Raw genomic sequence first — 144179 nt, 5'->3', positions numbered from 1 at the left:
GAAGAGACTGTCTTTTCTCCATTATATATTCTTGCCTCCTTTGTCATAGATTAGGTGACCATAGGTGCATGGGTTTATCTCTGGTCTTTCTATCCTTTTCCACTGATCTATATTTCTGTTTTTGTGCCAGTACCATACTGTCTTGATTACTGTAGTTTTGTAGTATAGTCTGAAGTCAGGAAGTCTGATTCCTCCAGCTCCATTTTTCTTTCTCAATATTGCTTTGGCCATCCGTGATCTTTTGTGTTTCCATACAAATTGTAAAATTTTTTGTTCTAATTCTGTGAAAAATGTCATTGGTAATCTGATAGGGATTGCACTGAATCTGTAGATTGCTGTGGGTAGTATAGTCATTTTCACAATATTGATTCTTCCAATCCAAGAACACAGTATATCTGTCTATCTGTTTGTGTCATCTTTGATTTCTTTCATCAGTGTCTTATAGTTTTCTGAGTAGAGGTCTTTTGCCTCCTTAGGTAGGTTTATTCCTGGGTATTTTATTCTTTTTGATGCAATGATAAATGGGATTGTTTCTTGATTTCTGTTTCTAATCTTTCATCGTTAGTGTATAGGAATGCAAGAGATTTCTGTGCATTAATTTTGTATCCTGCAACTTTACCAAATTCATTGATGAGCTCTAGTAGTTTTCTGGTGCCATCTTTAGGATTTGCTACACATAGTTTCATGTCATCTTCAAACAGTGACAGTTTTACTTCTTCTTTTCCACTTTGTATTCCTTTTATTTCTTTTTCTTCTCTGATTTCCATGTCTAGGACTTCCAAAACTATGTTGAATAATAGTGGTGAGAGTGGACATCTTAGTCTTGTTCCTTATCTTAGAGGAAAAGCTCTCATTTTTTTTACCATTGAGAATGATGTTTTCTGTGGGTTTGTCATATATCTCAAGTGTACGTGGAACATTCTCCAGGATAGATCACATCTTGGGTCATAAATCTAGCCTCAGGAAATTTTAAAAAATTGGAATCATATCAAGTATCTTTTCCATCCACAACTCTATGAGATTAAAAATCAATTACAGGAAAGAAAATCTGTAAAAAACACAAACACATGGAGGCTAAATAATATGTTACTAAATAAGCCGTGGATCACTGAATAACTTAAAGAGGAAATAAAACTATACCTAGAGACAAATGACAACAAAAGTATGACAATCCAAAACCTATGGGATGCAGCAAAAGCAATTCTACAAGGGAAGTTTATAACAATACAATCTTACCTCAAGAAACAAGAAAAATCTCAAATAAACAACCTAACCTTACACCTGAAGCAGCTAGAGAAAGAAGAACAAACAAAACCCAAAGTTTGTAGAATGAAAGAAATCATAAATATCAGAGCAGAAATAAATGAAATAGAAATGAAGAAAGCAATAACAAAGACCAACAAACCTAAAAGCTGGTTCTTTGAGAAGATAAACAAAATTGATATACCTTTAGCCAGATTCATCAAGAAAAAAGGGAGAGGACTCAACTCAATAAAATTAGAAATGAAAAAGGAGAAGTTACAATGGACACCATATAAATACAAAGGATCATAAGACACTACTACAGGCAACTCTATGCCAATAAAATGGACAAACTAGAAGAAATGGACAAATTCTTGGAAAGGTATACCTTCCAAGACTGAACCAAGAAGAAATAGAAAATGTGAACAGACCAATCACAAGTACTGAAATTGAAACTGATTAAAAGTCTTCCAACAAACAAAAGTCCGGGACCAGATGGTGTCACAGGCGAATTCTATCAAAAATTTAGAGAAGAGTTTACACCTACCCTTCTGAAAGTCTTCCAAAAAATTGCAGAGGAAGGAACACTCCCAAACTCATTCTATGAGGCCACCATCACTCTGATACCAAAACCAGACAAAGATATCACAAAAAAAGAAAATTACAGTCCAATATCACTGATGAGCATAGATGTAAAAATCCTCAACAAAATACTAGCAAACCGAATCCAACAACACATTAAAAAGATACTTTTTTTTTATTCTTAATTTTTTTTAACTTTTTATTTTATATTGGAGTATAGCCAGTTAACAATGTTGTGATAGTTTCAGGTGTGCAGCAGAGGGACTCAGCCATACATATACAAGTATTCATTCTCCCACAAACTCCCCTCCCATCCAGGCTGCCACATAACATTCAGCAGAGTTCCCTGTGCTATACAGCAGGTCCTTGTTGATTATCCATTTTAAATATAGCAGTGTGTACATGTTGATCCCAAACTCCCTAACTATCCCTTCTCCCCATCCTTCCCCCACTGGTAACCATAAGTTCATTCTCTAAGTCTGTGAGTCTGTTTCTGTTTTGTAAATAAGTTCATTTGTATCATCTCTTTTTAGATTCTGCATATAAGGGATATCATACAATATTTCTCTTTCTCTGAGAAAGAGAAGTGAAGTAAGTCTGACTTACTAGGTTCATCCATGTTGCTGCAAATGGCATTACTTCATTCTTTTTAATGGCTGAGTAATATTCAATTGTACATAGGTACACATCTTTATCCATTCTTCTGTTGATGGACATTTAGGTTGCTTCAATGTCTTGGCTATCGTAAACAGTGCTGCAATGAACATTGGGGAGCATGCATCCTTTAGGACCATGCTTTTCTCCAGATATATGCCCAGGACTGGGATTGCAGGGTCATATGGTAGCTCTATTTTTAGTTTTTTTTAAGGAACCTCCATACTGTTGTCCATAGTGGCTGTACCAATTTACATTCCCACTTTTGAGGATAGTCTAAAACCAAAAGCAATAATATGGTTAATATAATGATTTTAATCATTTAAAGAGAAAAAAACACTTTTGTATTACATTTTTCCTGGAATTCTGTATATATTCATAACTAGGAAATTAAAAGAAGGTGAAAATAGTGTCTATCCAAATCTAGAATAGATAACTGTTTGATATTTTTAATTTTTATTAAAATGCATAGTCTGAGTCTGAAGTTTAAGAGTTTACCAGTCAGAATTTCTCAACTTTTTTAGGAGTTCAAGTTGTTGTTCTGACCATCAACATCCTAAATAAATAACCACTACCAGCTTACAAGCTGTGATTATAAAATCTATGTTTATAGGGTCAATGGTCAGAACTATACAGGTAGACTGACTTCAGAGGTCTACCTATCATGTAGTCAAAGCAGAGCAGATAGTAGAAGGGAAAGAGGAGAAAGAATTTGAAATCTTAGAGATTTAGAACAGTTCTAAATGATTACAAGTGTGACTGACGTTTAGCTAATATATAATAAAATGCATCTAAACATTCCAGCACCATTTGTGTTCTGGTATGTTAGTTGCCTTTCTACTAACATTTTCTACTATAGAGAGCATAGTGGTTTGTTATTTTCAAGCTATACCATTCCACAAACAAACTGCAGATGCAGGATGGCTGTATAATGATGTGATAAATCAGTCAATTTGAAACTGACAGAATGTCATTAGTGTTGCTTTTATTTAATAGTGGGAATAAGAGGGTTTTTGAAATTGACCCCCCAGGTAATGACTAAAGATAATTGAGTTAGTATCAAATTTTGCATAGAATGTTAAACTGCAAATAAATAAAACCACTAATCAAAAATATAAAATATTTCAAAATTATTTTTTAGACATTTTCTAAAAAATTATTTAAAATTTAAGTTTTATAGCATGGTGTTATCACAGTATTTCACATTTAATATTGAACATTTACTCTTATTAAGTGTTCTGAATACACTTTAACAATGTGATGTTCTTTAAATGACATTGTGCAAGGCCATTTTTCCTTTTCTTTTTACCTCCAAAGTGTATCAACAATATCATATTTACCTGCCATAAAATGTATTTTTATATACTTCAACACTTTAGAATCTCTAACTTGATGCTAATATTTTTCACCTGACTTAACATTGTAAGGTGCTTATATATATACATATTTATCTATGTACAATGTAAATATGTAATGAGCGAGACAGAAACAGAGAAAAAAAAGAGCTGTTTCTTATGCATTTTCTAACAGATTGTGTTGTGAATCTTTGCTTATTATACCAATTATTCCAAACTTGAAAAATATTTTTCTTTGGAAATAATGAAGTACAAGGTGGTTGGTTCTAAGATAATTCCATGAAAACAAATTTAGTCTATGCTGTAGCCAAACAGAAATCCTACTAACACTAAGTACTATCAACACAAATCTTTTTTTCTTTTTCTTTTCTTTAAAATTTTCTTTCTTTATTTTCTGTTTCTTTTATTCTTTTTTCCCCCTGTGAAAAATACATCGGTGCCTTTATGGTTCATATCAGTCTTCACAGTTAGCGAGTTGCTCTTGTCTGAAAAGGAAAAGAGATCCCTCTAAGACCAAAAGCAGTGTTCCTTTGTTCTGATTTGTTACTACTGTTTTTCAGTTGATTACATGGAAAAAAAGCCAAAACTGGTATGTGAGCTCTGGAGTAAAGGATTCCTAAAATTGTTTTTAATAACCTCCCCTTGGGATATAAGAGGAAGTGAATGAGTATCTCTCAGTTTATCAATATCATGTACTGTGCTAAGTGGGCAAAAATAAGAACTTTGTCTCGAACAGCAGATGTTGACTTCCCAAATTTTATTTCTTAAGGTGGTTAAATTTTACTTTATTCAGCAAGATATGTACCTAATAAGTATATATTAGCAGTTTATAACAAAACGATAAAACAAACAAACAAAAAAAACCAAAACCCCCCTACTTCCACTGAGTTCTACTTCCAGTGATAGAAACAGAGTAGAAACTCACTGAGTAGCTTTAAAACTCTTCCTGTACTATTGTGGTGTTCATCCACATTGATCAGATGATACTTGAGACTTGAGTTTTTGAATTCACACTTGAACACCTGACAAGTTGAGAGCACAGTAGTTGACAAGACAAAGTCTTTTTATTATATTCTTAGCCTTGTATTCACCACCAGGTACATCATTCCCATAGAGAGGATGTGTGATCTACCATGACTATATTGAGACATGAATGTGGAATTTTAGAGTCAATAAATTCTGTGTTCACTCTGGCCCTAACAGGTAGAGGTGCTATTTAGACTCTGATACAAATAGTACTTTCAGCCCATTTAGATGAGTTTGAAGGAATTGCCTTTACCCTTCTTCATCTAGGTAACTCTTGGTCTATGTCAAGTCCAAGATGCATTTTCATTGTCATAAAATTTGCTTTATTCCAATTAAAGAAGTGATGCTGTACCATACAAAATGTATGTCTGCTAAGTGTGAAGCAAATTCATATTTATTCTGTTACATTTTACCACAAAATGTTTTAAGAAAACACACAGTATGTGTCTCATATAGAACTTACTTGGATGTATTGGTGCTGTGTCATTATGACGTTAATGATTCACTTATTACAGAACATATCGATGGAGATAAAGTTTATAAGAATAGTTCATTACCTACCTGAGAGTACTGAGAGACATTGCAAAAAGGATCCATATCCAAGACTATTTCCCCAACACACCAACTACAAGTATCTAAAATATAGTAGAGATTTGTTCTCTTGGCTTGTGGCTTTTCATTTCATGATTTCCTATTTAAGTAAAAATATAGCAGAGCAAAGCTGTAACAATATTAAGATAATAGCAAGTTTCTGTGAGTTCATTGGAGAGGAGACTAGTAAACAAATTTCTTCAAAAGAACTAGAGATAGAACAGAGTAGATAAACATTCATAATGCCAAAGGAATTCTAAACAAGCAGGGGAGCTGAAGTTCGTTCAGAAACCCGTGAACCAGGCAGTAAGTTGGGTACTTTATTATATAAAGTATGTTTTAGTTTGGTCTTCAACCAAAGTAGACCCTAAAACAAGAAGTTAAATGAAGATAGGTAACATCATTGAGAGAGAGGGGAAAGTGATACAGGGAAAGAACAAAAAAACAATAAGGGGTGCATTAACAAACACATAACTCATATGGGAAATTAGGGTTCATTCTGCTGAAGATTCTTTGAGGAGCTGTATAAAGCATGTCTTAATGTTTTAACACCAAGACATATTTTATAAAGGAGAGAAGAACGTAAGAAAATAATGATAATAAAAGACAGGGTCTACCACAGAGTTTTGCATGCATTGGGCACAAAAACCCTACATTGCTTCTGGCATAAACTAACCCAGTGCAGAAATTAACAGTGAGGCAAGTAAGCAATGATGTAATAAACACATGGCAAAGGAATGAAGGAAAGGTACAATCAGATTCCTGAATAAAGTCACTGAAGATTTGAAGACTCATTGTCTCCCCACTTTTAGTAGATTAGAGGAGAGCTGACATAGCAAGTCTAGGTGAGGTCAACAGAAAAACAAGCTGACACATGGCAGTGAACTTCAGAGATTCCTCATTTATAACATGTTCACTTCTCTGACCAGTGAGTTCTTATTTTATAACTTATGGATGTTGTCTCCCCTCTAACCCAAAGAATATGTAGAGTGTTATAGGAAAGGAGACACTTTCTACCGGACACTCTGTGTTGGCCATGCTGACCGTATATGTCTGGCCTAAGCTATGGGACCATGAGTGTTGGGGCAGGTGGAGGGGTTATGTGTTCTCTACTAGATGTCTGCTTATATTTTTTCCCAGTAAACCCTGTGTTATATCTCCACTAATGGTGTGTGCCTTGAGCCCTTTGCACAGTAGTTTTCGGTTCTTCCCATACTCATTCTAGTGTTTACTAGATGCCTTTTGCATTGATCACTTGAGCTGAATTCTAAGTAAACTGTTATCTTCAAAATATGTCTTCATTTCTCAAATATCAATCTTATTTCCCTTCAACCGGATCCCAGGACACCCCTTTATTTATCTAAAACAGATTACCTACCACCAACATCAACCATACCTGGGCTGTATTATCCACAGACCTTGAAAAGATGATACACTAGAAAACCAAATAATTCACTGAAATATTAAACAATCATTGTAACTTTCTTCTCCTAAAATCTGTGTTTTATTTAGGGTCCTTTGTGAATTAAGTCAAAGGGGCAAATAATTTAAAATTTTAAATGATCATAAATGGGTCAGTAATAGAAATGTGTTTGGCTTTGACATGGCTTTTTAACAACTAGTCAAGATATAAGATACTGTATAATAAACAGCCTTGGTTTTCCTCTGTCTTGGGTGGTCTTCGAAAGCTATTCTGTGTATTGCCAAAACAGTGCTATGTTGTGGCAGTTCTGCTGATGGAATGAATCAGAAATTGTTTGGGAACTCCAGAGAGCAACTTGTGAGCAGTTGCTTTTTCTCTTTGCCTCGGTTTTAATTAACCACAATTCCAAACCTTGTGAGCTATTTTCTGATGAGCCAATACATAAAGTGGTATCAAGAGTGCAGTGCAGCTGCTGCAGATCTGAAAGCCGTTTAATTTCTAATGCAGATCTATTCAATATGTTTCACATGTAAGCAAACCAAGTGGACTTTTATTTTCATTTTAATTGTTTGCACTGGCCACTTTAAGGGAGGAACCAATTTTTTGATTAAACTAATTTTTCAGACACTAAAATAAATTTCAGTGAAGCATGCAACCTTTTCAAATCTATTTTTTAATTGTCAACATAGCACACCATAATTAAATGTCAGAAAATGTCATGTGAGTTTTGCTTCACTAATGATTTGTCAATTATTCTACTAGGGTACTTAAAAAATCTTCAAGAACCTCAGACTTGGTAAGTATAATCATTAGATAAGATTCTGCTCTTCCTTTAGGATCTTTATCTTCTGATTCTTTAAGCACAGGAGAACAACATCAGCACGACCAAACCTTCAAATACACCAGGTATATTAGAGAAACCTGGCTCTTTTGTATACACCTTACCAGATAGAAAATGACACATGAAATGAATCAAAGTGAAATATATATATATATACACACACACACACACACACACACACACACACACACACACACATACACATACATGATGATTTATTTAATTCAGGGTCATGAGAAGTTTGGTTCTTAGATTTAATATTTCTTTCTTTTTTTTGATAACACTTAAACCAGCTTAAATGTTGAGAGAGTGATCGTTTCTTTATGTAATTTTAGTGAAACAGGTGGGACCACCTTGCCCTCCTCATCCTCCTGATGCTTGAATTCTTCTAATAAGAACAAAGTTTTATATTCTGCAATGAAAGGTCAGACATAAAATTCAAATAGATCTGAGGAAAAGAAACACTTTGGTTTAAATTCACACTAACATACAAGTAATTGGCATGAGAACCTTTCCTGACAAATTTTGATAAGAATTTGAATTACTTGTTGAGAGAGCATCAGAAAGGAAGGGTACAAAAGATAAAATTTTGGTAGAGACAATTCTACATATATTTCATGTACAAAGTTGCTTGCTGGAAAAAAGGTCACTTAATATATGCAATTTTAGAAGATTATGTTTTCCTATTTCTATCTTCACTGCTATTGCCTTGATTTGGGTCATTGTCATCTATTTACTATGCTTGCAAAACCCAGTTAAATCAGCATTAGAATCTCCTGGTTTAAGAGGTGTGCCACTGTGTAGATTTTGATACAGGAGATATAGGATGGGCACAGGGTCCTGTAATATTTTAAATCTTCTGGGGTGATTTTGATGTACTTTCAGGAATGAGATTCATTCCCTTAAAGGCTTTCAATCATATGGTACTACCTCTACTATGAGAGTATTCAAAAGAACAAATCTCACCTAGTCTCTGTCCTCAAGATGTGCTTAGAATTGTTTCATAATTTTTTGACTATCTTGCTTCAACTATCCCAGCCACTCCACACACTTTACCAAAACTACTCACTCCTTCCAAGCCACACTTAACTATTTGATGTTTCCCAAATTCTTCATGCTTTTCTGTGCTCTTCTGAAGCCAATGTCCCACAAGTCTTACTGCTTCTCAGCATTCATCCACTCATCTTTGCCCTGCTTTTGGCTCTGCATTTTTCCTTGGCCAACTGATGCATGGTAAGGCTTTGTCAATAAAGTGTGCTGGAGGGTCACTGAAGGCCATAAGAGGAATAAGTTTCTCTTATTGGTCCAAGGAGCATTCCTCCTTGCTCCTCCAGTAGAGCTGCTAGTGGCTTGAGGGAACCCCAGGGGCACTCTTTCTTCATCCTCTGGACCAACTCCTGCCTGCAGGCACCCCAGTGAAGGTCTCAGCCACATAGCCCTGGATCTTGTGGACCAACTCTGACCTACCCTCATCCTCTAGTAGGTTCCTGAGTCCCACAGTAGACTGCTCCCATAATCCAGCTTGAGCGCCCCCCTTCTGACAAATTTCTTCACCATTGGCAAGTTGCTTGTTCACTCTCTCCAGTGAGGTCTGACTCTTAGCCTGGGGTTGAAGTGGGGAGTAGAGAGGGGGTACATTTTTCCAAATTTGTTGCTTCTTTGGGTACTCCCTCAGCCCTTGAGGTAGCAGCTGCTTTCTGTATTTGCCAGTTATTGGTATTTTGAGTTCTCTTTTTCCTCTTTTAGCCACATTTAGTAGTTAACAATCCTTTATATTTCCCCTGTTCAAATTAACCAATGTGGTTTCTGTCTCCTGACTAGACTCTGATGAATACACAGAGTCTTCTCTGTGTTCTTTTTGCCTGGTTTCTTTTTTCCTCCTCTGAAGCTCACATCATTAAATGATGTACACCTGAAAATCTCTCCCAGACCTAAATTCCTTCTGTGTATGTGTCAGCCTCAAGCTGTTAGTTACTCTTCTTTGTTTACTTTTTTCATACATTTGTAGTACTTCTCAAAGTGTGCTGAAATTATCTCTGTACACATTCCCTCCCTCATTACATGTGGAGCTCCTGAACACCACTATTACCATGTTTTCTTTATCTTTGTTCCTCCAAAGTTTGACATAACAGGCATATAATAAATTCTATTGCATGAAGAAAAACATGAAAAAAATACATTAGAGAATAGAAAGTCCCTCAGGGATGTCATTTTGATCAGAACAGGACTTCAGAGCCAGCTTCGGATGCTTTGGAGTTTAATGTAACATCCACAATATTTTAGTGACATTTTATAACGTATTATGTCTTTCTTATCATGTATTTTAAGAAGTGCTCTGAGACCCTTACTTGACAAATTTAAGGTTTTATTTAGGAAGTTATTATTCTACTTTTAACCATATTCTACCTTTTTAGAAATGGATATGTGTAGACTGTAAAAGACTGGAACTTACCTTTTATTTTCTTCCAGCTATGGGAAACAATTAGGTATTCAATATATCTGAATAATATGCATTGTATTCCCAGACCTCAAATACATAGCCAAATCTGTTTTTTCCTCCACAGATTCATTCAGCAAATTTAAATCAGTCTGTTCATCTTTGAACATCTTTTGATTACCAGCTATTAACATGTCAAAGCTATACCAACCAACTTGAATTCAGTAAAAGCCAGAAATATCCAGTTATTGTGATTAAATTGGCTGGTTGAAGTTTTATACCAATGGGAATCAGTGGAGACTAAATTGAATCATAATTCCCCCTCTTCATGACCTCCATCCCTGTCACCCATGAAAACTTTATATTCTAAATCTATATAGAGACCCTGAGGCAAAGTTCAGAGAATGGAATTGCCCATATCACTGTCATTGCCATGGCAGTTATTCAGCTTCTGCCCTAAAAGAAAAAATACAAAAAGAAAAAGAAATAGCACAGAGAAAACAGAATATTTCCTCATGACCCTAAGAAGCCCCACAAAGTCATGTAAAGGCAAAGCAATCTATCCTGCTATCCTAATTATTAAGGTGCTATAAACACCAGTCAGGCTATTCTGTTGAGTTATAAAACGTTGAAATTATAAGGTGTGAAAAAATGTGGAGGGGATATGATTTACAAAATGTTTTCTGAAGCTATAGTTCAGAGAGTAAGTAAAAGGTTGAGCTGGTTATTTTCTCTTTTAACCTGAATGTATTCATCTCTTTCTGGCTCAGAAATCAGATTATGGAATTAAAAAAAAAAAACTCTATCCAGAGTAAGAAATTACCCCCAAATGTCTTCAAGACATTAGAAGATTTTTTTCTTATACATAATAATCTCAACAGTAGCCTCTAACATGCATCATAATAAGAATGAAGCATAGACACAGTCTTAAGCAATGGCTCATAATCTTCATCTTAACCTAGACCAAAATTCAACTTCTCTAACCCTTCAGAGTTTGTGATTGGTTTTGAACCCCTGTAGCAATGCATTTATTTATAGAAAATCCTGACTACTCACCTCTCAAGGATTAGACTCTTTTAAAAAGGTTTCTTACCAGAAGATTTAAGAATTATATAGTCCTGCACTTCAGGTCACCCTGATTCTGCAAAGTCCTAAAAGTGTGATTTCACATTTTAACTTCATCTTTGAGGGCAAAAAAACTATAACCCTGTGTCTTACTGCCCATTGAATATTTTATGGTTGTAGCTTTTCTGAATTGCTAAAAATGCTAGAGAAAAAATAAGTGAAAAGTTTATTTTCCTTCTTTCTTACTATGTCTGTGGGCCATATTTTACTCTCTATCATCTCTCATCTAATTAATTCTGCATAATTTAGTACTCCTTTGGATTAAGAAAATATTTGGGTCAATTTTTCATATCTTTGAAACACTAAAAATGCACATTTCTGAATATAATTCATCTTATGCTTTATATTAATATAGTACTGAACTAGAGTTAACACTTTAGAGGATGTGAGTAGAATTCAAAAGATGCACAATGTGAGAATTGTGAGTTGTTTTATTTGGGGCAAGATGAGAACTATAGCCTGGGAGACAGCATTTCAGATAGCTTTGAGACACTGCTCCAAAGAGGTGGGGGGAAGGTCAGTATACAGGTGATTTTGGTGAAGGGGGAGTACATGCAATCAAGCACATATTTTTCTGCAGAAGGTTTCTGCTAGTCTTGTGGTTACTGCTAGTCATGATGAGCAGACGTCACCGTGAAGGATTTTAGTGCTTTCCTAGATGTAAGAAGATGCGAGAATTGGGCTCATAAAATCTTCTGAAAATATCTATCTGAAGACCTGTTCTGCCAGTTTTTCCCAGAGCACAGAGTGCTTCATTCCTGATCTCGACCCTGAACTCCTTTCGGGGTGTGTTGAAGGTCAGCAGCTGCAGCAGCTCGTGATTTAATCCTTGTAGAGGCAGATGGCAAGTGCCAATTTGTAGTTGGCAATAGCATTGTAGAAAAGAAGACAATGTAAATGTATAATTGTTCTTCTGCTGACAACTCCCAAAAGGGAAAGGGAAAATTAGGGCACTGTTATTGTAATGGAGCAGGACTCTGGGGCCTTCTGGGCACAGGCTTTCCTCTGTATCCTCTGCTTAACTCCTCTCTGAAGTACCTGGATAATAGTATTTGATGCACATTTCCTGAGTTGTTTTACAGATGTGAACCCCCCCACCCCCACCCTGCACTAAATGGAAGATGTTAACTGCTTGATGACCTTGAGCACATAGCCGAAGGCTCCTGGAGCCTAAGGCCTGATGATGTAAACCCTGTGACACCACTCTGTTACCTCACCATCAACCAATCAGAGAATTGTGCATGAGCTGATCACATACCCTGCAGCCCCTCCCTCAGCTGGCTTTTAAAAACGCTTTCACTTCAGGGAGCTCGGGGTGTTTTGAGCATGAGCCACCCATCTCCTTGCATGGCCCTACAATAAACCTTTCTCTGCTCCAAACTCTGACATTTCGGTTTGTTTGGCCTCACTGTGTATCAGGCACACAAACTTGTGCTAACATTATAATGCACTTTCTAAATTATTAAGTATCCATTTTATAGTTGAAAAGAACTATATGCCATTCCACTGGAAACCTTAAATAAATTTATCTCAACTTCCTCCCTCTTCTCTATTCCACCCCCAAGGGAATCTCTGTGAGCTTCTTGTGGTAGGTAGAATAATAGCAACCCGAAGATGTCCACATTTGAATGCCTTGGATCTGTGAAGAATATGCTATATCATGACAATGGGGGATTAAGGTTGCAGATGGAATTAAAGTTGCTAATCAGATGACCATAAAATTAAGAAATTATCCAAGTGAACCCATTGTATTCACAAGGGTCATTGAAAGTAGAAAAGGAAGGCAGAGTAGAATCAGAGGATGATGTGACTATGGAAGAATGATCAGGATACAACTTTGTTGGTTTTGAAGATGGAGAAAAGGGGCTCAGGGTGAAGCAAGGAATGTGGTTGACCACTGAAAGCTAGAAGAAGCAAGGAAATGGACCTTCTCTAGACCTTCCAAAGGGAAATGCAGCTCTGCCAACACCTTGAACTTAGCCATTTGAGACCCATGTCAGATTTCTAACTTACAGAATTTTAAGGTAATATCAATACATGTATATTGTTTTAAAGTCACTAGGTTTATAGTAATTTGTTACAACAGCAATAGAAAACTAATACACTTCTCAAAGTGAATTTTTGTGTCCTTTGCTTCTCTCCATGAAGGTAACTAATCCAGCACCCAGCATGTTCCACAGACACCACTATTAGTAGGTCATTACTGTATGTGCTACAATTATAATTCTTGAAATCAACAAATCTTTATTGAATACCTATCTTGTCATGCAAGAAACTCAGACTCTGGGGAACATCATGACATCAATCAGACAGAAAGTCTGATATCAGTGGGGATCAACGGGTATAGGCTACCATGCAAATAGATTTGAACCTTTAGTATCTCATGTTTTGATGTTAAAAGTTTGAAAAAAGTTTAGAAAATTGTATAACTAGGCTTTTGGTGTATTATAGTAAATGCTGGCATATATTAAAGAGAGTGCATCTGGAATATCTACTGTAATGAACAATTATTGGTTTTGCCTTCCCTATTAGTTTGCTAGGGCAGCTGAACAAAGTACAACCAACTGGATGGCTTAAGCAACAGAAATTTATTGCCTCATGGTCATGGAAGCTAGAAGTCCAACATCAAGTTGTAAGCAGGGTTAGTTCCTTCTGAAAGCTATAAAAGATAATCTGTTCCATGCCTCTCGCCTGGCTTCAGGTAGTTTTCTGGGAATCTTTGGCATTCCTTGGCTTGGCTTGTAGAAGACTCATACCACTCTCTGAATTTATCTTCACATGGCACTCTCCCTGTGTGAATATCTCTGTGTCCAAATTTCCTCTTTTTATAAGGACTCCAGTCATATTGGGTTAATGCCAACCTAATCATCTCATTTTAACTTTGTATCTGCAATGATCCTATTTCCAAATAAGGTCATATTCTGAGGCTTTCAGCACATGAATTTTGGAAGGGACAAAATTCAACCCATAACACCTTCCCACAATCTGTTCCTCCTGGTTATAGCAACATTAGCTCACTTTCTTTTTAGGAACCAATTTCAGATGCTTGAGTGTGAATGAATCTTATCTACCTTTGCAGAAATGGACATATAATTTAGGCCAGGCTAATCAGTGCTGCATCCCCAGCCACAGTGACTGTTTTGGAGACTGGAATATGGCCAAGCTAAGCTAATAAGTACCATCTCTTGAAGTTTTGCTCGAAGTATGGGGAAAGAGACACTCTCATGTGGTTTGATGTTAGAATGAAATCTTGGAGGAGCTCTTGATTAATTTATTTGTTCTACCATGTGAACACAGGTTGGCTGATAGTGAAGTCAACACAGAGAAAATTGGAGCACTGAAAGAGAAAAATAGCATCATGATACATTTAAGTGTTTGTATCTGTCTGTATCTGAAAGCTTTCCCTTGAACTCTCCATTATAAATAAATAAATTTCCTCTATGTCTTGAAAAAAGTATGATTTGGATTTCTGACATCTAAAACTGAGAAGTGCTCTGCCTAAAATAATTTCCTAAGTGACACAATAACACAAAAACGTACTCAGATAGAATATCTATTCAACAGTGAAAACTCAGTGACATGATTAAATATACAAATATCATTTGAAGTGTTTTTGTGTAAACATTTCGTATCCTTTTGATGTTCAGTCTCCTACTCAATTTTCAAAAAAAAAAAAAATTACATTTCCAAATAAAATGGAGGACACTTGATGGTCCTTTAATGTACTATATTTTACTTAATTAGCTATTTGCCTAAACTGTTATTATGGGAAAACTAATACTATTCTATTCCCTTACTACGTTGTATATTTTTATATTAACATAGAGCCAACCATATTAACATAGAGCCAACCAAGAACTGCGTTTCCTAGAATATGCTTCCCCTGTATGGTTCTGAGTTATAGTTGGCCAAAAGAAACCTTGCAGAAGATTTGGATGGTGATTTTAAGTAACAACTATTATTTTTTTACACATTTATTCTAGTATAATTGCTTTACAATGTTGTGTTAGTTTCTGCTGTATAGCAAAGTAAATCAGCTATACGTATACATATATACCCTCCCTCTTGAGCCTCCCTCCCACCCTCCTTATCCTAGCCCTCTAGGTCGTCACAAAGCATCGAGCTGACCTCCCTGTGCTATGCAGCTGCTTCCCACTAGCCATCCATTTTACATTTGGTAGTGTATATATGCCAATGCTACTCTCTCACTTCATCCCAGCTTCCCCTTCCGCCACCCTCTGTGTCCTCAAGTCCATTCTCTACATCTGTATCGTTATTCCAGTCCTGGCCCTAGGTTCATCAGAACCATTTTTTTTTTTTTTTAGATAACATATATATGTGTTAGCATACAGTATTTGTTTTTCTCATTCTTACTTCAATCTGTATGAAAGACTCTAGGTCCATCCACCTCACTACAAATAACTCAATATCGTTTCTTTTTATGGCTGAGTACTATTCCATTGTATATATGTGCCACATCTTCTTTATCCAGTCATCTGTCAGTGGACACTTAGGTTGCTTCCTTGTCCTGGCTATTAAAATTAGTGCTGCAATGAACATTGTGGTACATGACTCTTTTTGAATTATGGTTTTCTCAGGGTATATGCCCAGTAGTGAGATTGCTGGGTTGTATGGTAGTTCTATTTTTAGTTCTTTAAGGAACCGCCATACTGTTCTCCATAGTGGCTAAGTCAATTTACATTCCCACCAACAGTGCAAGAGGGTTCCCTTTTCTTCACACCCGCTCCAGCATTTACTGTTGGTAGGTTTGTTTATGATGGCCATTCTGATCGGTGTGAGTTGATACCTCATTGTGGTTTTGATTTGCATTTCTCTGATGATTAATGATGTTGAGCATCATTTCATGTGTTTGTTGGAAATCTGTATATCTTCTTTGGAGAAATGTCTATTGAGATCTTCTGCCCATTTTTGGATTGGGTTATTTGTTTGTTTTTTTGATATTGAGCTGTACATGCTGCTTGTATATTTTGGTGATTAATCCTTTGTCAGTTGCTTTGTTTGCAAATATTTTCTCCCATTCTGAGGGTGGTCTTTTCATCTTGTTTAGGGTTTCCTTTGCTGTGCAAAACCTTTTAAGTTTCATTAGGTCCCATTTGTTTACTTTTGGTTTTATTTCCTTTTCTCTAGGAGTGGGTCAAAAAGGATCTTACTGTGATTTATGTCCTAGAGTGTTCTGCCTATGTTTTCCTCTAAGAGTTTTATAGTGTCTGGCCTTACATTTAGGTCTTTAATTCATTTTCAGTTTATTTTTGTGTTGGTGTTAGGAAGTGTTCTCATTTCATTCTTTTATATGTAGCTGTCCAATTTTCCCAACACCACTTCTTGAAGATGCTGTCTTTTCTCCGTTGTATACTCTTGCCTCCTTTATCAAAGATAAGGTGACCATATATGTGTGGGTTTATCTCTGGGCTTTCTATCCTGTTCCATTATCTATATTTCTGTTTTTGTGGCAGTATCATACTGTGTTGATTATTGTAGCTTTGTAGTATAGTCTGCAGTCAGGGAGCCTGATTCCTCCAGCTCCATTTTTCTTTCTCAAGATTGCTTTGGCTATTCAGGGTCATTTGTGTTTCAATACAAATTGTAAAATTTTTTGTTTTAGTTCTGTGAAAAATGCCATTGGTAGTTTAATAGGGATTGCATTGAATCTGTAGATTGCTTTGGGTAGTATAGTCATTTTCACAATATTGATTCTTCCAACCAAAGAACCTGGTATATCTCTCCATGTTTGTATAGTCTTTAATTTCTTTCATCAGTGTCTTATAGTTTTCTGAGTACAGGTCTGTTGCCTCCTTAGGTAGGTTTATTCCGAGGTATTTTATTCTTTTTATTGCGATGGTAAATGGGAATATTTCCTTAATTTCTCTTTCAGATTTTTCATTATTAGTGTATAGGAATGTAAGAGATTTCTATGCATTAATTTTGTATCCTGCAACTTTACCAAATTCATTGATTAGTTCTAGTAGTTTTCTGGTAGCATCTTTAGGATTCTCTATGTATAGTATCATGTCATCTGCAAATAGTGTCAGTTTTACTTCCTCTTTTCTGATTTGGATTCCTAATATTTCTTTTTCCTCTCTCATTACTGTGGCTAAAACTTCCAAAACTGTGTTGAATAGTAGTGGTCAGAGTGGACAACCTTGTCTTTTTCCTGATCTTAGAGGAAATGGTTTCAGTTTTTCACCACTGAGAACAACGTTGGCTATGGGTTTGTCATATATGGCATTTATTATGTTGAGATAGTTTCCCTCTGTGCCCACTTTCTGGAGGGCTTTATCATAAATAGGTGTTGAATTTTGTCAAAAGCTTTTTCTGCATCTATTGAGATGATCATATAGTTTTTCTCCTTCAATTTGTTAATATGGTGTTTCACATTGATTTATTAGCGTATATTGAAGAATCCTGGCATTCCTGAGATAAACTCCACTTGATCATGGTGTATGATCCTTTTAATGTGCTGTTGGATTCTGTTTGCTAGTATTTTGTTGAGGATTTTTGTGTCTATGCTCATCAGTGATATTGGTGCATAATTTTCATTTTTTGTGATATCTTTGTCTGGTTTTGGTATCAGGGTGATAGTAACCTCATAGAATGAGTTTGGGAGTGTTCTTCCCTCTGCAATTTTTTGGAAGAGTTTGAGAAGGATAGGTGTTAACTCTTCTCTAAATGTTTGATAGAATTCACCTGTGAAGCCATCTGGTCCTTGGCTTTTGTTTGTTGGAAGATCTTCAATCACAGTTTCAATTTCAGTGCTTGTGATTTGTCTGTTCATATTTTCTATTTCTTCCTGGTTCAGTCTGGAAAGGTTGTATTTTCTAAGAATTTGTCCATTTCTTCCAGGTTGTCCACTTTATTGGCATTCAGTTGCTTGTAGTAGTCTCTAATGTTCCCTCGTATTTTTCAGTGTCAGTAGTTACTTATTTTTCATTTCTAATTCTATTGATTTTAATCTTTTACCTATTTTTCCTGGTGAGTCTGGCTAATGGTTTTCAATTTTGTTTATCTTCTCAAAGAACCAACTTTTAGTTTTATTGATCTTTGCTGTTGTTCCTTCATTTCTTTTTCATTTATTTCTCATCCGATCTTTATGATTTCTTTCCTTCTACTAACTTTGGGGGTTTTTTTGTTCTTCTTCTTTCTGTAATTGCTTTCAGTGTGAGGTTAGGTTTTTAATGTGAGATTTTTCTTGTTTCTTCAGGTAGGATTGTATTGCTATAAACTTCCCTCTTAGAACTGCTTTTGCTGCATCCTGTAGATTTTGGATCACTGTGTTTTCATTGTCATTTTTTTCTAGGTGTTACTTGATTTCCTCTTTGATATCTTCAGTGATCTACTCCTGGTTAGTTAGTAGCATATTGTTTAGCCTCCATCTGTTTGTATTTTTTACAGTTTTTTTCCTCTAATTGATATCTAGTCTCATAGCGTTGTGGTCAGAAAAGATATGTGATACAATTTCAATTCTCTGAAGTTCACCGAGGCTTGATTTGTGACCCAAGATATGATCTATCCTGGAGAATGTTCCATGTGCACTTGAGAAGAAAGTGTATTCAGTTGTTTTTGGATGGAATGTCTTATAAATATCAATTAAGTCCATCTGGTCTAATGTGTCATTTAAAGCTTTTGTTTCCTCATTTATTTTCCTTTTGGATGATCTGTCCATTGGTGTAAGTGGGGGGTTAAAGTCCCCTACTATTATTGTGTTACTGTCAATTTCCCCTTTTATGGCTGTTAGCATTTGCCTTATGTATTGAGATGCTCCTATGTTGGGTGCATAAATATTTCCAATTGTTATATCTTCTTTTTGGATTGATCCCTGATCATTATGTAGTGTCCTTCTTTGTCTCTTGTAATAGTCTATATTTTAAAGTCTCTTTTGTCTGATATGAGAATCGCTACTCCAGTTTTCTTTTGATTTCCATTTATATGGAATATCTTTTTCCACCCCCTCTCTTTCAGTCTGTATGTGTCCCTAGGTCTGAAGTGGGTCTCTTGTAGACCACATATATATGGGTTTTGTTTTTGTATCCATTCAGCCAGTCTGTGTCTTTTGGTTGGAGCATTTAATCCATTTACATTTAAGTTATTTATCGATATGTATGTTCCTATTAGCATTTTCTTAATTGTTTTGGGTTTGTTTTTGTAGGTCCTTTTCTTCTCTTGTGTTTCCCACTTAGAGAAGTTCCCTTATCATTTGCTGTAAAGCTGGTATGGTGGTGCTGAATTCTAACTTTTGCTTGTCTGTAAAGGTTTTAATTTCTCCATCAAATCTAAATGAGGTCCTTGCTGTGTAGAGTAATCTTGGTTGTAGGTTTTTCCCTTTTATCACTCTAAATATGTCCTGCCACTCTCTTCAGGCTTGCAGAGTTTCTGCTGAAAGATCAGCTGTTGTTAACCTTATGGGATTCCCTTGTATATTATTTGTTGCTTTTCCCTTGCTGCTTTTAATATTTTTTCTTTGTATTTAATTTTTGATAGTTTGATTAATATTTGTCTTGGCGTGTTTCTCCTTGGTTTTTTCCTGTATGGGACTCTCTGCACTTCCTGGACTTGACGGACTATTTCCTTTCCCATGTTAAGGAAGTTTTCGACTATAATCTCTTCAAATATTTTCTCAGACCCTTTCTTCTTCTCTTCTTCTTCTTGGACCCCTATAATTCGAATATTAGTGCGTTTAATGTTGTCTCAGAGGTCTCTGAGACTGTCTTCAATTCTTTGCATTCTTTTTTCTTTATTCTGCTCTGGGGTAGTTATTTCCACTATTCTATCTTCCAGGTCACTTCTCTGTTCTTCTGCCTCAGTTATTGTGCTACTGATTCCTTCTAGAGTATTTTTAATTTCATTTATTATGTTGTTCTTCATTGTTTTTTTGCTCTTTAGTTCTTCTATGTCTTTGTTAAACGTTTCTTGTATTTTCTCCATTCTATTCCCGAGATTTTGGATCATCCTATCATTACTCTGAATTCTTTTTCAGATAGACTACCTATTTCTTCTTTATTTGTTTTTTCTCATGGGTTTTTACCTTGCTCCTTGATCTGCTGCATATTTCTCTCTTCTCATGTTGTTTAACTCACTGTGTTTTGGGTCTCCTTTTTGCAGGCTGCAGGTTTGTAGTTCCTGTTATTTTGGTGTCTGCCTCCAGTGGGTGAGGTTTGTTCATTGGCATGTGTAGGCTTCCTGGTGGGGAAGACTGGTGCCTCTTTTCTGTTGGGTGGGTCTGGATCCTGTCCCTGTGGTGGGTAGGGCCACATCCGGTGGTGTGTTTTGAGGTGTCTGTGAACTTAGTATGACTTTAGGCAGCCTGTCTGCTAATGCGTGGGTTTGTGTTCCTGTCTTGCTAGTTGTTCGACCTGGGGCATCCAGCACTGGAGTTTGCTGGCAGTTGGGTGGAGCTGGATCTTAGTGTTCAGATGGAGATCTCTGGGAGAGCTCTTGCTGATTAATATTACTTGGGGCCAGGATGTCTCTGGTGGTCCAACTTCCTGGACCCAGCTTTCCCACCTCGGAGGCTCAGGCCTGACTCCCAGCCGAAGCACCAAGCCCCTGCCAGCCACATGGCATGGAAGAAAACATAAAAACAAACAAAATCAAAGAGACAGAACCCCAAAACAAATGGTAAAAGCAAAGCTAAGCAAACATAATCACACTAAGAATCATACACACTCACAAAATGAGAAAAAAAAGGGAGCAACCAAACAAGTAAACAAACCCACAAATGAAAACAAACACTAAAACCTAAACTAAGGTAAACATAAAACCAAAAACAAATCAAACATAGAAGGCAAACCCCAAGTCCACAGTTGCCCCCAAAGTCCACTGCCTCAGTTTTGGGAACACTTGTTGTCTATTCAGTTATTCCATAGATGCAGTGTTTACCAAGTTGGTTGCGGGGATTTAATCCGCTGCTCCTGAGGTTGCATAGAGAGATTTCCCTTTCTCTTCTTTGTTCGCACAGCTCCTGGGGTTCAGCTTTGATTTTGGCCCCGCCTCTGCATGTAGGCTGCCCTCAGGCATCTGTTCCTCATCCAAACAGGTGGAGGTTAAAGCAGTGACTGATTAGGACTCTCTTGCTCACTCACGCTGGGGAGAGGGAGGAGTACGTTAGTCATAATTGGGATGCGGGGAGTGCCTGCAGTCACAGAGTCTGGCATGTAGTTGCAAAAGCCTGAAGCATGCCATGTGTTCTCCTGAGGAAGTTGGGTCTTCCTCGCGGGACCCTGGCAGTGGTGCATTGCACAGGATCCGGGAGAGTGTGGGTAGTGACCTGCGTTCGCACACAGGACCCTTGGTGGCAGCGGCAGCAGTGGTAGAGGTCCATGCCCACCTCTGGGGTCCAAGATGATAGCCACGGCTCACGCCTGTCTCTAAAGCTCACTTAGGTGGTGCCCTGTTGTCTGTGGACACATGGAGTAGGAAGCCCCTCTCCTCACACACCCCAAAACAATGGTCTTTTTCCTCTCCAGCAGGTCCAGACTTTCTCCTGGACTCCCTTCCAGCTAGCTGTGGTGTACTAACCCCTTTCAAGCTGTCTTCATACAGCCAACCCCAGTCCCCTCCCTGTGGTCTGACCTCCGAAGCCCGAGCCTCAGCTCCCAGCCCCCACCCACTCTAGTGGGTCAGCAGATAAGTGTCTCAGGCTGGTGAGTGCTGGTCGGCACCGATCCTCTGTGCAAGAATCTCTCTGCTTTGCCTTCTGCACCCCATTGCTGTGCTCTCCTCTGTAGCTCTGAAGCTCCCCACCCCCCATCCGCACCAGTGAGGGGGCTTCCTAGTGTGTGGAAACTTTTCCTCCTTCACAGCTCCCTCCCAGAAGTGCAGGACCTGTCCCTATTCCTTTGTCTCTCTTTTTTTTTTTTTCATTTTTCTTTTGCCCTACCCAGGTACGTGGGGATTTTCTTGCCTTTTTGGAAGTCTGAGGACTTCTGCCAGCGTTCAGTAGGTGTTCTGTAGGAGTTGTACCACATGTAGATGTATTTTTGATATATTCATGTGGAGGAAGGTGATCTCCACGTCTTACTCCTCTGCCATCTTGAAGGTCTCTCCAACAACTATTATTATTGGAAGGCTATTACAGTCAGATGTGGTGACAGACCCACAGAGGTATCTAGCAAGTCACACTGTTCCATGTCTTTTCAACTGTCGAATCTGCTTTCCTACAGTGTCCCCAGTTTCATTACTGGATGCTTGGATGCAGATGCACAAAAACAGTAGGTATACAGGGGCATCAACTTCCCATAGATCTTTTTACAAGTTTCCCTTTCTGAATTCATTGCAGGGCATAGAGTGACTGGTGTCTCAGATATCCCTGAGAGTCTTACCTATCTACCCACACTAGTTCTTCAGTTCACCCATATTGACTCATTTCCTGATCCTCCTACATTTCCTTTACCAGATCTTTTCACATCTGTGTAAGGTATAATTTTCATTCTAAATCACTTACACTCATTCACTAATAGTAACCATGCTTTCTTCACTGAACCCTGACTGACAAATGTACTAAAATTCCTGTTCACTGGGAAGACATGCTAAATCTTAATGCTCATGCTCTCACTTAATCACCATGCTTGAGTTATTTGTCTGGTTCTTCTTCCTAATGCTTAGAAGCATAGATATTTGATACAGCAAGTTTGTTTTAGTTTACATTATAGTTTTAGTTAAATATTAACTAACTAAGGACAACTTTTAGGCCCATGGGAACTGACAATGTCTTGCTTATTCTTTCTGTCTGGATATTTAATTCTGAAGAAAAATTGAAGGCAAGAATTTAGAATATAAACTCAATGAGGCCAGAGGCCTTATTTATTTTGTGTATTACTTTATCCCTAATACTTACAGCAGTATCTGGCCTATAGTAGGAACTCTATCATTGTTTGTAGAATGAATGAACCAGATGAATTAGATTTTGCTAATTTTAAAGTAATTTATTGAAGGAAACTATACACAGTTTAAAAAATACCACTCACTCCCACTCCTAGAAAAAACTATGTTTTTCTTAGTAAAGCTTCACTTCATTACTTTAAACAAGTGATTCATATGTGAGCTACCATAGTCTAGTTATCTGCTGTAATTTTTTTATTAAGGCTTGGTTTTGTGACTCAGGTTGAGCTCCACTAAGGTGACTAAAGTTGATTTATCTCAGCAAGTGCAACTGAACAAAAGTAACCAAATCAGTGTGTTCTCCTAGATTTTTTTTGTTTTTTACTAAGTAACGGGGCATTTGGGTGACAGACATTACATGTTTAAGGTTGTGTAGCTCCCAGAGCCATGTTTACTCCCATGTGGAGGAAGCCTGTTGGCAGTGAAATGAGTAGTGTCACGATATGGAGAAGCAGAGATTAGAGATCATACACTTTTGAGGTGTCCAAAACACTGTTTACAGTTATCCTTAAGGCCTATCTGTGTCCCTACATTCCTTGTAGTTGAGATGATAGACCATTCAAATGAGGTAAACTCAGTATCATTGTGATACTTTTCATTTATTTTACTTACGTTAATTCAAATTAAGTTTCTATCCCTTGCAATTGAAGTAATATGGACTCAATTAGTTAGAATAGAATAAGTTATGCTGCAATAACAAGCAAACCACACTATCTCAGGGGCTTGACCAAGGGCCTAAATTCTCTCCAGGGCACTTCCCTTTCAGGAAGTGATTCAAGTTTTCAAATCATTTCAGTCTTATGGATCAGTACCATCTTAATACATTGATCCTGATATCATTCTGACAGCTGAAGTAACAGCATAGAGAACTGAAAACAGCTGTTATGTACTTGAATTAAAAGTGGCACAAATTACTTCTGTTCAAGGCCCATTGTGTAAAATTAGTCACATGGCACCCAGCCTAACTATAAGAAAGACTCAGAAAGGTAGATAAGCAAATGGAAAATTTGGTGGTCCCTAGTCTTTTTTAAATGAAAGGGAAAGGCTACTGTCTTATTTATGTTTATATCTCTAGCATCTAGTGAGATTTTAAAATTTAGTAAATGTTGATGCTTATTGAAGAGCTTCACTGAAATATCTGTAATATAAAGAAAGAACTTTTCCTTTAAAAATTACAACACATTTTAAACATAAAAAATTTTGAAAAAATAGTCATTTTTATGTTATACTAAGGCTTATATTTGTGTATTTTCACATGATTAAATACATCTGTTTCATAGCCAATGATTTCCAGTTGAAGATTTCTTCTTCAACTCCCACTCCCAATTTAATATTAAATTAACAGGCCAGCTGACCCCCACCTCTCCCTGGGGGTCTCAGTGTGAACCTTTCACTGCCCCTTTACCTACTTTTTCCTTCTTTAATCTCCTTACCATGATGACTCCACTTCTTCTGTATCCACTAACTTGATTTTTCACTTTGCTTCTCCATCTCTGAAACTCCTTCCCTTCCCCGTTCTACCCCTGCCATACATTGAAGGGGCTTTTGGGGTGGGCTCTGGGTTTAGGGGTCTCAGCGACCCTGGATCTTTGCCCACCTCCTCCCCAGATTCCCCACTGCAGGGGCCATAGCCCTGGTCCAGGGCTGTGTGTGGAAGGAAGGACTGGCTCCCAACCCAGTCTCTTCCAGCCGCTACACATCATAAAAATCTGCCCCACACCCGTCTCTGCCTTTATTTTTTGATTTGTGCAGCTTGTAACTAGGTGTTCATGGAATAAAGGAGAATGGAGAAAAGAAAAAACACAAAAAACAAAAAACATAAAGGTAGGCAGTGTGGGACTTCTTCAGAAAACATATGCCCATTCTGCCAGGGAAGGAGGAGGATGTGGCCTGACAACCCACATTGTTGGTTTGATTGGCACTGCTTAGTAAGCCAGTGTTCCTGAGAGGAGGATGTATTAAGGTATATCACGGCAATCAAATGATGAAGGACCACTTTATTAGGCTATATATAATTTCATTCCTATGAGAAAATACACGGGAAACCATTAAAATGAACATGTAAATGGAGTAAAATTTTAAACATTTGATCACAGAAAATAATAACATTAATACTCCTAAACTATACATTTTGAATAAATAATGCTATATTTTATATAGTTTTTAATTGAGTTTTGTGCATTTATTGGATGATGGAAATTTGATTGTTTCTTTGAAGAACTCAAGGATATGTTACCCCATTCAAGGCAGAGAAGAAAAAACTATACTCCCCTGAGTGTCATTCTCTGAGGATCAATTTTCCTCTTAAGTCCCTATTGAATAGAAATTATTAAGTTGGTCATTGGAATGCTATCAATATACTTGTTTAAATAAAAATATTTTATCACTGTTTTCTCCATAGAATTTATTTGCATTTAACAAAGCTTATTAATATCTGTGAGAAAATATATATTTCTACATTTTTGAAAAAATTTAAACTTTAATTAATACGACTCTTTACTCTATGAAGAGATTCTTAATGTTATATAAGAATCCCAAGTCTCCCCAGTAAATTGAAAATAATTCATTTTCAAATCATTTTTAGACACAACAATTGACCACTTATTTATTAGGTAAATATATTTCTTTTTTCACTACTATTTCTACAATTTGATGAGGAAGTCCATTACATTATGTGATTTTATTATAATCATTAAAATGTATTTACATGTGTATTTTCATAAGCACAAAATATGAATAAATCCAGAGATGACTCTTTTAAAACTTACAGTTTTGATCAAATAGTATCCATAAATAGGCACAAAGTAAGCACTTAATCCAAGGGAAATGCTGCTCATTGACTTTTACTTCAAGTTTGAAAAACAGAAAATAAAATTGAAGGCAAAAATCTCATTTCTTTCATCTGTTGGTATGATAAAATGATTAAGCTATTAATACAATCCCATGGGTTGGTTAGGTCATATCTAATATTTGGGAGGAAGTAATAGCATTTCAGAGAGTCTTGCTGCCAGCATCCTCAGGCTTGATGGTATTTACTCATTTACATTTAAGATAATCCAAAACAAATTCCAGCTTAATACACAACCTTTGATATTCTGCTATTTTGGCCCAGTGGGTTTATCTTTTTTTTGCATATTTGAATTCATGTATGTCTACATGTCTCTTGATAACCTGCTATCATTGAAACCTGTCTGTTTAAATGAGATAAGCTGGAGAGAATTGATATTCTAGCCTTCAAATAGAGCCTAGAGATGTGGTAAAGTAAAGCTTTCAATGAGTCACAAATTTATTTCCTTAACTAGAAGCGATATCAAGCTCTTCTGAACCTCTATGAAATACAATGAGTAGTTTTCTGATCCGTAATACTTGCCTACAAGTAATAGAGCACAGATCACCTTGGTCAAATTCATCTGTTAAGTCTTAAAATTCCACCTGAATGAAACTACAGAGGGGGAGAAATCAGGTGCTTTGTTCACAAAGTCATCAGGATTAGAGAGACTGATTTTTATCAGCCCTTTATTCCAAAGGAATCTCCTTGAGGGAGATAGAAAGGGAACTTAGAGCTTCATAGCAGAGCTACAAAGCTAAATCTGAAGTATATTTGTGGTTATGATCTGCACAGATCACTTGGTGCTCTAACACTATGCTCTTGATCACAGCATAAATCAGACTTTAATTTTAACCTTTGCAGTTCATCAATAGATTCAATATCAAAAATAATTCAGGACTGACACTATTGGTTTACAGGTAAGTTTACAAGAATGGGGAGGCTTAATGATGTATTAGTTACCTTGTCAAGTGAGGCATAAAGATTCATGACTCTTAACCTATGTTTCCATCACAAGCTCAGAGCTATAAATAATGCAAGCAGCTAGTCAGGCATAGAAAAGTTATATAGCGTCATAGAAAATCAGTTATTTGTACTGTTCAAGCTTTTAAACATGTATTCTATGTAAAGTAATCCAGTGTCATAACTCATTAAGGATCTGTGGTATCTCACAACCCATAGCAGTATTTATTTTAAAAGTTTTATTAGTTCCATAGTATAGCATTATTTCTCAAACAGTAACGATATTTTTTAGACAGAATAATTTAGCTTAAAGTTATATTATGACTTACACATAACATTAATTGCTAAGATTTAAAGTGAATTCCAAAGTAATAATTTGTAACTTCTTTTCTTTTTTCATACTTAGAAGTTAGCAAAAGAATTTTTGACAGATAGCAAAATGAAATAGAAGCAAATGCAAACTTGAGACTGATTGAAAATTATGTAGAGGAGAGGGCTGACATTTTTTTTCTCTGAACCTATATTAGTTTCCTAGGTCTGAGGTTATGTAACAAAGTAGGTGGCTTAAACAACAGAAATTAATTGTCTCACAGTTCTGGAGGCTAGAAGTCCTAGATGAAGGTGTTAGCAGTTATTGGTTCCTTCTATGGTTTATGAGGAACAATCTCTTCCATGCCTCCCTTCTACCTTCCGGTAACCTTGGGCATTCCTTAGCCTATAGAACATGTCCTTCTTGTGCCTTCACATTGTCTTTCTTCTGTATATGTCTTCCAAATTTCCCCTTCATATAAAGCCACCAATCACATTGGATTAGGGCCCACCCCAATGACTTCATCTTAACTTGATTACCTCTGTAAAGACCCTATCTCCAAATTAGGTCACATTCTGAGGTACTAGGTTTTAAGACTCCAACACAGCTTTTGTGGAGGACACAACTTGACCCATAGCAGACTCCAGTGGGCCATCATATTCTTGAAATATTGTGTTCAGTGAAAACATACATGATATGATTACAAATTCGTCCATCTGAGGAGAGCAGGCAGGACAGTAATTGTGGAACCAAGTGGGTATATTTCACATGGGAAGGAGAATGATACTGTTTTCCAAATTTTATTTCAATCTTTCAACAACAATTATCTATTGGGAGATTGTAAGATCACATCACTTAATTACAGTTTTTGGAAGTTTACTGTTATATAATTTTTATAATGTTTACCTATTGATGTGATAATGAAAAAGAAAAAAAATGGAAAGGAAGAAAGGGAGCAAAGAAGGAAGGAATGCAATATATATGTACATGTTGATTGCATTTTGTGATGGTAGTTTTCTTTGTTGAAATTATTTTTTTCAGTGATATGCTAATTTTCAATCTTAGCACTTTACATTAATTATTGTCTAATTATCCCCCATTATCCTATTTTAAAATGTAAAAAATAAACACTCTTAATAGTCTAAACTATTGACAATTTAACTATCTTTCTGAGACAAAAGACTATATATTATTGGGAAAATCTGTACCAAGCCCTGATTAAATTCCAGGTATGGTATTCCCTTCTCCCCATAGCAGAAATACTTGGATTTTTTTTAGCTTAAGCCCAGTCTTGACTCTAGGGCCAAAGGTTCTCTGAGACAAAATACCCTGAGATAATTGCAGTCCAACATTTAAATCTCAGAATTGAGACATGAGCTTTTCCAACTTCCTCTTTGCATCTCAGAAATGGTGACTAGATTTCAGCATTGTAATGAATAGTGTTATTCAGGATACAGTGTGCACTTTTAAAATTATTGGTGTGTATTCACGAAAGATCCAATTTCAGATCACCTTCTGCACGAATTCATTCCTTACCACTTCAACAACCAAGATTTGGTTACTTGTTATCCTGAAGTCCTGCAAAACCTACCCTCGTCTTAGTTCCATGTGTAATTGTTCTCTTATAGTCTGTCTCTCCTACTGGACTTTGAGCTTGTTAAAGGCAGTGAATGTGCATTAGTATCCTCAGAATAATTAGTATATAATACACTGGATAGTACATGATATATAATAAATCTTTTTTCAGTAGAGCAATTTATTTACTTGCAGATCTTCCCATGGTATTTAAACTTTCTTATATGAACTTAACAAAATGGTAAAATAGACTTGTTTGTGTATGTGTATATATATATGTATATTTATGTGTATTAAAATAATATATGTTACATATTTAGTACAGTAAAGGTTGTAGGTGGGTTCATGGTAACTTCCTTTCCCAGTGTCACTTTCCTGGGTCTATTTCTTGCCTTATTACTTACAAACTATATCAGACTCTCTAGCTCAGGGCTTTTCCTTACTTTTTGCATATTTCTCCCCCATGAAGAACTGAATTTGTCCTAAATTCAAGTCTGATAGATGAGATACTGTTACCCGCTGCCCCAAACTTATAAATTTCTTGACTCCTAATTTCCCTATCTCTGGGTTCTCCGGTCCTCCTAGAAAACCCTCTATAGTCCTTTGATTTGAACCCCATTACCTTTGACCTGCTTCATCAAAAGTAGCTCTTTCCATATCATTTCATCCTCAACTGAACTGATCTCCTGGCAAAATATACATTTGAAAATCTTTTCTAGATATCTGTCTGTGGACCTGGAAATAGTTCTTGGGTTCAGTTCCCAGATATTCCCAATTTTCACTGTCCACTGGAATTTTACATGGCCAAGCTTGGTCACATTTCAAGAAAGAGTCCACCAAAAGTTAACTTTAAAATTGTACCTAGACTCTCCATTATCCTTTCTCATTTAAGACATGGAGACACATATGAGAAGTGTGCTTCATGTACACAGTACACAGAAGTGTACTGGGCCCTGCAGTAACTTTGAAGAAAAGGCAAAGAACACATGGCTATACAAGTGTCTAGTATTTCATGCAGGAAAGGACTGGAAAAGGAAACAGGTAAGGACTAGTGTGCTGGAAGGTGTCTGACACACTGGTTTTCAGTTGGGAATCATTGTATTAAATGAATGAATTGTCCAAATTATTCACACCTATTTATAAAAGATGGCTAACTTTGATATACTATGTATATGAAATTTTAGAAGAATAGGAACCAACATACTTGAGAATTTAACGAAATGCTTCCTGGGCCAGAAGATTTAAACAGAAGGACAGGACATTGACAAGAAGATGCCTGTGAGAAGGAGATACAGACCTCACTACCTCCATCCAGCAATGGGAGACAACTCTCAAATAACTATTTCCAGGGCAACCCTCAATTTCTTTTCCCTGGGCAAATAGGGAAGAGAATAAAGAATTCATAAGTAAACACAGCATCATTTCAGGGACCTACGTAACTCAATAAGGAAAAAAAAAAAAAAAGAAACTCTTCCATACTTGGTAAATTAGAAAGAGGGAAAACCTTTTTATATCCAAAGAGAAGTAGCAGTTTTAAAAGGAAATGCATGTTAAAGTTAGCTTTACCCGAACCTAACCTGGTATTCAACCAACCAACTAAAGGACCTGAGAGCAAAATGTTTTCCTGTTTGATGGACTCGTGATGATGAAAAAAAAGAAGGAAAATGGAATAGTATTTAATGCCATAAATGGTTCTTTCCTAGAATACATAAAGGGCAATGAAAGACAAAACTGAGTCAAAAGATTTGGAGCTGTAAGAGGCTAGGTTAAGCTAACTTATTTTGAGAGCCAATCTCATGGACAGAAACACACACACACACACACACAAGAAGAATGATAACAGATGTGATATTCATCTGGAATTTAGGGTAAAAATTATTCCATTCAATTTAATTTCTCAAAACATTACTGGAAAATATGTGTTATTATTAACTCCACTATAGAAATGAGAAAATTCAAAGGGCAGAAATCCAAAACTATTGCTGCTTCCAGAGGAGCGATGCTACACCCTGGTTTGCTCAGAAAGGTAATGGTTTATGCGTGTTTATGTGAAATTATACAGTAGGTATGAAATACTTGGGAAATAGAGGTTGAGCAGCCCAGCTGTAGAAAGAAAAATGTGAATTATCTTGCCAAAATGGTTGTCATTTTCCATAGTTTAAATCAGGGAATGGATCTAAGATTTATAAGACCAGAAATCTATAAAATGATGAAGACTTTTTTAGAAAAATACAACATTATGAGAACAAAATTAAATACAAAGTGAGTATTTTTCTACCTTTGGAAAATAAACTAGAACATTTCAAAGTTTGGCAATATTACATAATATATTAATTTACTATGGGATGCACTTTTACAATAATCACTTTAAATGTTACTGTAATCAATAATTCTGAAAGAACATACAAAATCAATCTCAAGTTATAGCATAGAAAAGAATAATTCAAATAATTTTTAAATTGCTACTATGTTGTTTTGATCTACATAATTTTTAATCTATTAATCTTGTAGTACCTACATTGACTTCTTGACAAATACCTGTAGGAGATTTGTCACTGGAATACTTCTTTCTTCAAACTGTATTACCACACATGGTGGCAATTTGGCATGTTGTTTCGAATAGGCACTCTTCACCACAAAGAGATGCATTAGATACACTAAGATATGATCTGACATGTCGAGATGCAAAATGCATGAAACTCTATACACAGACAATTTTGCTGTTTATAGAACTTCTGTTTCTTCTCTAAAACTCAGTTTTGATAAGCTTTATTTTTTATAATAAACATGTGTGCATGCATGTGTGTCTGTGTGTCCAAATGTGTGACATTTATTGCTATACATTTTATATTCAGAGTATATTCCTATATTCCTGACTGGAGAGAATTTCCATTCTGACTAGATGTTAATGAAAACTGAATCCTCCACTTATAATTTTACACACCTGTTCATTGTAAAAATTTTTCATAGACTTGTTTCTGATTCTTTACTTGTCAAACCTTGTTTCTCCTCCACTCCTCACATTATTCTGATACTTGGCTCTGTAGGTCCTGTTCACATTGGAATATGGCCTTTGGCACTTCACTTTCATGGCACGTGATATCAGATATGTCTGAACAGTGTGCAGCAGATTTTCTATAAGTCATTCCTACACCATGAAAATATACGCAAAAGGGACACCAAGGCATCTAAATATAGCTTAGTAAATGTTAAATGTGCTTCCAACTCAAATTCTGCTATATCCCAGAATAGCATGTAGCGGATCCAACATCAACCAACAAGAGGAAAAAAGTGGTTAGAAGTGGGAAGAGAAACAGAGATCAATCTTAAAGTATGGTGGGTAAAATACCCTAGTTTTGCAAATTAAAAAAAAAAATTGTGAATACGTTGCTAGAACTACCTCTAGAACATTGGAAAAGTCAGGTGCAACTGAAAAAATTTGAAGCTTAAGCTTCACTTGTATCACAGAAAACTTGCCACTGAAATAAATCTGCAATTGTTATTTCATTCTATATGTTGATCCTATTTATTTTGGGGGAAAACACTTTTGGAAGCAATGAATTTAAGAAAACAGAAGAGTGAGTTTAATAATTATGCACTAAATATATTTTTTCTCAAGAAATTTGATGATGAAAGTATAATTAGTAATAATGGTATTAATAACCATGTAAAAACTAAAAGACATATATCTATTAAGGAAGAATCACCAAAGACTTCAAAATTAATAGAACTTCAAAGAAGAATGTGTCGGAAATTGATGATTTAACAGCTGCAGGAAGCATTTTGACACATCACCCTGTAGAGCATGGCTTTCCATTTAGATCAAAGGATGCTCTACTGAGTACATTTTACTAAACTAGTCCATGGTTTTTGTGCTTTTACAAAAAGTGAAGCCATAGCTGTGAAGTGTTGGCTCTATTGGAAGAAGGGCTTTGCAAACACTTAAAATAGGGCCAGTATCATCAGGTTCCAATAGAAAATCAATTTATTCTAATAATGGTTCCATCATTTCATACAGTTCATGTACTCAAAATAAAGCTTTCAAAGTTGATTTGGTCAAAGAGGAAACATTTGATATTATTATAATTTCTACTGAAAATTCATCTAAAAAATTCAGCATAGAAAAAAATACAAATTTTAAAGGAATTGTGCTCAAGATAATGTTATGTTATGAAACTCAATATAGCATACAATGTATATTAAATTGGTTGTAGTACATTAATCATTTACTATTGTATTTAATAAAGACATAATAACCAATCAAAATAGGAGCCATAATTTTCAAAATCTAATCTCCAAAGTCTAATCTCTTACTTAGGAGAAAATAGTGTGCTCAGCTACTTCCTAGGCTCTGTGGTATCTTGGAGTGGCCATGTGACAGAGTTTTGCAAATGTAACTTAGAGTTGTGGGTGTGGTCAGGGAAAGTTTTTGTGTTCCTGATAAAAAGGGACAGGTGCAGCCATCACATATTTATGTTCTTGTTATTTTCTTCCTGTCTGATTTCTGAAATGCAGGGAGGATTCCTGGAGGCTGGAACAGCCGTCTTCTGACAAATGTGTATGGCAGAGAACAGAGATAGAAGGAGCTGTCAAGCCAGCACTGAAGCTTCCACTTGCAGATTGCCTTTTAAGTAAGGAAAATATGGTCCTTCTTTGTTTAAGACCTTATCAGGTTTTTCTTATGTGCACCTAAGTATATTTCTGAGTAATACACCAACAAAATGTTTTTATATCCTTGAAGGATCACACCATAATTCCACTTCATATCAAAATATTGTCAATAGAGTTTATTCCTCTTATATTCTTCACAGTCCTTTTTTTTTAATATCCATTTCCCATGCCAGCTGCCTTTATTTGATTTTACTCCACTTAGGTCCTCATTGATGTTTCTTTACAACTAATTGCCTGCTACAGTACTGTTAAGGGGCAGAAGTGAAATGCACAATGATAGCTGAGTCATGTTTACACCTGTAGTCAATAAGGGAAGGCCCAATTAACCTAGAAAACTCTAGATTCCTGGAGATTTTTCTTTGACTGAGGCAGAAATATATTCGGTTATCCATGATTGTTAATGACCATCGACATGCTGGAAACACACGGTTTTGAGTACTTTTGGTGGGTGAGGAAATAGGCTGAATGAATAAGGGCTCCCCAAAGACGTCTACATCCTCATCCCTGCAACCTGTGAAAGGGTTCTGTAGGTGTGATTAGGTTAAGGATTCTGAGGTGGGGAGGCTGGGGTTACCCAGCTGTACTCAATGCAATCACAAGGTCTTTGTAAGTAGGAGGGAGGAGAAAGGGGGTTGGAGTGATGCGGCCAGGAACCAAGAAATGCCAGCAGCTTCTAGAAGCTGGAAGGAGCAAGAAAGTGGATTCTCCCCTAGAGCCTCCTGAAGAAATCAGACCTGCTGATACCTTGATTTTAGCCCTGTAAGTTTCATTTTGGATTTTTGACCTTCAGAACTGAAAGATAATACTTTGTGTTTTGTAAGCCACTCAGTTTGTGCTAACTTGTTACAGCAGCCATAGGAAACCGATAGCAGTGGGGGCTGCGTGGGGGGAGAGTATCCAATACAGGAAGAACATTGTATCCTTGTATCATTTAATCCCAAACAGTGTATATTTTTCTATATATATATAATTTTATTGACAGGTGCTAATGGGTAACAACAAAAATCATTTCTGAGTTATATAATGTTCATTTATTATCCATACATCTGTTGGTTCAAATAATATTTGTTTCAAACACCTGTCTCCCAAATGCAATTTGCTGAAATAAATATTGTGTTTGGAAGACATACTGGGAAAATCTCTTTTGAGGCTTAATCTCATTTAGCCTTTTTATATATATTCACCACGTTTTTGTCTAAATTTGTAAAAGTATCAGGTTTAAAATACAAATACACTTGTTAACACTAATATAAGATTTTGTTTGAACATTGACTGCTTGCAATTGATTGGTTAATGTCAATATAAAGTGTGGCTGTGAATCAACCAGGCACGTTTATTGGTGCCTAACAAGAACAAACTCTACACACAGGGTTCTTGAGGCACATTGTTATGATTGTATATGCTCTCCAGTAAAACTAAGGCCACTTTGGCAGGCAGCTGACAGAGAGGTTGTCTTTCCTCTGACTGGAGGAAAAGAAAAATTCTAGGATAACCCTCAGGCAGGGAAAATGAGCTCCACTTCCCTTTTCTCTCTGTGACCATGGCCCAGCTGTTGTTACATGAGGCTGTGGAGTGTGCCCTTTTCCTGGGCCCCTCCCCTCAATGCCTGCCTTGAACACTCTTTTCAAAACAGCTGAATTGACATCCGGGACCTCACAAAAACTCACTTAAAGAGTACAGTCAACCAATACATGTACACAGGTGATAAAAATATGGAAGAAACATGAAAGAATACCTACTAAAGAAATGATTCAAGTTATTCAGGAAATATTGTATAAAGGTAATTACAGTCAGATTTTAATGGAGATAAAGACATAGATTAGCAAGTACTATTGATCAGAAAGGTAATGGTTATTTGGTGTTAACCAGAAGTAGAAAAGGCATGCATAAGGACAGAGAGAAAAACAAAAATATGTCTCAAAAAATTTACTTGGAAGAACTTTGCTTTTCTAGTTTTTTAAATATTAAGAAGTTTATTGTTTTTATTATCACCACAGTATTTAGGGGTGTGTGTGTGTATAATCAAGATAACATAGTTTAATGGTAAAGAATGAAAATTCTGGAGGCAGACTGCCTGGGTTTGTTTCCTAGTTACTACTAACTAGCTGTCCATCCTTTGGCAATCACTTAACCTCTCTGTGCCTGTTTCTTCGTCTATAATATGGAGATCCTAATAGTGCCTACCTCACAGGATTATTATATAGATGACCTAAATTAATATTTATAATATTTATAAACTCAAAATGGATTAAAGACCTAAATGTAAGACCAGACACTATAAAACTCTTAGAGGAAAACACAGGCAGAACACTCTTTGACATAAATCACAGCAAGATCTTTTTTGACCCACTTCCTAGAGTAATGAAAATAGAAACAAAAATAAACAAATGGGACCTAATGAAACTTAAAAGCTTTTTCACAGCAAAGGAAAACATAAACAATGAAAAGACAACCCTCAGAATGGGAGAAAATATTTGCACATGAAGCAACTGACAAAGGATTAATCTCCAAAATATACAAGCAGCTCATGCAGCTCAGTATCACAAAAACAAACAACCCAACCAAAAATGGGCAGAAGACCTCAATAGACATTTCTCCAAAGAAGCTATACCAATTGCCAACAAATACATGAAAGGATGCTCAACATCACTAATCATTAGAGAAATGCAAATCAAAACTACAATGAGGTATCACCTCACACTAGTCAGAATGGCCATCATCAAAAAATCTACAAACAATAAATGCTGGAGAGGGTGTGGAGAAAAGGGAACCCTCTTGCATTTTTGGTGGGAATGTAAATTGATACAGCCACTATGGAGAACAGTGTGGAGGTTCCTTAAAAAACTAAAAATAGAACTACCATATGATCCAGCAATCCCACTCCTGGGCCTTTACTTGGAGAAAACCATAATTTCAAAAGATACATGCACCCCGATGTTCATTGCAGCACTTAGCCAGGACATGGAAACAACCTAAATATCCATCAACAGAGGAATGGATAAAGAAGATGTGGTACATATATACAATGAACTATTACTCAGCCATGAAAAGTAATGAAATTTTGCCTTTTGCAGAGACGTGGATGGACCTAGAGACTGTCATACAGAGTGAAGTAAGTCAGAAAAAGAAAAATATTGTATACTAACACACATATTTGTGGAATCTGGAAAAATGGTACAGATGAACATATTTGCAAAGCAGAAATAGAAACACAGATGTAGATAAGAAAAATATGGACACCAAAGGGGGAAGGAGGGAATGGGATGAATTGGGAGATTTGGATTGACATATATACACTACTATGTATAAAATAGATAACTAATGAGAACCTACTCTATAGCACAGGGAACTCTACTCAATGTCTGTGATGACCTAAATGGGAAGGAAATCCAAAAGAGAGGGGATATATGTATACATATAGCTGATTTACTTCACTGTACAGCAGAAACTAACACAATATTGTAAAGCAACTATACCCCAATTAAAAAAATTAAAAACTTTATAAAATACTTAAAATGTTACTGACACACTGAGCACTATATATATATGTGTGTGTGTTTCTTAAATGGATTTGTATAATTTTTTGAGCATTTTTAAAAGGAAAGGTTACTTTTTCTCAATATACTTCTACTGTTTTATTAAGATGTACTCCAAAATATATTTCCATTTAAAAGGAGAAAATAAGAACCAATAAGTGTGTATTATACCTAATCAAACTAAATATTAATCATAATAAACTTTTATTATAAATTTAGCTAACTTTTGAAATTTGATAAATTGAAACTTTAAGATTTGTTATTAGAAGTAACTATGGATGATATACTATAATTAAATCAAAAGCCAATTAAGATTCATAGGTCTTTTCACTTTTAATAATGCTAAAATCTGCAAGTTTATGTCAGAGCTTCTAGTGCATTTTCAGTTCTGAATACCCTGCAAATGTAGATTTTATTTAAAGGAACAAAGAACTAGCAGATGTATGAAGAAGCAGCAGCTAAACAATACTGTCTGTGAATTTCATGAACTTATTTGGTTTAAATTTGTGCCCATTAACTAGAATGTGCTCTTCGACTTTGATTTTAAAAAGTGTGACAGGTGAGAAATCCAGACTGTTTCCTTTATACCAGTTTGAGATGCTGAAATGAGAAGTGGCATTTGGAATAAGTTCAGTGTCATGACCCCTTTCAGGATACAATTTATTGCTCTGTGAATGCACATGTGAATAATATTAAGCAAGCTAAAACCATGCCTCCATAAATATGCCTACCCAGAAAAAGAAGAGCAATGAACAAAAACTGCTAGCATACTCTAATTCTTATGTATATGACTCAAAGGAATTGTGGATATATGGAAAAGTCAAATGAGGGAAAGTCAAATGAAAAAGAGCAATATATTTGCCAAACTGAGTAAAGCCAAGTATAATACATTAATACTAACTCTCAGTTTCTGTTTTGTCAAGAACAATATTGTTCCAGAATAGATTTTTGTAGGAAGAGCTTGCAAATACATCAAAGTATAGTTACTTTAATAAGCAAATTGTAGAACAGTATGCAGATGATCCCATTAGTTTGAAAAAAAAAAAGACACATATATGCTTGTGTGTGAACAAAATAGTATTTTTAAATATAAAATAAATAGGTGAAACTTGAAAAACCTACTAAAAGGAAGGAAATGATAAATACAAAATTTATTTTATACCTGGAAGCTGGGGGATGGGCACAGGTTTATGTCCTTCTAGGATCGGGTAGTGAATGAAGAGGTGTTCATTATGTTAACATGCTTTAAAAATTACATAACTGTTACAGTATTATTTTGTATGTTTCAAATATTCTTCTTAGTAGTTAAAAGACTGAACTTTCACCTCTGGAAAGAAGTAGATGCACTTTTCCCTATTCCGCCCCCTAAGTAGAACTAAAATCACTGGGCATTATACATAAAACAGACATATGGAAACTCTGAAAGGTAGAGAGAAAAGGCATACCAGCGAGGGACCTCAGGATCTGGGGAACAAAATGATGGTGAGTCCTCTGGGTTTTCACTTTTCTTCATATATCCTAGCCTCAATGTTAGAGAAACCAGCAATCTGGAAATACCAGTGGGCTAAAAAGCCCCCAAAAGACTGGTGTGTTTAGCCAAAGGAAAAGGAAGAATAGGTCTGGCAAGACACAAAACTTCCAGGCAGTAACTACTCTATTCCAGCCAAAACACCACAGAAAAAATCATGGCCCCACATCCACCAGCAAAAGCTGAATAAAGAGCCTAGACTTTCTCTCTTGTAAGACTGTTAAAGGCTTGTCACACACTCACATGTGAGCACACACACACAGACACGCATCTGTGGTGCATGAAGGCCAAGTGTGGAACTAGGACTATCATCCCTGCTGGTTGTCAAAAAGCCTCCTTCCACTTTCAGTGCCATGGAGACTAGGTGGGGAGCTTGGAGTTCCACTCTCACCTGGCAATAACAGTCCTCCTGGATGGTGTCAGAAGAGGCCCAGTGGAGGGTTAGGGCTTTCACCACTGCCTGGGAGTAATGGGGCTACCACTCACCATGTCAGTGGACATAACACCGAAAGCAGTAAAGAGGCATTCCTACCCTTCTCAACCAGGGAGATATATCAGTGGAGGCCAAGGTGGGAGCTTCCACCAGCAGTAATGTGCTCAAGGGAGAAACTTGGACTTCCCCCACATCTATCAGTAATGAGACCACCTGCATGGTCTTTCTTCACCGACATGGTACCAGAAGAGACTTGATAAAATGGAATCTTTAAATAAGAGGCAGAATCTTACAACATAATTCCCACAATATCCAGGATTCAATTGAAAATTACTCATCATTATAAGAACCAGGAAAAACCTAACCTGAATGAGAGAAAAATTATCCACAGATGCCAAGACCCAGATGACACAGACACTTCAATGAGCAATTACACACACTTGAAATAAATGAAAAAATAGGAGGTCTCAACAAATAGATTCTAATAATGAAATATTTTTATTTAGACAATTTTATATTGTAAATTTTATAAATATTTGGTATATAGACTGGAAAGCTAATTACCTTCTTTTAAGTTCTTAATATAAAGTATCTTTAAATTGCCACAATGACCTTGATGTAGGTATCATTATTTCAACATTGAGAATTCAACTTTTGAATGGGTGAGCAGCTTGCCTAAATTACACAGCTGGCCAGTTGCTAGATGTTTAAATATTTACCACTGTGGGATTTAAATTCTAGGGTTTGTCAACTACTCAAGTTGCTTTATCATTAATGATGTTGGAAACATTGTTTACTACATCACACACACACACATACCTCTTCTTGAGGAACTGTAAAATTTATATTATAATTTATACTTAGGAAAGTAATTTGCCCTCATCTTATGGACAGTATGAATTATATAATTCATATTGCTTCCAAATTAACTTTGTGACTTTGTACAGAAAAAAATAATCCAGATCCTAATAAGAACTCTCACTTTAAAATTGTTAAATACTACAGTATGAGTTTTGTGTACCAACTGGCTCTCTAGTTCCTCTTTAGAAAGTTGACTTTAATTCTCCATCATTCAGGTGTTATATCACCTATCTATCTAATCTATTTAATTTATTCTGTTGCAAATACTTGAGTCACATTAAAGACTTTTGTAGGATAGTGGCAGAGAATAAATGAATATGTTCAAACCAGTTAGCTTTAATGTCTGCTATGGACTAATCTATAGTACAACATTATATACTTAAATAAATTAATCCCTAATTTTAAAGAGTACCCTTGATTTTTCTCTTAATTATTTATTTCCCTTTTTAACCTCTATACACTTGACTTCAAGAATGTGAAAGTGTTTTTTACTCAACTGCTTAAAAGTATGAAAAGCTCTTGCTATAAATTCAGTTCTCTTGAACAAATGACTTCTTTCTAGATTTTTATTTACATGGGGATAAAAACTGAAAACTGAAAGAACATTATGCAGAGACAACGTAGCAGGGACAGCTATGGTTCTCCAACACTCACTCTCCACTTTCATAGATACAGTGTTTCATAGATACAGTATTCCAAATCTTACCAGTATACATGGCTGTCCAGGATAAAGACTACATTTCCCAGCATGATTTGCAGCTAGGTCTGCGTCATGTTTGGGTCATTGGGATGAGAGCAGATGTGGTTTTTGAAATGTCCAGGTTGTGTCCTTAAAGGGAAAGAGCATGTCTTTCCTTCCCTACTCTTTTATCAGATTTCTGGACCACGTTCTTTGTGGTGGAGACATTTTAGGTCATGTGGACAAAGTATCCGCTTTGGGGATTATAATGACACAATACGGAAGGAGGCTGTATTCTAGTCAATGTTGTGTAGTATGTCAAAATACCATACTTCTAGGGTCTAAACTGTCATATCAGATATAAATCATTTATATGGTTTATGATAATGCTATTTGGGATCCCTGTTCAATGAAGTTAAAGCTATTTGCTAAATAATCTATGAAGAGACTCTTCAATTTCTACTCAAAAATGTTTTAACCATTTTTCCATAGCAAGGGTGCAAAATTTCGTTCCAAATGACATAAGTAGAGGTTTAAATAATGATACTAAGATATTTTTCTTTACATTTTCACCTTAAATCATGAAAAACAATCTATTTCATTTTGATGTGATTTATTTAGCATCATTAATTAAAGTCTGAAAACTTGAATTTGGTTAGAGATGGAACACAAAGATTGTGAAATTTATTTGCAGAGTTTAATAGGCAAAAAAAAAAAAATATATATATATATTTTGCTTCACTTCGCCATTAGTGAGAACTCCTTTTTGCCATATTTTTTATACCAAGTCATATTCTTAATACACATACTGTGGATCTTTTAAGCATGAATTGTTCAATAGATTTAAAAGAAACATTTGAAATATAATAGCTTCTTTACTTTTCTAATTTGTCATTGCCAAGCTTGACCAACTTTCTACTTTTAGTTAAATTTATCTACCAGGCTTTATCTAAGGTAAATTATTCCTGGTAACCCATAATCAGAATAAGCACTGGACGACTAGGAGGAATTTTGCAGGAAACAGGTATAAATTGTTTTATGATTTTTGAGTTGCAAGATTTATGGCATTTATTCAATTTAAATCAAACTTGGCTCTGAGCTTCCACTTGCAAAGGTTAGTGAGAAGTCCACAGTATGTGTCCTTTTGGTATTCTCTTTCCCTTAGTTTATACTAGGATCCTGGGGCTTATACAACAACAAAGTAAAATGGGGGAGGATCTACTGACTTGAGGTAAACGTTAGTCCCTGTTGAGTTACTTTTTGTCCAAGATCATATAGTATTTTCCATGAGAAGGACTCTTTTGGTGGCATCAATTTCTTGTACAGAAAAGATTCACTAACCTTCACTATAGCTCATGTAACAAAATTGGAAAGAATATTAAATGATTTTGAAATTCTTTAGTGGGATTTTGAATTGAAGACAATTACAAATGTTTAATTATTTTCCTGTGTAGTTACTTAGTGATATAGATAAATGCTTCAAATTCTTCCCTTGCATCAGTCTTTAAACTTTGTCAAAAGTTTTGTTTTGTTATATTTTCACATGCCTACTGTATGGGGGCAGGGTGGAAGAAAATAACCAGCTCTGAAAGTCAGGGTATGGACAAAAAGTGGAGTGCTCATTTCTTTTTCAAAATCAATTGGTCATCTGTGCTTACATTTTCCTACTTGGGAATATAGGCTCCTGCTGAATTTCCTATTTTCATTAGCACAGCACTAAAGTAATATTAAAGTGATCTTATGGGATAATGAGAACCATCTTCTCTTGTTGATCTAATAGATTGTTTGTGAAAGGTGTTCAATAACCAGCTTTATTGTGAGGAGATATTGTAGATGAAATATATGTAGAAAATAATGTCACTTTTTCACAGTCGAATGGGATACTTTCTTAAATAACAGAATTACACTTAAAGGATTTGCCAAGGAGACACCATACTGTGTCCTTTCTTCTCTTGAACTAAGTATCTGATCAACATATTACCAATCGTATACATTCACACATATGCACTTGTGTACTGCACATATAGTTGAAAGCATACTTGCCTTAAAAAACATGTTTGATGTTTGTTTCTGTCAAAATATCACTCTTTATTTACCCTTCCCATAACCTGTCTACTTCTTGCAGTAAAGTCAAGTCTTGCTACTTCTACTTCATTTTCTGGCATCAACTTGCTTATACTAGTAATGTTTACTACTACTAGGTTTCTCAGGAATTGAGGTTAATATAACATAATGAATATTGTTGGGAGATTCTAGCTTTAATTATTATTGTCCACATACCTAAAGGACTTCTAGATAGGGAAAACCCTTAGTCAAGTGATAAGAAACCAGATCTTGGCAAAATTAAGATCTTGGGCAATAGCCTGTGAGGAGTCTTGCACGGGCCATTCCATTGGATATTGTAAGTTTCTCATTTTAAAATATGCAAAGAAGGCTTCTCTCTCTACCACACTAATGAACTCTGCTATCAAGGGTTTACATGACTTCCTAGATGCTGAACCGAGTGGACCCTGTGGACCACTTCTTCCAATATACAGTTACCTGACAAAGCCACTGTTACTCTTTAGTCTTACCCCCTCTACCCTCATTTTATTTTTTTTTACTTATCTCCCAAACATTTATATTTTTCAAGGGTTCCATTCTCAGCCTTATCTTCTGTCTGTTGTAATGGAAATTAAACCAATTATATAAATATCATGACTTCAGCTTCCATCTCTGCCCCCATTATTACTCAGTTTAGTTAGATAGCCCTCTACCCTTCTCCTGACCTCTAGTTCTTCCTTCTCCTCCTCTTTATTCACTTTCTTTCCTTTTCTTTTTCTCCTTCACTTTCTCCTCCTCCTTCTATCTGTGTTACAATGTTTAATTCTGATTATTGCACATTCCTGTGATTCAAAATGTCCTTATTTAATACCTTATACATGGTATGAAGAACACTTTATGATTTTACCTTGCCTACTTCATCCCCTGGCTCTATCCTTTCCTATTGCTCTGCACACATATGTTCTTAAGTTCTGCCAACTTTATTATTGGATGTCCCCTAAACACAATATTAGATAAAGCCTTCTGTTTTCTATCCTTGTTTGTTCATTCATACATTCAAATTATATTTTATAAACACAAATTACATATGGGGCTTTATTATTATTGCTGAATATACAAAAATTATTAAAATAACATGAAATCTTTGCCTTTGAAGAGCACTCATTTTAGTTATGGAGACAGAACATAAACGAAATTTAATAACAGTTTTATGTTAGAAGATATAAAATTAGAGAAAATAAATAAAGCAGGGAAGAGGGAGAAGGGTGACTTGGCAGAGTTACAGTTTAAATAGAGTGATGAGGGTGAGACTGGCTGAGAAAGAGATATGAGTAAAGGCATGTGAAGTGTGGTAAAAACCATGCGGCTGTCTATGTGAAGGAAGTTCAAGGCTAGGATAACAGCATATTTAGGGGCCCTAATGGCGTATCGAGTCTGATTTCTTCAAATAATAGCATGAGATCACATGTGGCAGGATGGGTAGAAGTAAGTGGTTGAATAGTAGCGAAAGTATTCAGTTATCTGGGGACCAGATTATGTAAGGCAGGTAGGTGATTACTAAGATTCTGACTGACTCTGAATGAGATGGGGTGCCACTGGGAAATTTCAAGCAAAAGATTACACACTCTAGATATTTTGATGAATTCACGCTAATAATCTAAATGAGGAATGATGAGCTGCAATTGAGGTGATACCATCAAAGACCAAGAGAAGTGATTAATTTCTGGGTGTATTTGATTACTTCAACTACAGTTAAATATCCTTTCCCATCTTTCAAAGCCCCCTAAATTTGAATACCACAAAAGAAGCATCCCAGAAATTTTCACTTTATATCTGAATCTCTAATGTTTTTCTCTAATACTCCTTTATAGATATGGTTACTTCATATGCAAACTAAAATATGGAACATCATATCACATGATACTTTGGCTCACATTAGATGTTCAATAAGTATTGGTTACTTTCCCAACTCTGCCCATAATTCAAATACTCTTCTTGAGTCACCCCATAACTATTAATACTTATCATAGGATTTGAATTATATTTAGTTTTAGAACTTGTGATTAATTATAAATATAATAATATCATATATTTGAAGTCAGTTCTCAAGCTTTCTAGTCTCAGGAACTCGTTATACTCTGAAATTACCAAGAAATCCACAGAGCTTTTATTTAGGTGAGCTATGTCAGTGATAGCTGATAAACCAGATATCTGAAAAAACAAAAAAAACAAAAATCAGCCCTGATTTGTAACCTTTGTGATTTGTATGAAGTAAATCTTGATATCATCTCAGATTTCTAGCTGTCATTAGTTTAACAATTGCCTCTCAAAATTCCAGAATATTAAACAATTAGTTCTCATGTACCAGTCAACTTCAGTATAAGCCAACTTCAGCATATCATTGACTGTATCTATTGATATTTATATATTAAATATTTAAATAATTTTAAATATTTTAAAAATATTAACTTATAAAATATTAATAGATCTATTACAGGTTGGTATAAAAGACATTTAAAAACTACATTTTTGAAAAACTATTTTTGAGAGAAGTGGCATTATTACCCTTATTTCTGCCTTAATAGAAGACATATTTTCATACCTTCTTTATTCAATCTATGCAGAATGTGTTTTTATGTTTATGTGTATGAAGAAAATCCAACCTTACTCAGAAATGTTACCTTATTAGAAACAGAAGTATTTGAATGACTTTTTTAGGTAACAGTGTATATTCTTCTTTGGTGCTGTACCAAAACTTGGCAATTGCTAGCTTCTTAAAAGTTGCAGTGTAAATTATGAAACATTATCAGTGAACTTTTTTTTTTGTTTAGTTACATTCAAATCCATTGATCTATCCTGCATTTGAATTGACTCTTTAAATGGATGATTTTAGAATTAATCACCAGTTATTTTGAAAATACTGTTCACTGAGTTATGCATATCTTCCAAATGCTGACATATTTTATTATATAATAACAAAAATAACCATATGTTGATATCACTAGCAATCTCATGAGAAAAATCTTTATAATCAACTATACTTCAATAAAAATAAGTTAAAGACTTTAAATTTTTTAAATATTTTTATGTATCAGGCAGTTATCAAGCTAAGGTATTAGACACATGTTTTTCAAAATTACAATTTTCACTTGAAGGCTCAAATTTTATCACTAAAAATACAGTCAGCTTTTTATTCCCTTGAAGTGACAAGCTTTCTTTACTTTGAAGAATGTCTGTTAAATACCCAGTTCTGAAAAATAATTTGTCTGATAGCCATTCTTTCAAATAAATATGGTGTTTCATTAGGAAAAACACAGCTAGTTTAGCTTGCAACTCAAAAAACTGCACAAATGCTTTTTCTCAAATCAATCATCATGCTTTAGTATGCAGCAGAAGCACTTTATGTATACTTCCCTTCTAAAAATGCATGCAGTTCGTGGTTGAGATTTAATAACAGTAATAAGTTTATTGCTTCAAGAATTCAATTTTTTTTAACATCTTTATTGGAGTATAATTACTTTACAATGTTGTGTTAGTTTCTGCTGTATAACAAAGTGAATCAGCTATACGTATACATATATCCCCATATCCCCTCCCTCTTGCATCTCACTCCCACCCTCCCAATCCCACCGGTGTAAGTGGTCACAAAGCACCAAGCTGATCTCCCTGTGCTATGCAGCTGCTTCCCACTAGCCATCTGTTTTACATTTGGTAGTGTCTATATGTCAAGGCCACTCTCTCACTTTGTCCCAGCTTACCCTTCCCACTCCCTATGTCCTCAAGTCCATTCTCTACGTCTGTGTCTTTATTCCTGTCCTGCCCATAGGTTCTTCAGAATCATTTTCTTTTTTTTTTTTTTAGATTCCATATACATGTGTTAGCATACGATATTTGTTTTTCTCTTTCTAACTTACTTCCCTCCGTATAACAGACTCTAGGTCCATCCACCTCACTACAAATAACTAAATTTCATTTCTTTTTATGGCTGAGTAATATTCCATTGTATATATGTGCCACATCTTCTTTATCCATTCATCTGTTGATGGACACTTAGTTTGCTTCCATGTCGTGGCTACTGTAAATAGTGCTGCAATGAACATTGTGGTACATGACTCCTTTTGAATTATGGATTTCTCAGGGTATATGCCCAGTAGTGGGATTGCTGGGTCATATGGTAGTTCTATTTTTAGTTTTTTAAGGAACCTCCATACTGTTCTCCATAGTGGCTGTATCAATTTACATTCCAACCAACAGTGCAAGAGGGTTCCCTTTTCTCCACACCCTCTCCAAAAAATCTACAGACAATAAATGCTGATGATGGCCATTCTGACCAGTGTGAGGTGATACCACATTGTAGTTTAGATTTGCATTTCTCTAATGATTAGTGATGTTGAACATCCTTTCATGTGTTTGTTGGCAATCTGTATATCTTCTTTGCATAAATGTCTGTTTAGGTCTTCTCCCCGTTTTTGGATTGGATTGTTTGTATTTTTGATATTGAGCTGCATGAGCTGCTTATATATTTTGGAGATTAATCCTTTGTCAGTTGCTTCATTTGCAAATATTTTCTCCTATTCTGAGGGTTGTCTTTTCATCTTTTTTCTGGTTTCCTTTGCTGTGCAAAAGCTTCTAAGTTTCATTAGGTCCCATTGTTTTATTTTTGTTTATATTTCTTTTCTCTAGGAGGTGGGTCAAAAAGGATCTTTCTGTGATTTATGTCATGGAGTGTTCTGCCTATGTTTTCCTCTAAGAATTTTATAGTGTCTGACCTTACATTTAGGTCTTTAATCCATTTTGAGTTTATTTTTGTGTATGTTGTTAGGAAGTATTCTCATTTCATTCTTTTACATGTAGCTGTGCACTTTTCCCAGCACCACTCATTGTAGAGGCTGTCTTTTCTCCACTGTGTATTCTTGCCACCTTTATCAAAGATAAGGTGAACATAAGTGTGTGGCTTTATCTCTGAGCTTTCTATCCTGTTCCATTGATCTATATATTAGTGCCAGTACCATGCTGTCTTTATTACTGTAGCTTTGTAGGATAGTCTGAAATCAGGAAACCTGATTCCTCCTGCTCCGTTTTTCTTTCTCAAGATTGCTTTGGCTATTCAGGGTCCTTTGTGTTTCCATTACAAATTGTGAAATTTTTTGTTCTAGTTCTGTGAAAAATGCCGTTGGTAGTTTGTTAAGGATTATACTGAATCAGTAGATTGCTTTGGGTAGTATAGTCATTTTCACAATGTTTATTCTTCCAATCCAAGAACATGGTATATCTCTCCATCTGTTTGTATCCACCTTAAGTTCTTTCATCAATGTCTTGTAGTTTTCTGCATACAGGTCTTTTGTCTCCTTAGGTAGATTTATTCGCAGGTATATTATTCTTTTTGTTGCAATGGTAAATGGGAGTGTTTCCTTAATTTCTCTTTCAGATTTTTCATCACTAGTGTATAGGTATGCAAGAGATTTCTGTGCATTAATTTTGTATCCTGCTACTTTACCAAATTCACTGATTAGCTCTAGTAGTTTTCTGGTAGCATCTTTAGGATTCTCTCTGTATAGTATCATGTCATCTGCAAACAGTGACAGTTTTACATCTTCTTTTCTGGTTTGGATTCCTTTTGTTTCTTTTTCTTCTCTGATTGCTGTGGCTAAAACAATTGATTGTCATTCATTTCTAGGTATTTTTTAATTTATTCTTTGATTTCTTCAGTGATCTCTTGGTTATTTAGTAGTGTATTGTTTAGCCTCCATGTGTTTGTATTTTTTACAGTTTTTTTTTTTCATGTAATTGGTATCTAGTCTTATAGTGTTATGGTTGCAATAGATACTTGATACAATTTCAATTTTCTTAAATTTACCAAGGCTTGATTTGTGACCCAAGATATAATTTATGCTGGAGAATGTTCCATGAGCACTTGAGAAGAAAGTGTATTCTGTTGCTTTTGGATGGAATGTCCTATAAATATCAATTAAGTTCATCTTGTTAATGTGTCATTTTAAGCTTGTGTTTCCTTATTTATTTTCCTTTTGGATGATATGTCCATTGGTGTAAGTGGGGTGTTAAATTACCCTACTATGATTGTGTTACTGTCAATTTCCCCTTTTATGGCTGTTAGCATTTGCCTTATGTATTGAGGTGCTCCTATGTTGGATGCATAAATATTTACAATTGTATATCTTCTTTTTGGATGGATCCCTTGATCATTATGTAGTCCCCTGATCTCTCCTTGCAACTGCACATGTGTTAAAAATAGACAAGTGGATGAACAAATAGACCATCCCTATAAATTATTATTTCAAATGAATGTTCACTAGCTCCCAGTAGATAGTGATGGTTGAGGAGAATATATTCACTATATTCCCAAGTACCACATTGAACAGAAAATAAAACCTCCTTAATCAAAGCTGGATCAACAAAAACATTTTAAAAGTTAATAAGCACAAGAGACCAATGGGAAAAATTAATCTTATTTTAAAAATGCTCAAGATACTGAAGAACATAAAAAAATATAACTGATAGTACTTAGAGAAAAGCCCTAATCTTGTCCACAGTATGTATCCATAGAGCTTAGCATTTTCCTAGGAGCTCAATAGGTATGAACTGAAGAAATAATAAATTTAATCTGTTGCTGTTTGCTTTGTCTACTAGTCTGATTTAATATATTTGAGCCAATAAAACACTCATTTAGTTTACTTTAGCATAAAAAACACTTTAGTATCTGGTAGATCAATTCCCTCCAATTATTTTTCTTATTAAATTTTCCTTAGCTATCCTCAACCATGTATGCTTCCAGATGAAGTCAAAATAATTTTTGTAAAGTTCCATTTTTATCAGAGTTTTAAATAGAATGAATTTACATTTGTATGGAGCTTTATAGGAAATTAATGTCTTTATACTATTATGTCATCTTATTCAGGAACATAATATTCTGTCAGTTTCTTAATGTCTTCTTTTATGTGCTTGACTGGCTAGTACACCTGTCAAAAATGTGCGAAAGAAGACACAAAGTTCACATCCTCAGGATTTGTCTTGCAAGAACACAGGAGGGAAACTATTTTTAAATCATTCTTTCATGTTGTCTGGTAATTTTTTCGTTTTTTTTTTTCCTTCATTTAATTACTTTATAGATCTACTTATTTTATTTGAATACCCTTATTTATACTATGAATTATATCTTTTTTACTATTTAATTTTTAAAATACTTGTCAATGGCATTTATGAGAATGAGTAATTTTGGTAAGATATTTTGAATTAAGTCACTTATCTGAAACACTGTCTTATAGGAAACACGATTAGGTGTTGTGTGTCATGAGTATTGATATTGCCTAGAGTTGGATTAAAATCTCCTCCTTGCCACTTACTATGTAACCTTTGGCAAATAATTTAACTTTTGGGGTCGTAGTAGGAGAAATGGTTTAAGGACCAACTTGACTATCTTTTAGTAAACCCAGGAGGATGCCAGACAGCAATTTAGCGCTCCATTTAGATTAGATGATATGTAACATCTGTTATCAATAATGTATTTGGGTGAAATTATGAGATAAAGAAAGAATACTCCCCTTTAATATTAAATTCCACCGTTCATAAGCCATGAACAGTGCACTGCATTCATTGATATACCTAGTTTGATCAAGGAATATTATTCTTTTACCATGATGCTGGATCAAATGTGCTAGCATTTTGGGACTTCCCTGATGACGCAGTGGTTAAGAATCCACCTGCTAATGCAGGGGACATGGGTTGGATCCCTGGTCTGGGAAGATCCCACATGCCACGGAACAACTAAGCCCATACACCACAACTACTGAACCTGTGCTCTAGAGCCCGTGAGCCACAACTACTGAGCCTGCGCTCCACAACTACTGAAGCCCACGCGCCTAGAGCCCGTGCTCTGCAACAAGAGAAGCCACCACAATGAGAAGCCCGCGCACCGCAACGAAGAGTAACCCACGCTTGCCACAACGAGAGAAAGCCTGTGCACAGCAATGAAGACCCAACGCAGCCAAAAATAAATAAATAAAATAAAATTTTAAAAACTGTGCTAGCATTTTGATGAGAACTTTTGCATAATCTTTCTTTTTTTGCACTATACTTGTTAGATTTTGTTAACAATTTGTTTCTTTCATATAATGTTTTTAAAATATGTAGAGAAATTTCAAACTATGGAATTACATACTTTAAAGCTTAAAAAAAGTCAGACATTAAAGTTATATAAAGTACTTATAAGATCATGTGAATTTGGAACCTTTTTTTTAAGAAATATATTTCAGTGTCTTTCATGGTAATACACTTGTCTAGATTGTTTAAATAGACTTTACTAAATTTTAATATCTGAGGTCTAGCATTGATCTTGGCTCTAGCAATGGGCAGTTCTTTATCTTGACTTCACAAGGTTTCCCTTTCCTTTCTCATATATTAACTATTTACCTTATGGTTACGGAGCTATTCACCATTAGTAGTGGCTCTAATCTTTCGGTATTCATGGTAAGGTTGCATACCCCCTCTGTATTGATGTTAGATGAGGACACATTATTCGTTTTGACCAGTAAAATAAGAGTGAAATTAGTGCATGGACTCCAGGAACAAACCAAGAAAAGAAACATGTGACTTTCTATGTTTCCATACTCTCTTTGTCCACCCTGCTGTGTCTTACTGGTAATATTTCAGATAGTCTGAAATGTTTCTTTCACTCTGGGTCCTTGTGTGAAACTGACATGGAAAAGAACCTCCTGCTGATATAAAATAAATATGCAGTATGAGCAAGAAAAATTCTGACTGATATGCTTATGTAACCCTGATAGAAGTTGAAAGAGGAACAACACAGCAAAAAAAGCAGCACTCTTTCCAGAATCCTAGTCCTTGACTTCCAAAATGCCATTGAAAATACAAATTTACAGTTTTTTGAACATTCATTTATGTATCTAATATAAATCTAGGAAAAATCAAGTTATTGGGAGATAGTACATTCTTCGTTCAGCTTTCTAATAGGGATTATGTCAAGATACTATGGAATTACATCAGAGGAGATAACTGTTATATGTATATTCCAATGTTGACATATCAGTAATAACTTCCAAGATATATTTGAAGTGAATTTGAATAACTAGTATGTGATTTGGTTTCACAAAAGAAGTAAGGAAGGATTATTAAAAAAAAAAAAAAATGGATATGTTATGTAGAGTAGTAGCAAGGGTTTTTACCAAGGGAATTATGATAGTTGGTTATATTTTATAGATAGATGTCATTGATTTAATGTCTAAATACTAATTATGTTAAATATAATAGATGAAGCTATAAAAGAACTATATTATAGGTGAATATTTAACCATGCAAAAATGTCTTGCTGAGCATAAATGCTAAGAAATATATAAATATAAATTTGATAGATTTGTATAGTTATAAATTAACAGATTCTACAGTCCTAAAATAACAAAATTAAAAGGCAAACAACTAACTTAGCAAATATATTTATAATGTATTATAGAGGATTAAAATCTAGAAAATATCTAGTACATAATTTGTTCTAACAGATTAGTAATAAAATCATTATTTTAAAAATGTAAAAGGGCATGTATAGAAAACCTGCAAACTATCATACAAATATATCTGACACATTGTTTACCTTTGTAAAAAATCAAATAAATTAATTTTTATAGTGAGTCATTTTGCCTATTAGCAAAGAGAGAAATATGTCATTTATACTGCTGAAGAGATGTGCTGAAACAGACACGATTATCCTTTGTGAGAGGATATGTGTACAACTGTTTGGAGAGCAGTATTGCAGTGCATAACAAAAATCTTAAACATATCCATATTATTTCACTCAATAATTCAACTTCTTAGGGTTCTGCCCTTAAATAATTTGAGAGTGTTATCATAACTATCATTGTAATTATCTTTTTAATTATTATTTATGAAAGCAATTTAAAAATGACTTGCTTTTAAAAACAGGATTATCAAAATAAGTTTGAAATATTCAAATCAGAAAATTTTCTATAGCAAAGAAACAACATATACTCTAATGAATCAAAATATGGGCAGATTTCCATGATATAGAGCTTTGTGGAAAGACAAGGAAACAAAATCTAAGTTTATAATATAGCTTGCTTATATTTTTTAAACAATCAAATATAATCTATATGATATATGTATATATAAATTCATACATATATCTCAATTTTAGAATTTTAGAATATTAACCAAGATTCTACTCTATTACCTTTTGCACATTTTTTAAAAAACATTGTGACTTTTCCTATGAAGTCAAAGACATGCACTGCTTCAGGAGAAGAAATATTCAGAAGTCATACATCAAAGATCCAAATTCTTTGTGTTTTACATACCAAATAAACTCTTAAGACTCATGAAAGAGATGGTGATTTTGAGAAATTTCCCCATGATGTTTATAAAATTTTTCATATATACAGCAATGGTGAAAGTAGTTTGCAATGAACACCTGCATATACCTCTCCTAGATTTTACCACTAATATTGTACTATATTTCCTTTATCACAAATCTATCTGTTTATACTTAACTCTATTCATCCTAATTTTGGATGCCTTTCTAAGTAATTTGCAGACATCAGTATACTTTATTCTAAATACCTCAACATGTGTATCATTTAAAAGGAAGCTGTTGAGTTTAAGGTCTAAACTGTGGAAGAGGCAGAGCCTGTTGAGTCATAACAACAGATTGGTAAGAGATGGGGAGACTATAGTGCTTCACCTCCCACTTTATATAAATGTTATGTAGGCAGATGAAACAGATCCTGAAAGAAGAGCAATAGAAGAAACATTGATTTGCTGTTGGTCCTTGTAAACGTTCTAAGACCCAGTGGAGGAGGAACACATGCAGTCAAAACCCCGGGTATACAAAAGGATTCGATGTCAAGCAGACTGCTTTGCTTTTTTTTCCCGTTGAAGCTTGGGGAAACTACAAACTTCTCAAGGAAGTTTGTTGTACCAAAATGATCACCTGAGTCTCGTCTTTACAGAGAAAAGTATGAGAGAGCATCTAAATGTTTCCAGAAGGGTGAAGAATGACTAAGAAGAGCACCAACAGATGTAACAAGATAAGGAAAAGGAAGAGTTCATGGATCAATGACCAGGGATGGCTTTGGGTCAGACACTCCTTCCCCACTGATATATGGAGTTCACATAGTTCTAATCTATATGCCATCCTTGGGAAGACAAGAGGGTGAGTGGAAATTTTGATCTGAACTACATTAAACATGAAATGACTTAGAAAATACTAAATTTATCAAGTCTCTATAGAACTGACTCATTTGTATGTTCTACTGTCAAGGGGACTTGAGTGTTGAAAACTCAGAAAAGGCTGTAGACAAAATTTACATGTATTTTATGACTGATATTTTTTGCTCAAAAATATTATGAACAGACTAAATTCTTGGATATATTGTTAAAAAAATATGTTCTATTAAAGTAGGGAAAAAAGACATATTAAGCTTGGAAATGTGTTTTTGTTTTTATTGATTCTTTGGAAAACAACCTTTTGGGGTCTAGCACATAGAAACTGTTTGTATTTGGATATTTAGTTATGCAAAATAAAACCCAATCTTAAATGGAGAGGGACTGGTGTTAAAATTCTGTGAATAACCATATCTAGTAGAATGTTTTAAGCTATCTTTAAAGTTCCTTTTTTTATCCCCTAATTCTTTAGGAACCTTGTTTTCCCACGTGAAAGAGTCTTGTCTTAGCTATGTAGTAGAGCATTAGCTGATGGGCCTTTATTCATGCTTGATATAAAAATCACAGGGGAGTAGTAGCTACCTGAGTGGGCTAGATGAATGATTTAAGGAGTGAAAGAATAGACAAGGACTCATTCGTGGAATATCTAAGCATAAGCATTCTGTGAGGTTTCTCAAGGTTAATGGAATAAAATAATCTGTAGTCAAGCAGGGTGGAAGCTTGCATAATATATATGTATTTATCCAAAGAAAGAAATATAATATTATTTTTCCTGTCTTCAAAGGATATTCTCCACAATAGTATTTTCAGTTAATTTAATCCTGAGGGACACAGGTGATGTTTATTTTCTTCTGTTTTTGTTTCTGTTTCTTTGTTTCCAAATAATATACAATTAAATTGTGTTCGTTCTCCGTGCTGCAAAACTGATTAAAATGCTCTATGGCAGGTTAATAGCTTCACCTTTTTACTTATTTTGACCATGACAGTTATTGATAAACGTTTTTAAGGTAAGAAAAAAGATTGTATCAGTCAGGATTTGCACTGGTGCACTACAGCAACAAATAACCTCAAACTTTCAGTGGTTTATATCAACAAATGTTTATTTTTTACTCGGACTACATGTTTAATCATATCAACCTCATTTTGCTCTATTGCATCTTTATTCCAGTGTCCAGCCTCTCTTTGGGTACATTCATTCATTGTGAGAGAAAAAAGACATGGAAAATCACACAATGACTTTAAAGCTTCTGTCAAGAAGTGACATATGGTACTTCTACTCACATTGCATTGACCAAGCCAAGTCAACCCTGAGATCTCCAGAGCAAGGACATATAATCCCACTTCAGAGAGGAGCACAACAGGAAAAAAATTAAATATTTATCAAACATTAGTAAAACCTATCACAAGCATATATTTAATTTAGCATATAATAATTATATTAACTTCATATTTAGGTAATTTTGAATTCAATTAATATGTATCAAATACATCCTTTTTTGACTAACTCTGTGTAAGAAATTGTGAAATTTGTTTTCTGGTCAATTACCTTAAATGTCTTACTAAGGTGAACATGTGCTGATTTTGCTTATCTAACAACCATTCCATTTGCTCCTCGTAAGAGTGCCTGAAATGTTTTTTAGGAACTACATCTTACCCATTGGGGGTACGTGTATTTTAGATGGTGCTACATGTATAACTAACTCCAAGTTTGTTGCATGTGACCCTGCCCAGGGTCAAAGAGCACAAATATTCGCTGGACACAGTGTGACATATTTTCCAAACAGTGCAGTTTGATCACTCTGGCCACATTAATCCATGTCAGCTGAAATATACCCGTTAAAATGTTTCAATCAGAATCCATCCTGGACATGAGTAAAAGCTTGTCAGAAGAAACAAAACTGAACCAAATCTCTTTCCTTTTTATTGGACCTGGGAGGATGTAAGCCTAACTGCTGGCAACCATTTTTCACCTTGTTCATGTAAGTGTAATTCACTTAGGGTGACAGCTGATGACATGTGGATGTGTGAAGAATGAGCTGTATCTGAAAATGGAAAGAGATAAAGGAGGAGGAACAAAAGCAAATGGCAAGGAACCAGTGTGGAATATGTAACCTATGAAAGTATGTGATCTATGAAATAAATGCCCTTTTCTTTCAATAGTCAGTTGGAAGTGAGCTCTCTGGCTACCTGCAAACAAAAGTCCCAACTGATTCAAATACTATTCCAAATAGCACACATGCTTCCTGATTGAGGTTTTACTGTTTCTATAGCTGCTAATTTACACTAATTGCCAAGGTTCAGGCCTTCTCTCTTGGCAAAGGTACAATAAACCTGACTCGCATTAAAGAAAACAGTACAATTTATTCATGTTGATCCTGGAGGTAAGGCAATATAAATAGGCTTCCAAAGCTTTATGAAGGATCAACACCAGTTTAATAGGATTCTAAAAGTCATGAGTAGAGAGAATTGAAGAAAATTATTATTTGAAGAGATAACAACACATGATTTTCCAAGTTGGCTAAAGACATGAATCCTCAGATTTGGGAATCACAATGAATTCAAGAAAAAATAAATAACTTTTCAATGAAAATCCCTATCAATAAGTACCTATGTTTTAATCACCAAGATATCACTTTTTCTTTCCATAGAATGTGATGATGAAGGATGATGACCTCATGTCTAGACAAGCTTTTAACGCTGCTGCTCAGGGGGTTCTAATGTATTTCAAAAGCAATCAATCACATGCCAGAAGCTGCCTGGATAATTACCTCTGAGATTTTCTGAAAATTTTTAATCTTTTTTTGATATGAATATAATTTCAATAAAATCCTCTCATCAATGCACCAGGCAGGATTTGGATATCTGACTTCTATTCAATAATCTATAAAACCTCATCAAGAGGATGTTTGTTTTTATTGTGCTTGTCAAAGAATTTAACAATCAAATATATATTCTCAATCTTTAAGCCCTTGTGCTCTGAAAAATCTACTGGGGACATCTTCACTTCCTTTATAAGAATATAAATCCAGAAAAATAAGATGTTAAACCAGTTTTACCACCTAAAGAACAATCAAGATTTTATTAAATTTTTTAAAGTAATGCATTGTCCATAAAGTATTTCCTGTTAATCGGTGCACACATTTTTAAAAATCTGATTTAAAATAAATTTTAAATTATTATGTTATCAATGTGCCAGAAAACTAGTCAAAGTAGAATCAAATTCATATACAAAGTAAGATCATCTATAATGTAATGCAGAGTTACTCTGTATAACAAGGAAAATTAGAAAAATATCAACTTGGAATTGTAAATAAATCTCTACCTATTTCATATGCCTATTATATTGTTGAATATAAGTTGTCATCAAGTGATACAGCATATGATTTGGGTTTTTTTTTTTTTTTTTTTGATGGCATGGAGTTAATGGAGAGGTGGGAAGAAGAAGAGGAAGTGAAAATGAAATGACAGTCCAAGGGTTGTTATCCTAGATTAAGGATTGTTAAATTTAACCTTTAGTAAAATGTTTAGGGATATTCTAAAGTACTGAATTCTAAAAATAAGACAGATTTTTTATCTGGGCCACCAGAGATACTGAGTTATTAACTGGTGATCACATATTTATAGTACAAGACTACATATAGATTTATTCACCCTTTTTAATGAATGAAATAGATGTTGGGGCTCAGGAGTTCACTAGATGCTCAAGTTTATCTAACTCAGTCATTCATCAGGTTGTGATAATAAAGCTGGTGCAATAGTTATATTGCTTCAGGAACCATAGGCTAAGAATTGTTTGTATAGTTTCAGAGTCTTAGATGTGTATCGTGCTGCCAAATCATACATTTAAAATTGGCATCAGATCTTTGAGGATAGGGGAGATGAAATGCCATAGATTTTTGAACTCCCTTATAATTCCCAATTTGCTACAATTAGTGCTAAGAAAAATTTGTCCTGAGTAGTGTTAATAGGTAATCTTTTAAAAATGTCATTCCCAAAGTAGGGCTTATTTTTATTTTTCAAATGATTACTACTAAAATGTAAGCAGTGTTCTATTACAGGGTATCTCAGGTCCTTTAATCAGCTACTGTTTGTTGGGAATCTATGAGAGGGAGATATAGGAGCGTAAGATAATCTGCAGTATTTTACTTTGACCCTTTGTTTTGTTGTCAAAGCCTCTAATAATATTGCTTTAAAACTACCTTCACCTAAATATGCCTTACGAGCCCTAGTTTACATCAATAACATACCTATAAATCATTTTGTCAGTTTTGTAGTAACATTTAAGTTTTATCTTTCTATTTATTAATCATCAATCACTCCAGAATCATATAGCATGATTTCATTGAAAATATAAATACAATTGAGAAAAATATGAAATAAATCACTATACTCATCAAAGGTAAGATAATTAATGCATACTTTTTCTATTTCTTCTTCTACAAAGTTATAAATAACCTTTACATATCACTGAAATAGTGCATATAACACCTGAATTTATAGAGTATTCAGAGTGATCATATAGTAGCTTATATTTTTGAATTCTTAAAAGTTGGTGAGAGGAGTGCATGAAACTTTATATTTGGGTGCATTTTTATTAATTACTTATTAAATGCTTTTTATCATATTCAAGAAGTCAGCTTATATTTCCCCCTTGATCTAAGCTTTCTCACTGATACAATGAGAGCTACTCTCAGGTATTAGTTCAGCTAATTTGAAGAACAGTCAAGTGTACAGCCAGAAAAATCAGAGGATGTGAAACAAAACAGAAAAGAGGTTCTGAATTTCACATCCCCAGGGATAGATACTTAATGCCCTTCTAGGATCAAAGGGAAAAAAGAATCAATTAAACACCATGCAGTTGTATTGCATACAAATCCTGATAGAAAATTTTTACATTCTCTGTACAAATATTTAGCCAAAACTTTAAGAGAAAACTTAGTGCTCTGAACTCATCACTTTAAGGTAAACTTCAAATACATCTATGATATTCCTTGAACATCAACAAAATCAGCAAATGATCAAAACTGGCACTTGTAATAAGCACTAGTTATGGTTGATGTATGAGACAATTACAATGTCTTGCTAGAAAATCTAATAAATCCCAGAATTGTTATTTTCAAAAATCTATTTTTATGGAAACTAGAGCCTGAATATCCCATTTATTACAGCAAGAGAACTGTACAAGTTTTTCTGACAGACTGAGTCAAAAACTGTGTCAACTCATGAAAAGTAATTGTTTCTGAAGACTGGGATAAAATGCTTTATTTTCTAAAAATGAGTGGCTTAATGTTAAAATGTAGCAAACATAATTTTCACAACAATGATTTTTTTAACATCTTTATTGGAGCATAATTGCTTTAAAATGTTGTGGAAAAAAAATGTTGTGGTAGTTTCTGCTGTATAACAAAGTGAATCAGCTATACGTATACATATATTCCCATATCCCCTTCCTCTTGTGTCTCCCTCCCACCCTCCCTATCCCACCCCACTAAGTGGTCAAAAAGCACTGAGCTGATCTCCCTGTGCTATGCAGCTGCTTCCCACTAGCTATCTGTTTTACATTTGGTAGTGTCTATATGTCAATGCCACTCTCTCTCTTTGTCCCAGCTTACCCTTCCCATTCCCCGTGTCCTCAAGTCCATTCTCTACATCTACATCTTTATTCCTGTCCTGCCCGTAGATTCTTCAGAACCTTTGTTTTTTTTTTTAGAGTCCATATATATGTGTTAGCATACGGTATTTGTTTTTCTCTTTCTGACTTACTTCACTCTGTATGACAGAATCTATGTCCATCCACCTCACTACAAATCGCTCAATTTCATTTCTATTTATGGCTGAGTAATATTCCATTGTATATATGTGCTACATCTTCTTTATCCATTCATCTGTCGATGGACACTTAGGTTGCTTCCATGTCCTGGCTATTGTAAATAGTGCTGCAATGAACATTGTGGTACACGTCTGTTTTTGAATTATGGTTTTCTCAGTGGGATTGCTGGGTCAAATGGTAGTTCTATTTTTAGTTTTTAAGGAACCTCCATACTGTTCTCCATAGTGGCTGTATCAATTTACATTCCCACCAACAGTGCAGGAGGGTTCCCTTTTCTCCACACTGTCTCCAGCATCTATTGTTTGTAGATTTTTTGATGATGGCCATTCTGACCGGTGTGAGGTGATACCTGATTGTAGTTTAGATTTGCATTTCTCTAATAATTAGTGATGTTGAGCATCCTTTCATGTGTTTGTTGCCATCCTATATATCTTCTGTGGAGAAATGTCTGTTTAGGTCTTCTGCCCATTTTTGGATTGGGTTGTTTGTTTTTTTGCCATTGAGCTGCATACACTGCTTGTATATTTTAGAGATTAATCCTGTGTCAGTTGCTTCATTTGCAAATATTTTCTCCCATTCTGAGGGTTGTCTTTTCGTCTTGTTTATGGTTTCCTTTGCTGTGCAAATGTTTTAAGTTTCATTAGGTCCCATTTGTTTACTTTTGTTTTTATTTCCCTTTCTCTAGGAGGTGGGTCAAAAAGGATCTTGCTGTGATTTATGTCAAAGAGTGTTCTGCCTGTTTTCCTTTAAGAGTTTTATAGTGTCTGACCTTACATTTAGGTCTTTAATCCATTTTGAGTTTATTTTTGTGTATGGTGTTATGGAGTGGTCTAATTTCATTCTTTTACATGTAGCTGTCCAGTTTTCCCAGCCCCACTTATTGAAGAGGCTGTCTTTTCTCCATTGTATATGCTTCCCTCCTTTATCAAAGATAAGGTGACCATATGTGCGTGGGTTTATCTCTGGGCTTTCTATCCAGTTCTATTGATGTATATTTCTGTTTTATAACAAAATGAATTTAAAAGAATCAGATACCTGTTTTGACCTAGAACTCAAGAAAGTAAGTAAATATAACAATACTTCACAATATATTTGACACATTTTCAAAACATGATTCACTTACAATATAATGTTTTCTTGAAATAAAATATTTTATTCAGGTGGATGCTTTATTGCTTTTTACCCACCATATCTAAATGCTTTGTGATTTAAAAAAAGAAAAAAGTTTTTTTTTTTTTTTACTGTTATTTAGTGTATGGATTAAATAAGACTATAAAAGATTATTCAAGATGAACTATTTTAGATGGTTTGATTGAGTTCCACATAAAGTCAATCATTTGGTCTCAACCAAGTTGAAACTCTGTACCTACTTTTTGATTAATTCAATTGAGCCCAAAATTTTCTCATAATGCTAATATTAGCTCAACTAAGGTCAGAATTTCAAGTTTAATTATGAAGTATGTATGCAAATAATATAGGTACATGAGGAGTTATTTGCATAACCTATTGAGTTTGGACCTGTTAGCTATAGATACATTCAATCTTTCCTGAAACATTTTTAATATATTTCTTAAATTTGTTCAAATTTTAATTAATACATGTATAAAAAGTGAAAAAGGAGAAGCTTTTATTCTTCCTGAATTTTTTGAGTTAAGATTGACAAATAACATTAGTTTCAGATGTATAACATAGTGATCCAACATTTGTGTATATTGCAAAATTATTCTACTGGTCTTAAACTCTTTTAACTATACAGTAAATTTTATATATACCTAAAATGTTGGCTTTTTTCACTCAGTAATATGCTTTTAAGGTAACTGCATGTCTTTTTATGATTTGATTTTGCTCATTTATTTTTAGCACTGAATAGTATTCCATCTTCTGAATGTGTCACAGTTTATCCATTCACTTACTGAAGGACATCTTGCTTGCTTTCAAATTTTGACAATTATGAATAATGCTGTGATAAGCATCCATGTTCAGGTTTACATGAGGACATAAGTGTTCAACTCCCTTGGGTGAATACCAGGTTTTGTATTTGCATTGTTATATGGTAAGTTTTGTGAGAAACCACCAAACTGTCTTCCAAAGTGGCTGTACCATTTTGCATTCCCACCGCTTTACACCTCACCAGCACTTGGTGTTGTCAGTGTTCTGGGTTTTGGCCATTCTAATAGGTTTTGTAGTCATATCTCATTGTTGTTTTAATTAGCATTTCCCTGACGACATATGATGTAGAACATCTTTTCTCTGCTTATTTGCTATCTGTATATCTTCTTTGCTAAGTTGTCTGTTAAGGTGTTTGGCCTATTTTTTATCAGATTGTTTTTTTATTGTTGAGTTCTAAGAGTTCTTTGCATATTTAAAATAATAGTTCTTTGTCAGATTTATCTTTAATTGATATATAATTGGCATAAGGCATTGCATAAGTTTAAGGTGTACAATGTGTTGATTTGATACATTTATATATTGCAATATGATTACTAATGTAGCTAACACCTCTATCACATCACATAATTATCATTTTTTGTGTGGTAAAAACAAGATCAAGTCTCTCAGCAGCTGTGAAGTTTTTAATCCAGTATTGTTGACTGTAATCACTATGCTCTGCATTACGTCTCTGGAACTTTTTTATGTACTAGTTATAAGTTTGTACCCCATAACACCATCTTCCTAATTCCCCCACACCCCAGCGCTGGTAATCACCATTCTACACTCTGCTTCTTTAAGTTCAGCTTTTTAAGATTCCATGTATAAGTGATGCACAGTATGTCATTCTCTATGTGACTTATATCGCTTAGCATAATGCCCTCAATTCCATCCACAGTGTTGCTAATAGCAGGATTTCCTTCTTTCTCATAGCTGAATAGTAGTTCATTGTATATTGGTGTGTGTGTGTGTGTGTGTGTGTGTGTGTGTGTGTGTATATATATATATATATATATATATATATGGTGTCCATTATATATTGGCATATATATATAGGCATCTATCTATCTATCTGTATATATATAGATATAGATATAAAGCATATACATTATGGTTTATTTCTGGGGTCTCTATTTTGTTCCATCAGTCTACAGGTCCATTTTTATACAATTATCATACCGTTTTAATTACTGTAGTTTTGTAGTATAGTTTGAAATTAGGAAGTGTGATGCCTTCAGCTTTGTTCTTCTTTCTTGGAATTGCTTGGACTTAAGTGGAGTCTTTTGTGACTCCATATAAATTTTAGGATTTTTTTTTCTATTTCTGTGAAAAAAGAAAACTATAGACCAATATCTCTCATGAATATAGATGCAAAAATTCTCAGACAAATGTTATAAAAATGAATTTGACAACTCATTAATAAGATCATACAACATGACCAAGTGGAATTTATCCCTAGGATGCAAGGATGGTTCAACATATGCAAATCAATAAATGTGATGCATCACATTAACAGAATGAAAGATAAAATTCATATGATCATTTCAATGGATGCAGAAAATGTATTTGACAAAACACAACATCCTTTCAGGATAAAAACCTTCAACAAATTGGGCATAGAAGGAACATACCTCAACATTATAAAGGCTATATATAAGAAATCTACAGCTAACATCATTTCCAATGGTGAAAGGTTGAAAGCTTTTCCTCCAAGATCAGGAATAAGACAAAATTCCCCATTGTCACTACTCTTATGCAGCATAGTACTAGAAACCTTAGGAAGAGCTAGTAGACAAGACAAAGAAATAAAAGACATCAAAATTGGAAAGGAAGAAGTAAAACTGTCATTATTTGCAGGTGATATGATCTGATATATAGAAAATCCTAAAGTCTCAACCCGAAAAAACTATTGGAACTAATCAACAAATTTAATAAAGCTGCAGGATATTAAATGAACATACAGAAATCAGTGGTGTTTCTATACACTAACAACAAAAAAGCTAAAAAAGAAATAAAACTATCCCATTCACAAGACAATAAATTACTTAGGAATAAACTTAACCAAGAAAGTCAAAGATCTGTGCAATGAAAACTAACACTTTCATGAAAAAAATTGAAGAAGACACAGACAAGTGGAAAGTTATCCAATGTGCACAGATTGGAGGAATGAATATTAATATATCCATACTACCCAAAAGCCATCTATAGATTTAATTCAATTCCTATCAAAATTCCAATGGCATTTTTCACAGATGTATCTTGCATACTTTCTTCAACTTTGTAGTTTGCCTTCTAATTCTCTGGACACAGAGCAGAAATTTTCAATTTTAATCAAGTCCAGCTGACCAATTATTTCTTTCATGGATTGTGTTTTTGGTGTCATATATAAAAAAGTCACTGCCATGTTCAAAGTCATCTAGATTTCCTCTTATGTTATTTTCTAGGACTTTTTAAATTTACATTTTACATTTAGAACTGTCATCTACTTTGAGTTAATTTTTGTGAAGGATATAAGATCTGGGTCTAGATTCATTTCCTTTTTTCTTGTTGTTTTTGTTTTTGTTTTTTGCATGTAAATGTCCAGCTGTTCCAGCACTATTTGTTGAAAATTTTTTTTTTTTAATTTCCCAAGACTGTTTCTTGTGCTGGAATTTCCTTTCCCTAGAAACTTATTTAGTACATACAATATCAAAACAAATTAAAAGTCTTATTTGATAATCAGAAATTATATTTGTTTCCATGTTCTTTGAATAATTGACATATTTAAGGAGTACTTTCTTCTGTGTATTGCTTTTTCCCCTTCATTTTGCAAGCTTTCCTCAGGTGTCTTGTGATTCTTGATTGCCATATAATTTACAATGAAAGAGTACACTTAATTGTAATTAGGCATCTGATTTTTTATAATTGAAAATGTAAATATTTGTTTTGGAGCCTATAAATAGATAAATTGGGAGATATGTTCCCTGGGTAACTAATGCCCACACACATTATCTACACAGTTTCTTCTCAGAGGCTTTATTCTCCTTCTGTAAAAATGAACCTGTAAAAATGAATGAGTGAATGGGCATTCATCTCATGATGTTATGTGTGTGTGTTTGTGGTGTGTTGGGGGAGGGGGTGGGGGATGTTCCATTTATAGATCTTTAATTGCAGTTACAGACTTATATCTCACTCCTGCCATCTGTCAGGCTTACAGTTTCTTAGTACCTGGGCTCCTGCAGATTCTGCAGAGCAAATGAGCTCCTGCTTTTCATATAGATTTTGACTTCCTTACCTCTGTCTCAAATTTTACCGTCATAGTCTTGTATATGCCTTTCATCTTACAAATTGCTTTTGAAATATTTCATTCACTGCTAGACCCTTTCAGTTCTTTATATTCTTTCAACTTTTACCTTTTTATTAAATTTTCATCATCTTAATGGTGTGTTTGTAAGGGAATGTGGGTGAACACGTTATGTCCATCATCCTAAACAAGAAATACCCTATGGTCATTATATCTTAATTATCTTTAAGATACTGCTATTATCTGCTTATTTTTCTCTTTCTTCATTTGTTCTATTCATTGCCTAATTGCATTTCAATCACACTTTAAAGTCAGAAAATCTCTAATAGAATTTCTTTGATCCAAATAGGCTCTTTGTATTCATTCACATTGTGTGTATGTGAAGCTACTCAATTTTTAATTCTCTGCTTTCCTTAATCTCTTTCTCATAAATATTCCTCAGTCTCTTTTATTGTATCTCTTTAGTCTTGAATCTCCAATCACTACATCTGAAACATGCTTTCCATGCACTGAATTGGTCAATGGAACAGTTATTCTCTCATACAATGGTAAAAACCAATTAAATATAAATGAATATGATGTAAATAACCAAATTACTTGGCCATCTTCAGAAGTGCACATAGATATTGTAATGATAAAAATTGAATAGTTGTATAGTCAGTGGCGGAATGTCAGGGATAATAGCAGCTGTAATAAGGCTTCTGGTTTGTTTAGATTTCAGTGTGTAGTGTTTTCATATTTACTCAATTTCAAGTACCTAATACTCCAGTGGTTCCGTGTTTAAAATAAGAGCTGTTTTTCTCTGGAATTTTAATTAGTTATTAACAACTTCAAGTAGCTTTCAAAAATCATTCTCTTCTTTATTGCTTACCAAATAAGACAAGACAGAATCACATGACAGATGTTTCATATTCCAGTAAATACTCTTCAACAGTTACGAGTCTTTTACCATCTCATAAAATAGAAAAAAAATGTTATTTATCCAATAACACTCTGGTATGAGTATATTAATACTTTTGGTCATTTTAATTCAAATTTTAATAACTTTCTTTCGTGAATATCTCAGTTGCATTCACAAAGTTTCTCATAAGGTGGTTTCTATATCATTTTTACAGTGCTGCTCCCCCAGTTATTCATGTAGCTCACTCCTATCTTCAGAATCTTCACTTGAATATCATCTCAAAAAAGGCTTCCTATCAAAGATTGTTTTCTTTGATTCTTCCTATCAAAGATTGTATGAAAGAATAACTGTTCCACTGACCAATTCAGTGCATGGATAAGCATGTTTCAAATGAAGTCTCTATCAAAGATAGTTCTCATCACTCTAAATATATCTTATTGTTTTTCATAGTAATTATTGCTTACTGATATTATAGTGTATATATATATATATATATATATATATATATATATATATATATATTTTTTTTTTTTTTTTTTTTCTCTCTCTCTCTCTCTTTCCCCTACTAGAATAAGAGTTCTCTGTGGGTAGGAACTTTGTCCATTTTGTTTAATACTCTACCCCCAATCACAAATGCTTGACAAAGCTTCTCAATAAATCTTTGTTAAACAGATGAGAAAAAGAAAAGAAACTAAACTCTTAGTTTAGTTTTATAATAATGTTTAAGGTAAAAAATAAATTGTATATTGCATAACTATAATTTAGGAATATGTTATAGTGAAGTGTGTGGGGAGGTGGGGTATGGAATCAATTCATTTTGCCTTTTTTTTTTTTTGAAGTATGTTTGATTTACAATGTTGTGTTAGTTTCCGGTGTACAGTAAAGTGATTCAGTTATATATATGTGTGTGTGTGTGTGTGTATTCTTCTTCATATTCTTTTCCATTACAGTTTATTACAAGGTATTGAATATAGTTCCCTGTGCTATACAGAAGGACCTTGTTGTTTATCTATTGTATATATAGTTGTTTGTATCCTCTAATCCTAAACTCCTAATTTATCCCTCCCTGCTCCCCTTTTCCCTTTGGTAACCATAAGTTTGTTTTCTATGTCTGTGAGTCTGCTTCTGTTTTTAAATAAGTTCATTTGTATCATATTTTAGATTTCACATATATTTGTCTTTCTCTGTCTGACTGACTTCACTTAGTATGATAATCTCTAGGCCCATCCATCATTTTGACTTTTTGTGTTGACTTGTATGGAGGGAAGTAATAGCACACAAGAGCACCTACCATATTTAATTTGTTTGTATAAGAGTTACAGATAAACAGGTATGCTAAATACAATTTCTGTTTTTTAATACAGTTCAGTACATCAACACTATTTTATTAACTCTATATACATTGACATCCTTCTAAAGTCTGCATTTTGACAAGTCTTATGCAGTAATTTACAAGGTAGATGTAGTTAATAGTTAATAAGTGTTCTGCTAATGCATGAATTAAAAATATTAATTTCAACCAATATAACATAGATTAAACATAGATAGTACTATCTGGTTAAATAAAACATTTGTGAGGAAATTTTTTTTAAATCTTCCACTTTTTCATGGAATGTGTCCAAGTAGAAATGGATGAATTTTGTATACCGAAAATCCTGATAGGCTATTCATTCTATAAATATGTACCAGGCAGTATATTATATCCTGGTGATGTGTTGTCCAGGAAAGGTCACTTCCTTATGTACCCAGTAGCTTAACAGGGAAGAAAAGTCCCTGAACAAATAATTGCACGATAGTTGATCATTTCACATGAGAAGTATAGAGCAAAAGCAAAACAAACAGCAATCACAACAAATCATTAATCTAAAGCCCAAGCAGTACTCAAAGAATGGCTAAACATTAACTAACCAAAGGCATGTCTGGGTAGCAAGCCAGGCAGAATAAAAGAGCATACATGTAAAGAAAGACTAAAGAGCAGTCCAATATGATGAATGAATAAGGCTGAGTCTTCCCAAATGAGGTTAGATACATAAAAACCACTTCATGCAATGTCTTTCAGGATATTTTAATTATTTTGGAGTTTTTTATTCAGATGAAAATAGAAGGCATTGAAAGGTTTTGGTCAGAGTAAGGACATGACAAGGTGTATTTCTTTATATTTATTTAAACTTAAATTTTAACAAGTATTCTTTTCTTCAAAGTAATTTATGGACATGTATGGTAAATTTAATTTATTGATCCTTCTTCACTCCCCTATATGCAATTACAGTGTACACATCCTTGTCAAAATCTCATAGTGGAATGTACTGTCCAGCTGCTTGACAGGGGCCTAGGTTATTTGTCTTGTTCGGGCCAAAGGAATGTTTGTGGGTATGATGCTTGTAGAGATTTATGCTGTGCTTATATGACTGGCATTGTTCCCTTGAGCTTCTGTCATCTGAATAAGAAGAAAGCCATGGGTAGCTTCTGACTACAGTTTGGCCTCCAGTGAGACACATTTAGCCCAGCAGAGACCAAGGTTGAGTCACACTAGCTAAATTGCAACTACATTAGCAAGAAATAAGTGCTTATTGTTTTCATGCCACTGATTTTGCAGGTCTTTGTTATACAGCATTATGGAAGAAAGTAACTAAGTGATATAACATGGTAAAAAAAAAAAAAATCTACCCACAGTAACTTAAACTTAAAATAGGGATCAATTACACCAACATTCCTAAATTCACTCTTTTCCCAGTGAGTCTCCTTGCATAGCTCTAAATAATGTTTATGAATCTCTTTCTTGATTTTGTTAACTATAAATATTATTTATTAATGAAACAGTAGGATAGCTGCAGCTTTCTCCTATATAACTTTCACTCTCTCCATATTTTATAGTTATATTGTCCTGTTATTTTAAACTCTTTTTTAACATTTCATAATATATTTCAAGTTTTATATTTTATTCTGCTAGCTTCAGACACTCTTGACCCCTTCATCTATGATATATGGTTATTATCATCCTTGATTTCTCTTCCCCCATCTATTCCCCACTTCTGTTTCACAGTTTCAGCTAACTGCATTATTATTTTAGCATTGATAATATTAACAATATATGTATTCAGCTCTCTAGGTTGGTCTTACTAAAAGCTAGGGATGCCTAGGATGCATTTTTATTCAGCTGGTCTCAATCTAGGCATTCACAAACGTGCTGAGTTGGTCTGAATTAGTTACCTGCCATATAAGCAGACAAGCTCAGCATACCAGTCAGGATGGGCCAGACGGGTAGAAAAAGAAAACCTGAGAATGGCAAAGCAGAGCTTTTCAATGTACTTGATGGAACCAGATGGTAACTGTCATCTGTGGTCTCTTAAGTGGTTCCAAGAGCCATGGAACCTTGTACCTCCAACTGAGAGTATGCATATTGCCTAGCTTTGTGTAATTTCCTCTGTACATGTAGATAATTCGTACCCTTTTGATTTTAATCTTTTAATAAAAATACTTTCATAGACATAAATAACTTTGTCTTCTATGTTTCTGTCATTACTGTTGCTGAATGCCAGCACAGAAGCCATAATTAAATACAAAATGATGTTTTCCTATAGATTGATTAAAAATGAAAATAATTACATGATTATTGCTATGTAAATATTGTTCCCAACCCCAGTGTCAATATTCTGATGAAAGCATTAAGAGGATGTTAAGTGTTATATGGATTAGCCTCTTTTACATTCTATCAATTGTGCAAAACCATAACACATTTTAATTTTCTTCCTGTTTGGTCATGATTCTTTTGTACATTTTTAAATTTTATTTCTAAGTCTTTTTTTAATGTTTTTGTTACTCTGTTTTATTGCTATTGATAGAAGATGCCTTGGTCATATCCTCAAGTTTATCTGCATCATCAGGCTTATTCTTTAAATCATAAGATTCATATTGTCACCAAGGTGATCCTCCTTTTGGACACTTCTTGCTTTCTGCTCCAGTTTGGAGCAGACTTGCAGAAGAAGACTTGCTTCAAAACACTAAGCTCGGCATTTCATTTTTCGATACTATAATTCCGTATTAGATCTACTGTTTTCTGGTTCTCCTATTTCCCTTTTTCTTGGTTGCATCTTTTATTTGCTCCTTTGTTTATTAATGTGTATGTATATATGTCTGTGTATGTGTGTGTGTGTATATATATATATATGTACACACACATATGTATTATCTCTCAAGGGTGAGATTGTATATATATATAATTTACATTTTAGAATTCTAGATAGAAAATAATTTATAAGACTGATGTTAATCTGAGTCTCATTCTTTTCTAGCATATCCTCCTTTTTTGTCTTGATTAATTTCACTTTTGATCTTTTAGCATTGTCTATTTTATCCTTGGTGTTCTGCAATGCCACAGGTAGTTTTATTTTTGTTAATTCATGCTGCTCAGTAGATGGTTTGAATTTTAAGATTTTTTTTCTTTTTTACTTCTTTGGTTCAAAAGAACTTTTTTTTAAAACTGTTTCATTAATAACTTCCATCTCCCATATTATCTGTTTTTCTTTGCTGAACTATTAGGTAGGTCCCCCTACAGCATTTATTCTTCCCTTGTATTTCCCATTACTTTGCTTGTTTGCTATATTCTAGACTCTTTAAGTCAACTCTTAAGCATTTTAGTCAACACTTTATATTAAAAATGACATTACTAATGTCAGATAGTTCTTATTCTATTCCTCTTCTTCAGAGTGTCATTGTTTTGTTAACAGATTTCATCTTTAAAGATATTGTCTGTGGATATAAATTACTTTTATAAAAATTCTCCTCAATTGAACTTTCACTGTTCATTTTGGTATTTTCTCTTTAATATTGTATTTTTTGTGTATCTGTTGATACTTGTTTTGGGCATTATATTTAAAATGGAAAGAATAGGCTGGTTAAAATAGCAGTAGGCAGGAGTCTCCTTTGCTATTATATCCTCCAACAGTTTTTGAATTAGTAACTAGATAGAAGTTTAATACCCATCTGTAGAGTATTTTCCTCAGCAAATTTCATTTTAGGTTCTATGGGGAGGTGCCCAAGGGGCAAACTGGGCCCTCCAAGATGTAAAAGCAGAGAGAGCTTTTACTCTGCAGTACTCTCACTAAAATCCTTGCACCCCAGAAGTAGTTTGTTCAGTTTCCTCAGAGACTTTTGCCTAGAGATCAAAAAGAAAACTGCTGTGCTGAGAAGGAGTGGGGTAAAGATAAAGTTGTTTCTGCACGCATCTTCAGTTAATCACTCAATTTGCTGCCTTACTTTTCACTACTCTTTGCATCTCTTGACTCCAACCCTCTCCAGGATTCTGAAAAGACATGCTCCAAATTCATTTCAGTTCTCTTGCTTTGTTTCATCCACCTATACACTCACATCCACTGTTCATATTCCTAAAAGTTGTTTAAAATGATACTTTTTTAATAGTAACATTCTAACTAGACTATTGTAGATTTAATTTTGTGTTTATCTTATTATTTATATGGGATTTTAATAGAAAAAAAGATAAAATTTTATATGCTCAGCTTGCCATCTTGAACTGGAATCGTGTATGGATAAAAAGAACTCTCATAATAACTTCTCACTCTCCCCTCACCATCACAGGGCCTGAGGCAAAGGACCCATGGTATATTTACTCAGTTACAATCACTATTCTTTACCTGTTTTAATCCCTTAATCGTTTGTCCTAAAATGTCTGTCTTCTTTTTAGAAGTATGCCTTCAATAAACATTGATGATTGTTTGGACCATTTTCTTCTTGAGTATCACTTACTTGATATTTTTATCTTGAACTACTAACAAACCATTGCTCTTTAAAATTCCAATACACAGATCCATTCTTCCAAACCTCACTCTATTTATATCAAGAATGAATATGGCAGGAAATGGTTATAAGGATGATGTGATGGTCCATTCTAGTTTGAAGTCAGTGGGAATGAAGAAAATGATATCAAAAAATATTAAAGGGTGAAATAAAAAAGATACATGGGATTATTTTTCTAGATCATAAAATTAAAGTAATGGAACTATCATCTAATAAGCTACAGAACATGATGAGTAGATTTGAGAGAGACATCATAAGGTCAGTTTTGACCTTTTGTATTTTTAATTTCTTGCAAGACATACATGAGGATGCAAATACAAACATTTGTTCTTGTATAGTGAGAGTTTTGGACCTATGGGTAGCAATTGTGGTAAAATTAGGAATGAGTCATCTAGGAATAAAATATAGAGGGAGAAGAAAAGATGGACTAAGACAGGGAGGGCACTGGTAAATTCCATCATGTAATAGTCTGCATAGAACATGAGAACTCAGAAAAAGAGAATAAGTCGGAGCATCAGGAGAACCAGAGAGGAAAAAAAATAAAACAAGTGTTTAGGAAACTGCCAGGAGAAGGGAGCCGAAAGGAGCCTGAGGATCCTGTCCTGGCCAGCAAAGAAAAGCATAGGCAATTTCCTTAGTCAACAAACCATTTTCAGGTTACTATATATTCTATTATATTCTAGGCTTTGAACTAGACCCGAGGATGCAGTGGAATAAAAATAGTCCATGACCTCAAAAAGCTTAAAATGTAGCATGAAAAATGGCCATTGCACAATTAAAGTGTGATAAATACCAAAAAAGGTAAACATAGTAATGCTGTGAGAGTGTGTAAGCATAGTTTGGGGGTCATTTATGCCATTTTGGAAAAAAGTAATGCTTAAGCTTTGACTAAAAGATGATCAATACATGTGAGTCAGACAAAGTTGGAGTTTATACAGTGGCATAGAGTAGAGGAAGACAAAAAGAGGAAAGTAGATGGGAACCCTCAGATAAAACAAGTTTTAGTTTCTCTGTCAACAGTTTTAATAAAGAAATGAAATATTAGCACAAATTTCCAAATGTCCTAGCAATCTACATGCACAGTTGAACCTGTTTTTGATGTGTTGGAGACAACAGAGGAGAGGTATAGAACCCGTTTGCATGAAATGGCTTGATATTAGAACATAGGCACTGTGCACTGTACAGTGAGAATCAGATGGATCACAGTCTGAAGTTTTTCAGTGATTAAAATTATTGGTTGATCACAATTTTAAAGATTTGATAACTAGATTTAAATTCCATTACAGTCTGGTATAATATATGAATTTAAAACCCTGACAGTAAATTAAAAATGATTTAGTTTTGAATTTTCTAAACCCCAGTTTCAATGACACTTTCTTTATTCTTGCAAAAGAGAATATTCAAATAACTCTCAAAAAGTTTCAACAATTCCTATAAATTGAGGAATATGCACCATCTTAGATAGTGCATATTTTCTTAATAACATTTTAAATGTTATTTAACATTTAATAACAATAAATAATATCATTTTCTTAATAACAGCTCTTAAAATTAAGTTCCTATTCAACTTCTTAAGGGATCGCCATAGTTTTCTTGACCTTTTAGTAGACAAAGTTTTCTGGGAAAAGATCATCTTGGTCAGTTCTTAAAAGTCAAAAGGGAATCTAAAGCCTATTTTTAAGAAATGGAAAAGGCCAAAGCACTTCAAATCTTGCAACATTCTGTTTTTTAATCACACTACAGAAACTGCCTTAAAATGGCAGTTTCAGAATGAAGTCATTTTAAATTTGTCACTATGCGTAAGTTTCTTTTTAAATTCTTCAATGGTATATGCATGAAAATGGGTATTATAGTCAATATGAAGAATTTTCAGCTGATGAACTAAAAGAGAAAAAAATGTAACTATGGCCAATTTATGTGACATTCCTTTGGGAAACCATTTTTCATTGGTCAAATAAAAGTCTAAAATATTAAATGACATATTATTTGTGTTAAAAATAGGAAATATGCATATAAATGTGATAAAGGAAATATATTTTTGACAATAGTTATAAAAAATATTTTTGAAGTAAGAATTGTTCTGTAAAATTCATTAATAAACATATAAATTTTTTCAAAGCACAGAAATAAGTTCCTAGAAGGAAAGTGTAGCCACTTGACAATGTTTGACTGAAGGATAATTCTCTCTTTTAAGAAGATGTGTCTATTGTTGACAGTACAGATACTGATGAAGAAATGGAGCAGGCAACTATTCAACTGGATCAGAGTGTTTAATCTACTGATCAAAGAGAATGATACATTTAGAGTAGAGGAGACCTCACACTTAGTCTTCATTTTGTATATACTCTAAATGCAATTTCTTGAAGGTGTTTAAATAATTTCATTCAAAGTGTACCTATGTGAACATATGTATTAACTTTTATGACTTGATATGTGGTCTATAAATGTATGTTGGATAGGATATTCCCTACTACTTTTCTTTAACTTGGGAAAAAATATTTTCAGATGAAAAATAGATGATAGATGGAAAGATCAATTCGGATGAAAAAAATATTTTATTAGAAAAGGAAAGACATACAAAATTAATTCACTGTACTTAATTTTGATTTTTTTGTACTTTTTAGTTTTAGACTATATTTTTTTCTTCCTTAAGAATGAAACTGTTTAATATATTCCTATTTAAAACATGGTTATTAAGTTAATCCAATTGATAGCTTAATCACTTCTATTATCCATCTGTAATTCTGGCTTTCAACTGATCCAGTACATACACAGAAAAGGGCAACTGTCAAAAATATAAATTAGAAAATAATCACTTTTCCAGGATATTTAAATTCATCAACTTTTTGATGAATTGTTCTACTTTTCTGGTAGTTTTTCTTTGTTTATTTTATAATACAGTTCTGGGATAGATCCATTATGTCCTACAGTATAACTAAATTGGCCAAAGACCAATAACATCAAAATAAATTTTGAAATCAAAAACTTGTATGTCAATAATTTTGTATGATTACATTATTGGCATATGACACAAAACTATAATTTCCTAGATGGTTATGGAAAAAAGTGCCCTTTATGGGTTTCAGGTTAAGCCTCAGGGACAATGTCAAAAGTATAATATATCTTACTCAGGATTAGTAATGAAGATGACTTGGAAAACATCTAAGAACAGGGAGCATACTAAGAGTAGAAAAGAGCATACAAAGTCTACATAATATGCCAGAATATTGGAGTGTATGGAGAAAGATGATTGTCTTAGTTCAGGCTGCTATAACAAAATACCATAGACTGGGTGGTTTAAACAAAAAACATTCTCACAGTTCTGGAGGCTGGGAAATCCAAGATTAAGGTGATGGCAGATTCAGTTTGTGGTGAGAGCCTTCTTCTTGGTTTGCAGATGGATACCTTACTGCTGTACCCTTCCATGGTGGGGGACAAGGGGTTGGAATGAAGGTGAGAAAGAGACAGAATCTCCTGTCTCTTTCTCATTTTATAAGGGCATTAACCCCATCAAGAAGATTTCACCCTCATGACCTAATCTAACCCTAATTAGCTGCCAAGTTGATTAAGGGATTGTTATAAGCATTGGTGGATAATACTAAATTTTTTATACTTTGTTTTTCTACAATATACATTTCCTCTGTTTACACGACCTTATAGTAAATCCTGTTCTGTACACATACCTTATAAGTACCCCACTACCACCATCACCCAGTGGAAATCAAGAAAAAGAAAACATCTGAGTTGATATGGAGCAAAGAGAGTAGCAGGAGGAGATAAACTCCAGGTTATAATAATATCTCATTGAGGCCATGGATTAAAATCCTGGATGTTCAAGTAAAAATAGTAATGAATTTTCTTGAAAAATCCAGAAATTGTGGATTGACTTGAAAATTCCAGAAGTTGTGGAAATTCCTACAGGTCATTGGATAAAAGACTTAAATTTAGCTAATATTTGTCTCAAAGTATCAAGCTAGTATTTGTCTCACAATATTTAGTTTATATTGACATCTTAAGGTTGAATTTTATAAATAAATTATCTTACACTAACTTAATCTTACATTAACCTGCTTTTTAAATCATTCTTAATGCTTTTAAGATATGAAAATTCTATTACTTATTGTGGACAATAGTATGCTTTGGGAACGTTTTTTCTAACAATTGGCCTAACATGGTAAAGGCTTTCAATCCATAGCCTAAGTTCTGTTTAGGAATATTTTAGATGGGGGATTTGAAGCAAACTATGTGGTAGAGATATGAAATATTTGTGAGAATTTGGATGCAAAAGACTAAAATTTGCAGGCAAGTAGGGAGATGGTACTTACAGAAATCTGAATAGCTACTCAGATATGTCCTCAAAGAGTCATATCATCTTCATGAAGTCATTATAGTCTCAGTTTTGATCCCAGCCTTGTAGTTTCATAAATTCTTTATTGTTAGAGTCTCTGAGCGTCTTGCAGAATACTGATTCATACTAACAAAACCAACAAAGGACTGAAAATATACAGACCATATATTGCATATTTTTAAGCTAAATTATAAATATAAGACCTAAGAAATTCGTTCTGTGACTATGCTCGAGTATGATGTTTTCTGAGCAGGTTACTTTACAGAAAAGGAAATTATCAAAAAGTCCCTTGGTGAGAAAAGGCTTAGAGTAAAAATTATTAATTACTTGATTTAATTGTATGTGGCATTGATCTCTGATAGTAGGATATATCCAAAACAGAGGTAAAAGTAACCTTCATATCTTTCTGGTGGATTCTTTATTTCCTGGAAGTGATCAGAAAAGATTTTTTATTCCACTAAGACCACTTTTCTGCTTTGTTTCTTGGAACCAGAATAGTGGTGTCGAATATGTTTGTGGAGAAGTAAAAAAAGAGGGGACAGGGTTTTGTACTAGCTCTCAGTTTATATTCCTCAGAGGAGAGAGCTGTACCAAATGGATCCATATCAATAAAGCATAGAATAAACAGAGAATTCTACTGTCAGCACAGAGCAGATCAGCAGTGAAAAGGCATGAAATAGTCCTCCTTGACCTCTCTTAATTCTCATGGTAGCATGGAATTTATGCATATGTTCCCCAAAGCCCCAGAGAATGAAAGATAGTACAACTGAGATCCAGCACCATGCAGGAGAGTCCCTATGGCAGAAGGAGAGGTACCAGGCTGCAGAGGCTTTATGAGGCACTAGCTGCCCCATAGATTGTATGGAGAATACGACTGAAAGGCAAAGGTGTCTTTGCTTTTTCACACTTATTTCAGTAACAGATGCCAACAAGCAATACAGGAATCTGAAAAGGCACTAATGTGGAAGCCAAAGGGCAAAGAGGAAAACAGTTGAACCCTTTTGTGTGGGTCCCAGGTGTCCCTACTCTTTCCAGTGCAATTTCATGCTACCCTGAGTAAGCCAAATGTCCTTATAAGGAGGGAAAGAATGTTTCAGGAAAAAATGGATTTTTACCTAAGTGAGCACTTAAAATAAGACTATTTAAATTAGAAAAGATTGACACACTACTTTATTTTATCTAAGAAACCACAATTTGTAAGACACAATCTAATTTTAGAGATGTTAATTTGTAAAAAAAAAAAAAAAAAGTACTGAAATATTGAGGAAAAGACTCTTAATAAATACACTTAAAATAACCTGTCACCCTCCACCCTGTTCAAAAGGGTATTATTCCTGGTTCTCTTGCCTGGACTAAATTAAATTTAAATGGGACCTCTCACCGCTTTGAATAATGATCTGTAGGCATAATTTTCTCTTCAACCAGGAGTTATTTCATCAGTCTAAACAATTAACCTGAATTAAAAACTATTTTTATAGTTTTCTTCCTTTTCTATATCTATTTTCTGAAATGCCCTGCTTCCCTTACCGCATATGTATCTGAAGTCACAGACTACAGTGAAGTTGTATTATCCAGTTTGCTTTAAATGCATGGGAAGGTGGCTCTGTCGACACTACAGAGGGTTGGGATATATTAAGTGTACTTTAATTAACATCAGAGCATTTGCTAAGATAGTTATTTGGATTTATGGTGCAATTATCAGTATGAATCTGGAATTGAAGTATGTGTCAGAGAACACTTAGTCGCTTCTTTATGAAGCTTCTCCTTTGAGATATATATAAATGTAACAGAAGGGTTTTGTGGGTCTATGTAGTTGAACTGCTAATTGAGATCATTTTCAATTAATTTTTTTTTCTTTTTTCTTTTTCAATTAATTTTTATTTTTTCCTTTGCTGACCTTCTCTTATTTAGATCAATGAAGTTATTCATTGTTGCATTTTTCTTTTATATTTGCAACAGCCAGGTGTATACCTGATGCTCTGAGCGTATTCTACTTTGTAGTTTGGGGACCCTCTGTATTCCAGGTTGCAAATATTTTGAAATTCTAGTTTTACCCTTTATTAAATTATGGAAATACTTCCTATATAGTTGTAAGTATTTCTTGATGTAGATATACCCAGATTCCCTTCAAGTGACTGAGTTGTTCTCAGGCTTACTGTATGTTTAAATCAGTGATTTTCACATGTGGTTTTTACTGTCCACTATAAAGACACTTTAAAAATTTGTGGAAGTGTTTTTGTTTCTCAGAATGGTTGTGAGTTCTTCTTATATTAAATAATCAGGGAACAAGGATGCTAAACATCTTGGTACACATTAAAACTGTCTTACACAGGTAAGCACTAGGCCTCAGGACTTTCAAATGGACTACAAGACAGAATATGGATGATAAACCTGTTTATAGCTTATCTCAGCCCAAGACTTAACTCTCTCATATATTAATGAAAAATATTTTACATAATTTCAAATACACTGATCTTTTCAAGATATAAGTACTGAAGGAAAAGTATATGACACTGTTTATAGTAGTTCTTTTCAAATTTTACCAAGATTTTTTCACTAGAGTTGCCAATATAACGTATCTGTATCCAACTCCATCTGTTGTTATTGTACATTCATGCCTATGTATTTATGTATGGAAATAGACATTTTATTATAAAGGAGCTTCATTTTAGGCATGTTATTTATTAATAAACTTTCCATTTATTCATAGGATTAGTCAGTTATTGCCCCAATAATGCCACATTAGAAATCACCCCACAAACTCAGTGGTATGCAATCATCTGCATTAATTTCTTGCTTTCCTGTCAACTGATTGGGTAGTCAGGGTTTTGGAAGACTTAGGGTAGATTTGTCTACAATCTGAAAGTTAAGTTCAGGTCTCCTCCAACAATCTCCCATCCTCCTTTGACCAGGAACTGTCTGAGACATGTTCTTTTTGTTTAAATGCCGGAGCATAAAATATATAGCCCAAATGAGTGAGCACAGTTCAAGTTTGTGTTCATTTGGTGTCTGTTAACATCAGTTGTCCAAAGCAATTCGTATGGCCGAACCAAAAAAATAAAAAAGTTTGAAAAATGAGAATTTATATCACACAAACACCTTTACACAAATGTTCATATCACATTTATACATGATAGTCAAAAACTGGAAACTGTCCATACATGCTTCAGTGGGTGAATGGATTAACAAATATTGTTATATCCATGCAATGGAATACTACTCAGCAAGTAAAAGGAACAAACTATTTACACATTCACTACTTTGGATGAATTTCAAAGGCATTATGTGAATTATAGAAGCCTGTCTCAAAAAGTTATGCACTGTATGATTCCATATATATTTTGACATTTTTAAAAGACTAAACTCTAATAATAGATGACAGATCAGTAGTTACCAGTGGTTAAGTATGGTGCCGGTTGTGACTATTAAAAGAGAACATGCAGAAATTTGGGGGAGGTGATGGAATATCTCTATCATTTGTTGTAGTAGTTACACAAACCTATACGTGTTAAATTTTGTAGAACTGATGGCAAGCAATTGATAAGATGGTTTCCAATGATCTCAGCTCCCAGGTAATTACACCCTTGTGTAATCCTTTTTCCTTGAATGGGGAGTGGCCTAGTAAGTTGCTTCTAATTAATAGCATACAGCAAATATGTGGGATGTCACTTGCATGGTTAGGTTATATAAGATCACAACTCCATTCTGATAGCATGTTCTCTCCCTTGCTGCCTTTTGAATTAAGTTGATGTGTTGGTGAGACCCATGTGGCAATAAAATGAGGGTAGTCTCTGGGCAATAACCAGCTAGGAACTAAGGCCCTCAGTGCAATACACCTGCAGGAACTGAAATTCTGCCAACAGCCACATAAGCTTGAAAGTGGATATTTCCCCACTTGAGTCTTCAGATAAGTCCCCAGCACTGGCCAACACCTTGAGTGCAGCCTTGTAAGACCTTGAAAAGAGATACAAAGAAACTGTGAGATAATAAATGTGTGTAATTTTTAAGCCACAAAGTGTGTAGTAATTTGTTACACAGTAATAGAAAATTACACAAAACTGTTCACCAAAAGAAAAAAATCAATTCTACTGTGTAGATAACTTTAAAAAGTAAAATAAAAAACAAATCGTGATATAATTTTTGGTAGGTCTTTCAATAAATTTTTATTGTGCTAAAATGTGTATGATATAAAATTTACCATTTAACCACTTTAAGTGTACAATTCAATGGCATAATTACAGTCATGCTATTGTGCAACAACTACTACAATCTATTTCCACAAGTCTTTCATCACCCCAAACAAAATCTCTGTAATTATTAAGTAATAATTCCCTTTTTCTCTCTCCTCCCAGCCCCGGCAACCTCTAAGCTACTTTCTGTTTCTATTAATATATCTATTCTAGATATTTTGTATAAGTGGAATCATACAATATTTGTCCTTTGTGCTTGCCTTATTTCACTTAGCATGTTTTTGAGGTTCATCCCCATTGTGCATGTATTGGAACTTCATTATTTTTATGGCTAAATAATATTACATTGTAAGTATATACCACATTTTGTTTATCCATACACTTGTTGATGGACATTTGGGTTATTTCCATCTTTTGGTTACTTTGAATAATGCTACAATGAACATTCACTTACAAGTATCTGTTTGAGTCCTGTTGGAATTTTGCCAGATGTAGAATTATTAGTTGATAGTTTTTCTTTCAGTACTTTTAAATGTATTATCCTACAGCCTTCTGGCCTCCATGGTTTCTGATAAGAAATTGGCTGTTAATTTTTTCTGTACAGTATGAGTTGCTTCTCTTCACCTTCTTTCAAGATTCTCTCTTTGTTATGGCTTTTAACCAATTGCTTATAATTTGTTCAGGTATAGATCTCTGACTTTATCCTACTTGGAGTTCATTGATCTTCTTATATTTCTAGATTTATGTATTTCATCAAATGTGGGACATTTTTGGCAAATGTTTTTTCAAATATTGTTCATGTCTCTTTTCTCTCTGTTTTTCGTCCAGGGCTTCCATAATGGATATGTTGTTCTGCTTATTGGTGTCTCACAGGTCACTTAGACTCTTTCCTTTTTCTTATTATTTTTTTTTTCTTCTCCTCAGACTCAAAAAATTAGATTGTCCTATCTTCACGTTTACTGATTATTTATTCTGCCTGTTCAAATCTGGTGTGAGCCCATCTTCTAAAGTTTTCATTTCAGTTATTGTACTATTCAGCTCCAGAATTTCTGTTTGGTTTCTTTTTATAATTTCTATCCTTTTATTGATATTCTCATTTTGTTCGTACATCATTTTCCTGATTTTATTAGATCTTTGTCTTGGCTTTCCTTTAGTCCTTTAAACACAATTAAGATAGTTGTTTTAAAAGGATTTTTAAAATAAATCTGATGTTTGCTTCCTCATGGATGATTTTTATCAATTTATTTCATTTCTATGAATGGGCCATATTTCCTTGACTCTATGCCTTATGATTTTTTTATTGTTGAAAAATGTACATTGAAATATTATAATGTGGTAATACTGGAAATAAAGTTCCGCATTCTCAAGATTGAGGATTTTTTGAATGTTAAAAAGCTGTTTTAGTCCATTTGTATACTAACTTTTAAGAACTATTTTTGCGAAGACAGTACTTCTTGTCATGTGTAGTCATTGAAGTCTGTTCCTTAATTCATGGTTTAGCTAATGTTTTCACAGATATTTCCTTGACAGGAAAGAGCTAAAAAGAAACAAAACAAAACTAAAAATGGCAATAAAAATACCAAAATAAATGAAAATAAAACAATAATAAACAAACTCATCTCCCAGTCTTTGCAGATTAGCTCTATTCTGGTACATTCCTTCATTGTTTAGGTAGGTTTGAGCCTAAGGATCAGCCCAGAGTAAAACTTATGTTCTTCTCAGTTGTTTTCTGAGCATATATATTGCCCTGTGCATGCATGTGGCTTTCTAAATGTCCCTGAATATTCAGTTGTTTTGAATATCCTGATTTCTCTAAGAATCTGCCCCAGCTTTTCCTCCCAGGCCTTAGTTTGTCTAGTGTATATCTTAATCCTAAACATCTGTAGGTTGTAAGTTTGCCTGCCAGCATTTGTTAAGCAAGGCCTGCCACCTCTGGCCTGAGTTCTAAGTTAGGCAAAACAAAGTTGAGTGCCAGTATTAGTCCTTCAGGTAGCTCTCAGACAGGTTATTATAAACATTTACAGTAATTTGTAAATAAGATCTTATGCTCCCTCCAAAACCAAGGATCCATGTTCCACACTAGGAACACAGTCTGTTGCCATTTCAAGACAGCTATCACACTGGGAATCGGGTGGAGCAAGTGAAAATGAAAACATCCACAACTTTTTTACTCTTTTCAAGTTGCTTTTTTCTTGATTCAGTGTTTGCTGTGTTGCTGTAAATCTTTGTTTTTCAGAGTTCTGACAGGATTCTGACAGATTTTGCCATATATATATATATATATATATATATATATATATATATATATGTGTATATATATATATATATTTGTGGAAGATGAACGTTTAGAGTTGCTTACTCTATCACTTTTCTGATGTCCCTATCCAACACATTATTTTGTTATTTTTAGGGCAAAATAGCAGCCTCATATGTAATGATTCCTTTACTAGGGGATTTTTTTTTGGCAATTTTGTAAAGAGAAGGTGAGGCTATTGTCTTTGACCTTTAATACTGTCTTACTTTTCCTCATGCAAACACCCAAATTCTTTATATGTCCTGCCACATAAAACAATAACTTTTTTTCAAATAGTACAAAGTACCACTTTAAAATTCATAAACATACTAACACTTTTGTTACATCTGTGTATATGGTTACTATAGCATTTGTCATTAGGTTTTACTGAGAAACAACTGACACATACATGCCTTTTTTTTATGCTAAGTACCACTAATGGTGTTCTGATAAATATAGAAGATAATTTTGTATATGTTATTTAAAACTTTTTGAGAAGACTGAATATGTTAAGATCAGCTGTATCTTTTTTAAGGAAATATCATTGTTCAGAGGATAACGATGTATTTTTATTTAATCTGGATATTTCTACACATCTATACTATTGAAAATAAGTTTTATTTTTAATCTTATTTTTGAACCAAACGAAAAAGAAAGGAAATATGGTGGGTTCTTTGACTGAAAAACACTCAGTTCTTCACGGCATCAGTCTAAAAGTATCAAAGGGGCAGGTGTCAGAGCATGATTTCAATAGGAAAAATAAAAATAGAGCCTAAGCCTTTGTGACAGATGTCAAGCATGCTGACAACTGTTAAAAGAAAAATCATTTTGCTGATCCTTTGCAAGGAGACAGCTTGTAAGATTAAAGATGTATCTCTTTATCTATGTTTTTGGCAGATCATTTCTACTGAATAGGGCATGAAAGGTACTTCAGATGGAGAAAAGGACTCCAGGAATTTTCATCATCCCAGCCACACAAAGAGTATAATGAAAAGTCAGAAAGTAAAGAAATATAAAAAATAAGAAAAAATCTAAGCTGAGAAGAATTTTCTGTATGGTTTTAAGCCCAAATATTAGTATGATAAGTTCTTTCTGGTTTAAAAATCCTTAAAATGCTCCTATGGTCGAGAAATAAACAACCAAATAGTGAATAACATATAATCAATGCTTAATAAATAGTTGGGTAATTCTTTGTATTTTTATTATGATTTTTTAAATTTAACAGTACATCTTAGTAATGTTTTCATAGTAGTATACATAGAGCTACACAAATTCACATAGTATTCCAAAGTATGGATTAACCAAAGCTTATCTGTATTCCTACTGGCGGGCATTAGGTATTTATGTTATTTTTGCTGTTGCAAATCCTGCTGCCCTGCACATTCTTGTGTATGTTTTCTTGCACTTGTTGAGTGCTTCCCTAATGTAAAGCTGGCAAGTAGAAATATTGGGCTATTAGAAATACACATTTAAAATTTTAATTTAAATTTACCCCATCTTGTATACATTTTGCAATGTATTTCTTTTTTGTTATTATTACGGTTACTAACATGGACACTTATCCACTCTCCTAACATGTCTATTTAAAAAATGGACATTTTTTTCAGATAAGAAGTTAGAACATCAATAAAGGCTGTTCTTTCTCAACCTTTGTACATCTCATATTTTCACTAGGTACCTTCTCTAGCTCAGGAAGAAGAATCTGCTTATTATACCTTGACTATCTTTTGTAACTTTTCCTCCCATGTTAGTTTTTTTCCTCTTCTCTACTCACATGCATCATTTTATTTAGGCTCATTTTGAAGTTTCTAGCTTATCTGAAGGTGTCTCGTCCCATAAATAACATGATTTCCTACCCTCAGATTTCTCTCTTCCAAGTATGCAAACCTTGACTTCCTAAATGTCAAGCATACTGTTTGTATATGATCAATATATTTTGATTAATTGTAGTTAAATAAATATGTATTAAGCCAAAGGTATCTTTAAAACTGAGAGCATTTAGCTGGATTAGTTTTCATTAGTTTTGCTAATGAATATGGAGGTAAAGATAAAAGACCAAGTTCATTTGGTATTTTGGCTACTCTGTACTGAAAACACTTGAATACTGAAATTATTTTTATAAATAATTTGCAGGAAAGGATAGTATTCCGTTTCATAACCATGAAAGTCAATAAGAATTTTTAATCTCCAACTTCTCTTTTTGTGATTTAAATCCACTACTTCCTGTCTAAATGTCAGTGAAGACTTGGGAAAGCCATCTACTAGTGTACATGTACTATATTTGAAAAATGCCAAATACTCCCACCATTGTGGTTCCCCATTCAATTCCTATATTCTTTCCAAATGGAGATTATTCTCTATGCTGATCTGAAACCTTTCAGAATCATACATTTACCATGTAGAACAAACTTAACATTATAAAATCTTTCAGTGGAAGTTAGCCTTTGTGACTTACTCACTGCTATTCTCAAACTCAACTATTATGTTTGTTTTGGATTTGGTTATAGTGACCACTGTTGGGTTTAAACTTATTGTAAGTGAAATGGAAATTCTCAATACACAGATATTTCCTCTAATTACCCATTTTCTATTGACATTTTAAGCACAGAGTACAATGACCAGAGACAATCACTATAAGGAATTATGCTGATATAGATATATTGAAAAAGTTGTATTGAAAGAGCCACATTAATACTTATTTTGTGTTTATTTGACCACTTATTTGGGGGACACAGACGTTTATCTATTCATTAACAATAGCAATATTCACTTGTACTCTTTTGCAACACCAGAAGAGTAGATTATTTATTGAAGGAGAACCATACTATATTTGGATTTTACCTGTTCCATTTATCCCTTTTTATAAAAACACTCCTTGTTCATGTGCTAAGTCTTTAGTATCTTCGTAGCTTTGTAGTTTGTACAACACCAAACAGTGCCTTATAATCCTTAAATATGTGTTATAGGCTGAAGCCCAGGCATAGCATGGCTGGGTCTTCTGCAAGGCTGCAGTCCAATTGTTGGCCTTGCAGGCTGTCCAGATGAGGACCTCACTTTCTTCTGGCTATCAGCTGGAGATTTCTCTCTTTACTTTACCATGTGGATCTCTTCCTAGGTACCTCAAAACATGTCAGCAAGCTTTTTCAAAGACAGGAAGGGAGAACCTGTCTACCACAAAAGTGTTTCCTTATTTTCACTTTAAATATGAAGAACATATTGTTTATACGGAATTTGTGTCCCTAGCATATGACGTAACTCCCAGGAATCACCTAAACCACCAGATCCATTAGGGAGATACTGAGTTCTTCCTGAGATTCTCCACTAAGAGAGAATCGACAGTGGTGCTTCTGAAGGAGCATGGAGATATTAGACATGGTGGTGATATTTGTAGTAGAGGATAATTATTTCTATCTATTTAAGGTTTGAAAACACAGTGGATTTATCTATAATATTGTTGCAGACACTGCTGCTTTTCTACTCTAAAAACATTTCTAAACACGTCTCTTACTACTTCCTTCTATATTACCTAGAGAGCCATATACTCAGTTTCCTAGTCTCCCTTGCAGCTAGTTTTGGGCAAATTACCCAGCTTTAGCACACAATAAATAAGCAGATAAGTTTTGGGATGGAGGTGATTTGGGGAAAGATTCTACTTTTTTTGATTAAAACAAAGCCATGCCTGGTATATTCCTTCTCTCTTTTCTAGCTTAAAGGCAAAAAACCATCTTGCAACATTGCTGAATATTTAAGATAATCAGAGAAATATCAGTAGTATTGCTGTTGAGCAGCTGAAAGAATGGCAATAACTTTTAACTTCTGTGGGATTGGGTTTTCTGATTCTTGCAACTAAATGAAATCTTAAGTAATAGAGGAATTTATAATGTAAACCATAGAAATAACACTAAGCAAAGATAGCATTGAGACAATCATGGATTAAAATAAGTGATAAATACTGACCTTTAAATTATTAAAGATGTCTCTTATACATTTTCCCAGTAGGTGTCTTCTGTTTTCCAGGGCTTCTTAAACTTTAATGTGTATTTGCATCACCTGGGGATCTTGGCAAAATGCACATTCTGATTCTGTAGGACTGGCATGGGGACTGATATTCTGCATTTCTCACAAGGTCCCGGGTGCAAGCTCTATAGCCCTCATTTTTCCTGCTATCTGATTTCTATTCATAACAATTAAAAAGCTACTACCCATCTCATGGAGGACAGGGGCTTGGTCTGTTTAATTCATTGCTGTATCCTTATTGTCCACAATCTTTTCTTGTAAGTAACGAATGCTGGATAAGTGCTTGTTTAAGGAATAAATGTGGATAGTCCATACAAAAATGAGCTGTTGCCTTATTGGGCATAAAAGCCTAGTGATATTGGGTTTAGGAGATAGTGGGAGCTAGGTGGAAGGTCTGTGTATGGAAAAGCTCTATGCAGATATTTAGGAGAAGTATGTGGTGGAGAGGTATTAGGATCGAGGGAGGGTTTTTTAAGGTGAGAATTTACAGCATGTTTGTACTCTGATGGGAATGATCCCATACAGCAGAAAACTGATGTTACAGAAGTGGAAGAGAAACTTGCTAAAATATATCGGTGTCATATTGAAGGGATTAGATAGGCTATAGTAAACAGGTAGAAAAATTTTTTTAGAAGCAAGCATAGTTCATTCATAGGAACTGGAGTAGAGAAGAAATATGTGCACACAGATACAAATAGTTTATTGTGATGGGAAAATATTTAAATTCTCTTTTAATTTCTTCAATTTTGTCTGTGAATGAAGATACATGGTCAGTTGTTTAGAGGAAAGAAAGGGACTGAGATTTTTTAATAAGGAGATAAGGTAAGAGTTAAAAATTAAGAATAAATAGGCAGAAAAGGGTCTATGGGAAAAATGCAATATACAATTTCTCCCACTATTAAGATTATTATCATTATTTATTTTTGCCTAGTTATTCTGCATTTTTCATCTTGTATAAATGAATATCAAATTCACTCAGACTATAATATGAGTGACCAATATCTGAGTTTGTACTATATAGGGAACAAATCAATTGTAGAGTGGCATATTCATTATTATATTTAATTTTTTCTTTTACAAAATTATGTCACATTCTAACAAGTGTTGTGTATATTAGTTATAGTACTTAGAGTGCTTTGAGTAGCATAGGATAAAGATATATTTTAAAAATATATTCGGAATAAAATCATTCTTTCCCTATACTATTCTGTTCCATTTGTCATAAGCTTTATTTGTGTCACAATTTTTAATTGCATGCTATATTAGTTTGCTAGGGCTGCTATGACAAATACCACAGACTAGGTGGCTTAAACAACAAAAATTTATTTTCTTACAATTCTGGAAGGTAGACGTCTGAGATCAAGGTTTGGTTTCTTCTGAGGTCTCTTTCTTTTCATGTAGATGGCTGTCTTCTCCCTCTGTCTTCACATGGTCTTTTCTCTGTGTGTGTCTCTGTCCTAATCTCCCCTTCTTATCAGGACACCAGGCATATTGGATTAGGGCCCACACTAATAACCTCATTTTAACTTACTCTTAAAAAAAACCCTATCTCCAAATACAGTCACATTCTGACGTACTGGGCGTTCCGTATTAAATATATGAGTTTGAGGAGGAACTCAACTGACCCACAGAAACAGTGAGAAAATAAATGGGACACTGTATATGTGTGTTTGTGTACACGTGGAAGGCTTTTTCCAAACACAGTGGCTTTCAAAACATGTCATATTTTTCCTTGTTTGGATAGGTATCATCCTAGTGATATGCATCTGAATTCAAACCTAAAATTAATCGAGATTTGAAAATGTGGAATATATGCCTGGTAGTTACAAAAGTAAGTTTAAAAAATTGTAAACTTCCATCATGCCACATGGCGCAGGGAAAGAGAACATTTGGTAGGTGCTTTTTACGTCCAGTAGTTGTTTCACTTAATTTTTTGTTTATAACAGATGATTCTATTTTTTTAAATGGTCTGCTAAAATTGCTTTCAACTAATAAGCCATTACAGTGAACTTGTCAATTTTATTTTTGTCCCACCTAAGAAAGAGATCATTCCCCTGAATCAACATTCAGACCATCTAAATTGCAAAGCTTGCTCTAGTGTTTTTTTAAGTCACCTGTTCTGATTAAGTCCTTAGCACTATCACTATTTACCTTTATTAGGCAGAAAATGGAAAGGAAATATTTTCAAACAAAAACATTTTGTGGCCTCAGGGAAGTGTGAACCATAAAGACAATGAGAATACAAATCAACAAAATGAATGCTCAGATTGTTATGTTGTATCTGTTTAACAAAGAGCTATTCCCAGAAATGAGAAAGAAACTAGCATTTTTACATATGGAATATAATTCAGGAAATTAAATACTTCAAATTTTCCATGATCTCATTATTTAAGTTATTTTGTGGCAGGAATTCATTGTGCACACTCATGCTACACATCAATAAAAATACATTTTTCAGCGATGAATAAGAAAACTTTGGATTATTCACCATTGAGTATCATCGCTTATATTTATATCATGAAGTTAGTCATTCTCTCCAAAGCTTAAATTCAGTCCTTCTTTTTCTTTGACATTATCCTCATTTATAACTGTGACACCAAATCTTTCTCATAAATAGCACTCAAAACTCGTGGGAAAAAAAAAAAAAAAAAAAACTTGTGGAAATTCCCACCTGTAATCTGTTTATCTCACTGTATGAGGTTCTTTGAGAGCAGTGTCCGTGGCTAGCATATTGATACTTGTATTTCTAAACTAACAAAGTGAATGCCCAACAAATACTTGTTGAATGGCAGAATTCTCTCAGACTAGTAGGATTCTAAAGCTAAATTAGTATTTTCATCATACATCTTAATTCACAAATTATTAAATTAGTCCTTGAGTTAATTATTTCTACAGGTGTCTAATTTAGTTTCCCAAGAAAGCTTACAAGCTTATGTATCAATACATATTTAACCTGTAACATTTTTACTCATGGATTTTGAAATTCATACGTGTTTTGGAGTAGCACAGCAGCATACTAAAGGAGGTAAGAGGGCTCCAAACTATGAGCAGCCATTGTAGGGTGGGAGGGAAGCATAGTCTGTAGACCATTTAAAAGCAATCATAAACCTGCTGATTTCAGTTTGCTTTTTATTATCACCATATTTATCAATTCTAAATAACGTCAATGATAAAATTATCTTCCCAATATGCAGACCACTCCCACAGCTCCTGCCTTGGTAAATTACTAAAGAAGAAATCAATAAATAATAATTGTTATATAGTTCGTTTGTAGAATCTTATTTGTATCACATTCCTGAAGGAAAGTGTGAACTTTTCCATGAGGAACAGACATTCATAAACTAAAGTCATGAACAGTTTTAATTAGATGATGACAAGACAAAAAATTGAATGAGTAAGTAATCAATAAATAGCAATTTTGTAATGTAGTTATTTTTTCAAATTTACAAGGACAGAAAACTTTTATGTAGCATATGCAGTCTGATAGCTTGGTAAAATTATTAGAACATGTAAATGAAACTCAGTATACTTGTTTGTAGTTTTCTAGTTTATTATTTATCTTTAATTATAATTTTTTATTCAATGGCTAGTCATTGGGTGCTTTTTTGTAATTTGAAAAATATTTTATTAAAAAAATAACATAAATATCAAGGTACAAATACTAAGCTTACTAATACTATACAATACTAGCTTTAGAAGCCATGGAATAGCTATTGGGCTATTTTTTATATCAATTTAATACCTTCCTGTATATGTTTTACCAATTTTAACTATGATTGTTTTCATTTTTCATACATACACTCATAGCACTCAGCTCATGCTCAACCTCATCAAAAGGCCCTATTACATTGCTGCATGTACACGTCTGACTCCTCACTTAACCATAAATACATTGAGAGTATGTCTGTATCCCTCTTGGGGACTGGCATAGTACAACACATATGTTGAATAAATATTTACTGAATGACTGTTAAAAAAAAAAGTAATGCACTCTCATAGGAAAAGTAGAAAATAAGGATAATAAAAGTGAAGAAAAAGAAAGTCACAAAATCTCTGACTAGAAGAGAACACTCTTTTTATACATGTCAGTACTTTTTCTTCAGATGTTATATTTATGCATATGTTATAAAAGGATTCAGGGTGTGGATACCATTTTATAAATTGTGTTTAAAATTTTAACATACTATTTTTCCATTATTATTCCACAAATTCTACAACAGTCACATTCAACATCTACATGTTATTCTATTGTAAACATGTACTATATGCATTAAGCTCATCTCATTAAAATATTATTTTTGCTACTATAAACAATGAATATTCTACAATAATTATATTTATAGACAAATTATTATACTTATTTTTATCAATTATTTAGTATAAATTTTTACAGGTTGACTTTTCATAGCAAAGGGTATGTATGTGGCCATTTTATATATGAAATTTTATGGTCCCCTCACATATATAGGCACCTAATTCCCATAAGATTTTTAAGGGTCTGTGAAAATACTTGAGTCAAAAAGGGAATAATGACTTAGTTAAAAAAAATGTTTAAAGCAACAAAATCAAAATTAATAATTACCTTAAAGGTAACATTGTTAATTTAATAAAATGACTACATTTAATATTGCTAAAATTTCACCGTGTAGACACACTTTATTGCAGAAAGTTTCTTACTTCATAAGAAATTTTAAGTAGGCATAATAGTTGCATTCCACACAGGCAAGCCAGTTTACTAGTAACATCTTAAGATTATTCAAATATTTATAGCAGAAATATTATCATTAAAGTAAACATGGTTGTATTATAATATATTTGATATATTGTTGAATATATTTGATGTAGAGTAGGATCTCTAAAAGTAAGATTGATTATAGTCTACAAAGTTTTTGTTTAATTTATTTTATTGAAGTTTAGTTGATTTACAATGTTGTGTTAATTTTGGCTGTACGGCAAAGTGATTCAGTTATACATATATAGGTTCTTTTTCATATTCTTTTCCATTATGGTTTATCACAGGACATTGAATATAGTTCCCTGTGCCATAGAGTAGGACCTTGTTTATCCAAGGTCTATGCAGTTTTTATAGTGGCCTAGGGCATGTAGATTTTTAAGAGGGTGATATTTGTTATCAGAAGGTTGTACTAATTTGTAAATATTTCAAAACATCTGACACACAAATCAATGGAATGAATTGCAGTACTACATTAGATCCGGACCTCTCTTCAATTTCCTGATGGAAATTCAGAAGTTGACCTCCATGTCAAAGAACAATACCATTTTAAGATATTTTACTGTTGATAATGAAGCAACACATTCTCCTTCAGAGGGATGATGATAGTTCATTTAAAAGAGTAACACTTCATCTCACTGATTTATTTAAGTGAGATACCCCCCCCCCCCAAAAATATCATGTGCAACTTCAAATAGCAAAGAGAATAAAAACATAAGAGGGATGGGGAGAGAAACTAGTTTGTCAAGACGTGTGTCCCCATGCCAATTTTGTTTTTCCACGGGATGAGAACTCTTAGGATTTCCTCTCTTAACACCTTTCATATATAACACACAGAGGCACATCTTCTTTATCCATTCATCTGTTGATGGACACTTAGGTTGCTTCCATGTCCTGACTATTGTAAATAGAGCTGCAATGAACATTGTGCTACATGACTCTTTTTGAATTATCGTTTTCTCAAGGTATATGCCCAGTAGTGGGATTGCTGGGTCGTATGCTAGTTCTATTTTTAGTTTTTTAAGTAACCTCCATACTGTTCTTCATAGTGGCTGTATCAATTTACATTCCCACCAACAGTGCAAGAAGATTCGCTTTTCTCCTCACTCTCTCCAGCATTTATTGTTTGTAGATTTTTTGATGATGGCCATTCTGACTCGTGTGAGATGATACCTCATTGTAGTTTTGATTTGCATTTCTCTAATGATTAGTGATGTTGAGCATCCTTTCATGTGTTTGTTGGCATTCTGTATATCTTCTTTGGAGAAATGTCTATTTAGGTCTTCTGTCCATTTTTGGATTGGGTTGTTTGTTTTCTTGATATTGAGCTGCATGAGCTGCTTGAAAATTTTGGAGATTAATCCTTTGTCAGTTGCTTAATTTGCAAATATTTTCTCCCATTCTAAGGGTTGTCTTTTCATCTTGTTTATGTTTTCCTTTGCTGTGCAAAAGCTTTTAAGTTTCATTAGGTCCCATTTGTTTATTTTTGTTTTTATTTCCATTTCTCTAGGAGGTGGGTCACAAAGGATCTTGCTGTGATTTATGTCATATACAATGGAATATTACTCAGCCATAAAAATAAACGAAATTGAGTTATTTGTAGTGAGGTGGATGGACATAGAGACTGTTATACAGAGTGAAGTAAGTCAGAAAGAGAAAAACAAATACTGTGTGCTAACACATGTATATGGAATCTAAAAAAAAAGGTTCTGAAGAACCTAGGGGCAGGACAGGAATAAAGATGCAGACATATAGAGTGGACTTGAGGACACAAGGAGGGGGAAGGGTAAGCTGAGACAAAGTGAGAGAGTGGCATGGACATATATACACTACCAAATGTAAAATAGCTAGTGGGAAGCAACTGCATAGCACAGGGAGATCAGCTCAGTGCTTTCTGACCACCTAGAGGGGTGGGATAGGGAGGATGGGAGGGAAACTCAAGAGGGAGGAGATATGGGGATATATGTATATGTATAGCTGATTCACTTTGTTATAAAACAGAAAGTAACACACCATTGTAAAGCAATTATATTCCAATAAAGATGTTAAACACACACACACACACACACACACACGCAGCAGTGTTCATTATATTTATCATGTTGTACATTACATCCCAAGGACTTATTTACCTTATAACTGGAAGTTTGTACTTTTGACCACCTTCATCCAATTCTCCCTCCCCCAACACGCTGCCTCTGGTAGCATAAGATAATTATAACACCATCCTACAAATAACTGGTTAATTTCTCTTACATTTAATTTCTCTGACCTATCAATTATTTTGTTTCCTCTTCTATCAATGGCAGGTCTGAGGAGATCTGAAAGAGAGATCATGCCAACGCCCACTTCAGGAGCAGAGATATCAAATGCCTATCTAGGAACAAGGTAGGGGGTGAATGAGGTAAGAGAACTGACAATAAGTGCAAAGGAATGCACCTACTGTATGTGTGGTGAGGATAGACTAATGGGCACATGCCAGTTTCTTTAAGCCAATCAATGACTTTGCTTAACACTTAGAATGATATTTAAACCCTTTTCTCTTGCCCTGACTGTGTCTCCAACATTAGTTTGAATTACTTTTGATGTTCTAGCCACATTGTCTATTTTATGCATCTTTGTCTTTACAGTATAGATACCTGGAGTTCTATCCCTCACCTTTCCTACACAATGAACACCTTCCCATCACCTCTTCCACAAGTCACTTCCTGAAAAATTCCTTAATATTTCTATATCCATTACTTTGTCCCACTGCATCCAATATATATTTCTGTCAAAGCATCTAAGTCAGGGTTACTCAACCCTGGCACTATTGACATTTTGGACCAGATAAAGCTTGTTTGGGAGGACTGTCCTGTGCATTGTAAGATGGTTAGCACCATCCCTGGCCTCTACTCTCTAGCATGCCTGTAGCATCCCACCAAGTTCTGGCAACCAAAAGTGTCTCCAGATCTTGCTAACTACCCCCAAGTGACAACACTACCCCTGGTTGAAGTCACTGATCTAGGTCTTTTTTTTTTTTTGGTCTCTCTGAGGAGCATGCGGGATCTTCCCTGACCAGTGATTGAACCCACGACCCCTGCAGTGGAAGCATGGGGAACCAACCACTGGATTGCCAGGGAGGTCCTAGATCTATTTTTTCTATTGCACTTCCTTGCTCGGAGGCTTATCATCCCCTCTTATGGTATCTTCCCTTGAGAGTAAACATCACCATGTCTGACTTATCTCTATATCCCCCACACCTATCCTGGGACCAGACTCTGGGAAAACACTTGAGTAAAGTATATATTATATAAAAATGAATTTATCCTAAAATCATATTGGCTGTTGAAGGCTCACAGTTAAATTCCTCCCCAGGAATTGCCCTGATTGAAGGACACCCAAGGATACCCTTCTCTTGGTAGCAGCCTGCATCTGTTGATGTTGATGTACAAAGGCCAAGCATGTCTCAGAGGTCATACCAGCTCCTGAACTTGCAGGATTGGCTGGCCCTCTGTCACAGCTGCATCACAGTTCACTCTCTCTCTGAACAATTCTGATTTTCTTATAACCCCACAGGTGTTGTTCTCAATTGCACTCCCTAATAAACCTCCTTCACACATCTGTAGGAAACCCATCCTGCACAGAAGGTAGCCTCTTACTTTGAAAAACAAAAAAGTCAGATGCTTTTTTGTCCCCCTTAGTATGAAGATGATCAATGAAAGGAAACATTAAAAAATATGCCACTGATTGTCATACCAGTAGAGAGATATAAAATACCCTTCTTAGAAAAAACATATTTTATTGAGTGTAGGGTATTAGAATTTTCAATGTAAAGGAAAAATTATTAGTGATCAGAAAGAAAAGACATTTTCTTCTATTCACACATTAAGTCAAAATATTTCCTTAACTCCTTTAGAGCACGATGTTTACTATGTTAGCTTGAGTTGCTTTGTTTTTTCTTTTTAATTGCCTAGTAATAAGTACACTTTAGTCTAAAAAGAAAGAAAAAGAAAGAGAAAAACTTCACCAGCCAGAATTCTTGAGTTTGGCCACAATCTAGCACAGTAAGGTATTTAAAGAAATAAAACTAATTTCATTTTCACAAATATCATTTATATCCATACTACAAACTCTGTTTCATATCTTAGTCATGATCACAAGTTAGTCACAATGTTGTTTCTAACATAAAATCCAATTCTGGTATTATCTTTATTTCTTTTCCTAATTTTAGAATCATTTCCTTGCAGTTTTGACATTTATAATTTTACATTGCTTATTCTTAAAATTTAAAATATATCTTCCTGGAAGGAAAAAACATTCAATATCCCACCAATGCTAAGCAATAAAATTAACATTTAAAAATGTTATAGCAATTGCAAAGCAAGAAAAAATATGAAGTTGGGAATCATTAAATATAGTGGATCTTCCTTGTTGAATATTTTAATGATGAACTGTTATATGGATTTGTATTTACTATTGTTCAAAGAGTACCCAGAAAATTAAATACAACAAAAGGTGGATAAGGCTTGACCAACAGGATGAGGAATTAGACATATTTGTTGGTGGTATCATTATGTAAGGGATTTTATTATCATTATTTTTATGATTTGATCATAGGACATAAGACACAGTCAAACTGATACTGAAGTAGTAAGAGTTTTTACAATTTGTCTTTTTTTGTTTTGTTTTGGTGTATAACCCTCCTATGACCCACACTGATTTACATGTATATTATATATGTAATTGCATATATGTAATGTATAAAATTCTAGGAAAAATAAGTAAAAAAATTTTGAATCTCTATCATTTTATTGTCATGATTTTAACATACATTTAATAAAAGAAGATAAACATCAAACAACACTAGAGCTTATAGAAAGGAAAAGAATATGTATCTAAAACAAACAAACAAAACAAAACAAAGAGGACTGTGTATCTAGTTATTGATCAGTCAAATGGTAGTAAAGGAACAGAAAGTTAACCTTCGACGATAGGAGAAAAAGAAAATAAATTAACAAACAAAACATCATTTCCATTTAAAAAAAGAGAAGAGAGTAATTTAAGTTTAAACTTAATGGATTTATTATAACTTACTTTTGCTGATTATGAAATATTAGTTAATGATATAGTCCTTATCTATACCAAAATCTGCTCTTTTTCTGGTAGAGTTAGTCAATTATTTTTTGAGATGTGGAATTTTACAGGATATAGTTTTCTAGAGTGAAGCTTTTTTTTTGCTTTTTCTCTTATTATGATGACAGATTTGTGTTTTCTTAGAGATTATCTGTCTGTGGGTCACCAGTGTTTCATGAGAATGTTTGTTTATAATTCATTATACCTAACAACAAAAGCATGAGGAGACCTTACAGGTGGTTATCCAGAAGGAAAAAAGCCAAATAACTTTTGCAGAAGGTAAGTGGTAGCAGTACAAATGCAAATACAGTCAATAGAAACTATGTATGTATGGTCATTTTCATTTTATATCAATCATTCATATCCTGGAGCTCATATTTACTTTTTCATAATTCTTTTAAAATAAATAATGACTATTTTTGAAGGAAAGCAAAATACCATTTTTTAAAATTCTGTTTTAGAATTAATACTATAAGGCCAACCTTTTATAAAGTATTTTTTAAATTTAATTTTTTGTTGATACTAATCTTAAGTAATTTCAGCCAATATAAAATATATTTCAGAAAGATCTCATTAATGAATACATTTTAATGAAGAATTAATTCTAGAACAATTGACTGAATTTGTCCTATGCAGAGTGGCGTAACTCTGCATTCACTTGCATTTACTTTTTTCCCTTCCTATGTCTAGTGGTGAGAAACCAATAAAATGAGGTTGAATGAAACAGCATTTATATTTTAAAGCCTTGCCAGTCTTCACAATTAGCTGCTTATCATTATGTTTCAAGAATAAGCAAGAAATTTGAAGATACCCAGTGAAATTCCTCCTGTGCTGGCTATTTTCAAATGACTTTTTGATTCTAAAACTGATTAATGTGATGATTTTGTATTAAAACACCCAAAATATGTTTCTTATTTATGTCTATTATGTTAAATAAAGAGACAGGAGAGATATTTCAAAATCAAACTATTTGCTTTGCTGAAGCTCATAACCTATGTTGGATATAAAATTAAGATATAGTAGTTGACTGGGGAAACAGTTTATGATAGCAACTCTAGATTTCTTTACATCAAAAATCCTCACAAATTCAATTAGCAGTTTGTAACAACTTTTTATACTAATTTGGTTGATGTTCTGAAATATATCATAGTTATTACAACAAGGATGTAATTTAGATTACAAAATCATGTCGGTATAGTCAGTGCCTAAAACAGAGCCATGTTTGAACATTCTGGGCTCTGTCTAAAACTGCATCCCGCGATGTAAAATATACCCTCTCTCCTCTCGATCTCTCTCTCTCTCCCCCAGATCTGATTAAGAACTTCTGATAAGGAAATTGGTATAGATCTAGCCTATGATAAAACTTTTAGCAAAGTACCAGCAACATCTCTGTACATCAATGTTATAGGCAGAATTTGTAAACAACTGAAATTATTTCTTTTTTGTACCCTTGGTCAGCCTAATTAAGCATAAAATGCTCAGGCTGACTCCTCTACTAAGTGATAACTTACAATCTCCCACCTTCCTAAATGTTCAAAATTCACTGTTTCCAAACTGCTTGTGGTTTTGTCTTTTGAATCTTTTATTCCTTTTATAAATCTTGTTTTTGCCTTTGTTGTACGAAAATGTCACATATATTGGTTTTCCTTCCTGTAGGTATAGGGTTAATATCAGCTGCTCTGTGGCAACCTGGAGTTTATCGCAGGGGATGCCTAAAGCCATGGTGCTGACCTTGGTCAAACGTGATTGAAACAAACTAAATAATGATTAATATAATCCTATAGTGAGGTCTGAGAGATCAGAGGGCAGGCTGAACCAGCTTGTCAACATTGTTTGTAGAAAATATACACATTCATAGTTTTTACATGGTTTCCATTATGATCTCTTGGTTACTGCTATTAAGCATGGTCATGAAGGCTGATGTTAGCTATGTGACCAGATGGGACTAAGAGACCCCTCCCTGTGTATAGGACTGTGATTGCCTTTAAAACAAGGCATCAAGCGTTTGTCTTGATAGTTGGAAGACAGAATGCATCCTGTGTAGTTGAGAATGGGCCCTGGTAACTCAACAGGGCTTCTCTGATATTTGTCTTTGCTTTATTTCTCTTGCTATACCACATTCTTTTTCTTTATTAAAACATTACATGAGTATACCCTATGGAATCTCATGAGTTCCTTCAATTATCTGACTGTGTAATAGATGCCCCTTGTATTTAAGTAAAAAGTTCCAGATAATTAACTATGTCCTTAAGTTATTCTTCTGCTTAATAAATAACTTAGTTTTCTGAACTGTGCTGATAAAAAACAAATTCATTGTTTTTCATGATACATCCCTCATAAACATCTGAGGACAGAACCTATTAAAGGAGATTTTCTATATATATGCAGAGGGTATCAGCATCTATAGTAGTTGTCACCTTTGTATCAAGAGGTTTCAGGAAAGGGTTGGAAGATTTGTAAAGGCCAAATTTTAAAATAGCTGAAAGATAAGGCTGGTGTCCTTTCTTGTAGTCCATCTGGCAGCACCATTTAAATCCTATCACAAGTATTTTATATAGCTAGTATGGTAAAGATTATTGTGATCCCCATACATTTCTGTACTTTGTGTCTTGTGAAATTGTGAAAGAACATGATATATATATGATATATATAATAAATATATATAGATCAATAGATCAATATATGATATATGTATATATTAATTGCTGTGGCCCAGATCAAAATCCCATAGTTACAGTTTTCTCACAATTAGGTGTGACCTTGGTTCAGGTAGCATACTGATCTACTACAGCAATACTCTGCCCTTTCAGAGACATAAATGATTCTCTGCTTATTTACAGTAGTCCTCTACAGTCTACAGCCTGTGAATTTGACAAGAACACAAGCCCATTTTATATGTCACAAGCCTGTGACATAGCAAAACAACATTTGAAGAAGAAAACTATGGGCTGAAAAAAGCTCACATTGTAGTGCTGGTAGTAGAAAGTTCCAAAGTTTGTGGCCCTCTGCACAAAGACAAGTTTCTTTTAAAAAAATATTTTCTTCAAGAAAAATTTAAGCTGAAAGAAAGTAATGATTTTTTTTTCTCTCTGATAGCTGTTCTGCCTTTATAAACTGAGTGGTTTCACTATCTCTTATTGTTAAAAGGGTCTGTGGGGCACCTGGTGTATTTCTGGGACATGCCAAGTTTTGTTCAGTGTCAACGTTAAGTACCTGGTGGATTGGGAAGGTATGGCAGGGCTTAGCATCCCTCTGGCCATAAGATATGTAACCAGGACACCCAATTCCTAGGGCAGCTGAAAATGACACTTGCTCCGGAGTGTGTGGATAATCATGCCTTTAGCTGAAGCTACATAATAAAAAATCCTTTTAATACAATTATTACAATATTAAATTCCTGTGCCTGTGAACCACTCTGCACAATTCACTCATAAATTAAACAAGGTCATTTGAGAGCTAACACAGACCTCAGAAATTCTGAAGAAACACAGAAACATTAGAGGGGCATGGTTAATTTTGTCTGGAAGAGTTCATTATGAATTAAAGCGTAACAAAAGTTCTCGTACATCTGAGAAACGACACATCACCAACAGCTGCCTCGAGCTGTACTAAAAGGTGGAGTTCAAAACCACCTCATTGTCCCTCGAGGCTGAATATTACTCTTCAGAAGTTAATTATATGCCAAAGAAAGATCACCATCTGTTTCTACCAAATGGCCACCAAACATTTCTTTTTCTTTTCCAAGCCTCATCAGCTTAGGTTTATATAATACTCTTGCCCCCAAAAAATTGATGAGAAACTCACTTTCCTCCAAATCTTTGGAATGATCACTTACCTAAAACTTCTCCTTTTTATTGTTTATCTCACCCAGATATAGATGTAGGAAAGTTTTTGTATTTTTTTTTAAATGATACATTTGTGTTGCTTTAATCCATTATGATATTGGTAATTTGCTGCGGCAGAAATGGGAAATAAATACAATATATTTTATAGAGTTAGTTTCTTTGTGATTGTTCTGGCAATTACAATTACAATCTTAACACAATAAAGTTTGGATTAATATCAACTTAATTTCAGTAATATACAAAAACGTAGCTCCTATACACCTCTATTCCCTCACATATTCCTTGTATTATTATTGTTATACAAATTACATCTTTAAATATTTTTGTTTTTTAAATTAATTTTTTTTAAACATCTTTATTGGAGTATAATTGCTTTACAATGGTGTGTTAGTTTCTGCTTTATAACAAAGTGAATCAATTATACATATACATATGTTCCCATATCTCTTCCCTCTTGCATCTCCCTCCCTCCCACCCTCCCTATGCCACCCCTCTAGGTGGTCACAAAGCACCAAGCTGATCTCCCTGTGCTATGCGGATACTTCCCACTAGCTATCTATTTTACATTTGGTAGTGTATATATGTCCATGACACTCTCTCACCCTGTCACATCTTACCCTTCCCCCTCCCCATATCCTCAAGTCCATTCTCTAATCTGTTTTTTAAATTTGAGTATCAAAATTTTATTATTTTCCTATAAGATATATAATTCTTTTTATTGTTGTTCTTTTTAAGCCCTATCTCTTTTTAAAATAATACTTTTTAAGCTAAGAGATCTAGGAAAGTTGCAGAGTTGGTCAAGATTTTCAGTAGTCTCTCAAGACCAATGTACTAGGTAGAAGTTCAGGATCTTCCTTATTCCAATTAGGGGTTCTTAAGTTTCCTGTATTAGTGATTATATCACATAAATTATTTCATTTATCTGAATCCAAGGCTAACTTTTCTATCTTTTTGCTGGACACCCTTTCATCCAGTCATACACACACATATAATTCCTTAAAAACCACTAAGACCTTTCTTGGGCTATTTCAACTTTTGGAAAATCTATACCCTTGAATGGTTAGAAAAGTTTTATTACTCTTTTAAAGTCTAGGAAAATAAAACTGAATTTTTGAAGTTTTCCAAGATAATCATAGGGGTACCTTTTTTGCACTCTCGTAGCATATAACTGTGGACAATTATAGCTGATGCTAATGCTAAAATAATAGATAAAATTTATTGAATACTTATTGTTAAGCACAAAAAAACATTATCTCTTTTTAATTTTAAAGATAGTATTATTGAATAGCTAAACTTATTATGTGTGTAAGTGGTAATGCTACCATTTTAATCTGGGTTTATCTGATTTTTAATAATCCTGTACAGTGTCCCTATGTAACAGTTCCTATTACACATTATTTTGAAAATTTATTTCAACAGACTGAAGTAGACTAAAATCCTAGAGCAGAAATCTTATCTATTATGGTTGACTACTAGTTTTTAAACTATTGCTGGACAGATAGCTTATACTTAATAATTAACAAATGAATGAAAGAACAATGTAATTGATTTCAGCAGTACCAGAGAACGAATTGAGTATTTCATTTGCAAGAGTTCATTTGAAAACAGGGTCATTCATGGAAGCTTTAATTCTAACATCAAAATGTATTTATTATCTTTGTGTTCTTTCCAAGATATTAAATTCTACATTAATATACAAAATAAAAAGTATTTTCTTAGGTAATCAATTTATGACCATAAAAGGTTTTAAAATTATTATTGAAACCATGAATTATTTCAGTCCCTAAACTGGAAGATTAGACAAAGAAGCAGAACAGTATATGCTTAGCAATGTAAAATTGAGGTCTTAACCATTTGTGGTCATTGAGACTTTTCAAAGGAAAAAACAAAAACAGTTTCAAAATCCTATGTATATTCCAATTCGTGAAATTTCCTTCTACTCAACTAAATTTCTCCTGAACTTTCAAATCTTCAAATGGAATTACTTCCTGTGCTCAGCTGTCGAGAAATTTGCAGTATGGCATTATACAGCTGTCAAAATCCACCCACGGGACCTGATTTGGCAGTTTACACAAGCAAAACTTCTACTGACACTAGGGACAGTTACCATATTTAGCATTTGTTGGGAATGTAGGAAAAGAATTGCTTCATTTGGAAAAATCTTCTTAGAAATTATTCTACACGTAAAAAGGGAAAATATAAGAAGAATCAACTGTGCTTTTCAGAATATATTTAAAAAAATCAAAACCCAGAACACATTTGTTTTAATTGCAAAAATTCATGAAAATACTAAAGATATTTTTATATTATACCTTATAGTCTAGTCAAATATCAATAATAACTTTCTTATAACATGCTCTAAAAAAAACAAAGCAAAGTAAATGACTCTTTGAATTTGAAGTGAGTCCTGAAACAAAACACAAATCAAAGCAACCACTTTTGAAATACATTCAGGGGGAAGGGTTAAAAGAAATGAAAGGCTAGAAAGCTATTGTAAAATTTTAAAAGAGAAAATGGTGAGTCAGCAACCTTATAAGTAAGTCTCTACTCAAACTTATAACTCTTCCTTACATTTACAACAAGATAAAGCAGGTTTATGAGGCTAAATGTTGACAGAGAAAAAAGTTTTCAAGGTAAAGACTTCGTGGGGAAGTCTCGATTCTGAGAATAAAGTGGAGAGGTTTTATCACACAGCACTGTTAACATCACATTGGCCTGAAAAGAATTCGCTGATGGAAGATCAGGTGTGTCAGAATTCTTCTCCCTACTTCCTCTGTTTGGAGAAGTAGTAGATTTGGCCAAAACGGAAACTGAGAATATCGTATCCAAAGATAGTGAACAATATGCTGGGAATTTTGCCCAAAATGAAGATGAGTGTGGTGTGCTCTCCCTTTCATACTGTAAAGGCATAGTGGAGAGGCAGACTGCTTACTCTTCTCTGACAACACCCTAGTCAGTGAGACCTCCAGTCTACATTCCACCCACATCCCTAGATAGCCAGCAGACAGCCTTTCCTTCCAATGAAATACACTTAAAATAACTTTTGCAATTAATATAGTCCTCTCCTAATAATTTGAACACAAATCCAAGAACTGTCAGACACTTAAGGAGTACCAGCAACAAAAAACAAAGATTCAACATTTAAAAAATAAAACAACATTGGAACCCACATTCCCCACCTTGCCAATCCCCTTTACAATACATAAGCTGGCCTTGCCCATTCCCAAGTCCAACCCTCCAGTCCTGACCTGGATCCCAACTCTCTGATGTACTTAGAGATTTTGCTCTTGAAAGTATCTCCTTTCCCTACTGAATAATGAATTTCCCCCTCAGTTATATCATTCCCCTATACAAGCACACTGTAATATGCCTTACTGCAAAACAAAACCAAAAAACTCCCTGGGACTTTTTATCTTCTGGGCAAATGCTCAGTTTCAATTTAGAACCAAACTCCGTGAGAGGCTTGTTTGCTTCCTATTCTCTAAACAGCCAGTCCAATCAGGCTTTTAGTACCACCATGTCTCAAAGGTCATCAATTGGATCTGCATTACCAGCCCCAAAAGACTATTAGGACTTGAAGACTGGGAACCCTGTAGATAGGCAGGGACACCCAGCGAATGCCCCCAGAAAATAGAGGCAAGTGGTGGCCTAAATTGTGCCCGTCCTGTCTGGTGCTGTCTATGCAGCTTCCTGGTGGTGGCGGTGGCAGCTGTAGCTCTTGCTTCCTCCAAGACAGCTAATTCCTCTGTCAGTCACTACACTAGAGCACAAAAGGAGAGCTGTCACCTCTGGGAGGAAGAAGCTCTTCTTTGACACCCATACCTTAGTGTGTTTACTATTCAGCAAGCAGAAACGCACCTTCATTCGAGTGGATCATATATGACAACAAGGATGTCATCTACAAAGATGTGATCACCGAAATGCAGCAGATGGCTCTTCAGAAAATGTCTGGGATTGCTACTCTGAAAAAGGATATGATTATTTTGGAGAATAGTAAGTTTTTAGCCCACAAAGCAGAAAATGAGAAAAAAATAAAACTTAAATGACGTCAGTTAAAACAGCAAGTAATGGATGAAGTGATCAAAGTCCAAATAGATAAAAAATTAAACTTCAGTCTAGGAAAGAGTTGCATTAAAAATGTATTCACTGAATGAAAGGAAGCTACATGAAACGAGGAAAAAGTTGGTAGCATCACATGCCCAGCAAGGTGGGGCTCTCAACAGACAGGAGTGACACTGAGAGTGTTGGCCTTAAAACCTTGTAGATTCATGCAAACTTTATCATACTCAATATTTATCAACCTGTATTCACATGCTTAACACTAGCTCTGAGATTATATTGGCTATGGGTATAATACAGTTCCTATTTAAAGAATCTAAATACTAAAAAGTAGAATACTGTCTTTTTTCCCTTCATTTCAAAGTTTAAACTTGCTTTTGATTTTATGCAAATTATGAATATATAACCAATGAAAAGATGCCATGAACTTCATAACAATCTCTTTTCCATTTGGTTGGCTTTATGGTGCTGAATGTTGCTGGACAATATTCACTCAGCTGTACAGTAAACTTTACCTCACCAATGGTGTGCTGCAACAGTAAATACTTGTATTATAATCTGCAATTTAACGTAATTTGCGCATATAGGCTTTGGGTGCTCCATTTAGAAGACACAATGCTTTTATTACATGAACCATTCACACTAAACAAGAACTCCAAACTCTCTTACCCAATGCCTAACATCAGCTATTCCCTGTACCACATTTTTGGTTTCAGGGTATTTTATTTCAACTGTAGCTGGTTGGTGTGATTGATCTCCAGTGGCCTTGGCCTGTAGTGGCTTGAAGCAGGGTTTTCGTTCCTGGCCAGAGATTGAGGTCAGGTCATGATGGTGAGAGCACCGAAACCTACTCACTAGACCAGTGGTCAGTGACAAGGGCCTGGCCCTTCATCTTTGCAGAAAAGAATTCCCACAAAGATGGAAAGTAGTGAAACAAGTAAAGTGTTTATTAGGAGAAAAAGAATACAGTACGTGTGGATAGACACACTGGTGGACTAAGAGAGAGAGTTGCGCCCTCATGGTAGTTTGAATCACGTATATGGGGCATTTCTTCCGGGTTTTCTTTGGCCAATCATTTTGATTTGCCTGGTTCAGAGTTCATATTTGGTATATCTCAGGGTCCTCCCACATGTGCGCACGCATCTCTCAGCCAAGAATGGATTCCACCGAAGAGGCCTATGGGTAGGTTGACATCACTTACTATGGGGTGGTGCCCCCTCTTTTTTTGACCTCCATGGAGCCTTTCTGCAGAGAATGTGTAGTCAGGGAGGTCTCCTTGATTTCAAGAATGAGGAATATGTGGTCTCTTGTCTTTTATCTGGGCAGGGTCCGGCCTCCTCCCTCAATTGTCCTGCTATTCTCATCTTGGAGTATCGGTCCACAGGGAAGGAATCTCTAATTGCTTTCCCTTGGCCTGCGGGGTGAGGGTGGGGCACCTACCTCCCGCCTCATGATGATACAGCAGGATTTCTGCAACCAAAGTAGTTTTTCCCTCACTGTCGTAGTAAATTATTCTTATGGTTACTTTTTATGTACCTTCCAGTAAAAAAAATTTAAATGTTGTTGCCTAATAAAATATTCAAACTTAAAAGCTTTTGCACAGTGAAAGAAATCATAAAATGGGGAAATCTACTGACTGGGAGAAGATATTTGCAAATGATACATGTGATAAGGAGTTAATATCCCCAATATATAAAGAGCTCATACAACTCAGTATCAAAAAAACAATTTTAAAAATGGGCAGAAGACCTGAATAGACATTTTTTCCAAAGAAGACATACAGATGGCTAACAGGCACATGAGAAGATGCTCAACATCACTAAGAGTTAGGGAAATGCAAATCAAAACTACAATGAGATATCACCTCACACCTGTCAGAATGGCTATTGTCAAAAAGTCAACAAATAATAAATGTTGGCGAGCATGTGGATATGGAGAAAAAGGAACCCTCCTACACTGTTGGTGGGAATGTAAATTGGTGCAGCCCTCTGGAAAACAGTTCCTCAAAAAATTATAAATCGAACTACCATATGATGCAGCAATCCCACTCCTGGGCATACATAATATAATGGAGAATATTCTTTTACCTCTTTTAAAACACAAGATTTCTTTCTCCTGCCAGTGATTTTAGAAGTATGCCTACTGTCCATTTGTGGAATTATACACTAGAAAATTTGTGAACCTTGCTCGATGGCTAGACAGAAATCAAAACTCTTGCTGGGCTACTCTGCCTTATAAGGATTCAGATCATTTTAAACATTAGGTAATAGCACTGAGGAGGCAAAAGACAAAACATCTGCAACAACTTTGGTCCTAGCACACAGGGAAATTAGCCATAGCTTGATACTCAAAATGTATCTTTCTAGACACAAATGAAAAACATCATTGCCAAATGCCTAAAACAATATATCAGATGAATAAATGTGTTTGTTTTTCCATTTCATCCAGTAGTCAGTCTTCATTCTTGCTGAGGGCTCTTCTGCTATCTAACATTTCTCTTTCCTCCATCTGTTCCCCACCCTCTATCTTTTTTAAAGCTGCACTAACACCTTTACATTCTTACTGCTTCATTAATAATCATGACCTGTTTTTGTGTGTCAGGGAGGAAGAAATTTTTCTATACCTTTTTAGGTTCTTCTGGCTGGTCTAGGATTAATTTGACATGAGACAGATTAACAGAAAAAAAAATCAAACAAAAGTTTAATAACCTGTATACATGGGAGAGATCCAGAAAAACTGAGTAACTTGCCAAAATGGCTGAAGACTTCACTTTACATATTTCCTTCAGCTAAAGACTAAAAACGGATATTTAGGGTGGAGAGAGTCAGTTATGGGAGGTTGCCAGGAAAAGCACAGTAAAAAATGGGGTAAGGTTGTTAATGCAGATTTAATTCACTGCCTTCTCCATTGATAAGAGTTTCTAGAGGTTTGGTCATCCTCCTCTTCCTGTTACAGAGAGGAATACACTCTTGCAAATGGAGATTCCTCTTATAAATGTAAGTGATTCTTACAAAAGGATCATTCCCACTTGATTTGCAGAGTTTCTCCCAGATCTGCTGTTTCTTAGAAAATAACCAGCTTAAAAAATTAATATGCCAAAGAGATGTATTTTGGGGTGGCAAATTCTGCTCCCCTACATGTATATGTTCTTCATTAAAAGCACTAATTTTTATTTTGGCGCTAGTTTCATTATCTTAGATTGGTTTTCAACTTAATATCTAGCAAAAATGAAACCTGAATGTACTCATTTTTTCCCTTAACTATACTAAGTGCCTTTGCTGAGAAATCACAACACTTGAGTCAAAACAGAAATGTTGCTGAAATTTATATCTGAACCTTTTAAAACCAGACCCCTGATAATCAAGAGGTATAGTTGTTGTTGCATAATAAATGGGTGGGTCAGGGTGGAATCAGTTTTCTTCTAGGTCATCACTTGGACACCTCTTAATACCCTTTGCCTGCTTTTGATGATAAATAGACAAGTTCAGCGGTCATGGCCTAAGAATGGCATAGTGGCCAGTGGCTAACAGCCCTCAGAGAAGAGAGTTTGAGGTTATAGACCCCAGAGGTGCTAGCTGAGAGTGAGGGGAATCTAAAATGGATAGTAAAGATAAGTAAGAAAAAGTCTAGTTTTGACTGTGGCCTCAAGACCAGCTATCATGACAGGTGCTGTAGTTTGTCCCACCAAATTCCCACTTGTAAATTTCCCCCAGGATAAAAAGCCCATCAGAATCCTGTAGTTGCTTCTTCTAGAAGTTTTTATTTAAAAAATGTTTCCAGGAAGTGCAAAGGGGGCTGTCATTGACACTGTGACCCACTCTTTGGATGCCCCTTCAGTAATTACCTGAACTTATTCCCCCAGATGTGACAGTACTCCAGGCTGAGTGCCTGTAGCTGTAGAGCTTTCCAGGAATTTTCCTCTGCTAGAGACATCTCATTCTTGGTCATGCTGCCTTCCGGGGGGAGACTATATCCAATGACTGCTTGATGTGGACAGCACAGAAAATTTTTTCCTGTCGGGACTAATAATTATTTCTGTTTTTAATTTAGTTCATTAGCAACCTACAGGGATAAAATATAAGTTTAGAATCTGAACTTAGAAAACATAACCTATCTCTCCTCCCAAAAATTAGAAGTCTGTGACCCTACAGAATCCTTATAAAACGTAATCTGAGAAGATGTAATACAAATATTGAGTGTAATGATACATAACGTTTTAGAAATAGTAAATTTTAACTCTAGGAACTATTGGGGAGCTTGCCCAATAGTTTGTTCTTTTCTCACAACATTATTTTGCTACACCTTGTTTCAAAAGAAACTCTGAAATAGAAATCAGTCATTTACAACTATCTTTGCTTTAATTGGTATAATAGTGGCACTCAAGTAAAGGACAGTTTTGTTTTACATAGGATTATGCTAGATTAAAAGGAAATGTGGATTTGTTTTTAATCTCACAGCTTTAGAAGTAGCATCAGTGTGTATTGAGAAGAAAGGCTGGGAAAGAAAGGCGGTAGGTTGTACTGAGGGAGCACAGAGCAGGGATAGCATGTGGTAATCTTATGTATATATTCACCTGCCAACTGATGAGGGGAAAAGTGCTTGGCCTACCTCTCTTAGGTTAAGAAATGCAAAGTAAGTGAACCCCAGATTAATGGCAGGCAACGCAACAGATTGGCTGAAGCTGACAAGTACAATGTTACTCGAATGTAATGCAAAGTTTAAAAGTTCCGCATATAAAAAAGCGTATATGCAGAATCTAAAAAAAAAAAAAAATGATACAAATGAACTTATTTACAAAACAGAAACAGACTCACAGACTTAGAGAATGAATTTATGATTACCAGGGGGGAAGGGTGGTGGGGGAGGGATAGACTGGGAGTTTAGATTTGACTACTTGGCATATACCCTGAGAAAATCATAATTCAGAAAGAGACATGTACCACAATATTCATTGCAGCACTATTTACAATAGCCAGGACATGGAAGCAACCTAAATGTCCATTGACAGATGAATGGATAAAGAAGATGTGGCACGTATATACAATGGAATATTACTCAGCCATAAAAAGAAACAAAATTGAGTTATTTGTAGTGAGGTGGATGGACCTAGAGTCTGTCATACAGAGTGAAGTAAGTCAGAAAGAGAAAAACAAATACCATATGCTAATGCGTATGTATGGAATCTAAAATAGAAAAGGTACTGATGAACCTAGTTGCAGGGTGGGAATAAAGATGTAGACCTAGAGAACCGACTTCAGGACACCGGGTGGGACGGGGAAGCTGAGGCGAAGTGAAAGTAGCATCAACATATACACACTACCGAATGTAAAATAGATAGCTAGTAGGAAGCAGCAGCATAGCACAGGGAGATCAGCTCGGTGCTTTCTGACCACCTAGAGGGGTAGGATAGGAAGGGTGGGAGGGAGACGCAAGAGGGAGGGGATATGGGAACATATGTATGCATATGGCTGATTCACTTTGTTGTACAACAGAAACTAACACAGTATTGTGAAGCAATTATACTCCAATAAAGATCTATTAATTAATAAATAAATAAATAAATAAATAAATAAATAAATAAAATGGATAACCAACAAGGACCTACTGTATAGCATAGGGCACTCTGCTCAATATTATGTAACAACCTAAACAGGAAACTAATTTGAAAAAGAATAGATACATGTATATGTATAACTGAATCACTTTGCTGTACACCTGAAACTAACACAACACTGTTAATCACCTATACTCCAATATAAAATAAAAAGTTAAAAAAAGTCAATCTACATGTGACAATCTATTGATTAACTGATTTTTCTTTTTGAGTAAAAATTTTATAAAAGAGTATAAGGATAGTGTTTACAACTAATTATTTTGAACACTCCACCCTTATTTTAGTAAAATGTAGTCCAACCTCAACAAAAAGAAAAATAACATAAAAGAGGAGTCAAAGTGAAGAATAGAATGGTAAAATAAGTATTAACTAGTGACATAAAGAAGTTGTTGATGATATTTTAAAAAAGACAATGTATTGAATGGAGAAGAAAGCAGTGATTTGTCACATTATACCACCTGCTTTCTGGAGTGATATGAAATACATTCCTATGAAAAATTCACCCTTCCTATACAAAGAAAATATAATTAGTTGTATCCTTTGTTTAGTAAAATCCATTGGTAGAAACAGTGTATTTTTCCTCTGGTTCACAAAATAAAAGATCCAAAGAAACGCTGTAAAAGAGGAGGTAGAAAAATTGAGGCAAGCAAAGAATTTTGGCCAGAAAGGAATGCTGGAATGTAGAGCTGAGACAGTTATAATCACAAGCTATTAGAGCTAGAATGGCCCTTGGAGATAATCTTGTCCAAAGCATTCAATATTTTTGTTAAACCTAAGAACTGAAGTGATTTTCAGGGTTACAATTACTAAGTGAAAGAAAGAGAACCAGAATTCTTATCTCTTGATACCCAACTCTGCTCTGGTCTCACATAACTTGAAGTCCAAATTGCTCCAGTTGTTCTGGGAGGTCTGTGGAAAAGTGGAAAACATGTATCTAACATGCAAAGTACACGATCCAGTGAGTTCCTATAGATTCAATACATTATCCATTTCAATCTGATATTCTCTGTGTCTTGCAATAGATTTGCAGGAGGTTGCCACACGCATATTCTAAGGGCCAATCCTAAAAGTTTTTAAAGTTAGCTTCAAATATTTTATTTATGCTATTATGTCTTAAACCACCTCTCTTCTGTCAGTGCTATCACTGTAGTATAACATGGGCAATGCTTTCTCTCAGGAATAACATCCTCAGGATGAACTTCAAGCACTTTTTCTGGGTCCATTTTCCATGTCTCACTGAATCTTCACACAGATGATCAATAGGAATTTTAAAGCTACATCCCAAAGACATTTTATTTACTAGGGTCTTACTATAATTATATGTATGAGATCTGGGCTGTAAGTTTTTCTGTTGGTAAATTAGATACTATAACAAGTATGATTTTCATATTTTATGCTCTGTATTCCCTGGGATAGTATCCCAAATTAATTAAAATCCATTATTGTATGAAATTTAAGTTGAAATTGTAGGAGAATGTGTTAGAATATTTCCTTTCTTCAATGACTTTAACCATCATGTAGATACATAACAAGATTATATATATATATATATATTAAAATAATATATCAATTAGCATATAATTTTTGTCACAGAGTTGAGGAATATGTAGTTCATGATTTAATTCAAAACTCCTTTAAAATAGACTTATTTGTTTATAAAATGATGAGGGTTTATAGTTGTATCTAATAATTTAATGTATTTCAATAAAGTGTAAAATAAATTTCCACACAAGACCATGAATATGTTTATTTTTAGGTAGAATTTAAAGATTAATAGTAACCTAGGGCTTCCCTGGTGGCGCAGTGGTTGAGAATCTGCCTGCCAATGAAGGGGATACGGGTTCGAGCCCTGGTTTGGGAAGATCCCACATGCCGCGGAGCAACTAGGCCCGTGAGCCACAGTTACTGAGCCTGCGCGTCTGGAGCCTGTGCTCCGCAACAAGAGAGGCCGCGATAGTGAGAGGCCCGCGCACCGCGATGAAGAGTGCCCCCGCTTGCCGCAACTAGAGAAAGCCCTCGCACAGAAACGAAGACCCAACACAATCAAGAATAAATAAATAAATAAAATTAAAAAAAAAATAGTAACGTATTGTCAACATATGCACAATGTATGAGGAATTTCTTAGTGTTTCCAAATATCCATTCTCTCTTCCTTTCTCTCTTTCTTTCCACTTTGATTTTTAGCAGGGCATATTGCTTTCAAGCTGCTGATGACACCTTCCAGCCTCCCTTGCAACTACATGTAGCCATGTGATTAAATTCAGGCCAATGGAACTGAGCAAAAGTGAGGTATGCAACTTCCTTGAAAGTATGTGAGGTATGCTTTCACATCCTTGAAAGCAAAGTTAGTTGCCTCACTCTCTCCTTCCACTTCTTACCCTCTGGAAAAAAAAAAGAAAAAATGGGTACCACAGGAACATCGTCTTTGATCACAGAGATGACAGATGTTTATTGAGAATGGTAGGTGCTCTTCTGAGCTTAGAGCAATATGGATAATAGGGAGGTGTATTATAAGCGTTTTCAAAGTTCCCTTGTCAACCAGGAAGATAAAGATTTACTTTTAAACATAGACAGATGTACTTTTAGATGAAGAAATATTATAAATTCATATATATTTTATATAACTGTGATAGATGATTTTTTTCTTTTGAAAATGTCTAAAAACAGGGTTTAAGCCACAGATTTATATGAAGACGTGATTCCGTGAATCTATAAGCAATTCTAATAGAAAAGTCAGGGCCACTCCACTGACAAGAACAAATCTAAGTGCTTTCAGAAGTGACCTCAACACTGCAATTAGAAATGTCCCAGGAATGTTATTTAAGGGACTCCTTAGTTCAGGAGCTCAGCAATGTCCTCAGTGGACTCCATTTTTCCAGTTTATGGAACTCTAAAGCCGTATAGCTTCGAAAGACTCAAAGTGTCCAGAATAATCATTCAATTGGGATTGTTCAGCCAAACTCAGTCAAAGTTATTTTGGAGTTTCCCCTGTTTCACCTGTAGGAATATTGCTTCTAAGTTTTTATAATGATGTTGTCACATGGAGAACTTTTAAATGCATCAATAAAAATCTGCTAACACTTATTTTTAGAAAAAAAGGGAATGATTTATAAGTTTCCTCCTACTTTTGAGTCATGTCATGAATCATTGTGTATGCCAGATCCATTCTTGTTTCACTTCATGCCTCTTTCTTTCATAATCACTCCCACAGACAGCAGCTCTAGTAGAAGATGTGAATTTATACTTCTATATTAGATTACAGTCAAACATATTTTATAAAATTTTGCATTCTAGATTACCTAGATGGGATCAGCAACTTCTCACATTATAAATTATGAGGAATTATTGATATCTGGGATAGTAGCTTAGACTGATTTTATAATGTGCTGATAAACGTTTGTTAAAATATATGGAACATGGGCTTCCCTGGTGGCGCAGTGGTTGAGAATCTGCCTGCCAATGCAGGGGACACGGGTTCGAGCCCTGGTCTGGGAAGATCCTGCATGCCGCGGAGCAACTGGGCCTGTGAGCCACAACTACTGAGCCTGAGCGTCTGGAGCCTCTGCTCCGCAACAAGAGAGGCCGCGATAGTGACAGGCCCGCACACCGCGATGAAGAGTGGCCCCCACTCGCCGCAACTGGAGAAAGCCCTCACACAGAAACGAAGACCCAACACAGCCAAAAATAAAAACATAATAAATAAATAATAAATAAAAATTAAAAAAAAAAAAAAGAATGCCTAAAAAATAAATAAATAAATAAATAAATAAATAAATAAAATATATATATATATGGAACAAAGAGCATAACTGAGATATCTGTAAAAAATAGAGACAGTTTCTGACTTGGGACAGTGGATCAATTTTGATAAAGTCATTGTACCACTAGGTTCTATTCAAAAATAAAAGAATGGCAATGCCTGTTTTTTTTTTTATTTTTAACTAAGATGGTACTGAGAACATGTGCTTACTAAAAATGACGTAAATTCTAAGTAGTGAAGTATAAAATGTCTGTGAAATCGGTAGCAATCTTGTGGAATATTTTTATAACTAAATGCATTGTTATGCACAGATTTTAGTTGTGCATGGAACACCATATTATTTTATTCTCAATTGCGTATAGTATTATTACTTATTAACAGATTATTATCACATAATATTATTCAATCTGCACAACTCTAAAGAAAAAAATGTACATGTTCCCAGATGTTGCAAAAATTTGCTAGTAATGTGACTAAAACATTTTCTCACTTATTTGGAGCTTATGATTTGTGGTTCTGTGAAGTATAAAGGTCTATCTAAGCCATTTCTTCAGCAGTAGTGGATTCCCAATCTCACACTTAAGAGAAGAGTTGGTTCTATATAATTGGCTTGCTTTTCTGATGTTTATTCTTTTTGTTCCACCAGGTCTGTGTAAGCTACTTTGGTTGCTATACCTTGAGGCCAATCTCTAAGGTCTGTATCAATAGTGTTTTCTTGCCATCGGTCTTGTTTTTTTTTTATTATTATTTTTTTAACATCTTTATTGGAGTATAATTACGTTAGACTGTTGTGTTAGTTTCTGCTGTATAACAAAGTGAATCAGCTATACGTATACATATATCCCCATATACACTTCCTCTTGCGTCTGCCTCCCACCCTCCCTATCCCACCCCTCTAGGTGGTCACAAAGCACCCAGCTGATCTCCCTGTGCTATGCGGCTGCTTCCCACTAGCCATCTATTTTACATTTGGTAGTGTATATATGGACATGCCGCTCTCTCACATTGTACCAGTTTACCCTTCCCCTTCCCTGTGTCCTCAAATCCATTCTCTATGTCTGCGTCTTCATTACTGTCCTGCCCCTAGGTTCTTCAGAACCTTTTTTTTTTTTTAGATTCCATATATATGTGTTAGCATGTGGTATTTGTTTTTCTCTTTCTGACTTACTTCACTCTGTATGACAGATCTAGGTCCATCCACCTCACTGCAAATAATTCAATTTCATTTCTTTTTATGGCTGAGTAACATTCCATTCTATATAGGTGCAGCATTTTCATTATCCATTCATCTGTCGATGGACACTTAGGTTGCTTCCATGTCCTGGCTATTGTAAATAGAGCTGCAACAAACATTGTGGTACATGACTCTTTTTGAATTATGGTTTTCTCAGGGTATATGCCCAATAGTGGGATTGCTGGGTCATATGCTAGTTCTATTTTGAGTTTTTTAAGGAACCTCCATACTATTTTCCATAGTGGCTGTATCAACTTACATTCCCACCAACAGTGCAAGAGGGTTCTCTTTTCTGCACACCCTTTTGAGCATTTATTGTTTGTAGATTTTTTGATGATGGCCATTCTGACCAGTGTGAGGTGATACCTCATTTTAGTTTTGATTTGCATTTCTCTAATGGTGAGTGATGTTGAGCATCCTTTCATGTGTTTGTTGGCAATCTGTGTATCTTCTCTGGAGAAATGTCTGTTTAGGTCTTCTGCACGTTTTTTGATTGGGTTGTTTGTTTTTTTGCTATTGAGCTGCATACACTGCTTGTATATTTTGGAGATTAATCCTTGTCAGTTGCTTCGTTTGAAAATATTTTCTCGCATTCTGAGGGCTGTCTTTTCATCTTGTTTAGGGTTTCCTTTGCTGTGCAAAAGCCTTTAAATTTCAGTAGATTGCATTTGTTTATTTTTGTTTTTATTTCCATTTCTCTAGGAGGTGGGTCAAAAAGGATCTTGCTGTGATTTATGTCATAGCGTGTTCTGCCTATGTTTTCCTCTAAGAGTTTGATAGTGTCTGGCCTTACACTTAGGTCTTTAATCCATTTTGAGTTTATTTTTGTGTATGGTGTTAGGGAGTGTTCTAATTTCATTCTTTTACATGCAGCTGTGCAGTTTTCCCAGCACCACTTATTGAAGAGGCTGTCTTTTCTCCATTGTATATTCTTGCATCCTTTATAAAAGATAAGGTAACCATATGTGCGTGGGTTTATCTCTGGGCTTTCTATCCTGTTTCATTGATCTATAGTTCTGTGTTTGTGCCAGTACCATACTGTCTTTATTACTGTGGCTTTGTAGTATAGTCTGAAGTCAGGGAGCCTGATTCCTCCAGCTCCGTTTTTCTTCCTCAAGAGTGTTTTGGCTATTTGGAGTCTTCTGTGTTTCCACAGCAATTGTGAAATTTATTCTTCTAGTTCTGTGAAAAATGCCATTGGTAGTTTGATAGGGATTGCATTGAATCTGTAGGTTGCTTTGGGTAGTATAGTCATTTTCACAATGTTGACTCTTCCAATCCAAGAGCATGGTGTTTCTCTCCATCTGTTTGTATCATTAATTTCTTTCATTGGTGTCTTATACTTTTCTGCATACAGGTCTTTTGTGTCCTTCAGTAGGTTTATTCCTAGGTATTTTATTCTTTTTGTTGCAATGGTAAAAGGGAGTGTTTCCTTAATTTCTCTTTCAGATTTTTCATAATTCATGTATAGGAATGCAAGAGATTTCTGTGCATTAATTTTGTATCCTGCTACCTTACCAAATTCATTGATTAGCTTTACTAGTTTTCTGGTAGAATCTTTAGGATTCTTTAAGTATAGTGTCATTTCATTTGCAAACAGTGACAGTGTAACTTCTTCTTTTCTGATTTGGATTCCTTTTATTTCTTTTTCTTCTCTGATTGCTGTGGCTAAAACGTCCAAAACTATGTTGAATAACAGTGGTGAGAGTGGGCATCCTTGTCTTCTTCCTGATCTTAGTGGAAATGGTTTCAGTTTTTCAGCATTGAGAACGATGTTGACTGTGGATTTGTCATTTATGGCCTTTATTATGTTGAGGTAAGTTCCCTCTATGCCTGCTTTCTGGAGGGTTTTTATCATACATGTGTGTTGAATTTTGTCAAAAGTTTTTCTGCATCTATTGAGATTATCATATTGTTTTTATCCTTCAGTTTGTTAATATGGTGTATCACATTGATTGATTTGTGTATATTGAAGAATCCTTGCCTTCCTGGGATAAACCCCACTTGATCATGGTGTATGATCCTTTTAATGTGCTGTCGGATTCTGTTTGCTAGTATTTTGTTGAGGATTTTTGCATCTATGTTCATCAGTGATATTGGCCTGTAGTTTTCTTTTTTTGTGACATCTTTGTCTGGTTTTGGTATCAGGTGATGGTGGCCTCATAGAATGAGTTTTGGAGTGTTCCTCCCTCTGCTGTACTTTGGAAGAGTTTGAGACGGATGGGCGTTAGCCCTTCTCTAAATGTTTTATAGAATGCACCTGTGAAGCCATCTGGCCCTAGGCTTTTGTTTGTTGGAAGATTTTTAATCAGTTTCAATTTCAGTGCTTGTGATTGGTCTGTTTATATTTTCTATTTCTTCCTGTTCAGTCTCGGAAGGTTGTGCTTTTCTAAGAATTTGTCCGTTTCTTCCAGGTTGTCCTTTTTTTTTTTTTTTTTCAGGTTGTCCATTTTATTGGCATATTGGAAGGTTGTGCTTTTCTAAGAATTTGTCCATTTCTTCCAGGTTGCCCATTTTATTGGCATAGAGATGCTTGTGGTAATCTCTCATGATCCTTTGTATTTCTGCAGTGTCAGTTGTTACTTCTCCTTTTTCATTTCTAATTCTGTTGATTTGAGTCTTCTCTCTTTTTTTCTTGATGAGTCTGGCTAATGGTTTACCAATTTTGTTTATCCTCTCAAAGAACCGGCTTTTAGTTTTATTGATCTTTGCTATTGTTTCCTTCTTTTCCTTTTCATTTATTTCTGATCTTATCTGTATGATTTCTTTCCTTCTGCTAACTTTGGGGTTTATTAGTTCTTCTTTCTCTAATTGCTTTAGGTGTAAGTTTAGGTTGTTTACTTAAGATTTTTCTTGTTTCTAGAGATAGGATTGTATTGCTTTAAACTTCCCTCTTCAAACTGCTTTTGCTGTATCCCATAGATTTGGGGTCATCGTGTTTTCATTGTCATTTGTTTCTAGGTATTTTTTTTATTTCCTCATTGATTTTTTTCAGTGATCTCTTGGTTATTTAGTAGTGTATTGTTTAGCCTCCATGTGTTTGTATTTTTTATAGTTTTTTTTTCCAGTAACTGATATCTGGTCTCATAACATTGTGGTCAGAAAAGATACTTGATATGATTTCAATTTTCTTAAATTTACCAAGGCTTGATTTGTGACACAAGATATGATCTATGCTGTAGAATGTTCCATGAGCACTTGAGAAGAAAGTGTATTCTGTTATTTTTGGATGGAGTGTCCTATAATTATCAATTAAGTCCATCTTTTTTAATGTGTCATTTAAAGCTTGTGTTTCCTTTTTTGTTTTCATTTTGGATAATCTGTCCATTGGTGAAAGTGGGGTGTTAAATTCCCCTACTATTATTGTGTTACTGTCGATTTCCCCTTTTATGGCTGTTAGCAATTTCCTTATGTATTGAGATGCTCCTGTGTTGGTTGCCTAAATATTTACAATTGTTATATCATCTTCTCGGATTGATCCCTTGATCATTATGTAGTGTCCTTCTTTGTCTGTTGTAATAGGCTTTATTTTAAAGTCTATTTTTTCTGATATGAGAATTGCTACTCTAGCTTTCTTTTGATTTCCATTTGCATGGAATATCTTTTTCCATCCCATCACCTTCAGTCTGTATGTGAACTGGGTCTCCTGTAGACAGCATTAATACACGTCTTGTTTTTGTATCCATTCAGCCAGTCTATGTCTTTTGGTTGGAGCATTGAATGCATTTACATTTAAGGTAATTATCAGTATGTATGTTCCTATTATCATTTTCTTAATTGTTTTGGGTTTGTTATTGTAGGTCTTTTCCTTCTCTTGTGTTTCCTGCCTAGAGAAGTTCCTTTAGCATTTGTTGTAAAGCTCATTTGGTGGTGCTGAATTCTCCTAGCTTTTGCTTGTCTGTAAATGTTTTGAATTCTCCGTCAAATCTGAATGAGATCCTTGCTGGGTAGAGTACTCTTGGTTGTAGGTTTTTCCCTTTCATCACTCTAAATATGTCCTGTCACTCCCTTCTGGCTTTCAGAGTTTCTGCTGAAAGATCAGCTGTTAACCTTATGGGGATTCCCTTATACGTTTTTTGTTGCTTTTCCCTTGCTGCTTTTAGTATTTCATTTAATTTTTGCTAGTTTGATTAATATGTATCTTGGCGTGTTTCTCCTTGGATTTATCCTGTATGGGACTCTGTGTGCTTCCTGAACTTGATTGACTATTTCCTTTCCCATAGTAGGGAAGTTTTCAACTATAATCTCTTCAAATATTTTCTCAGTCCCTTTCTTTTTCTCTTCTTTTTCTGAGACCCCTATAATTCGAATGTTGGTGGTTTAATGTTGTCCTAGAGGTATCTGCAACTGTCCTCAATTCTTTTCATTCTTTTTTCTTTACTCTGCTCTGCATTAGTTGTTTCCATTATTTTATCTTCCAGGTCACTTATCCGTTCTTCTGCCTCAGTTAGTCTGCTATTGATTCCTTCTAGAGAATTTTCAATTTCATTTATTGTGTTGTTCATCATTGTTTGTGTGCTCTTTAGTTCTTGTATGTCCTTGTTTAATGTTTTTTTGTATTTTCTCCATTCTATTTCCAAGAGTTTGGATCATCTTTTCTATCATTACTCTGAATTCTTTTTCAGGTAAACTGCCTATTTCCTCTTCATTTGTTTGGTCTGGTGGGTTTTTACTTTGCTCCTTCATCTGCTGCGCATTTCTCTATCTTCTCATTTTGTTTAACTTACTGTGTTTGGTGTCTCCTTTCTGCAGCCTGCAGGTTCTTAGTTTCCGTTGTTTTTGGTGTCTACCTACAGTGGGTAAGTTTGGTTCAGTGGGTTGCGTAAGCTTCCTGTTGGAGGGGACTGGTGCCTGTGTTCTGGTGGATGAGGCTGGATCTTGTCTTTCTGGTGGGCAGGACCGTTTCTGGTGGTGTGTTTTGGGGTGTCTGTGAAATTAGTATGATTTTAGGCAGCCTCTCTGCTAATGGGTGGGGTTGTGTTCCTGTCTTTCTAGTTGTTTGGCATAGGGTGTCCAGCACTGTAGCTTGCTGGTTGTTGAGTGGAGCTGGGTCTTAGCATTGAGATGGAGATATCTGGGAGAGCTCTTGCCAACTGATATTCATGGGGCTGGGAGGTCTCTGGTGGCCCAATATCCTGAACTCGACTCTCCCACCTCTGAGGCTCAGGCCTGACACACTGCCAGAACACCAAGACCCTGTCAGCCACATGGCTCTTCTGTAGGATGATACCTCTCTACTTTTCTGTTTCTCTTTCTAACACTGCAACTGCTGCTCTGTTTCCTGGGTTTTGTTTTCCTACTCCTTTTGCCATCTATCTTTTGCTTGAAGTTAATTCAAAGGGAGGCACCAGCTAAAGAGTAGACGGAAGGAAGAAAGAGAGGTCATGCAATTTATTCACCAGCTCTGCCCATTCCAGAATATACTTTTCCAAAATGTTTGGTTTATACATTTTTGGCCTATATTCAGTCATATTTTCTGGGATAGTAAACCAGTTCAGAGACACAGTGACACTTAAGGGTCAGACCACGTTTTTCTGAGAATGAACTCTGCAGTGCAAACACTAAAATATACACTCTAATTCCTCCTTTTAGTCTAAGCTACCCCCACAGGGAATGTTGGCCACATATCAGGGTGACTCTTCCCTCTGGAAAGGAAAATACTCAGCCCTCCTGTCTTTGAATTGACATGATTTCCTATTTCTTGGGAAACCAAAATGCTATGGTCTTCTAGTTAGAGTGGTGTTAATGGAATTCAGGTGACTGATGGAGTCTGAGTCTCAGTACATGTCATAGAGGGTTTGGTGGGATTGTAGAATTAAGCTGTAGTTTTCTCATTCCAAAATGTGTAATGGAGATACATACTTATTAACTGAGAAATCTCACAAGAATAGTGAAGGCTAATTTTGTAGGCAGGGCCAAGTAGAGCTTCTTCCCTTCTCTCACCAACATAATGACCAAAATCAACACTGAATACTTGAGAATATTATAGTTATTAGTGCAATAAGAAATCTGAATTATGCTGGAGTGATAATTCCTATCACATCCATGTTTAATTTGTCTATTTGACCAGTGCAAAAATTGGATGGATCTTAGAGAGTAACTGTGGGTTATCACAGATTTATTCAGGCAGTGGCGCTAATTACAGCTGTGATTCCAGATGTGGTATCATAACTATGGCAAATCAACACATCCCCTGTTTTGCTGCTATTGAATTAGTAGATACTCTCAATTCAGTTCAAGAACTAAGAAGAGAAATTCTCCAAGTATTTGCCTAGGTGATCGATCTTGATTATAAGGACAGAAGTGGAGGCAAGTAAGACTATACTTAGGATTCTGGGCATTCTCTGGGCTGCCTCTTGTTATTCTTGTCCTGATAAAGCATACCCAATAGCACTCCCCAACACACCAAGAGGCTAATGAGAGTAAGGGAACCTGGAATGCTGGTAGAAGGACTGTTGAATATAATCTTAGACCTTCAAGACGAAGGACAGAAGTGGAGGTTGTAGCAGTAATAATTATTTAAAATCTTCTTTTTCCTGCTACCTTACCTGAAATCTACTGGTGATGATATTCCCTTGCAAAAAATACAGAGACAGATGAGATTTTTATATTTCCTCTGAGTTGTTGACCTGATTTTTTTTCTGTCTAAACAAAGGACAAGAACAGATTTTTCCCCTTCAAATCCGTCTTCCTCTCTGACCTGCTCTGTGCCCTGAGAGGTTCTCCTCTATGAACTTAATCATTCAGACTCATTTTTCCCTCTGGCATCTGATTGGCTTTGATGAATAGGGGGCATAAGGCATGGAAGAAGGAGGTATATAGTCATATCTCCCTACCTCCATCCCTCTGTCTTGGCCTGCTCCTCTACCAATGGCCATGTCTTCCACTGAGTAGCTTTTCTACCATTGGTACAGCTCTTTCTAGACACTGTTACCATCCAGGCTGAAGTGACAGTAAGAGACACTGGTGTGAAAAATATTTGGATATTTCTGATCCTGGGTTGCTTAACTTTTCCTTGTTGGTTTCTTTATCCTTTTTTTTAAATTTTTATTTTATATTGGATTATAGTTGATTAACCATGTTGTGGTAGTTTCAGGTGTACAGAAAAGTGATTCAGTTATACATATATATGTATCTATTCTTTTTCAAGTTCTTTTCCCATTTAGGTTATCCTTGACTACAACAGATAAGCCTTGACTGTCAGGTTCCTGACTGATACATTATTTGGGTAAGAAGAAAACAGTATTTCATTTAGAGGCTATAGATTGTAATATTCAAGGAACCTTTGAGAAGTGTCAGGTAAGATAGTATATAAAACGTTGTATAGAGACGGTATTTTTGGAGAGATACTGAAAAACATATTAAATGGCTGCCATTCCCAAAATGTAAAATAATATGAGAAATGAACATAAAGTTATGTAAAGTTTGACAATATCATTGCCAATGTAATTTTAATTACTTAATAAAAAACCTTCAACAAGAAAATTTTAGGACATCTTTTATGAAATAAATTAGTAAATAGAAAAATATAGTAATTAAAGAAAAATAGAAAAGCCTAATTTCTAGTATGTTATGGAAGGTTTCATATAAATTTTTGAATTAATTTAGATGATACACTAATAATCCAATGTCTTTTAAAACTATAAGTCTTCCTCATAAATGTACCAGAAAACACTGATAATACTAAGCATGTCTGCATGACAGCTTTACAATCTGAAAAATAAAATATACTCTCACCCAGTTTTCCCCTTTACCCTTATCAAAGGTACAACTTCTATCTTTTCGTTTTTCTGTTACATAAGGATAGCTGAACTAATAGGATAATTTCCCTTTCTCTATAGAGTCTAGAGAAGAATTGTGCTGAAACTTTCAAGTGTAATCAAGTTGAGAGGGCTGGTTCAAGATACCACTTTCTGGGCTTCACCCAGGAGAGTCTGACATAATAGATGTCGATATGTGGCCAAAGAATCAACCTTATTAAAACCACGTGATATCAGACCACAAAAGCACTGTGCAGATAGAAAATCAAATGTCTAGAAAATGTGCAAAACAGAAATAGAGACACAGATGTAGAGAACAAATGTATGGATACCAAGGGGGGAAGGGGGTGGTGGGATGAATTGGGAGATTGGGACTGACATATATACACCACTATGTATAAATAGATAACTAATGAGAACCTACTGTATAGCACAGGGAACTCTACTCAGTGCTCTGTGGTGACCTAAATGGGAAAGAAATCCAAAAAAGAGGGGATATATGTATACGTATAGCTAATTCACTTTGCTGTTCAGCAGGAACTAACACAACATTGTAAAGCAACTATACTCCAATAAAAATTTTTTAAATAAAGAAAAAAGAAAATTAAATAAAACCACAATGGTTATAAAATTTAGGAATAGGTAAGTAGAAGATAAACACAAGGTAAGAAGGAAAAATTGGTTATAGACATCCAATACCTGCATATTTTAGGAACTGGAGATTTTCTCTCCTTGAATAATATCCTATGTGCATGTGTAAGTACAGACTATATTTATGAAGCCATATCCCAGATTGTTCCCTTAGTCTCCAAAATTTACAACAGGGAAGCAGGATTACTGTATTTAAAAGATTTTAGTGTTAGAAATATCCACCCATAATCTGCCCCTTAAAATATTTTATTTTGTTTTTATTAAGATGACTGTCAACTTTTTTAAAGCAACATTTTAACTTAGGAACTCCTATTTAAAAATAACTACAATAAAAGCAATAACACTACCATTACATCATTACAATATGATTCCTTCTCTGTTTAGAATCACATTCATATACACTATCCCACTGACAATAATGTATACTTGGCTTATTAATCACCTACCAGCACATAATAAAAGTGGCTATTAAAAATAAGTCTTGCTGTTCCAGCAACTGAGCAAAAATAGAAAATAACGAGGCTAACAAACAAAAAATTCTAGGGGAGACAGCAACAGATCAATATTTAGTCATTCGCCTTTTCTTTTTAATTTTGTGAAGAGGATATATACTATGTATATGTACAAATCTATCCATGTTATTTAATTTTTACGATGGGATTTTTTTGCTTTTTTTTTTTTGCCTTTGATTACAATGGGATTTGAAGGAAGAAGGTTGCTACCTGCAGGTAGCAAAATGATTAGTGAAATTATTCTGAAAAATGCTGTCTACTTATATAAGAGTTGTTTATCCTTCCAATATTAGTGAAGACCCTACAATTTGTAGACTGCTTTTGTACACTTTGTGTACTTGTAGGCTGTCAAGAAAGGGGAGAATCAGTCTCTTCAAAAATTTTTATCAAATAGTCACCTGATTCTTGACATAGAATATGAAGGAGACAAGGACTAACTGCTTAGCTTGGGCAACGGTTGGCAGAGATGTAAAGCAAAGCACAAAAGTGTGATAACTCCTATTTCTGAACATGAAGAGAGTATAGAGAGAGGAGAGAATGATTCAGTGGGATGAAATAAGAAAATAATTATTGAGGAGCAGACTCAACATTTATTTAGAAGGGCAAGCAGAAGTTAAAGAAGAAGAACTAGCATATATACTTCAGGGGAATTAAATTGTATGAATAACATGTACCTACATAGAAAATAAAAGAGAAATATGAAATATTTTAAAAGAATGACAATATTATGAATAGTTACCAGGAAAACAGGAAAAAATATACATTAGATTACTTATAATTTTCTTTCTGATTATCTCATCTAAGGAGAAAATAAAGAGTATAATCTGTTTATGAATTGCAGAGACAATATAGCCTCATTTAAAGTGCATGCTCATAATACATACATCAAATTATGACAAACTTCCTCAAAATCTTCAAGCTATTACATATTATTTTTTATGATTCTGGGGGTCAAGAATTCCTGCAGGGTTCTGCTGCACACGATTTATCTGGGCCATGCGTGAGGATTTATGCAACTTACAACTTGACTGGAGCTTGGTGTCCAGAAAGGCCTCATTCGTATGCCTGGCAATTGATGCTGGCTGTGAGCCTTGATTTCCCTCTTCATGATCTCTCTTCCTCTAGAAGGATAGATGGTCATCTAGCAGAAGCTACCAGACATCTTATGAGCTATGCAAGGAATAGGAACATTGTCACTTCTGTCCATTTTAATGGTCAAAACAAGTTCAATCCAGATACAAGAAAAAGGGAAACCAACTCCATCTCTTGATAGCACACAGCACATGTAAGTACAGAGAAGAGAGGAATATTAAGCAGCTGACTTTGGAGAATGTAGCACATTTGAAATACTGTATTATAGGTCTACCATATCTCTCTTTTTTCACAAAGTTTGAAATAATTCAAATGCAAATTTTATTTGAAAATTCATCTGTAATTGCATAACCTAAAGATTGCCAGCCCAAATCATTAGAAGCTGCATATATACACTATTCCCATATGAAGAATCAGCTTCAGCTGGCAAATGTAAAATGGCAACCAAACTACATAAATTTAGTTTGAAACAAGTGCTGTTTATGTGAATTAGAATTTCTGCCATGATTTTAGCAAAATTTTTACTATAATATTCTTTCTTATAATTTAAAGTCTTTTTCCAAATTATAAGCATTTTATTTCTATAACAGTCAACCAGTCATAGTGCTGAAAAAGGAACCCTGAAAACAATCTGAAGACTTTGGAATGGAAGTTAGATGATATCATACACTATGAATAAAGTCAAACAACCACCCTTATATGAGAAAATATCTGTGACAAAATAGATAATTTTAGTGAAATAAGAAACTTCAATAAATTAACAAAAATAATCTGCAATGGTGTAATTTTTATGAGTTCTGGGGAATCCCCTTTTCCCTTCTCACTATACATACTTTACAGTTAGTTCTATGGAAAAATCTGACTTGAAATAGAAACTAACCATGTCCCTATCATACAAGTGAACATCCTGAACTGTAAAAGAAAGAAAAATTTACGTCCTCAATTTGATCATCCAGTGTCAACTACAAGAATATTCCATTTTTAAATGTTAATAAGATTGTCTCATTATGCAAGTAGAATTGAGCAAATAAGAAATAAGACCCTACACAACAGTATAAGCCTCAGGAATAAATAATTAAATAAACCAACAGTAAATAAATTCCACTTCTTGGTTGAATGCACTAGGGACTAATAAGTTACCAATTCAGAAACAGGCATGCAGTAGAGGACTGAATCCAGTTGCCATATAACCTTATGTGTTCAGATGATGACCAGAAATAGCTTTTCACTTTTGAATGAAACAACTAAAAATAAGAACCCTGTGCAGTCAAGGCATGATCTAACAGAATTCCCTAATGTTATATCTATTACCATATCTATCCTGAAGAAGAAAAGATATCTATGCTAAACCAGACTGCAAAATCACCTGACTTTGGAACCAAAGGTAAGAGATATGTGAGGGAATAAAAGGAGGAAGTAACATGCTTTTCTTTTTGTCCACTATACACAAATAAATCTTCCTGCTTTCTTTATGTAAAACTTCTTTTAGAATGAATAAATTGATCAGTGTGCTTGAAACAGCTTATACAGTAGTCAAATAAAGAATATCATCTCGGGTTACACTAAGGAAATTCGACATTATCTTGATGGTTGGAGGGAGTCACTGAAAGTTTTAAAAGGGAAAGTAACAAGATTTGGAAGGCAACTCTAACAGCAGTGTGAAAAAATAGAGTAACAACAAGATATTCTGCATAAAAATCCATTGCAGAAGTTAAGGATAAATAGAAAGGATTGGATGAAGGTGGTAATAAAGGAAATAAAGAAAGAATGAAACCAATAAAGATTAAAATGGGAGAATAAAAAGGATCCAACAATTTATTGAATTAAAAGGGTGATGTAAGACAAGCTGGCAAGTTGGTTAAATGTGGATGAGGTGTCATTAATCAAGATTCATAATATAGGAGGAAAACTAGTTTGGGGGAAATGAGTCCATTTTCGGATGCAGTGAATATATTGAAAGGAAAACAGGATGTTTTGTTAATATCCTTAGCAGCAACAAAAAATTACTATTTTCTTCTAAATAAAACAACAAGATTGTGATCATTGCACTGCTTCTTTAATGTTTGTTGTGGGGAAAGGAATTTATTCACATAATAACACCTATCAAATACACACTGTGTGTTTTCACTGATTTACATCTGTACCATTATATGGTTGGCATGATTTTACCTGATTATAAGAAATGATTGAGATTTTTTGCCTTATTTGTTTCTACAAACTGGAAAAAGTAAGTCAGTAATCCTAAGAGATTTCTTTCTGAACACAATATGAATCTTATTTCTTCTGCAAACTAAAAACTTCAACTGAAAAATTAAATTTACTCATAAATTTTGTCCTGTAAATGTTCCACTGAATATAGTCTCATTGATCTTGTTTTAAATAACCTTACCAGTATATAAAATGTATAATTATTCTAACTAGCCAAGGAAAACCTCACAGACTGCCATAGGAAAAAAAGTGATGAAAGTAGGGAAATCAGTAAAATTACCCAAAATAGAAGTGAAAAATAAGAGGTTTCTGATAAAGAGCCAAAATCAGTCTTATACATTTTGAAAACTATGTTTTAGTAACTCTTCAATCAAAGACATATGTAAAGTTTTGCTTCATTTTTTCAAAATAAAAATTTTAATATTGTAGTAATATTCTTATCAGAAGGAGAATGCAAATTTACTATATGCTTTCTACATGAGAATGTAACTTAGTTGAAGTTTGCTCTTTAGGTTTCATAGTTACATAACAATTCATTGGAGTTTTGAACCACCATTTTGTATGAATCGCATTTTGGTAAATTCTACTAAATTTAAATATATGTGAATAATTATATAAATTATTTGCAGCATCAAATCTTCAGATTACATCTTTAGAACTTCAAGAGCATCTATTCTCAAGTATGCAGTATTTTCAAAATTTCTGATGTCCAATTATTTTTAAAGATTAGCCACAATCATTGGAGATATTATTTTTTAAAACGGGTTTACTATTGTTTTAAGCACTGTGACAGCTGTGGAAAACAATAGTGTACAAGGGACCAGTGGTTTCTACCTCCACAGGTGAATGTTTTAACAGGAAAATTATGTTTTTATGAGTGCAACTAGAGTGGGAATTATATACAAAAATTTGCTCAGAAAGAGCGACATTGAAACTGGTACAGGTCAGGTGAGCTGAGACACTAAAAAAAAGGAGAGGTAAGATAAAGTTCCACACAGGGGAAAGATACACAAAAGCTCAGAGGTAGGTGTGAATATGGTGTATTCAAGGAATGAAAAGAGTTCAGCATAGCTAGAACTTAGAGTGTGAAGAGAAGGGAGTCAAGCTGTAAGAGAAAATAAATGGATAAGAATGAGATATTGGAAAGCCTTCTAAACAGTAAATGAGTTTCATTTTTATCATAGGGTCAACAGAAAGTCATCCAAAATTTTTAAGCAGGGAAAAGTATTTTCAACTTTGCATAGCAGTAAGGTAACTCACTGCAATGTGGAAGACAGCTAGACACAAACAAAAACTGGAGGCAGAAAGTCTTGTTTGGATACCCTTTTTAGTGGACAGAGAAGACAAGATAGAGGCAGATGTGGTAAAGAGAGAAGTAAATAAATTAAATCAAATATAAATAAAAATGAGAAAAAGTAAATAAAGAAAAATTAATAAAATAGTTGTGAGGGGTAAGACTGGGATTTTTTATTCTGGACCTCTGTCTATAAGGATATAATGGAAACACTTCTTTCATAGAGGATAGCTTCCCATAAGTTAAAAATTGCAGCAGTTATACTGATCCCAGAGCTCCCTAGAAAAAAAGAAATATCTCTCAAGAAAACCAACCTATCCAGAGTTTTCTCTATTATTGGAAACAGCTCAGTATTTCAATGAAACATGTTTGCTCTAATCACTGGGTGTTACAAGGGAATCCTGATGAGATTAAGAGCTAACTTCTCAGCAGAAACAATGCAGGCAAGAGGAGAGTGGCATAACATAGTCAAAATTCTCAAAGAAAAAAATCTCAACTGAGAATCCATATCCAGAAAAGCTACCTTTGATAAATGAAAGCAAAATAAAAACTTACATAGTTAAATAAAAACAGAGAATTTGCTGGGAGCAGAACTGCCTTACATGAAATACTAAAGGAAGTTTTTCAGGCAGAAAGCAAGTGACCCCAGTGGTAATTAGGGATCCACATCAATAAGGAAAGAACACATGTAAAGTTAGTTTTGTACTTATAAAAGACACTAAAAATACCTTTTCAAATATAGCATAAATCTGAAGCTGGTAAGCTAGGATATATATGGGGAATCCTAGAGCAATCACTAAAAAACAAACAAAAAGAAAAGCAACAAAACAAAACAAAACAAAAAAATAACAGTGAACAAATCCTTAAAGAAATTAAAATACTACATTAGAAAATATTCACTTAACACAAAATAAAGCAGCAGAGAAGGACTAGAGGTACAAAAAGACATGAGAACAGCAAACATTACCTAAAGGAAGCACAGGAAAAGAAATAATAAAGATTAGAGCAGAAATTAATGAAGTAGAGAATAGAAAAACCAAAAAGAAAATCAGTGAAACCAAAGTTTGTTCTTTGAAAGGATCAACAAAATTGACAAACCTTAGCTAGATTAGCCAAGAAAAATAAAGAGAAGTCTCAAATTACAAGAGTCATTAATCAAAGAAGTGACATTACTTGGACATTACAGAAATGCAAAGAAGTATAAAAAATATTTTGAACAATTGTATATTTAAAAATTAAATAATTTAAATGAAATGGACAAATACCTAGAAAGACACAAACTACCAAACAAACTTAAGAAGAAATAGATAATCTGTATAGAGCTATTGTAAGTGAAGAGATTAATTAGTACTCAAAGTCTGTTCACAAGGAAAAGCCCAGGTCTGAATGTCTTAACTTTCTTTTAACATTCAACATGCACCTATCCTTTGACTCAGCAATTCTATCCCTAAGTATTTAGCCAAGAAACATAAATACATATATTGACAAAATAACTTGTATAGAAATGGTCATAATCATTTATAACTGGAAACAATCCAAACAACCATCAGTAGGGGAATGCATAGACAGATTTTGATAAATTCAGGGAGTAGAATACTATCAAGCACTTAAAACAATGCCTAATACACAACCACATTAATGGATCTCACAGACACTATACTCAACACAAGAAGCCAGGCACAATAGAGTATATGATTCTATTTTTATTAATGCCTAGAAAAGAGACAATTTAATCTATGATTTAAAAAAAGATCAGTGGTTGCTTCTGGTAGATGAATTGACCAGAAAGAAAAAAATATAAGGAAATTTCTGGGAGTAGGAGAAAAAAAATGTATATGTGTGTTTGTGTGTGTGTATAAATATATATATACACATATATACATATATGTGTATATATATATATAAAATGTGTATATAAATATGTGTGTGTGTGTCTCTCTCTCTATATATATATATATATTCTGAGAGGATTATTGATTACTGCGGGTTATTGATTCCATTTGTCTAAATTCATGAAATTTTACACTTAATATTTATGCTTTTCAGTATATGCAAATTTACTGCCAAAATTAAAATTCAAACAATCAAAATAATAATAATATCTATATATTAGGGTTGCTATGAAAATTGAATATTTTATTACATATGAAACATTTACTAGAATAGCCAAAATATAGCAAACATGACAAATTTTAAATGGAAGAGGAAAGACTAGTTTTATTTACATTTTCACACTTTTGTCTTAAACTTAGAATTAAGTGAAAAATAATTATTTTCCCTGAAGGACAAACAAATCAGCAAAAAACTATAACAAAGTAAAAATATCTAAAAATTTAAGTCAAATATAGACAACATAATTCTCTTAGGCTATGTCTGTTCCCTATTCTTCTTTGTAGTCCATTCCCTAGTCAAGACTAGTTATTTTAGAAATGCCAAATGCACTATTAATGCTTCATTATCTCAAAATAATGGGCCTTATTTTAAAATAAGTAATCATATGAATTCCAATTTTAAACTCTGTTGTACAAATCCAAATACTGAAAACACTTTAACCAATTCTAAAAGTGGTTCTATAAAAAGTGTTCTTTTTATAGAATTGAGGTCATCGACACTTTTTAAAAAATGAAATAAATTTTTATATCTACATTTCAGAATGTCTCCACTGAATGCAATTACATGTCTAAATTTTACAAGAAATATGATATATAGATGTATAGATGCCCTATAACAAGGACTATATTATGATTAGGTTATGTCACTATTCTTAAATATTTACTTTAAATTTTATGGACGTTCCACTATGAAGAAAAAAATTAGCTACAAATTATAAAGATGGAACAAACATATTAGCTATTTCATGACAAAAACTATGATCATAATAACAAAATTACTTTCTGAGAGTATAAGATAAGTATATTTAACCCCACCCTGCGCCTTAATAAATAGTGAACTCAGTCACTTGAAGTGTTATTTTAAACTTTACAAATTGCCATCTTTTCATATTACAGGAAAAAACCCTCTTCATTGTTTTTCCATATCATCCTTTGTGTGCACAACTGAAGAGGCTACTAGGAAGTGAATAAAACTCTTGAAAAGCCTTCACAAAATCCTCTTACACACTTGTATTATTAGAGAGAGCAAAAGGAATACTCTTACATGAAAGACCTTTAGTATTAAAGGGCTTAAAGAAAAGAGACCTAATTTACATAACTCTATAGGGCACACAGAACAACAGAATTCTCTGGACTTGACACAGTGTTTTGAACTTCATTAAGATCATTCAAACAAATTCAATATCTACAGATTAAATAAGATAAAAAAGATAAAATAATGCTATCAATAACAATTAGCCATTTATAGTGTCTTCAAAACAGAGTTCCGTGACAGGTGGAAAATTACCAGTGAACTTTCAGCAGATCATGATCATCTGTTCAATGCTAAAGGTCTACAAATTAACTAAAGAATTTAAAATGTTTATAAATTCTCAAAAATAATTTTGCGAAGATTCTTTTCTTTCAAAAAATGTAAAAAAAAAAATCAGTGTTCAGTTTTAACAGTTATCAGGATAGTAAGTAATTAAGACAACTTATCTATGTAAGATACCAAATCACGATTAATTATAAATTTTCCAAAGTTATTCTTCCTTTAAAGGAGGGAGAAATTGATTACAGAAATCACTTTAGTGGTTTGACAGAGACAAGTTTGAGAAATCAAAACACTAATCCCCATGAATTATCAATGTTTCTTTAATTGACACCTCAGACCTAATTTAGTATCTGTTTTACTTCTGTTGCTGAATTATTCGCTCTCTGCATGTCAGTCTTTTTAAGAGGGCTATTGACTGGTCTACAGGAGACAAATCTCTTCAAATAATCTTTTGCAGGTAACAGCTGCTCTGGCAATTCAAACAGCTGTGAAAAGCATGAACAATTGTCATCAAGCTAGGGTAATGAGAGTTTATAGCAATGTTCCAGAGAGTTACCAGCTGCGTCTTTGGGTGTCACAAGCTTCTCAAGTTTTCTGATATCTTTTCATCACCAACCATTTTTTTTTATCATTTGATCTCATTTATAAGATGCTCTTTACTATGAATTCCTCTGAATTATGAGTTTTCAAAGACTATCTCACTTAGAATTGCAAAGAGGCAGAACATTCATTCTATATTTTTCTAGTATTCTTCCTTTTTACAAGATAAGGTCTCTAAATATGATAATCAACAGATATTTTCCAATGCAAAATGCTGAATAGGAGTTTTATGACAAGCACACAAACACACACACATGCATACACAATACTTTTTGTCTGGTATGCATTTCTCATAATTCATATTCAAGGCAATATTTGACAGTGGCAGCTTCTTGTGCATGTTTCCAATCCACATTTACTTTTCCCACAATTTAGGTATTGGAAACTTTATCATTTCTTGTGCACAAATTTACATGTCTACTTTACCTATTTATGTGGCACTTGCAATAATTTGAACTAAATTTTATCTGTTTCTTTAGTGTTCCTATTGTATAATTTCTATTCAAAGCCATGTTGGAGGCGGTCATCAGAAGATGTGACTGCCAGTTGACCCACGAGCTGAACCCAAGCAATTGAGGGCTCCCCACCACCTCCCCTGCCCTTGGAATGTGTGTGCTGCTTGCTTCCCCCATTCCCAGAAGCTACTCCAAGGATACAGCTTTGAAATAGGAATGTGGTGTTGAGGCTGTCTGAACTGGGCATGCGATTGAATCCAGTTAAGACCTCTATATAAACTTTTAAGATTCTGTCCAGTAAGTGAAGAAATCTATTAATCTTGTTGCTGCCCAAGACAAGCATCATAAGTTCCCTTGCTTGTTAAAACTGCCACCTACCAATCTGATGTAGTCTGCCTTTTCTTCAGTCTCTCCCTGCCCTCCACATACAGGGGCGGTTGCCGATTACACTTGGGCAGCTCCCAAGGAGGTTACAAACCAACAAGCCAGTTCGAAATATAACAACATTATTTTCACCAGCTTGCATTCATTTAGTGTTGACTGAGTCACAATACTAGGTCTTGTGTTAGGCATTTAGATTGTGTATGTCGCATTGTATTAGTAATCAATGTAAATATCACATAGCATGACTTCCCAAGGTGAGAAGAGTAAGCAGAGAGTCACACTGGTTCAATTACAGTGTCTTTGGAGTCCTTTGCTGTTGTCACAAGTAAAGTACATTAGAGCAATAAAACTTAATGGCGTAAGATACAGATCATTTTTCAATAAGAAAGGACACTGTTCTCTGCAGCAAAAGATGTAAAGCAGCACTTTGGGTACCCAAAGATATACAGGAATCCAGTAGACATCTGGGTATCTCATTTTTTTTTTTTTTAATTTTATTTATTTATTTATTTATTTATTTATTTATTTATGGCTGTGTTGGGTCTTCGTTTCTGTGCGAGGGCTTTCTCTAGTTGCGGCGAGCAGGGGCCACTCTTCATCGCGGTGCACGGGTCTCTCACTGTCGCAGCCTCTCTTGTTGCAGAGCACAAGCTCCAGACGCGCAGGCTCAGTAGTTGTGGCTCACGGGCCTAGTTGCTCCACGGCATGTGGGTTCTTCCCAGACCAGGGCTCGAACCTGTGTCCCCTGCATTGTCAGGCAGATTCTCAACCACTGCACCACCAGGGAAGCCCTGGGTATCTCATTTTGATATTCCAGGAAAACTCTCCTTCAGTTCCTGATATTGAGCATCATATTTAGTCAAATTCTAGCATATCATTGCAGTCTAAAGGACTGAAAATCTCTAACCAGTAAAATGAGGAATGTGGGAGGATGAGAGAGGAATTGATGAGCAGTGCAGCAAGAAGACTATAATAAAATTTCTTGTGGGAAGATGGTAGGGGAGGGATAATGAATGAGTTTGTAAAGATAAAAGGGAGAAAAGAATGTTGCTTCTTAACATATGAACTTCACCTTCAAAATTTTACCCCCATTGGCCTACAAAAGTATAATATTTATTTTGTGATTTTTTTTGTGAAAAATTAATCTACATTAATTGAAGATCTCTTTTGTAGTAAGGAGATATTCAGTCTTAATGATTTTGCAGTCCATCACTCAGTAACTTTCTATGTACACCAGGAAGAACTCAGCACATATATTGGGTAAGAATTACAGAGAAATACAGTGTTTGATATCACAGGAGAAACTTATTAAACAGATACACAAGTTCAATAAAAAATATCAATTGTTAGTGTTTGCATACAATCAAGATCTATTTACGAAAAAGGAGATATATATATATATATAAATATATATATATTTATATATAAATATAAATTATATATAAATAAATTTTATATATAAATAAAATGTATATATAAATAAAATCTCTAAATCAAATTTTTATAAGATTTAAATGAATTTGGGGTATGTCCTAATCAGTGATTCAAGGTGTATTTCCTTTGTCTTTACTGTTGAAGCTTATTTTTTACATTCATTAATGGAGCTGCAGTATCAGTACAGCTTCAGCACAAAAACAGTAAAATTGAAGAGTTATTCATATTATTAAACGTCTATCGTAGATGGTATCTTTAACTTTTTATCAGAAGTGTCATCATTTCCAGTTAGCAGATGAGGCTATACTTTTATTAGCTAGTTATCACAGAACAATATTCAGAAGCCTATATAAGACCCTTTGCATTTTAAAAAGAAAAAAATTCAAACCAGGATAGCTTCTATCCCAGACATTTGTCATTACATCTTTCCAGTTAGCATATCATTATCCTGCATCATTCTCCAGAGAACATTATGTTAAATTGAGTGATGTTAAATTGAGTGATGCACTGAAATGACAAAGTTTTAATCTTCACTAAAATTTTAAAAGACATACAGCTATCTTTGACTAGGGAAGCTGCCACCGATTGATATATAGATTTTTTTTTCCCCAGCTGCAGTAAAGTTGCAGCCATTTTTTACAAGCCTATCATACATTATAAAAGAACAGTGCTTCAATTTATTCAATTTCCAGTAGAAGGAACTGGAAATAAAATTATTTGAACAGGATGTGGTTTAGTCAGGTAAGGGAAAAATGACCTTTTAAAATTCAAAAATAAAATATTCTTTCTATTTAAGATAAAAGTAATCTAATGATGGCATGTATAGTGAAATGTTATATCCATTTAGAAGCCAAAATATTAAATGTCATAAGCATTGGAATTGGAATGCACCAGTTCCAGTGGCAAGGGTGCATTCAGAAGTAGACAAAACTTAAGCGTTCTCTATATTCATAATTGACAAAAAAAAAAAAAAACATTTCTCTATCCCTCTATAATTTGAATGCCATATACATTCACTACACAGGTATTTATTGAGCCCATTCATGTGTATAGTCTACCTATTCTAAGCACTGAAGAATTTTCATTTTCTAAATTAGATTCAGGGCTTGCTTTCCATATATTTAAAACCAATTCAGAGAGACATGTTTTTATGTGGGTATGTCATAACACAAAGATGTATCCAGAGCTCAGGGAATGAGACACTAATGTCAGGCAGAGGAGGCTGGAAAAATAAATCAATGGCAGAAACCTTTTATTGGCAGCTATGGCTAAGTATGAACAGTAATATAAAGAGTAAAAGGATAAAAACATTTCAGGGGAGGCAATAATAGAAATAATTATTTTGAGTTGGGAATGAACATGATACATTAAAGGTAATATGTGGTAGAGAATAGTGGGAAATGATTTGAAAGAATCAGAACTTTGGACATGCCTAAGATGGATAAATCCATTATTTCCTATGTAGTGATTTAATATATTGTAAGATGGCATATACATTTTATTGGTTAAACATTATTAAAAAATTTAATGTCCAGTTTGATTAAACACTACATAATAAAATGATGAGCCGAGAAAGGCAGCATCAATTTAGTTGACAAAGCTCAAACTACCTCTTAAAACCTTAGGTTCTGTGGTGAGTTTGTTCATTGACAACTCTAAACAGCATTTGGCATACCTGTGAATGAGCTGCATTATGAGAGGAGGAAAAAGGGTGTTGTTTTGTTTTTGTTTGTGTTTTGTTTTTTATCCAGTATTTCAAACATAATGATCATGTCTAATAGAAGAGGAAAAAAAGGTGCTATGGAGAGTTGAGCAGCATGATGACACTTAGGCAACTGCCCCATTAAGAATAGAGATCTATTTATAGAAAAGTAGATTTTTAGTATAAGCAGAAGAAAAAAATTTCATGGGAAAAAAGGCTTCATTATCTTTTCTCTTTATCTTATATTCTAAATGCTTCTGGTGTATTGTAAGTTCTTTATCAACCCTTTCTACATGGATTTGAAAACAAATATGAATGATATATATTTAATTAATAAACTAAAATTGTGATGGGAAGAATTTTAGTCCAATTTAAAAGTTAAGAGGATTAAGCCCTCCATTTTATAGAACAAACCAAGGTCAATTATAAAATCACATATGATCATATGTAAATATATAATTGAACAGTTATTTTATGCTTATATAAAATTTACTATGTAATCATTAGTATATTTTAAATTAAAAGTAAAACTATTTTCTAAGAATTATCATAACTTGAAGGGACTCATTTTTTAGTTTAATAAGTTAACATTGGTCGCTTCAAAATAACATCATATAATCTGACACTTTAAGCCATGCTCCCCATTATAAGAAACTTTAAGAGCTGAATAACTGAGAAATATTTATTTCATGTGAAATGTGTTTTATTGTGTTTACAGTTACTCAGAAATAATCACCATCAAGAATTTTTATCTTAAATTTTAGCATTATCTAAATTCTGAAAGTGAAATGTATATAACGATACCACAGACAGAAATATGTTGCCAAATATATTCCATAATAAATTACGCTTTATTGACATTCATACATCTTCTCTCTTTATAATCAGTCTACTGAAATATTGAGATGGTTATTTTCAATGTTCTTTGAAGTTATTTACTGCATACCATTACTCAGTGTTCCTTGAGCAATGCTAAGATGGAACATTACCTTAGAGTAAAAGTCTCCAAAACAGTTTTATTTTTGTTTGGGTATTGGAGTCTTTGCCTTTTTTTTTCCCTTCAGAAGTTTTTCCTTTTAGATTGTAAAAGAACAAGAATTTTTAAAATTGAATGATGATTGCATGAACAATTTGATTCCCAAGAAGCTGAAAAGTTGTAAGACTTCCCATCCAAATTAAAAGACAAATGTTTCATTAGTAGATGTCATTCCACATTTTAGTAAACTAAATTTAAAAAGTTGGAGAAAATAAGAAATAAAAGCAATTATTTACAAATAGTAGGAAATAACCTTAAAGACTCGGAAAAGAATAATCACATTTAAAATAAATTAGATTTATTTAATAAAAATAAAATGCATAGATATCTAGGCATAAATAACATAAGCAAATAATTTTATTTATAGATTCATGGGGTATATGATATTGTCTATGCAATGGTTTTACAGAATTCCAGTTCACTAAAAGAAAAGTATTACTTGGTAATCAAATATGCTCTGTTTTATTTTAAATGACCTTTTCTCTGCAACAGAATCAGAGATTTGGAATTCTTACTCATAGTAATGGTGTATTTATTGGTTTAGTCCTTTTTAAATGAAATTAGTTCCCAACATTTCTCTACATTTAAGAAGAAACAATGAAATTTGAGTGAGATTATTTTTATGTGTACTTTGAAATTGAAAATATTTCTAGATAATATGTTTAAAATTAAAAAGTTGGTTTATTTGCATTGATTTGTTTCCCTGTTTATTTCTAAGAAAACAACATTTTTTTCTTACAATGTATTACATGCTTTTTAAAATTCTACTTAAGCTAGTCAAATTTATTGAACATACAGAAAGGTTTATGTAAATATAGATTATAATATTTGTGGAAATTATTGTATTATAGTCTTTATAATTTTGTGTATTACAAGTATTAATTAGTTACGTATAAACTTTTTTTAAAAGACTATGTTTCTTTAACTTTTTCCTCATTCTCTACTCTTTAAAATTGGCTTAAGCATTTAGAGCTGTGCTACCCAATAGGGCAGCTGCTGCCTACATGAGGCTATTTAAATTTGATTTACAGTTACATAAAAAAAATATTTAATTCCTCAGTGACAATAGCCAAATTTTGATTACTCAGTAGCAGATTACAAAACACAGATCTTTGCTATTTACTATGTAATATGTTTCTGTTGTTGTAATCCCCATGCTACCCCCATCCTCTTATTTAAATCTTACCATCACCTCAAGCTATTTGCTCAAATTCATTCACACTCTATCAACTCTAATCAATCTACTAGATTTTACCAAGATCATTGCTTGTTATAAATCTGAGGCCTCCATTGTATCATGTTTACTCCACAATTAACCATTAAGCACTTTGGGAATAAGGCATTGACCCTGGAGACAAACAGACCTGGGTTCAATGCTGGGCTCAGCTACTTATATGCTTGGTGACCTTGAGCAAATAACGTAATCTCTCTATGCCTCATCTATGAAAGGAGGACAACAGTGACACCTAATTTAGAAAACATTTGTATGGTTTAAATGAGGCATTCAGAAAGTACTGCACCTGTGCTTCTAGACTGTGACCTTCACAAGAGTTCCTCCTTTTTTTTTCCCCCTCCTCCTCTTAGGTAGGACAGGATGGCTAAGGTGGGCTAGAGCTGGGTATTTCTCTTCTCCTACATGGAAGGCTAGAGCCTACTAGAGTTGTGTATTTCTATTCCCCCAGTTCAATTAGGCTCTGATATTAACCCGGCAAGTTAAGCTCTGGTTAACTAGTTTCTACTGAGGGCAGGTCTTGTTAAGAACCGTGTGCTGTGACATATCTCAGAATGGTTCCTTTTCCCCTACTCTCAGGAAACATGAAGGAATTTTTCTCTGATATTTTCTGTGGGAACCTGGTCAAGCTCCTGGAAGTAAATCTCCCAATATTGTGAGGTGTCTGCCATGACTGGATTTCCCTGGAGTTTTTTAACTCAGAGTTGCCTGCACTAAGCCTCCAGAAATTTTTCAATTGCAGTTTATATTTTTCTACCAGAGAACTAGTTCCTCTGGTGGATTCAGCTTGTGAGACTGTTCCAGGATGTGGCAGAGTATTCGCTCGTCTGCTCCACTTGTGAGGGCAGTGGTTTGCCCTGTGCCCTCCAGTCTCTTAATGGTCTGAGAAGAGTTGTTAATTTTTCAGTCTGTCAGCTCTTTACTTGTTGTTAGGATGGAGTGGCAACTTCCAAGCTCCTTACATGCAGAACTAGAAACTAGAAGTCTATGGACATATATTTTAAAATTTATCTTGTATCTGGTCATCTTCCTGAACTCTATTACTGTAATTTTGCCATAGATTCTCCAGAAAATTTAGGCCAGATCATGCACTCATCCACTGATGACAGGTTGTGTCCCTCTTAATTCTTCTCATCTGTCTTATTAACTTGGCTAGAACTTTCAGTGTAATATTGAATAGAAGCAAGAATAGCTGGAATCCTTATCTTATTTCTCTTTTTAACAGAAAAGTTTCTAAATTGATTCTTAATATTAGCAAATATCAGATATTATTTAATTTCCATGATTATCTTATTTTTTTCTTAGGTGGTTTCTTTAAGTCAGAATAAAGCAAGTTCCAGATAATGAGTCTGGTGAATCTGTAAATCTCTACTTCTCCTCCTCATCTTTCCTTTTGCCATTTATTAGTAGAATGTCCTGCATTCTGGATTTGACTGATTACAATGTCATGGCATTGGTTTATATATGCCTCTATCCTCTATAATGCTGGTAAATTGATATTTAGATCTAGAAACTCTATCAGATTCAAATTCAGTGTTTTGGCAAGAATAATTTATAGGCAGTCCAATGTATTATCTATTGCAATATATAAGAAAATGTATATGCTATCTGGTCATCTTTCTTTTTGTGATGTTGAGATTGTTTAGTGAGTTTATATGTTGATCCATCCATTCTAAAGTTTTCCATGAACGTTTTATATAATGTTTTTTGCAACCAATGATAATTACTGTCTAAATCCATCATTTCCTAAAGGCTGCAAAATGATGATGCTCTGCAGTTATCATTTATTTAGTCTTTATTAACTGGATTTTTTCTACATAGAAGACCTCCCCACATCAATTATTTGGTTATTAAATACAGTTCACACAATAAAGAAAGAAAATGTTTCATTTTATCCCTTGTTTCCCCTCAGTGTTTAGAAAGGATGGATGTTGCCTACTGAGCACTATGGATTGCTCAATAGTGATCAATGGGATTATTTTGTTAATATCATTATGAACACATGGATTTTTACATAGTATTCTATCCACTGCAGTAATTTTAAGCATTTAAAACATATGTACAGTCTATTGGAATTTTTGACATGGTTGTTGAAATCTCATGATCATTTACTAGAATATTGTTAGACTTTTTTCTACTAATTTTTTAAAATGCTTTATATTCTAGTGATACTAAACTTTTATCTGTAAAATAATAATTTTCTCCATTTGGCATTCATCTTTTTACTCCACTTCTAATCCATATGTTTTGATGTGTGGTTTCTTCGTTGTGACATTTAAATTCCACTTAAACAGCTTTTTTTCTTCCCTAATCTATGCTTTTGTTGTTGTATAATATTTTTGCTTTATTCTTAGAGATGTGGAATTCTGCTTCATAGAATTTGAATTTTTTGATTGATTGGCATCATGTGAATGTTCAAATGAGTTTAAAAATGTGTGTTAGTTATAGTTGTCTACATATAGTTGTTACAAAAGTCTTGGTAAATGATTTTATATCATTTATAATTATTTTGTTGTTGTTCAGCTATTTTGTTGAATGTTGCTATACCTCCTTTTTTTTGGTTAACACTTTTATCCATCCCTTCATTTTCAATCTTCTAATTTTTATTTAGATATAAGCCTTAAAAGTATCATATAGCTAAAATTTGTTTTCTTACCTAATCCTAGTGTACCTGTGTGCTAATAAGATATTTTAACTAACCTTAACTTATTGTGATTACAGCCATGCTTGGAATTATTCTTGTGTTCTTATTTTTCTATTTAACAATAATTTCTGGTCTCACACACACACACACACACATACACACACACTTCCATAGCTTTTGAGGTTTATTGCATTGGTCAACTTCTTGTTATATAACTTTCCCTTAATATTTTGAAAATAATGTGTTACAGATGCCTTCTTGAAGTCTTCAGCCTGAAACGTTTAGCACACCTATAAACACACTTTAAATAAAAAATGTAAAATTAATCACTATCTCTATTCTCTCAGTCAAAAATGCAAGAACTGTGGTATGCTTTAATTTTTTCATTTCCCTTGTCTTTCCATTTTTTTAAGATAACCTGATTTTTTGTCCTAAATTATTTTTTTAATTAATATGTTCCATCATTTTGTTTGTTTCCTTGGGCACTATATTGTTAAACTCCAAACATTGCTTTTATATTCTTCTTAATTTGGCTTGAAAATGTCATCTATGAGTTATTTGGAAGAGTATCTATGGATTACAAACACTGAATCCTTATATTTATGTTCATTTTTTTATTTCATCCTTCAAATTAAATCTTATTGTGGCTGGGTACAGAATTCTATGTTTTCATCAACTTCAAATCTGAGAAACCTGATAACTCTTGCTTTGTGAATAATTGTTTTCCTCTTTGCAAGATTTTTAAATTTTCATTTTTTCCCTCACTTTTCTGAAATTTCATCTGCAATGTATTTTCTATCTTGTTACTTATAATCAGAACCTGCAAGTTGAGAGCCAATTAGGAGACTCCTTTTAAGCCATCCTTTCTTTCTTTAATAAAATCTCATCTTCTGCATGCCTTTATCTTCAGGAAGTTCCCAAAGATAATTTTTCTGTTGATGGTACACCTCTTATTTTCCTTTGATGGCATGGCATATGTATTGATAAGAGATATATGTATATCCTACAAGAGATGAAGGAGACAGCCAATTTTATAACAATTCTTCACTTAATGAAAATCTAATACAAGCTTATTTAATAGATCAAAACATGGCAACTTATTATTTTAATTCATAAACTTCAAAACATTTGATACACATTTTTAAACAAGATTATAACCAACGTATCATAGATTCCTAAGAGACCAATATAGGCAATAATACGTCATTGCTTAATCATTTAATTAATTAACTAATTAATTAATTAGTAAAAGAGTTAACATATGTAAAGCATCTATCACAGTGACTGGGGCATGATAGGAGTTAAGTAAACGGAAATCCCATTTAGTTTCTCTTTCTTTTTGTTTTGGTTTTAAACCAAATTACAACTACTCAATTACATGCAAACTCGTCTCACATATGAAAACACACATACGCACACTGATCTAAAGATGAGTGCTTGATAGAATAAGAATCACTTTTGCCTAATTTTATCCAAGATAATCTGTCTTCTCAGGTAAAATGCCATGTGCACAATAATTAATTTATTGTAATTGTATTTGTATTACCTTTTTAAAGGCTTGAGTTTCTAAAGGGAATGGACAGTGCTATTTTAGGGGAAATCTGTATAGTTCATGTTTTTCTATTAACACCAACCCAAAAGACATGTAAAACAGTTTCATGTCTTGTAAATAGCCTTAAGGAAGAAAAGCGTTCATAACAAAAGACTATAATTGTATACATGGAAAGGACAGCATTTCTAGCTAAATTGCCTTATAAAATGGATCTTCCTTAAACATTGCTACAGTCTTTCCAAAAATAGTCTAATATCTTCCTACAGAAGTTGTTAATTGGGTAATTTGATTAGTAAATTGGTTAGAAATAAAAATCTTATTATATATTTGTGGCATAATGATTGGCTAATTTTCTTCAGTAACTATTGTTTATTTCTTGCCTCATTGCATGCCAATGATATTTTTTTCAGAAGCCTTACAGAGAATTTCTAATTTTATCTTTTTTCCACAAGGACAGTCTAGAAAAAATTAATTTCATGGATTTGATTCCAGAAGAAGGCACTCTTTGTATACGAATTATGAAACTGGTAAAATACTCTATTTTAAGACACAAAGAAAACAGTAAGATTGATATATGACACTTAGAATTACTATAGTTGATGTCTGCAATCTATCCAAACTTTGAAAATCCATTCATTCTGATTTACCTACAAATGAGGAAAAACAAGGTAACATTAATATTGATGTCTATGGCATATTAGTCCCTCAACCCTATCTAATACTAAGTGTCTTACAATTGATTTTGAGTTAAGTTTATTCCATTATGTTTGCTTTAGTAGGAAGCCCTCAACTGCTTGTGGGGTCAGTGTCAGTGTCATGTGTGAAAACACCAAGACCTGAGGGAAAGCCACAACACCCAGGTCAGAGTGCCACAATTATTCCATATTTTGTTGGAAGTGGAGGAATGTGAGGAAGCTTAATAGCTCTTCCTCAACTCTGCTATGGCATTTGTCACCTAGACCCTAAAGGAATACACAAAGTCTCTCATAAATACAGGTTCCCTCCACTACTGGCTTTATTCATCCTCTACATGAAAAACTAAAATAAAGAATGATTTTGGACAGGTGGGAGGGAAGATATAAAATTCCCTCCAGTGCCCTTGTCCCTTCTACTTCTCCACTAGCAATCATACCTTCCTCTTTATTCTTCAAAACACATGTTGCTCATAATCTGATTAGCATTTGCACATAAAAGCTGGAAGAGGGCACTTCTATGAACAACTAAGCTCAGATTTTCACTTTGGGCTTTTCTGGAACATTAAGCTATGTAAATATGTCAGAGATTCCAAATTCAATCTGAACTAGATTTGTTTTTGGATTCAGTCATGAATGAACATGTCTAGGCTCCTGAAGTGCATCATATTTCCTTTCATAAACTCTTACTTATGTTCTAGGAAGATGGGATGCAAAAAAAGGGTAATTTTTTTGTT

At 34.3% G+C, this 144179-nt stretch overlaps 1 pseudogene; it reads left to right on the top strand.

Moving 5' to 3' along the window:
- Positions 1–34157: 34157 nt before the first annotated feature.
- Positions 34158–104366, top strand: LOC103014362 (mitochondrial calcium uniporter regulator 1-like; annotated as a pseudogene).
- The last annotated feature ends 39813 nt before the right edge of the window (positions 104367–144179 follow it).

Source organism: Balaenoptera acutorostrata, chromosome 4 (assembly GCF_949987535.1).
Source record: "Balaenoptera acutorostrata chromosome 4, mBalAcu1.1, whole genome shotgun sequence".
In the NCBI taxonomy this organism is placed as follows: Eukaryota; Metazoa; Chordata; class Mammalia; order Artiodactyla; family Balaenopteridae; genus Balaenoptera; species Balaenoptera acutorostrata.
Note: the sequence above shows the minus strand (reverse complement) of the source record. Positions and strands in the feature narration are given on the sequence as shown.